This window comes from Rattus rattus, chromosome 4, assembly GCF_011064425.1.
Source record: "Rattus rattus isolate New Zealand chromosome 4, Rrattus_CSIRO_v1, whole genome shotgun sequence".
Lineage (NCBI taxonomy): Eukaryota > Metazoa > Chordata > Mammalia > Rodentia > Muridae > Rattus > Rattus rattus.
In genome coordinates this window covers 128,893,322-129,022,379 of record NC_046157.1, presented here as the reverse complement: position 1 = coordinate 129,022,379, position 129,058 = coordinate 128,893,322, and the positions used below count along the sequence as shown (strand labels likewise).

The 129,058-nt window shown below is 41.4% G+C and overlaps 3 protein-coding genes across 5 annotated transcripts in view; 2 read left to right on the top strand and 1 right to left on the bottom strand.

Moving 5' to 3' along the window:
• Positions 1–7,809: 7,809 nt before the first annotated feature.
• Ccdc150 (coiled-coil domain containing 150) lies at positions 7,810–68,895 on the bottom strand. The gene is made up of 17 exons (XM_032899737.1): positions 68,824–68,895; positions 50,267–50,430; positions 46,628–46,848; positions 46,358–46,536; positions 44,759–44,827; positions 41,732–41,848; positions 40,686–40,815; positions 38,220–38,263; positions 34,342–34,434; positions 31,075–31,182; positions 29,074–29,198; positions 28,195–28,372; positions 27,657–27,725; positions 16,021–16,134; positions 13,080–13,163; positions 8,301–8,441; positions 7,810–7,899 (listed from the first exon to the last, which is right to left on the bottom strand). The coding sequence occupies exons 1-17, from the start codon at positions 68,878–68,880 to the stop codon at positions 7,810–7,812; spliced, it is 1,983 nt and encodes a 660-aa protein (XP_032755628.1). The 5' UTR covers positions 68,881–68,895.
• Positions 25,993–26,426, top strand: LOC116898178 (60S ribosomal protein L31-like). The gene has a single exon (XM_032899543.1). The coding sequence runs from the start codon at positions 26,016–26,018 to the stop codon at positions 26,391–26,393; it is 378 nt and encodes a 125-aa protein (XP_032755434.1). The 5' UTR covers positions 25,993–26,015; the 3' UTR covers positions 26,394–26,426.
• A 47,018-nt stretch (positions 68,896–115,913) lies between the features above and the next one.
• The window catches only part of Hecw2 (HECT, C2 and WW domain containing E3 ubiquitin protein ligase 2), a 374,703-nt gene continuing 361,558 nt past the window's right edge, over positions 115,914–129,058 (top strand). The window contains exon 1 of one of the 3 annotated variants that reach the window (XM_032901104.1): positions 115,914–116,083. The gene's annotated coding sequence lies outside the window, so the exon portion shown is untranslated. Of the gene's footprint in view, positions 116,084–116,588; positions 117,163–129,058 lie in introns of those variants that run through there. The other 2 variants (XM_032901106.1, XM_032901105.1) reach the window with 2 other exon arrangements.

Genomic DNA, 129,058 nt, shown 5'->3' with positions numbered 1-129,058 from the left:
GGGAAGCCCTGGGTCCTGCTAAGACTGAACCCCCAGTGAACTAGACTGTTGGGGAGAGGGAAGCAAGGGGGGGAGGGTTGGGAGGGAAACACCCATAAGGAAGGGGGAGGGGGAGGGAATAAAAAGTTTTAAAAGAAAAAATAAAATGTAACTATATAAAAAAAGTAAAGGAAAAGGTCAAGTAACATATAAAGGCAGACCTATCAGAATCACACCAGACTTCTCACCAGAGACTATGAAAACCAGAAGATCCTGGCTGATGTCATACAGACCCTAAGAACACAAATGCCAGCCCAGGTTGCTGTCCTGCAAAACTCTCCAAATTAGCATAGATGGAGAAGCAAAGATGTTGCAGCAAAACCAAATTACAGTATCTCTATAAATCCAATCCCTACAAAGGATAATGGATGGGAAACTCCAATACAAGGAGAAACTACCCATACAAAAGCAAGACTATAATTTCCTTGCAATGAAACCAAAAGAGAGACAATTAAACATAATTCTACCTCTAACAACGAAAATAACAGGAAGTGACAATCACTATTCCTTAATATCTTTCAACATCAACGGACTCAATTCCCCAATAAAAAGAAATAGACTAACAGACTGAATACATAAAGAGGACCCAGCATTTTGCTGTATGCAGGATATACACCTCAGAGACAAAGACAGACACTACCTCAGAGTAAATGGCTGGAAAACAATTTTCCAAATAAATGGCCCGAAGAAACAAGCTGGAGTTACCATTCTAATATCAAAAATAATTGACTTTCAAACAAAAGTCATTAAAAAAGATAAGGAAGGACACTTCATATTCATCAAAGGAAAAATCCACAGAGATGAACTCTTAATCCTAAATATCTATGCTTCAAATACAAGAGCACCTACATTCATAAAAGAAACCTTACTAAAGCTCAAAGCACACATTGCACCTCACACAATAATAGGAGATTTCAACACTCCACTCTCATCACTGGACAGATCATGGAAACAGAAATTAAACAGAGACATAGAGAAACTAACCGAAGTTTATGAACCAATTGGATTTAACAGATATTTACAGAACATTCCATCCTAAAACAAAAGGATATACCTTCTTCTCAGCACCTCATGGAACCTTCTCCAAAATTGACCATATAATCGGTCACAAAACAGGCCTCAACAGATACAGGAAGATAGAAATAATCCCATGCATCCTATCAGATCACCATGCACTAAGACTGGTCTTCAATAACAACAATAATGACAGAAAATCCACATATATATGGAAGTTGAACAATGCTCTACTCAATGACAACTTGGTAAAAGAAGAAATAAAGAAATTAAAGACTTCTTAGAATTTAATGAAAATGAAGATACAACATTCCCAAACTTATGGGACACAACGAAAGTGGTACTAAGAGAAAAACTCATAGCTCTGAGTGCCTGCAAAAAGAAACAGCAGAGAACATATGTCAGCAGCTTGACAGCACACCTTAAAGCTCTAGAACAAAAAAGAAATAAATAAACCCAAGAGGAGTAGAAGGCAGGAAATAATCAAACTCAGAGCTGAAATCAACCAAGTAGAAATGAAAAGGACTATACAAAGAATCAATAAAAGCAGGAGTTGGTTCTTTGAGAAAATCAACAAGATAGATAAACCCTTAGCCAGACTAACCAGAGGTCACAAAGAGTGTATTCAAATTAATAAAATCAGAAATGAAAAGGGAGACATAACAACAGAAACTGAAGAAATTAAAAAAATCATCAGATTTTACTACAAAGGCCTATATTCAACAAAACTGGAAAATCTGGAGGAAATGGACAATTTTCTAGACAGATACCAGGTACCAAAGTTAAATCAGGAACAAATAAATCATCTAAACAGTCCCATAGCTCCTAAAGGAATAGAAGCAGTTATTAAAAGTCTCTCAACCAATAAGAGCCCAGGTCCAGATGGGTTCAGTGCAGAATTCTATCAGACCTTCATAGAAGACCTCATACCAATACTGTCCAAACTATTCAACAAAATTGAAACAGATGGAGCACTACCAAATTCCTTCTATGAAGCCACAATTACTCTTATACCTAAACCACACAAAGACCCAACAAAGAGAGAACTTCAGACCAATTTCCCTTATGAATATTGATGCAAAAATACCCAATAAAATTCTTGCAAACTGAATCCAAGAACACATCAAAATGATCATCCATCATTATCAAGTAGGCTTCATCCCAGGGATGCAGGGATGTTTTAATATACAAAAATCCATCAATGTAATCCACTATATAAACAAACTTAAAGATAAGAACCACATGGTCATTTCATTAGATGCTGAGAAAGCATTTGACAAAATTTAACACCCCTTCATGATAAAAGTCCTGGAAAGATCAGGAATTCAAGGCCCATATCTAAACATAGTAAAAGCAATATACAGCAAACCAGTAGCTAACATCAAACTAAATGGAGAGAAATGTGAAGCAATCCCACTAAAATCAGGGACTAGACAAGGCTGCCCACTCTCTCCCTACTTATTCAATATAGTTCTTGAAGTTCTAGCCAGAGCAATCAGACAGCGGAAGGAGGTCTAAGGGATATAAATTGGAAGGGAAGAAATCAAAATATCACTATTTGCAGATGATATGATAGTGTACTTAAGTGACCCCAAAAGTTCCACCAGAGAACTACTTAACCTGATAAACAACTTCAGCAAAGTGTCAGGGTATAAAATTAACTCAAACAAATCAGTAGCCTCCTCTACTCAAAGGATAAACAGACTGAGAATGAAATTAAGGAAATAACACCCTTCACAATAGTCCCAAATAACATAAAATATCTTGGTGTGACTTTAACCAAGCAAGTGAAAGATCTGTATGAGAAGAACTTCAAATCTCTGAAGAAAGAAATTGAGGAAGATCTCAGAAGATGGAAAGATCTTTCATGCTCACAGATTGGCAGGATTAATATGGTAAAGATGGCCATTTTGCCAAAAGCAATCTACAGATTCAATGTAATCCCTATCAAAATTCCTACTCAATTCTTTATAGAGATAGAAAGAGCAATTTGCAAATTCATTTTGAATAACAAAAAAACCAGGATAGTGAAAACTATACTCAACAATAAAAGAACTTCTGGGGGAATCACCATCCCTGACTTCAAGTAGAATTACAGAACAACAGAACAATAGTAATAAAAATTGTATGGTAATGGTACAGAGACAGGCAGTTAGATCAGTGGAACAGAATTGAAGACCTAGAAATGAACCCACACACCTATAGTCACTTGATCTTTGACAAAGGAGCTAAAATCATCCAATGGAAGAAAGGTAGCATTTTTAACAAATGGTGCTGTTTCAACTGGAGGTCAGCATGTAGAAGAATGCAAATTGATCCATTCTTATCACCAAGTACAAAGCTTAAGTCCAAGTGGATCAAGGACCTCCACATCAAACCAGATACATTCAAACTAATAGAAGAAAAAGTGGGGAAGAGTCTTGAACACATGGGCACTGGGGAAAATTTCCTGAATAAAACACCAATGGCTAAGATCAAGAATTGACAAATGGGAACTCATAAAACTGCAAAGCTTTTGTAAAGCAAAAGACACTGTCATTAGGACAAAACGGCAACCAACAGATTGGTTAAAAATCTTTACCAATCCTACATCTGATAGAGGGCTAATATCCAAAATATACAAAGAACTCAAGAAGTTAGACTCCAGAGAGCCAAATCACCCTATTAAAAAATGGGGTACAGAGCTAAACCTAACATTCTCAGTTGAGGAATATCGAATGACCGAGAGGCACCTAAAGAAATGTTCAACATCCTTAGTCATCAGGATGCAAATCAAAACAACCCTGAGATTCCACCTCACACCAGTCAGTATGGCTAAGATAAAATCTCAAGTGACAGCAGATGCTGGCGAGGATATGGAGAAAGAGGAACACTCCTCCATTGTTGGTGGGATTGCAAACTGGTACAACCACTCTGGAAATCAGTCTGGAGGTTCCTCAGAAAATTGGACATTGAACTACCTGAGGATCCAGCTATACCTCTCTTGGGCATATACCCAAAAGATGCTCCAACATACAACAAAGACACGTGCTCCACTATGTTCATAGCAGCCTTATTTATAATAGCCAGAAGCTGGAAAGAACCCAGATGCCCTTCAACAGAGGAATGGATACAGAAAATGTGGTACATCTACACAACGGAGTACTAGTCAGCTATCAAAAACAATGACTTCATGAAATTCGTAGGCAAATGGAATGAACTAGAAAATATCATCCTGAGTGAGGTAACTCAATCACAGAAAAACACACATGGTATGCACTCATGGATAAATGGATATTAGCCAAAAAGTTCTAATTACCCAAGATGTAATCCACAGACCACAGGACGCTCAAGAAGAAGGATGACCAAAATGTGGATGCTCCCACTCCTTCTTAAAAGAGGGAAAATATGCATAGGAGGGGATATGGATGCAAAGTTTAGAGCAGTGACTCAAGGAATGGCGATTCACAGCCTGACATACATGTGGCCCATATATATACAGTCACCAAAACTAGATAAGATTGATGAAGCTAAAAAATGCATGCGGAAAGGAACTGGATATAGATCTCTCCAGAGAGACACATCCAGAGCATGTCCAATACAGAGGTCAACGCTAGCAGCAAACCACCGAACTGAGAATAGGACCCCCATGGGGGGAATTAGAGGAAGTATTAAAAGAGTTGAAGGAGCTTGCAACCCCATAAAAACAACAATGCCAACCGACCAGAGCTTGCAGGGACTAAACCACTTCTGAAAGACTATACATGGACCCAGGGCTCCAACTGCATGTGTAGCAGAGAATAGCCTTGTTGGGGCACCAGTACAAGGGAAAGCCCTTGGTCTTACCAAGGTTGGACCCCCAGTGCAGGGCAATAAGGGGAGTGTATAGGGGGAATACCCGTATGGGGGAGGGAGAGGGAAGGGAATAGGGACTTGTTTATGGACAGAAAACCAGGAAGGGGAATAACCTTTGAAATGTAAGTAAAGAAATGTATAATAAAAAATTAAAAAAAATGGTGACCATCTTAATAGGTTAATCTTTTTAATACATTCATAAAGTGCTTTCCACAGTGCTTTACTGAAGTGTAACTGACATAGAGAAAACTGCATATACATAAGGTGTATAAGCTGGCAGCTTCTGACATTTGCATAAACCCTTAAACCAATACAAAGAGTGAAAATTTCCAATAGATGTTTGGTAGTATTTCCCTCTGGTTTTATTTGTATTTCTCTAATTATTTTTATATGTATTTCCACCAGCAAAAATACTGAGAATATATAAACACATCCTTTTTGGAAAATAAGCTATGGTGGTTACTATTTATAAATATGCAGAAATAAATATGAAGTTTGATACTTTAACAAGCTTACTCCAAAATATTTCTAAATGTTTAATACATTTGGACTTCTTAGATCAATATATTTCTGGTTTAACAAGCAATCTTTAGCTAATTATTATTTCAATTCAAATTATGATTATGTATAAATTTTGAATTTTAAAATAACAAAGCTTATTTTGGAAAAGTCAGTTGTTATTAAACCAACTTTTCTGTGATCCAAATGAAATTATGTGTCAGCAAAACTGATTGTTTTAATTTATATAATTAGTTTTTATTATTGGCGAAATCCTTGTTACTCATCTAGTTAAACATGTTTCTAGATTGCTACTACAATCTAAATTAATAAATAAGAGTGAAATTTCCTATAATCACTGGAGGTAGAGGGAGGGAAGTACCTGGGAGGGAGACAGGAGGGGGAGGGAAGAAAAGGGGGGCAGGGTCAGGTATAGGAACGAACAGGATTGAAGTACAGAGGGTCAGGAAATTGAATAGAAATATTAGCAGTGGGGGATGGGGAACTGGGGGTAGCCACTGGAAATTCCCACATGCCAGGGAAGCTAGAGGCTCCCAGGACCTAACAGGATGACATTAGCAGAAATACCCAACAAAAGGGAGCCTCTATAGAAGCTCTATAGACCACCTCCAGTAGATAGTCATGACCCCCATTTGAGGGATGGGGTTACCCACTCATCTCAAAAAGATTTTTTTAAAGATTTATTTTATTTATATAAGTACATTGTAGCTGTCTTCAGACACGCCAGAAGAGGGGACTGGGTCTCATTATAGATGGTTGTGAGCCACCATGTGGTTGCTGGGAATTGAACTCAGGACCTCTGGAAGAACAATCAGTGCTCCTAACCACTGAGCCATCTTTCCAGCCCCTCATCTCAAAAATTTTAACCCAGATTTGTTTCTATTGAAAGGAAATGCAGGGACAAAACAATGGAGCAGAGACCGAAGGAAAGGCCATCCAGAGACCACCCCACCTAGGGATCCATCCCATATGCAGACACCAAACCCAGGCACTATTGCTGATGCCATGAGGCTGACCCCCGAGAGGTTCTGGCAGCACCTGACTAATGCAGATGCAGATACTCACAGCCAGCCATCCGACTGAGCCTGGGGACCCCAACGGAAGAACTGGGGAAGGACTCAAGGGGATTGCAACCTCACAGGGAAAACAATATCAACTAACTGGACTACCAAGAGCTCCCAGGACTAAACCACCAACCAAAGAGTACCTATGGAGGGACCCAGGGCTCCAGCTGCATATGCAACAGATGACAGCCTTATTTGGCATCAATGGGAGGGGAGGCCCTTGGTCCTGTGGAGGCTTGAAGACCCAGGGTAGGGGGATGCTAGAGCAGTGAGGTGGGAGTGGGTGAGTGGGAGAAGGAGCACCTCATAGAGGCAAAGGGGAAGGGGGATGGGATGGGGGTTTTGTGGAGGGGAAACTGAGAAGGGGGACAACATTTGAAATGTAAATAAATAAAATAACCAATGTTTTTAAAAAAAGATTTAATGTGTGATCTTCACTTACCGAATCCTGTTTAAGAAAATTTGATGATTCCTCACTTAGCAAGGGTCTTGAGGCGAGAGTGTCTATTTTGCCCTCTAGCCTTCCCTCCATGGTTTTAATAGCATTTAAGAGAGTCTTTAGGGAGATTCTGGAGTCTCCTATCCCCTGAGACTCGCGCACAGAAGGCAGGGTAGGTGCAAAGCTCACGCGGCGTGTCATACTTGGGACGACGCTGGGCAGGGTGACGGCTGTTGCCCTTTCCTTTACATTACTGACATAAAACCGAGAGCCTTCGAGGGATTTAGAAGATGTGGGCCTCTCTGGAGATTTCCTTCTTCTTGGAGGCATTACTAGCTACAAGTTGCAGAATCACGTAATCTAAGGCTTGGTTTTTAAGGAATACCCACTTTAGTAGGAAGAATAGCAGAAAGTTCGGGAAGAAGCAAGAAACTATATTCCTTGGCTTCAAAATTGAAAAGACCACACCGCTATCTATGACCTAGTGAAGAAGCAGGCCACAACCTGAGCTTCCCCAGGACACGATCGCTAATGACAGCCTCTCAGAGCTTTGTGACCTCACCACTCATCAGCCGAGTCAGTTGGTTAGAAGCCCCTGGGCATTCCATTTGAAGACCTATTCTAGTACCATGGTGATGGTGGGATCTGAACGCAAGGTCACAGACAGAGGTTTCAGCTTCAATGAGTTAGTTTTTACAATCATTGTAAAATATGCTATTTATTTGTAGCATAGTAACACATATACTAAATTTGTAATCACTGGGCTGAATTGCTTTCTTTCAGTAAAATATTTATGGCTTTAATTCCTTACTAAGCACTTTCTGTACTCTGCTTGCTTAAGGACTCACTCACTGCACTGCTGTGTGGCCTATAAGAGTGTCAGCCTCTCCAGCCACTGTGCTAAGGGAGCCGCTTCTCTACTAACCCCTCTCTCAGGTGAGCCTCTGTCTGCTGCAGAGATGCCTTGCTGGCACTCCGCTCCGAGGTTGCCTACAGTTAAAAAGAAGACACTTGCTCCTCACATTTGCCAAAAAAAAGTTAAGGCTCAAACTTAGAAACTTTGAGCTTATGAAACCAATACAAATATTTCATAACGGTGCTCCTCGTGAGTGGTCATGAAAGCAGCATGTTTTTTGTTTGTTTTTTTTTTCTGAAAGGCAGAGCTTCCTATTCAACAAGCTTTCACGAATGCTACATTTATAAAGACGAAGCATGTTTATCAGAGTCAGATTCTGGTGAGAGCATCTTATAACTCCCTCTGTCTCAGCAGAGTCTTATCCATAGATGGCAGAGGTCAAGCTGAGTCAAGAGAAGACATCACCTTTGTAGGATTGTGGGGGAGGGGAGAGGCAGAGCAATGCCTTAACCCCGCACTCACCCTAACTTTTTACCTCAAAGGTAATCTTTTCTGCAGTGTAGCCATACTCTGATGCGTTGACCTCAAAGTCTTTATTCTGTTCTTGTAGGTGGTCATTGTGCAGCCTGGTTTCAGTAAAAGTGTGCAGCTGTTCTTCTAGCTGTTTGACTTTTATCTACAAGGAAAGGAGAACGAGTGGAGGAAGATGTCATGCGTTTTGTTTAAAAAATTAGAGGAAATGTGAAACTTGAAAAGCAAATCCTACATTTTTCTAATGTTGCGAACAATTCTGTCTTAACTCGTTGCTACAAGCAGGCTACAGCTGTGTAAATGAGCTAAGACCACGCACCTGCTTCCTGTGGCCTAAGGAAAGTCCAAATGGACACTGTGGCAAGTAAACTATGATACCAGTATTCAGAATATCTTCTGAATGTAGGTAATTAGGAGAGAGAGAGAGAGAGAGAGAGAGAGAGAGAGAGAGAGAGAGAGAGAGAGAGAGAGAGAGAGAGAGACAGACTGACTTGTGTTTTGCTCAAAGAAAACTAGGAAAGTCAAATAGATAGAGCACTTATATATTGCATAGTATTTTAAAACTATGCCCAAAAGGCATGGTGGTACATACCTGTTAGCTTAGTCCTTAGGAAGCAGAGGCAGGAAGATTACTGTGAGATTTAAGTAAGATTACTTTTTTATGGAATAATGTTTTACTTCATCCTTAGGACCCCCATGTTGTAGCCACTGAGGAACAGTAAAGTACAGCACACCATCAGCTAAGGTACTTTACCTTTATCATTTGGTGGGAATTCTTACTGGGATATTTAAAATGGGAAGGAAACACAGAGGCACATCCAGAAGCAAAAAGAACCCTGCTCCCTCGAGTGTGGTGATTTGGTCAGCATTAAAATCCACTCTGAGCAGCTTATCCGGAAGTCTGGGAGCATGACTAACCTAAGCCAAGGATGCTCGCACTGTCCCACTGGTCTGAATACATGTATGCACACACACACACACACACACACACACACACACGCGCGCGCATACACACACACACACACACACACACACACACACACACACACAGCATACATTATATATCCATATAGATAGCAATATGTATTGGTACCTATAGCTACATGAATTATTTGACAGCCCCTTTTAACCTGTTTGCACTGTAATGTAAATATTGATTCATTACTATAACCAGATATTTTTAGTATACATTGCAAATTGATTCTTTTTTTTTTTTTTTTTTTTTTTTTTTTTTTTTTTTCTGGGAGTCAGGACCAACCCAGGGCCCTTAAACTTCTAGGTATCGCTCTACCACTGAGCTAAATCAACCCCTACATTTAAATTGAAATAAAGTAGACATATCTATAATGGTAGTCCATTTGTAAGCTGAAATGAGATTTAGAGTTAGAAATAACCCAAGTAGCCAATTTTTAAAATTCCAGTTTGAGCTGAGTATTGGCGCTGAGAGTAAAGCCAGTACCATTCAATAAGCATAACTCATATCAACTGCCTTTCATTTTGCCTTCCAGCTCTGAGCCTCGTTTGTCTGCTCACTTTACTGTGAGGGAAGAACGAATGTTGACATGTTTGGCAAGTGTATTATGAGATTACTCAACATTTCATCTGTCCGGTCCTGAGCCTAAGTGGGCTTCATTTCACATTGGTTAGCCCAGCTGTTAGCTGTTAGCTATGCTAGGCAAGTATTCTACCACTGACCTGAGCCTCAACTCCAAATACAGTTGACTACAAATAAGAAACACATTCAGGCAGCTATGGCAATTTCAATACAGCCTGGTCATTTTTATTTCTATGGCCCCTGCCTAATGATTACAGTATACCACCCAGCAATTTACACCACAGACCCACCACAAGCAGTACAGCAAAATTTGCATTTACACTACTGAGAAGAGAAAGGAGATAAGGAGAAAACACATAGCATATGCTTACCCAGAATCAAAGTCCAGGTAACTAACCAGAGGTGTCAGAAGTCTCTGAAAGGAGGTCCTGGTGCTGTGAATATTCTATTTCCTGGTATGAGTACTGATTATATAGTTACCTTTATCTCATTTTAAAAAACCCATCAAGCCATGTTCTAATATGTAACTATGTCTTAGAACCACTTATTTAGTAGATACCAGCATCCTCATGAGGTTGGTATAAGTCAATCCTGATTACATCAGTGGCAAATTTTGTTCTCACAGGGAAAAAAGCCACAGGCAACAACTTAGTTCATTCACATACACTCACGACTCATCACCACACTCAATAAATCAAGGCATAATACTTAGCTCTTCAAGTGAGACCATAGGAATGTGCCACCGTGCTCAACTTTGACACATACTTCCTATGTAACATTTCTAACCCAATACAGCCAAGTTTAAGAATACACAGCAGCCTAGTATCTTGGCCATATTTGGTAGATAGCTCATTCTTCATATTATTCTGCAAGATAGAGGAATCAGTGCTTTAAAATGTGCTGGCCCAAGGCTTGACTGACATAAAGATAAGCAGTATGTCTGATATTATACAGATATAGATAATTATACATATAGACAAGCAACGATATCTCTAGGAGATATTAACTAAATTGTACTAATTAACTAACTACAAAATTTTTTTTAATTTGGCTATTAACATTGTCACTATTCCATAAACGTTGGAATATGGTAAAAAGAATGATGCATAGTGAACAATGCCTTGGGGTAACTGTGAGAGAAGCCATGTTTATTCTTGTTGGATGTGAGAATATAGCTATAGACCCAATTTAATGAAAGGATGTGCTGAGTTCTATCTTCAGTGTTCCCTGGATCTGAACATGGCCTTCTGCTGTGCTTTTGTACCTTTCCAGATGTAACCTATAGTATGTGTCAGGCAATTGTGTGTAAAATTGGTCTGTCCTGAGAATGTTCTGTAAGCTATGCTTGGTGCCACCTGTAGGCTTAAATTTTTTAAAACCTATGTTAATAAAGGTTTTTAAATGCTTTGACTCCACCTTTTATCCCACCATCCAAAGGTAGGAAGAAAATGGTAAATAGGATAAGGGGATGTGGACTTATTTAGAAGTAGATTTTGGGGAGATTTTAATCTTCACTGTCAGGATACCAGCAGTCCAGTTTAACAGTGCCAGCTGGCAGGATCCAGCAGAAACCACCAGGCCTCTCTGCACCAGTCAGTGAAAGCAAACAGGGACCACCCAGAATGCTGGAGTTTCTACAGTGCCTCTCTCAATGGAATGAAGATCAACGAAGGTGTGAGACCAATGAAGAGCTGCATAGTTAGCAATGCAAGCCCCCTGTCACTGGTCCCATTTATATTCTCTCCAAATTATCATGGGTCCTCTCATGGGTCTTGCCTCAGCAAAACAGTATGTGAGTCTGCTTCTGCAAATCATCGTGTGAGTCTACATCATTAGATATGACCAGAAATTTCCACTTCAGTTCTGGGAAAGGGCTGCTCTGTCAACATTTAGTATTTGCTTATCTACCTTTATTTATATGGTTTTCTGATCATGTGTTCTGAACTCAAACAACCCTCCTTGGATCATTGCTTTCTTTGTTACATTTGTGTATAAAAATACAGTGAAGTAAGTTGTTTGTAGTGTTAGACTGTAATTCACCTCACTCTCTTAAGGTCCTCGAGGTCTCACAGACAGATCTGCTTGGTCAATGAAGACTGGCACAAAAGCATAACTCCTATCAACTAACTACCTTTCAGTGTGCCTTCCAGTTCTGAGCCTCGTTTGCCTACTAACTCTAATATGAGGGAAGCATGAATGCTGACATATTTGGTAAGCCTAGAGTGAGAGTACTCAACATTTCATCTGGCCAGTCCAGAGCCTAAGTGGGCTTCATTTCCTACTGTTTAGTCCAGCTGTCCTCATCTGTGGCTACACGTGAGTCATCTGGGGAGCATCTTAAACTATTCTTGAGAGATGACATCACTATATAGCTCAGGCTGGCCTCATTGTTCTCCTACCGCTTCCCTTTGAGTTCTTGGATTATAGGTGTATTTCATTATGCCTGGCTTCAACAGGGGAGCTTTACAGAGTGATAAGTATAGGCCTTAAATTCTGATTTCATTGTTTTTGTTGACATTACATTAAGTTGACATTTCTTATGTATTATGGACATTTTTAAGCATTGGAAAACTTGAAAGGCCTGTCTATAAATAAGGAGATGTCCGATACCCTACATTCTACCATTGACATTTTTTAACTTATTACATATTATTTCCTATGGGTCCTCCAGTCTTCCTTTCCTAATTGGATGTGTTTTAAAGAAATGGCAAATAAACATTTTCTACTGCTGGGACATTTTTTTTTAATCCCACCTGATTCTAATGTGTGCCTGAGACTTAGAACTCACAAATTAGAGGTATTAGAGATTAGTGTTTCCATTAGGGTTGATCTAAGTCAGGCTCAGCCACATCAGTGGCAAGCTTCCTGCAATGTGGGTACCAGGGAAGCAAAACTGGTAGGCAACCAGAGCTCAGTACTGTCACATTACTCACATCCCACAGTACTCAGTTCTACAGACTCAAATATGTCAGGGTTTTTTCCTATGCTCTTACAGCATGGCCATATAGATGATGGCTGTTACAAAGCTTCAAACAGAGAATGGTTGTAATTTCATTGTTACACTATTGGTCTATGAGATGTCACTTGGTTGATAATGAAGAAATGAAGTTAAGGAGGATCAGAGGCTACAGAGTTACCGAATGTCAGAGATTTTCTAAAAGTCTATATATTTAATTGAACAATTACTATTTTAAACATCAGACAAAAATTGGAAGATAAGTCTCATACCTGGAGTTTCCCCTTTTCATAGGCAAGCTTATTTTTACTCTCAGTAATTTTTTCCAAGGCCTTCTCCACTTTCTGCTGAGCAAACTGATAAATACATATATCATTACCATTTACATACATGATTATCACCTCCCTTTTAAAACAGGTATTAATACGTTGCTATTTCTACAGAAATAATAGCAAAGTTTACTTGCAATGGACTGCAGCCTATAAGACCTTCCTCTAACAATAAATAATTTTGCTGACAGGAAACATGTACAGAGATTGTTAATGAAGATAAGAAGCCATGGAGTCTCAGAGTGTGCTGTCATTTGTACCTGTATTCTTCTTTTCTTTGTTTCTCATTTGTTAGTCTTTTGTAGATGTGTTCCCCTAGATGTGGTATAGTTGTAATAGTGACTGTAAGCTGCTTGAAGAGGACCATACAGTTTTTTAGGAACAATGACAATAACCTCTGGTTGAAGACCCTTTAGTTATCGCAGCTTTAAAAAAAAAAATCACTTCTTGGAAATTGAAGGTTAAGTATCTATTTTGAACACACCATGTACTTTAAGACACATGACTGGAAAAATCTGAGCTGGATCTGAACATGAATGTCTCTTTTTCTGTGGTTCAACTTTCATAGTAACAAAAGGTACTGTGTAAGCTGCCAAGAAAGAGAAGCAATGTAACAGTCATATCCTGTTGTGATTCCTATGAACTACAGCAAGCACGGCAAGATATCATGAAAAGTACTATCATGGTGCCCATATCATACTGGTGACCAACAACTGTTTAATTAGACTCATGGCCCAATGAATGGGAGGAAAATCTTGCCTGCTGCTCGAAACCTAGCCAACTTCCAGATCTAGTGAGGTCCTGGATTTTGAAGGCATTCCTCTCACTTTACTGGATCAGCATCGTTTCTAACCACATTCTAAAACTCATCTCCAAACCCACAAATAGGTGCAGTTCTCACTCCATCAAAGACGTTTCTTCTTACATGGACGGAGACTATTACAAAACTCCCTACGATTGGCTCTCAGTAGAGACACATGGATTTAGAGGATCCCAGAAACAAGGAACACTCCCCAGACACATCTATCCAACACAGTTCCTACACCTGAAGGCTCAGAAAACATCAGAGGAGGGGCAGAAAGGTTGTAGAACCAGAGAACATGGAAGTCTGTTGTGAGATTATATCTCAGAGAAACAACAGGGAAGCAATACCTATTATACCTCAAAAAATATGGTTGCCTAACAGAGAGATCTGAACAATGACACTCCCAATAGAGGTCTTGACTCAGCAGGGGGAAATCTCACAGTCTCACCCCTAGACAAAGAACTGTAACAACTGATGACTGCTGAAGGTTCAGTCCCCTAAGGGCAGTGCCACCCAAGGAGATGGTCCTGGGCTGTATGAGGAAGCAAACTGAGCAAGCCAGTAAGCAGCACTCCTTGGTCTCTGCTTCGGTCCCCACTGCCAGGTTCTTACCCTGCCCTTCTTTTATGGTGAACCATAAAATGTTAAGATGAAATAAACTCCTTTCTTCCTCAAGTTGCTTTTGGTTATATTGTCTTGTCACAGCAAGAGAAAAGCAAACCAGAGCAACCTAAAACTAGGCAATGTGGGGGGAAATAATAGTAATATTTATTCATGCACATTGCACACTAAGCTTTGTGATGGGCACTTGACACTGAGTCCTGCAATCCCAAGAACCTGGCAAGATCAGGCTCTAATTTCAAGTCTGTGCTGTGATACTCCGAAAGTGTTACCTCTAAAGAAAAAATTTAAGTTTTAAGTCCCAACTAACAAAAATGCATTGCCAGCATTAATTTTAATGGAAGTGAAAAACTGCTAAAAATAAATCCTGAGAGCCCAGCTTCATAGCTCAGACTCAGATGTCCCACTGAAACACTCTGTGATGGTCTGATGGAAAAGCTTCTAGGTAGAGACAAAACTCAAGCCATAACTGAGGTATAAGTTATCACTATGAGACAATAAAAAGCACAAAGGAGGAAGAACAGGAAAGCATTAATACTAACTAGATAACTGATGAAATGTATCAAGATCACTAGTAGAAAGAAACCATAGACTTGGCAGTGGCAGTAAGTTCAGGAAATTAGGCAGGCACATGTGGCCTTATAGACAGCTAGACAAATGAAGCAGAAGCCTGGACAATAAGCAAAGGCCATGACTGAATATTTAGTCTTTGAGCAAGAGCATACCAGGAATCACAATTAATGGGTCCTGTTATCCTAATAGGCACTGCTAGACTTCCCACTGCCCATGACAACCCAGAAACTAAGAATTTAAAATTATCTGCTATATGCTCTACATGTATTAACTTAATCCTCAAACACTTTTATAGCAATAATATTATTATCGTCATTTTGATAGGTTAACAAACTCAAGCTCTAAGAGATTAAATGTCATCTTTCTCATAGGCAAAAAGTCTGTCTGAAAAGCCATGAAAACATAAAAAGATTTAGACCATGTAATTCTTCAGAGTTGAAGTAATAAGCAGTTTATGTCAGGGTTTAGTAAAAACTAATCTTAGATTTAAAAAGGCCTTAGGGTATTCTGTGAGGTCTAAAAAATCCCTTGTATGTTCTAAAACAGTATTAATCATTCTTCAGAAATTCAAACACATAGGAAAAGTATTAGCTTCTTAGAAGAATGATCACCTCTAAGTCCTCTTCACTTGGAGATGCTGTAAGAATGGATACCATATATTTGTAATGCACGCTAACCTTATCAAGCAGCTTTTTAAAATTACACTTATTACTAATTGTTTAATGGGGGAAATAGATAAAAATATGGTTTTTCCTCATAATTTATGTAAAAGGAAGTACTTGAAAATATCAAGTCCATTTGTGCTTGTCATTATTATAGTTCCCTGGTGACCATCACTTAGAGCTATCTGAATTTCCTCCTCTAGACTGACCTTTTTATACCCACCCCTTGGTAGTCAGAAGTAGCTTTGTGATGTTCAAGGGAAGCCATCTTATCTGTCAGATGCTTATTTTCTTCAAATAGAGTCTGCAGGTTTTGATTCAACACATTAGTGTCTTCCTTTGAAGACAAAAGTAAAAAGAAATTATTTTAAACCAAAAAATCTTATTTTAAAGTAACAGTTGAATTGAAAACTGGAAGGGACCCTATGGTCATGTTTCCCGTCTCAAAGAGTGGGGTTTTGATGAGCCTTGTTTAATAGCTTTAGAATGTTCGAAACAAATTATTTTTATTTTCTTTCAACTTTTACTTTATTGAAAAAAAATTCTCATGCATTGTATTATGAGCAAGCTTTTCCCCTTCCCCAACTTCTCCCAGATCTTCCCTACCTCCCTACCCACCAAACTCCATGCCCTTCTCTCTTTACAAAAAATAATAAACACACACACATGTACACAAAAACACAAGCCCAAATATACAAGCAGAAGACCAGTAAGACAATAAATGCCCAAACGAAACATCACAAGACAAAAAGGCTACAAAAATACAAATTCCTTTTTTGTTGGTCAACTACTCCTGCGCACGGGACCCTTTCCCAGAGTGTGGCTAATATACTCAATGAAACTCATTTGGGGAAAACTAATTTTGATTTTGCCAGAAGATTCCAATTTCAGAGAGCTTCTTGGTTAGCGGTGTGTGGGGCAGAGTCCACTTGCCCTTCCTAGTGCTGGGGCCATCTGGCTTGAACTAGTGTAGGCCTGCATGTACTGCCACAGTCACTGTGAGATTTTACCCACTGCTTCTTACGATCTCTATTTCTTTCCTAGTGGTTATTGGAAGCAGTTACATGCTATTTAGTATTTAGTATTTATCAATTCAAGCTTGTGTGTAATAGATACAAACATTCCACAAAATATTGTCAAAATTAATCTAGGAATATATAAAGTGGAGATAGGAGGTAAGTGAAGTTTATCCTGATGAAATATATGATTCATTACCAATATAATTCAGCACATCAATACACTGTATTAGATAAGCCACAGGAGCACGTCAATAAAAATATACATTTAAAAAACTCAACATTGATCTATGACTTTAGGAAAATTCAACTAAAAATTATGAAAAACAACCACTTTTACCTGATACAATCGTATCTACAAAAATTCCCATAGTTGGCTAAGTTTCCACTGAGATATGATTTCCATTGTGTTGAGTGGGCCTTAAGTTCAGTAAGAGAGCTGTTGGTTACTACCAGAATATGTATGCCTCTGTCGTACACTTAGGGTTATTGTGACATGCATGTTGCTGTTATAGTTCATTGGTATTACAGCTAGGTAGAACTATGATTGCTTCCTTCCCTTGGAAGCTTACATGTCCCCTTCTGCTGTCATGATAGCTACTGTAATTAACCAAGTCAAGACTGGGAGAAATAGTCTTCCATAGAAAAGAACCCCACATCCCCAGTGTTTTACCCATACCAAGTACTTAGCCTTGAAATTATATACATATATACATACAAGTGACATTATATGAACTGAGCAGGTAGTATTCATATAGTTATATAAGTAGTTGTTACACGTATATGTAACAATTAAAAAGGCCATGGATTTGAGAGAACAGGAGAAGTTTAATGGAAGTGTTGAAGGAAAGTATAGGAGAAACTGGTTGATTGTATTTTAACTTCAAAAATAGGAAAAATAATTAAAATATCCTAAAGGTAATTGGAATTGTAATGCTGAAAGATTAAGCATTTTCCTCCCAAGCTAAGGGAAAAGATAAGAGTACCTGCTGTTGATCTGTGCCTGAGAGTTAACCCTGTGGCACAGCTCTCCAGACCCAAATCTCGCCCAGGGAGAGCTGGTCTACCAGGAATGCTGTACTCCTAAGTCCAAAGATGACAGGAACATTTTTGTTCCAATAACTGGCCAAAGGGGGACCTGCCAGGAGACCACAAGGCTCAGAAGCTTTGGAGCAACTGGGGACAGCATCCTTCTGGTCTCCATCTACACCCCAGATTTAACTATATCTCTCTGTACCCAAATCCAACCTGGAGAGAGCTGGTCTCCCAGGAGTGCTGAAATACCTAAGATCACAGGTTCACAGGTTCGCAGGCTCCCAGGAGGGACAGGCTCCAGTCAGAGACGCAAGACCAACTAACACCAAAGATAAACCAGATGGCGAGAGGCAACCACAAGAACCTAAGCAACAGAAACCAAGGCTTCTTGGCATCACCAGAACCCAGTTCTCCCTGTACAGCAAGTCTTGGATGCCCCAACACACCAGAAAAGCAAGATTCTGATTTAAAATTACATCTCATATGATGATAGGGGACTTTAAGAAGGACATAAATAACTCCTTTAAAGAAATACAGGATAATACAAGTAAACAGGTAGAAGCCTGTAAAGAGGAAACACAAAAATCCCTTAAAGAATTACAGGAAAAGACAACCAAATAGGTGAAGGAATTGAACAAAACCATCCAAGATCTAAAAATGGAACTAGAAACAATAAAGAAATCACAAAGGAAGACAACCCTGGAGATAGAAAACCTAGGAAAAAGATCAGGAGTCATAGATGCAAGCATTACCAACAGAATACAAGAGATAGAAGAGAGAATCTCAGGTGCAGAAGATACCATAGAAAACATTGACACAACCATCAAAGAAAATGCAAAACACAAAAAAGATTGTAACATTCAGGAAATCCAGTACACAATGAGAAGGTCAAATCTAAAAATAGATATAAAAGAGAGTGAAGATTCCCAATATAATGGGCAAGTAAATACCTTCAACAAAATTACAGGAGATTACCTAAAGAAAGAGATGCCCATAAACATACACGAAGCCCACAGGACTCCAAATAGATTGGACCAGAAAAGAATTTTCTCCTGTCACATAATAGTCAAAACACTAAATGAACATAACAAAGAAAGAATATAAAAAGCTGTAAGGGAAAAAGGCCAAGAAACATATAAAGGCAGACCTATCAGAATCACACTTCTCACCAGACACTATGAAAGGCAGAAGATATTGGACAGATGTCATACAGACCCTAAGAAAACACAAATGCCAGCCCAGGCTACTATGTCCAGCAAAATTCACAATTAACATAGATGGAGGAATCAAGATATTCTAAGACAAAACCAAATTTACCCAATATTTTCACACAAATTCGGCCCTACAAAGGATAATAGATGGAAAACTCTAATACAAAGAGGGAAACTACACCCTAGAAAAAGCAAGGAAGTAATCTTTTTGCAACAAACCCCAAAGAAGAGAGCCACACAACATAATTTCACCTCTAACAACAAAAATAAAAGGAAACAACAATCATTGGTACCTAATCTCCCTCAACATCAATGGACTCAATTTCCCAATCGACATAGACTAAACGACTGGATAAGTTAACAGAACCCAGCATTTTGCTGCATACAGGAAAAAACCCTCAGTGACAAAGACAGACACTACCTCAGAGTAAAAGGTTGGACAAAACTTTTCTAAGCAAATGGTCCCAAGAAACAAACTGGAGTAGCCATTCTAATATCGAATAAAATCGAAATTCAGCCAAAAGTTATCAAAAAAGATAAGGAAAGGCACTTCATACTCATCAAAGGAAAAATCTACCAAGATGAACTCTCAATTCTGATTACCTATGCTCCAAATGCAAGGGTGCCTACATTCATAAAAGAAACCTTATTAAAGCTCAAAACACACATTGCACCTCACACAATAATCGTGGGAGACTTCAACACCCCACTCTCATCAATGGACAGATCATGGAAACAGAAACTAAACAGAGACACAGTGAAATTAGCAGAAGTTATGAACCAAATGGATTTAACAGATACCATAGAATATTTCATCCTAAAACAAAAGGATATACCTTCTTCTCAGCAACCCATGGTACCTTCTCCAAAATTGATTAAATAATTGGTCACAAAACACGCCTCAACAGAAACAAGATAGAAATAATCCCATGCATCCTATTAGATCACCATGGACTAAGGCTGATCTTCAATAACAACAAAAAGTAAAAAAGGCCACATACACATGGAAGCTGACAATGCTCTACTCAATGATAACTTGGTCAAGGAAGTAATAAAGAATGAAATTAAAAACTTTTTAGAATTTAATGAGGATGAAGGCACACATACCCAAACTTATGGGACACAATGAAATCAGTGCTAAGAGGAAAACTCATAGCTTTGAGTGCCTCCAAAATAAACTGGAGAGAGCATACACTAGTAGCTTCACAATACATCTGAAAGGACTATAACAAAGAAGCAAATGCACCCAAGAGTAGTAGACAGCAGGAAAAAATCAAATTCAGGGCTGAAATCAACAAGTGAAAACAAAAAGAACTATACAAAGAAGCAACAAAACCAGGAGCTGGTTCTTTGAGAAAAATCAACAAGATAGAAAAACCTTCAGCTAGGCAAATCAGAGGGCAAAGAGAAAATATCCAAATTAAGAAAAATCAGATATGAAAAGGGAGACATAAGAGAAACTGAGGAAATCCAAAAACCTATCAGATCCTAGTACAAAAGCCTATACTCAACAAAACTAGAAAATCTGGATGAAATGGACAATTTTCTAGACAGATACCAGGTACCAAAGCTAAATCAGGATCAGATGAACCATCTATAAACAGCCCCATAACCCCTAAAGTAGTAGAAGCAGTCATTAAAAGTCTCCCAAACAAAACAAAAGTTCAAGATGGGGTTAGTGCAGAATTCTCTCACATCTTCAAAGAAGACCTAATACCAATATTCTTCAAACTATTCCACAAAATAGAAACAGAAGGAACATTACCCCATTTGTTCTGTGAATTACCACAATTATGCTCATACCTAAACCATACAAAGATACGACAAAGAAAGAGAACTTCAGACCAATTTCCCTTATGAATATCATTGTCAAAATACTCAATAAAATTCTCACAAACTGAATCCAAGAACACATCAAAATGATCATCCATCATGATCAAGTAGGCTTTATCCCAGGGATGTAGGGATGATTCAATATATGGAAATCCATCAACGAAATCCAATATATAAACAAAATGAAAAAAAAAATGCATGATCGTTTCATTAGAGGCTTAGAAAGCACTTACCAAATTCAAGACCCCTTCTTGATAGACAACAAAAAGAGGTCAAAGGGATACAAATTGGAAAGGAAGAAGTCACAATATCACTATTTGCCAACGATATGATAGTTGGCAAAAATTCCACAGGAAAACCCCTATGACTGATAAACAACTCCAACAAAGTGGCTGGGTATAAAATTAGCTCAAATCAGTAGCCTTCCTCTACTCAAAGGATAAACAGGCTGAGAAGAAATTAGGGAAATGACACCCTTCACAATAGTCACAAATAATATAAAATATCTTGGTGTTACTCTAACCAAGCAAGTGAAAAAGATCTTTAGGACAAGAACTTCAAGTCTCTGAAGAAAGAAATTGAAGAAGATCTCAGAAGATGGAAACTCTCCCATGCTCATGTATTGGCAGGATTAATATTGTAAAAATGGCTATGTTGCTGAAAGCAATCTATAGATTCAATGCAATCCCCATCAAAATTCCAACTCAATTCTTCATAGAGTTAGAAAGAGCAATTCTCCATTTCATTTGGAATAACAAAACAAACAAACAAACAAATAACTGGATAGCAAAAACTATCCTCAACAATAAAAGAACTTCTGGGGAATCACCATCCCTGACCTAAAGCTGTATTACAGAGCAATAGTAATAAAAACTGCATTTTATTGGTACAGAGGCAGGCAGGTAGATCAATGGAATAGAATCGAAGACCCAGAAATGAACCCACACACCTATGGTCATTTGATCTTTGACAAAGGAGCGAAAACCATACAGTGGAAAAAAGACAGCACTTTCGACAAATGGTGCTGGTTCAACTGGATGTCAGCATGAAGAAGAATGCAAATTGATCCATGCTTATCTCCTTGTATAAAGCTCAAATCCAAGTTGACAAGGACCTCTGATAAAACTACATACACTGAAACTAATAGAAGACAAAGTGGGGAAGGTCCTTGAATTACATGGTTACAGGGGAAAATTTCCTGAGGAGAAGACCAATGCTTATGCTCTACAATCAACAATTGACAAATGGAACCTCATAATATTGCAAAGCTTCTGTAAGGCAAAGGACACTGTAAATAGGACAAAATGGCACCCAACAGATTGGGAAAAGGTCTTTATCAATCCTACATCCAATAGAGGGCTAATATTTAATATAAAGAGCTCAAAAAGTTAGACTCTAGAGAACCAAATACCGCTATTAAAAAAATGGGGTACAGAGGTAAACAAAGAATTCTCAATGAGGCATCTCAAATAACTAAGAAGCTCCTAAAGAAATGTTAAACATCATTAGTCATCAGGGAAATGCAAATTATAACAACCCTGAGATTCCACCTCACACCAGTCAGAATGGCTAAGATCAGTTGACAGCAGATGCTGTTAAGGATGTGGAGAAAAAAGGAACACTCCTCCATTGTTGGTGGGGTTACAAGCTGGTACAACCACTCTGGAAATTAGTCTGGCTGTTTCTCAGAAAATTGGATATATAGTACTAACTGAGGATCCAGCTATACCTCTCTTGGGCATACGCCCAAAAGACGCTCCAACATAACAAAGACACATTCTCCACTATATTCATAGCAGCCTTATTTATAATAGCCAGAAGCTGGAAACAACCCAGATGTCCTTCAACAGAGGAATGGATACAGATAATGTGGTTCATCTACACAATGGAGTACTGCTCAGCTATTTAAAAAAATGACTTCATGAAAGTTTAGGCAAATGTATGGAATTAGAAAATATCATCCTGTCTGAGGTAACCCAGTAACAAAAGAACACACATGATATGCCCTCACTGTTAAGTGGATATTAGCCCCAAAACTCAGAATACCCAGGATACAAATCACAGACCACATGAAGCTCAAGAAGAAGGAAGACTAAAGACTGGATGCCTCAGTCCTTCTTAGAAGGGGGAACAAAATACTCAAGGGAAGAAATATGGAGACAAAGTTTAGAGCAGAGACTGAGGGAAAGGCCATCCCACCTATGGACCCATCCCATATAGAGATATCAAACCCAGCACTATTGTGGATGCCAAGAAGTTCTTGCTGACCGGAGCCTGATTTAGCTGTCACCTGCGAGGCTCTGCCAGAACCTGACAAATACAGAGGCAGATGCTCATAGCCAATCAGTGGACTGAGAATGTGGTCCCCAATGAAGGGGTTAGAGAAAGGACTGAAGGAGCTGAAGGAGTTTGCAACCCCATAGGAAGAACAATATCAACCAACCAGACCCCCCAGAGCTACCAAGACTAAACCACTAACTAAAGAGTTGACATGGAGGGACCCAGGGCTCCAGCCACATAAGTAGCAGAGGATGGCCTTGTTGGACATCAATGGGAGGAGATGTCCTTGGTTCTGTCAAGGGTGGGTGCCCCAGTGTAGGGGAATGCCAGGGCGGGGAGGCGGGAGTGGGTGGGTGGGGGAGCACCCTCATAGAAGCAAGGGGAGGGAGGATGTGATAAAGGGGAAACCAGGAACAGGAATAACTTTTGAAATGTAAATAAATACAATATCAAAAAAAGAAGAAGAAGAAGAATTCTAAATCCAGTAAAACTGGCCCTCAAAAATAATAAAGAAATTAAAGTATTCTCAGATAATGAAAAGTTGTAGTGATTCATACAAAGGGCTTTTCTGGTTTCAAAACAACCGTGCAGCTGTGGTACATTCAAACCACATTAAAATATGTAAAGTAATTTACCAAGGTCCCCAGCCCTGGTATGTGTGCAGATATGGGGGCTGGAAAACACACTGTACAAGGAAAAGTAAGGGAGTTCTTCAGGCTGGAACAAGTGGAAAGCGGATATGAACTAAAATTCCCACAAGAAGTTAAGGACAGTGTGTATCACATGCATGTTTGGTGCCCACACAGGCCAGAAGAAAGCTTTAGATCCCCTGGAGCTGGACTTACAGATGATTTGGAGCCACCATATGGGTGCTAGGAACTAAACTTGTCCAGCTCTTATTGGCTGAGCCATGTCTCTAAGCTCACATTTTGTTTTGTTTTTTTGTTTTTGTGGGGTTTTTTTGTTTTTTTTTTTGTCTTTGTGGGGTTTGTTTTGTTTTGTTTTGTTTTTGTATCCTAATCTTACCTACAAGCCAAAAAGTACAGTAGAAGAATAAGGAAGTTTAAATGATGCAACAGAAATGCCAACTTAAAATAAAAGAAGGCAACAATTGAGAAACAGTAACAAAACACAAAAGTAAAAAGTAAAAACAAACAAACAAAAAACCCAAAACCCCCAATGTAAATTATTCCTTAACGGTAATTATCTTAACTATAAGTGGATTAAACCATCTCATTTACACAGCAGACATATTTGGCTGAAGAGAAGTGTCAACGGTTAAGAGCTTCACTGACTATTTTTCTAGAGGACCCTAGTTAGATTCCCAGCACTGGTTCACAAGCATCTGTAACTCCAGTTCCAGAAGATCTGATGTCCTGTTTCTGGCCTCTACAGCATTCTTTGTAGTACATGCATGCAAAATATATATACACATTAAAAATAAATATTTCTTTAAGAAGCAGATAGGCAGAATGGAAAAATTTTTAGAAATCCAACAATTTTTGAAGGATGGACTTTAGATTCATATTAAAAAAGGCAAGTTAGAGGATGGAAAAATTCCTACCATATAAACAGTCTGAAAAGAGCTTAGCTGGCTACATTAGTATTAGACAAAAAGATAAACATTGTTGAGATAAAGGACACACCTATGAAAAATACTAACCATATTATATATCCATATAACAAAAATATATATGAAGCCAAAAAGAACAAAATTAAATAGGGAAATAAAAGGTAGACAGGGATTTCAAATTTCCCACTCATAATACTCAACAGGACAATTAGACAAGAGACATGAGCAAACAGAAGACTTGAGGAATACTATTTTAACTAAGAGACTGAAGAGAACAATTCCTCCACAAAGCAGACTACAGATTTTTCTCAAGTATACATGGAGCAATCTCTATGACATACTATATGTTAGGTCATAAAGCAACTATCAATAAATTGGAAAGGGGCATGTATTTTCTCAACTACAATATAACATTAAAATTATTAAAACTAAAAGTTAAACTAGAAATCAATGAGCAAATTAAATACAAAGCAAAAGCAGGTAGCTGGACTAACTAAGGAAAAATAGAGGAGATACAAATTCCTAAATAGTCATAAAGTAGAAAACATTCTTGCTGATCTTATGAAGTAAACACATATGAGCTCAGAACAACTGTATGCCAACAAGCGAGGCACTCTAGATGGAATGGGCACATTCCCAGAAAGAACGATCTGTAGAAACGAATTCAAACAGAAAACAGAGAGAGAGAGAGAGAGAGAGAGAGAGAGAGAGAGAGAGAGAGAGAGAGAGAGACAGACAGAGACAGAGAGACAGAGAGAGAGAGAGAGAGAGAGAGAGAGAGAGAGAGAGAGAGACAGAGAGAGAGAGAGAGAGAGACAGAGAGACCTTCAACAGAAGGTTGGATCAGTGGTAATACAAAGCAGAAAAACAACAAGAAAATCTTCCCACAAAGCAAAGACTGCCAAGGGGACTTCTCTAGTAAATAACTTAAGAACACTTAATGAAGAACTGATACAAACCCCTCAAAAAATCCTAGCCAAAAATATGATTTACCAAATCATTTTCAGAGGCCAATATTATCTTGACACCAAAACCAAAGTTAACACATGCAAAAAAATAAAACTACAGAACAGTATTATCTTATGAATACATATTTAAAAACTCAATGAACCAACCTGCAACATACAAAGAGGGTATATCACGTGATCAAGTGAAACGTTATCTAAGGGACATAAGCCAACTTTTGAAAGAAAGAATTTGAAATCAAAGAATGTACTACATAATGTAAAATAAAGGATATGGCCTTCCTTTCCAACTTGGGCCCGGCAGAATGGCTCCCGCAAAGAAGGGTGGTGAGAAGAAGAAGGGCCGTTCTGCCATCAACGAGGTGGTGACCAGAGAATACACCATCAACATTCACAAGCTCATCCATGGAGTGGGCTTCAAGAAGTGTGCTCCTCGGGCACTCAAAGAAATTCGGAAATCTGCCATGAAGGAGATGGGGACTCCAGATGTGTGCATAGACACCAGGCTCAATAAAGCCGTCTGGGCCAAAGGAATAAGGAATGTTCCATACCGCATCCAAGTACATTTGTCCAGAAAGCGTAATGAGGATGAGGATTCACCAAACAAGCTCTACACACTGGTAACTTACGTGCCTGTTAACATATTCAAAAATCTACAGACGGTCAATGTGGATGAGAACTAACTGCTGAATGTCAAATAAAGTTACAGAACTGCCAAAAAAAAAAAAAAAAAAAAAAAAGAGGACATGATCCTTAAGATCATCTCAATATTTCCAGATAAAATTCAAAATAGTTTCACAACAAAAATTTCCCCAAAACTAAATGTAGAAGGGCATTTTCACCTTTTCGTGAGGGAGCTCACCAGAACTCCACAGCACAAGCTGCCTGTCCTCACCTCAACACTGCAGCACAAGTTCTAGTCAACTTACACAAGACAAAGGAAGGAATGTTGTATTAAAACTGCAATGTGCCCAAGTTAATGTAGAGTTAATGCACAGTCTATCAAAATTGCAGTTGTCCTTTCTCACAAAACTGGAAATGTTGTTGATCCTAAAAGCTCATAGGAAAATGCAGACTCAAAAAACCAAAACCATTTAATAATTAGACTCTTGAATCTTAATGTCCAAACAAACTTTTGTTATTAAGACTCATTATCAGGATGCTAGGCAAGAAGATCAATGCAAATCTTAATGTTAATTGACGGGTTACTAGTCTGTACTCATTTATAAAAACTAGAGTCACTCTTACAGAAGAACTGAATGGACTAGTGATCATTAAAGACTAAAGAGAAATAAGAAACAGAAATGGCATGGAAGTAAACAAGAGTTATCAAAATCTGTGTGTGGAGAGGGAGGGGTTAATCCTAGTTTTCTCCATAGTCAGGTAACCATTGCTTAGTACAATATGCGAGACTTTTCCAACTGTCTAGAGTATGGAATCTACGACCTACAGAAATCACTAACATGAGGATGCATAAGTGCTCACTACCCTTGTTTGTTATGCATTCCATGCACACATCAAATTACTTATAAGCTACTCCATCAGGACGGACAAAAATAATGAGACCAACTAAAGAAAAACTGTAAGTTGAAGTTGCAGGCATTCGCAGGCACTTATGACATAAAAGCCAGCTCGCTGTGAGATCTAAAATAGGCAGAGTCAGCAACTACTCCTTTGCCTCTTCTATTAGCCCCATCTCAGGGGATGTGTGGCTGAAGTACTCAGTGAACTCTAGGGCCAGAGGCAGCGATGGCTTATGCAGGCAAACCCCATATGGCTCAATGAGCAACTTCTCCCAAAAGCCCTAGAATGTCCAAGGGACACCAGCTTTGTGTCCCATCCTGATCATGGGTAAATGCCCTACTCATTAAAATAAGCAGACACAGTAGGCAGCAATACAGAACGACAACAAAATAACATGAACATCAAAAATGAAATGTGAATACCTTGCTTTCAGCTAATTCTTTTTCCAAATTGCATTTTTCTTTGGCTACTCCCTTTCCTGATTTATTAACCTGCTGAGGTAGAAAAAAGAAATGGATCAACTTTCAGAGGATACAGCAGATGACAACATCCTACATGCCAATTAACCCCTACACTGCAGAGACAGTACATCCTCTCAGAAAAGGGGTCAACAGGGAATCAGATTCCGCAGCTTCCCTCTAACTTCCAAGACAGGGCTATGTCCTGATAACTCTTGTTCTCCCGCTCCTTTAGGATAAATGGGTTTTTAAATTCTGACCCTGTAACTAACAGGCAGATGTGTAAATAAATTTCCATTGACACCAGTGATGGGGGAAAGCAGCATACTGTTCCTATTTGGCCTAGACGACTTTACACGCTGGAGAATCCACACTTCTGTAGTGGTAACTCTGACAAACTTCTAAAATGCAGTTTTGCTTCTGCTCTCATCTTTTGCACTACAGCACAACCTTGAAACATCATTCGATATCTCAACTAGAAGGGAGACCTGTTGCTACCTACCTCCCTCTGAAACCATTCATTCTTCTCCAGCAGAGACTTCTTCTCCTGCATTGATGCTTCCAGTTCACCTCGTAGTCTTGCAATAGTTGATTCTAGAAGTTCTTTTTGTGCCATTGTCCTCTCCTCAGCCTCCTGTGCTTTCTGGAGACACTGATTGTGCTCAAGAATTAAATGGTCTCTGGAGGACAAGAATAAAGAGTCATCAAATTAGTCACGTCCTACAGTACATGACACTCCATCTGACAACAGTTACCAGAATGTTCTAGCAAACTTGTTCCTCAAGAGAAAATTTCTTTATCCCCACAGTAGACTCACAAATGTGAGAACTACCATGAGTGAACAAAGGTGCACACGTGGGGCACAGCTTAGTTACAGGTGCACACATGGGACACAGCTTACTTACAGGTGCACACGTGGGAAACAGCTTACTTACAGGTGCACACGTGGGACACAGCTTACTTACAGGTGCACATGTGGGGCACAGCTTACTTACAGGTGCACATGTGGGAAACAGCTTACTTACAGGTGCACACGTGGGACACAGCTTAGTTACAGGTGCACATGTGGGGCACAGCTTACTTACAGGTGCACACGTGGGAAACAGCTTACTTACAGGTGCACACGTGGGACACAGCTTACTTACAGGTGCACATGTGGGACACAGCTTACTTACAGGTGCACACGTGGGACACAGCTTAGTTACAGGTGCACACGTGGGGCACAGCTTAGTTACAGGTGCACACGTGGGACACAGCTTACTTACAGGTGCACACGTGGGACACCACTTACAGGTGCACACGTGGGACACCGCTTAGTTACAGGTGCACACGTGGGACACCGCTTAGTTACAGGTGCACACGTGGGACACCGCTTACTTACAGATGCTTCTGGAGTTGCGCTTTATCATTCTGCACAGTTTGGAGCTTGCCTGTGATGCTGGCATGGGCTGTGTCTAACAGTAAATTTTGCTCTTGAAATGTCTCTGTTTTCATTTTCTGCTCTACCTGAGAGAATAATAGGAAATGCTGAATTGCAAGTTGATGGGTTGATATTCAAAGACACTCAAAACTTGTTTCATTTTCATAAGCCTTTATAAAATAGTTTGAGTACCCAGCCTTCTCTTTGGCTACAGTTCTGTCATTTTATATTTCTACTAGACAAGATGAGGAAGTATTATTTACCAGCCTTGAACATATTTTGTGAAACTTTGAAAGATAACATTTTTTTTAAAAAAGGCATTTGGACCAATTAATTTTTTTTTAAGATTTATTTATTATATATAAGTACACTGTATCTGTCTTCAGACACACCAGAAGAGGGCATCTGATCCCATTATAGATGGTTGTGAGCCACCATGTGGTTGCTGGGATTTGAACTCAGGACCTCTGGAAGAGCAGTCAGTGCTCTTAACTGTTAAACCATCTCTCCAGCTCAACATATTTTCAAAATAAAATTTACACTAAAATATTTCAGTATCTTAAAAGCTCAATATGATTTTACTTTAAAATATGAAACAATAGAAACCCATTCAAACATCACATGAGAAGACCTTTCATCTCTTTTCTCTTTCTCTCCAAACTGTGTGTGGGGAGAAGCATTTCCAGCAGTTTGATATGGACGCCTTTGAGAGTCTCCTGCACTGCCCTCAAAGGGGAGCATTCATTGTTTTCACCATCTCTCTGGCTCACCATTTTCTAATTAGCAACACTTTTACCTATGATCCATAACAGTTTTTCAAGCCTCGCATAATTATATAATTATATTTTATTTGACTTCTTATTGGAAAAATAAGTATAACGTGTAGCAGCTATAACAATTAGAGGCTGTAAGATATGTAAAATCCTTAATATCATATTAGTATATGCAAAGAAAGCAAGCAAACAACAACACACACAGTCTCTCACGTACAAGCTACTTCTTTGTAGTGTCCAAGGACCAGAATTTGAAAAATTACGTTTTTATTAGGATGACTGTGTTTTGTGGTGAAAGTCCGTTAACAAAGGAGCAAAATTTCAAATAGCTAGAGTCAAAGTAAGGAGTATTTGTAGCATAATGTAAGGAAAATGGCAAGTCAAAGATGTTTTGGGGAAAACTAAGTATTTGAGACTCAATTCTAAGTATGCGCCATTACTAAGGGCTACAGAGATGGCTCAGTGATCAAGAACACTTGTTGCTCATGCAGAGGACCTGGGATTGGTTCCCAGCTCCTCTACAGTACTTGTAGAGTACGGCCATCCATAACTCCAGTCTGAGGGCCTCTAATGCCTTCTGATGGCCTCTGGCACCAGGAAGGCACGTGGTGCACACATATACATCATACACACACACATACATACATACATACATACACACATACGTACATACATACATACAAGCAAAACACTCATATATGTAAAATAAGTTTAAAGTATATATCATTATTACATAAAACTAGAATAGGTCATTATTATTCCTAAAGTGATATTTGTGTAGAAAGTATTAAAATCCATTGAATTGTGAAGCCAAATCACCCCTTTGCACAAAAGGAGGAAACTACTAATCAAAAAATAATAGCTGGGGGTGTGGGTGGAAAAAATAACAGCTGGGTTATAATAACAGTCTGTAATCCCACCATTTTATAGGCTGAGGCAGGATTGTGAATTTCAGACAAGCCTGCTGGGGTACATAAGTCAGACAGAGGTGGAGGGCAGAGGGCGGAGGTAGTAAAATCAGAAGTCTAAGTCATTCTTACTTCCATAAAAAATCCGAGTTCAGCATGGGATAAATGAAACTATTTTGAATGAAAAAAAAAAAAGGAAGGAAGGAAGGAAGGAAGGAAGGAAGGAAGGAAGGAAGGAAGGAAGGACGTAAATAAATGAAGTTTGAGTGTCAAAAGAATACCTTCAAAGTAGCATGATGTTCAGCAATAATTCTGGAATTTTCCAGTTTAACAGCCGTAAGCATGCTGGTTAGCTCTGAACACTTTTTGGAAAGTTGGTCATTCAAAACCTAAGACAAAATATTTAGCAAGTCACAAGTCTTTCTAATAATTACTTAAATATTATTTTTAATGATTTCACAGTAACTCACTATATGTAAACCTAATTTAGTTAACATAATATCAATTAATATTCCATTAATTTAAACTACTTTCTAAACTTCCCTATGAGTTATTGATCAGGAAGGCTCCAGAGGTAACCCAAACAACGTACACTATCGCCTCTGTTCTTGGTTGGCTGCTGTAACCAGATGGTAAGACCCTGTTGCTGAGGACAGCGCTCACTTTGGATGTAAAACCACGAAATCAATCCTGAACTGAACAGGAAGCTCTCTCACTGCTAGCTGGCTTTCACAGGTCCAGACGGTGCTGAACAGCCAGCCAGCTAGGAGAGAAAAGATATCAGTGGTCTTCCCAGCACTGGGTCCTGGGGGCTACAATAATGACCTGCTATTAAGACCTGCTTTATGCCCAGGGGTGCAGCAGGGGCTTATTGTTACTCAAGCAACCAACCGCTTTCTGATTGGCTATGCCTCTACAGGATGGGTTTCATGCCTGAATGGTAGGCCTGGTTTAAAGCTCCTGACTGAGGCAATGGTGGGCCTAAGAGGAAACCTAGTGCTGTTGTTTTGCTAAGTGCTCATGCAGTCAAATTTCATTCTAAATATTTACCTTTATACCCACAGACCTGTGCTTCCATCAGTCTTGGTCCAATAGTGGGTGACGCACAGAACTGTAACTTATCAAAGTACTAATACAAATAACCGAGTGCTCTGCTGTAGACAGATCATCTGTACCAACTTCCCACCACCCGCAGCTCACAGAACTTAGCAGAGGGAAGATGTGGCAGTGGCAGATGTGAAGGAAAGGTGTGAGATGCTCACTTCGGGATGGCATGGCTGTCGCACAACTCCCAGAATTGTGTTTATCTGCTCATAACCTGCACAGGATAAAGCCAGTCAAGAGCTACTGGAAGCTGATGGCTACTGAAGGAGAAGCAGTCACTTTCTTTGGGAACCGTGGCTGCTGGTAGGTTTCCCTGTCCAGTGGCTAGCCACACACTAATACGCACATGGATCGCACTAATTGGATGTGTGGTAATAAGAACTGTCAAAAAGAGTGTATTACGTTGGGAGGGAGATGGTGTGGGGCACAAGCGGAAAAGGTGTGAGGTCGTGGTAAATGGTTGTGATCAATGCTCTTTACATAAATGATTGAAATTTCCAACAAATAGGAAATATTTTAAGGCAGTGGGGAAAATATTTTAGAAATTTAAAAAATCATTTTGGATGCTATTGCCAGAAGTGGAAGTTATGGAGAGAGGGATCAATACCAATGAACTGATTTTATTTCTGGACCGCCACAGGCATTTGGTATTTCACTAATTTCACAATTCTGGATACAAGACAAGCAGAGCAAGGCTTTCAAAGAATGAACTCTCCAAGCAAGTGTGTAGCTAATAATACAGACAATTCAGAATTTTATCATCAACAAAGCTTTATCAGCATTGAGAATTACCCAATAACATAAAATATCTATGTTCTTTCACCAGCAATGTTAATATTTACAAAGGCAAAATACAGACTTTAATCTTCCAAGATTCATCCTTTGGGACAAAACAAAACCCCTGTAACATACCAGTAGATAATAATTATATTTAATTAGAAAATAATTCTTTTTGAGGTTTGGCATTAATCTCAGGGCTGTAAGTACATAAATTGCTTGCCCCCACAGTGTACTACACCCCTGCCCTCAGCCCCACAAATCCATATTCTTGTGGCAAATGTACACTCAAATTATTTTTTAAGGTGAAATGGGCAGAGATTTTATGGATTTTTTTCTTTATTTGTTACTGAGATTGGCTGGCCACATTTTTTGTGCTAAAAAGGACCTTGAACTTCTAGCCCCCTGACTGTAGCATATAGGGGTCATAAGTGAGCACTTCCATACCTGGTTTGGACATATACTTTAGTGACAAATTTCACTGAGGGTAAGGGAGCATTCATGAAAAAAATAGCCAATGTATTTATAACCAAATTATCTAAATCAAAACAAATCAAAACGACTCCTAGAACCCTCTGATACTTTGCTGAGTTGCAAACCTTTCTATAGATTAGCTTCCTTATCTTCTAAACAGGAACAATCGTTTCTTACCTTGCAATTGAAAGGATTATAATTTGTTAGTAATTCAAGCTGCTTAGAATTGTGTCTGGAAAGTGAAATGGGTTCACCACAAGTCTTAACTACTATTAGATTAGAAATAGTAGTGCTTATAAGAGGATAGTCTTTAATCTCATTTTATTATAAAGCCCAGTGGCACAATGACACCAACACTACTGCAATCAAATTGTGCCAACAGAAAAGTTGCTTTCAGTGATAAGCACTTCCCTGGGCTCTGAAACTGCTGGCCTGTGTTTTCCATTACTGTTTTCAGTATACATTCATGTACAAACGTATAAAGCATACGTTACGTTTAGGCACAACTCCTTATAGAAAATGATCACATATGAAGCTCATATGTAACAAACATTATGTTCCTCCTGTGATAGCTGATTCAGATCATTCAACAACAACTGCTTCCCAGCATAGCCCTTGCAGTGGAGCGCCTCAGAAATGCGCTGAGAGGGAAGGAAAATCCCACCAACGATAATCTTGTCATCAACCTGATGGGCTTTAGGATTATCGTGGAAGCAAGCCCCTAGGCACACCCATGAGAAGTTTTCAGGACAAGGTTAACTGAGACCCACATTAAATATGGGTGACAGCATCCCATGGCTGAAGTCCCAAACTGGGTAAGAGGGCGAAGTGAGCTGAGAACAGCATTTCCCACCCTCCTCCCCACTGTAAGTGTGGTGTGAACTTGAGCTCCGGTGGCCATGACTTGCTTGCCTTACACTGTGAGCTGCACTGAGTCCTCCCGACATTGCCTCTGTCAGGAATTTTACCATAGAAAAAGGCCTAATGTAATGACTAAGTTAGAAAGTAAAGTATAACGTGATTCATTTAGCCATATGCCTTGTGTTCCACATTAGAGTGGTTCATAGATGAAGCCCACCTTGCAGATAAAAAGCTAGATGAAAGAAATATGAATCCATATAATCAGGCTATTAATCTTCATTCTTTAATGAAACAAATATTAACTTCTTAAGACAAAGAGAGCAAAAATTCACCTGTGCTTTTCCTGATATATCTTGAAGGGACAGTATTTCAGATTTCAAATAAGTATTTTCTTCACGTTCCTTCTTGAGAGACATTTGTGTACTCTATTGGAAGAAAAAAGAGTTGTTTCCTTTTCCACATGTGCAAGTTATTGTGCACATCTCTTTTAAAATGTCTGTTTGTCTTCTAACCACTATCAGGTTAAGGTATATGTGTACGTGTGTGTGGGGTGTGTGTGTGGGTGTGTGTGTGTGTGCGTGTGCGTGTGCGTGTGCGTGTGTGTGTGTGGTGTCTTGTTATATTTGACTTCCAGACACTCTGTTATTTCTCACAGGGCTTGCTAAGCCTATATGAATGCAGAGTACTCTCATTTGCTGCTGGTGGGAATGAAAAATGGTGGAGCACTTCGTTAGACAACTGGGCAAATTCTTACAAATTAAAACTGTTCTGTGATTGAGCAACCTCGCTTCCAGGGTCTCCGTCGGGGAGTGGAAGGCTCACATGTGCGGGAGCCTCACGCTTCCTTGCTGAACTGGAAAGCAGCCCAGACTGCCCTCCAGAAGCCCTCTCAGCTCAGCCTCCTAAAGTCTCCTGGCTGAGGCATTTGCATGCTTCCGTCAGCAGAGCCCTCACTGGCTGCTGCTCTCTACTCCCTGTAGCAGAATCTGAGGGCATACGCTTGCTCACACGGACTGCTCATGAAATACATAACTCATCGGAAAACTCATGAGAAGAAAAATTACTCTACTAGAGAAAAATCCTTTAAGAGCAATTTCTCTTTTTTTGAGATTATAATTACATCATTTCCCCTTCCACTTTCTTTCCTCCTAAACCATCCATATACACCTCCTTCTCTTTTTCAAATTATGCTCTTTTTATTAATTATTGTTACATACATATGTATGTTTATATAGATATATCCTTTTGTTTTAAAAATGTCTGTTATGTTAGGAAACTATAGTACATTTAGGTAATTTAATATTATTTAACACTAGAAGTAAGTTATTAAGCCATAAAAACATACAAAGGAAATTTAAATATTTACTAAACTGAAGAAACCAATCTAAAAGTTTACATATATGCTTTTAGCCATATGACATTCTGGGGAAGGTAGATCTATAGAGCAATGGTTACCAAGGGAAAGAAAGAAAGGAATGAATAGGAAAAGAGTTTTAGGGACAGGGAAGTGAATCACTATATATATAATATATATATATATGTGTGTGTGTGTGTGTATCACTCCATGTATATAAATGAACTCTATATATACATATTTGTGTATATATATGTATATATAAACTCCCTGTATAAGAACACACATTTATCTAAACCCAAAGAATGAACAAGTAACCAAGAATAAACCCTAATGTATGCTAACAACTTGACTAAAACGATACATTAATGCAGACTCATCTAGAGTAATCCTACTATTCCGATGAGAGATCCTGACAGGCAGGGAGGCTACACATGTGCAGAGAGGCAGCGCGTGTAGAGACTGGAGCTACCTAAAAATCTCCAGACTTCGTGTTCCATGTTGCAGTGAATCTAAAACTGCTCTAAAGGTTATGATTTCTTTAAAAAAAAAAGTGGAGAAAAAAATGGAGCAGAGACTGAAGGAATAGCTGACCAGTGACAGACCCAACTCGGGATCCATCCCATAGGTGGGCACCAAACCCTGACACTATTGCTGATGTCATGTTGTGCTTACAGACAGAAGCCTAGCATGGCTGTCCTCTGAGAGGCACTACTAGCGTCTGACTGAGACCAATGCAGATACTTACAGCCAAGCATTGGACTGAGGTCAGGGACCCCTATGGAAGGCTGAAGGAGTTGAAGGAGGTGGCAACCCCATAGGCAGACCAACAGTGTCAACTAACCTGGACCCCAGGGAACTCAGAGACTAACCACTAACCAGAGAGCATACACAGGATGGTCCATGGTCCCCAGCACATATGTAGCAGAGAACTGCCTTGTCTGGCCTCAGTGGGAGAGGATGCACATAATCTTGTAGAGACTTGATGCCCCAGGGAAGGGGGATGTGGGTAAGTGAGATAGGGGATAGGTGAGGGGGTCAGGTGGGGGAGTACCCTCTCCGAGGCAAAGGGGTGGAGGAATGGGGTGAAGAACTCTTGGAGGTGGGAATGGCAACATGAAATGTAAATAAATAAACCAATTTTTAACAAGACTTTACTAAATAGAGTTTCAAGATAGGAGAGTGAAAGAGGGGATGGCTAGCCAATGACTGCCCCAAATTGAGACCCATCCCATGGGCAGGAACCAATCCCCTCACACTAGTAATGATACTCTGTTATGAGTGCAGACAAGAGCCTAGCATAACTGTCCTTAGAGAAGTTCCACCCAGCAGCCAATGGCAAGAGATGAAGAGACCCACAGTCAAACATTAGATGGAACCCAGGGAGTCTTATCAAAGAGTTTGAAGAAGGATTGAGGATCTGAAGAGGATAGAAACTCTACAGGAAGACCAAAAGATTAACTAACCTGGACTCCCAGAGACTGCACCACCAACCAAAGAGTGAGCATGGGCTGGACCTAGGCCCCTGCACATGTGTAGCAGATGAGCAGCTTGGTCTTCATGTGGGTCACTCAACAACAGGAGCAGGGGCTGTCCCTGACTCTGTTGCCTGCCCGTGAATCCTGTTCCCCTAACTGGGCTGCCTTGTCTGGCCTAAGTGGGGGAGGATGCACCTGGTCCTGCAGTGACTTAATGTGCTGGGGATGGGGGAGTGGGAGAGTGATCCCCCTTCTCAGAGGAGAAGAGAGAGGAATGGGGGGAGGATCTGCATGAAGAAGTACTTGGAGGAGAGGGCAGCTGATAATGAGATATAAAGTGAATAAAGAAATAAATGTAGGGGCTGGGGATTTAGCTCAGTGGTAGAGCGCTTACCTAGGAAGCGCAAGGCCCTGGGTTCGGTCCCCAGCTCCGAAAAAAAAAGAACCAAAAAAAAAAGAAATAAATGTAATAAACATTTAAAGATATATATAATTTCATATTAGAATCAGTTAGAAAAACACTGACCTAAATCCATTCCATAAGTACTCACTTACACTATTATATCAGGTAAGTGCTCTCCAAGAATAAATTCTTATATCACATACACATTTTTATTACCAGTATGATTTTGTGACTTCAAAGGAACACATTCAAACACCTTTAAAAGTTACAAGATGTTTCATCCTGAGGTCCTCAGAATGGTGAAGGCAAGCACCTGCGCTCTGACAGACAGACAGACTACTTCCCTCTGAGACTGGGAGAGGAGAGAGATAGAAAGTTTGGTTTAAGTGTCCTTAAAAGCTTCTCAGTAGAAGAACAGAGTGTAGCTTCTTCCTGTCCTGAGAAAACTACTTCCCAGATTTCCCAGAAGCAGGAAGATAAGCATCATGAAACACAGGCTGAGACAGCAACAGAGACACTATTCCAAATGAGTGCTCCCCACTGTGTAACAAGATATAAAAATATTTTTCTAAATTCATGTAAATAAAGTTCACAGTTCTGCCCCATGTTAAGAGCATAGTTTGTAGTCAATGCACTTACATTGCTGTGAAGCCACCAACCATGATATATATATATATATATATATATATATTATATGTTTAGAAATTATTGTACACTTGGGAAATCCACAAAATTCTCATTTTTGCCAGTTTACCTTTACAAACCATGATAACCTGCATAGGATGATCACTGAGTTCCTAATATGCAGTACTGTCTGAATATATAGCTTATTTACATGAACTTTTTTCCTAAAGCATTGTAGAAGGATCAGAAGTCATGTGTCAGCATGATGAATGGCCAAGACTTAATGAGAGAGAGAGAGAGAGAGAGAGAGAGAGAGAGACCACCCCTGTATCCTGCCATATGAACACATACCTTATTTTCTTCAACCAACTTGTAAATGAGGTTATCTCTGGAAACTAAAAACAGAAAGTCCATATCATGTCGATGATAACTTACTAGACTGTTCCACACAGCACTTTTTCCTACAAATGTTATTTTAGGAAATAAAATTTTGTGGAAATAATAACATAGGTTAGATGCTAAGATACACAATTATCAACACAGCATGTCTGTAATTTCAGCATTTGAGGGACTGAGGCAGGAAAATCATGAACTCAGAGCCAGTCTGGGCTACATTGCAAACTTGTCTTTAAAAAGCTAAAACAAATCACACAATAAATAAATCTGAAAAGAACCTGATCTACAGTCATTTGTAATGGTAAATAAGGTCACATTTTACCTGACGCACAGATGACTCTGGGAGGGATACAATGAACATATTTTTGTTAAATTACTGTAATCAAGATTTAACCAAAGCAGGGGCATGCACGTAAAACAGTAAGATCTGTTTTTCACACTGACTAAAAGGAAAGAGGGCTGTTGGGACACGGGTAAGCACACTAAGTGCAGACAAGGCAGCAGTGTGGATGCTGGACTCCCACCCCAGAAGAATTACAAGGCAAGGAGCAGACTGGGGAAGCAGAACAAAGAGTGAGTGGACACTGACACTCTCCTTATGTTTGGATGTGCCTGCCTACTGTGGAGTTGGCCCTGGATATTAGTAGTAGCCAAAAGACATATTTAAAACTAATGTTTTGACTTTATGGAGAAATTCAGAGCTATATTAGTGCTGGTATACTTAAACTTTAAAGAAAGACAATTGTAAAACATGTTAGAAACTCTATTTTGCATAGGATATATCTTATAAAAACTGTTTTCTAAAAGATGTGAGTCCAGACTCACTAAAGTCTAACGTGAAAAATGAAGGAGAATGCTGTGATCTGTTCTGAAGTTACACTCAGAGTGTCACCAGATGCCTATCCTCAGAGAAAAATTTAACCACTTTGGTTACATGTTGTTTATTGTTAATATGCTTTTAGATATTAAACGCATTGAAGAAAATATTTAAAGGAATTTTTCTCCTCAACCTAGCTAGGTGACTATCTGTACTTTAAATCAATAGAACTGTGCAAAGAGTGGACACCACTGAGCATTCAGTTGGTGTTCAGACTGGCTTCTTCCCTCATGCAAGATGAATTACTGCTGTTTGCTCTTCGTCTAGTGATCTTCCACACATGCTTTGCAAGACAAATCATTGGTCTAAGTAAGTGCTCCAGCAGGAGGATCTGCACCTCACTCTCTTCTGTGGTGTGGTGTGGTCGGTCCTTGAGCACAGTCTCTCCAGATCTTCTGACTGTGTGTAATGTGTTTATTTTCCTACTTTTCTGACAAAGTTGTCACAAAGTGAAAATGAGACCATGAGGAAGAAACATAAAGAATGGCACTCAGAAGACAGAAGGTTGTCTCTGGGCCCTGCCAGTGAGAGCCCGACAGAGTGACTCACAAATCTAAGCTAAGGAGTCTCATGGTGGGACAGTGGACCTTGTGAAACCAGTCTAAGGCGGACTTTCTCTCTTTCTACACTTCTTGTCATGCTATTTTCTTGTTGGTACTTTCTGTATCCCTGCAGATGGCACACAGGAGGAAACACTTAGCTTACAATGAGAAGGCACAGGATTAAGTTTTTTTTATACTTTTAGAACTCTGAATTGCTGTAGATAGCTTTGAGCATTGCAGTGTATAATCTATGTAAAAGCTCATGTGACGCATGGAGTCTTACGCACGTGAAGAGACCGCTCAAGGTGTCTGCAGTGGAGATTGTGTAACACCGCTTTAGAGGGCACACTGACAACAGCAGGAGCCAGCGGGTTCATGACCATGCACTTAGACTTGGGGTCAAGGCTCTGCCATTCACTAGGCTTCCTTTGAGAACTCATCTGTAAAGTGAGGGTCACTCTACGCTCTTCTTCTAGGTGTGTTATAGTCACCCACCTCTAGGAATATAGGATAATCCAAACAAATTGGCGACTGGAAGAATGGTGAGCCCGGCTGCAGTAACCTAGAAAGAACAGCCTCAATTCCTTATTAGTAGTCCGTCACCAGTCATGTTCCCACCGGTCTACACTGAAGTGATCAAGGAGGAGAAAAACTTAGAGGATGACTTGTAAATAAGAGGCTCAGGCAGACCTAGTGGCATCTTAGACATATTTAAGGCTCAGACAAGAAGGCCACAGGTTTAACCTGGCCAACTTAGTGAAACCTATCTCAACAAACACACACAAACAAATCAACCCCAAAGAGAGAGAGCTCAGTTTGCCTAGTATGAGTAAGGCCCTACCCGATCTGTAAAAAATTAAGGTAAAATTTATTACCAATATTTATCTTGGTTTAAGTATCATACATAGAAAGGTGGCCAGCAATGTTTTCACTCTGGGTTGTAGGAAGTACCACCAACCCTTGCCAGCTAAAGAATTCTGGCTCTTAGGGGGTTTTGCATACTTAGATCAGACTTGAGCTGCGAGGCCGTCATCTCCAAGCCGTTACTCTTCTGCTGCTCCTGGGCCAGCAGTCCTTGGGTTGTTTGCATAGAGCTGTGTAGATCGATGCACTTCTGCTGCAAAGTGTGCACCTGGAATTATGTAAGAAAAACTCAATTTCTGGATGATAATGCATGACTCGACAGAACACATGGAAGGTAGAATTTTCAATCTTATTGTCACTGAAAGGGAAGTGACGTGTGTATGTCACAGCTGAAATCTCAGCGGACTACAGTTTCTTACTTGAAGTGCTGTCCAATACAGCATTTCATGTACACTTTAACACAATAGTCAGTAGCACAAGAGGACACTGAGCACGTGGAGGGTAGTCAGAGCAAATGAAGAACTGCACCTTTAGTGTTATTTACACTTAACGGACTTTGACTTAAATAGGGTCTTTCATAAACTCCTTAAGTAGAATACACTCCTTTTTATAATTCAGTTTTTATAAGTCAGTTGACTATAATGACATATAGTCATTGGGAAAATGATAGATTATGCACTCAAGTAATATAATACTAAAATATGAATTTAAAGTATCCTAAACACATAAAGGTACTTCAAATAATTAGTATAACAAAGGCAAACATACCATGTTACTATGAATATGATAACTGAAGGCAGCAATGTAAATATGTTCCTGGTTATTTTACTTATGTTTCAAGGATTAGTTCCATTTATTTTCTATCCAGATGACACACATATAGCCTTAGCTGAGACAGTGACTTCCAGAATCAATGCTTACAGCAGAGACTTCATGTACAGGAGGATCCTGTACCAACAGAATTTGCCTCTATAAAACCTGAGACAGACTCACTTCTCGGGGCCTCGGCGCTCACATTCATAAATTAAGAATGTCAGGTTGCATAGCAGAGCCTTTTCTGTTTTGCACTACATTTTAAAGACTGTAGTGAGGATGCTGACAGGCTACTAAGGAAAGGAGCCCTAACAAAGCTAGAGGAAGTGAACGAAATGGCGAGTTCACAGACACAATGTCGGCAAATCTACCTGCTGCCGTTCGGCCTCCACCGCTGACTCCATCTCATGTACTTTGAGGAGCATGGATGATGCAGACTTCTCAAGAGACGCCCTGACATGCTCCTCCTGAGCCAGTTGTCGCCTGAGCTAAAGAGCAACACTGCAGTTAGGGGGACCAGTGGACGCCACTGCAGTTTAACAAAGGTGAAATCAGCACGGCAGTTTACCAGGTATGCCAGTCCACTCCCACACCTTCACTCATCACTTCCAAACACGCTTGTTTCTCCCTAAAAGTGAAGTCAAGCTTGTCACCCTCACTTTTTGTTTTGGAATCTGTTTTCCAAACTGGAGGTCAAGACCCTCTAGTAACTTACAAACATCTTGTAGAAAACAAACAGCATAGAGATGACTTAGTGGACAGCAAGTCTCAAGGACAAGCAAGCAGCATGAAAATACTGAAGGGACTCAGGTTTTGTTGATGACTTTTTAGATACAAAACCAAAGTTACTATCTCTGAAACAAAATTTTTAATTGAACCTCATTTATGTAAGAGTTTGTGCTCTCTGAAAGACACTGCTAATAAAATGAAAGGGCAAAACCATAGACTGGCAGAAAATGTTTGAGTAAGTCACGCTGATAGAAGACTGGTATCCTCTCTTAGTCTGTCATCTGTCACTGTTACAGAATAGCTGAGGCTGGAAAATGTACAAGGAATGAAGGTTTATTTACCTCACAGTTTTAGGAAAAACAGTCTGGCTAACCACACATGTTTAGCTCTCACGAAGGTCTCATGATGGATGCATTATGGTGGCGATATCACATAGGTAAAAGGAGAAGCCACACATTTATGGGTCAGATTTACTCCTTTTTGTAACAATTCCATTTTTACAGGAACTAACTGGGGTTCCAGGTGAGCCACATCAATCCCTCCCAAAGGGATCTGGTCTCCCTAGCTGCAGTGTTGCTCTTGATTATCCTCAATGAACCAACATCTTCCATTAGGCCTCCTACCTCTTAAAAGTTCTAGCTGTTAGTACATGAATCTTTATATGATACCTGCAAATCATACCCAAAATATACAAATAAACTCAAAACTAAAAAGACCCAACTACTAGAAAATAATCTAAACTATACCTAACCGAAGAAGATATATATGAGAAAATAAGTATAAGGAAAGACGCTCACATTATGTATCATTAGGGCAGCCAAAGTAGAACAAGGTAAACTTTGTACAAAGCCATTAGAATGGCAGAAATTCAAGATGCTAACACCGAGTGCTGGAGAGAATGTGCAACAACAGAGACTCTTACTCTTCAGTGGTAGAGATTTACAAATGGTCTTACTCGGTCGTAAGATGGGTTGATAGTTGCTAATAGAGCTAAATGTGGTTTGCACTACAACCCAGCAATCAGACTCTGAGGTTATTTGCCCAAATGAGTGGAAATCTTTTGTCCACATAAGCCTGTGCGACAGCAAGATGTTCTGGTGGGTGAATGCATGAAGAAACAGTCCCTGTTCCACGATTAAAAGACATAAACTGTCAGCCCGGGGAAGACACGCTAACGCTTTAAATGTGTGTCAACCAAAGGAAGCCAGTCCAAAAGGATTATCTCAACTATCACCTAAACCACAGACACAGCGCGAAGATCAGTGCTCACCAAGGGGCTAGGAGAAATGATCTGAGTGTAGAGTACAAGGTAGGGCAATGAAGCTATTGTGTTTGATCCTTGAATACATAGCAAAGTACTCATCCCTAAATGGGACATCTGCCTCACACGCCTGCCTCCAAAACCTCAGGGTTCATCACAGAAAAGGGGCTGGAACAATCCTGAGAGAGGCAGTAGATAACAGTATTTCCTGTTCTCTGTACCTTGGTAAGAGAACCTTAGTACCTTTGCAAGTCTCTGTGTTAAATACCATCTACCATACCAAAGACTTTCTGAAAAAAATCATATGAAAAACTACTACTGCAGAAATCTCTTAAAATATAAACATGCACTTAGATCAAAGGCACTTGAATGGAGTTACCCTATAACAGGGTAACACTGATATACTAGACACCATAAACTGACGAGAAGTCCAGTGCCCGGCATGGGTTACTGCTATTGGAGTTGTTGGCCAATGATGTCCTACAGATACACCTCCCACATCAAACACTATTAGCTCCTACCATTGCTCTTGGTGACTCCCAGACCCTGTTGCTGAGGACACACCATGCCTGAGTCACAGAACATGAGGAAATCAAACTGGGGCTGGCGTTGAAGCTTCCTCCCTTCACGCTAGCTGTCACAGTGCTAGGAGGTACCATGAAGTCTACTGGAGGAGATCCATCTCCGCCAGCTGTAAAACCTGTGGGCTGCAGTAATGATCTGCTTGGGAAGACACACTCACCAGTGAAAAGGAGGCAGGAATAACCAATCACTTTCTGATTGTGTTAAAGGCCCACTACACAGGAGGGCACCATAACGGGGACCAAGAACTTGAGGTTAGTCAGGTCATAATGACGAACTACTCTAACCTGGAGATAAAGGGACATAGTATTAAACTGAGTGTTGATGACTTGTCCTTATACTCAGACTAGTGCATCTCTAAAACTTCGTCAGAGAAGCTCTTTCTGGAGTGGATGACGGTTAACACAGAGGCCCGTAACTAATTTGACAGCTTTTAGTAGCCTTTCCTTCCAGAACTCCAAACACTTATGTTGAGATGAAGGTCTCAAGATAAAATAAGAACTGTAGAGTTTTCCGTTTTAACACTGTAATAAAACGTCACACAAAGGCGAAGGTGCTCCCTTAGCCACAGCCGGTGGGCTGCGTATGGGTTAGCTGTTCCTGGCACAGCAGGATTTGTTTTGCCGTGGTTTGTTGCTGTGGCAGTTTTGACACATAAGAACACCTTTGACAACTGGGCCGCACTCTTGCTTTATTTACAAGTGGCATGGTTTAAGTGTTCATACGATGACATGATCTCCTATTCAAAGCATTCTTTCGTTCTTTACTTCCTCGACTTACCTCTGCAATTCCAACACCTCCTTCGACATCTCCTACCTTTTCTTACCTCTTGAATTTTAAGGTTCATTTTACGCTTTGTGGTCTTTAGCTCCTCCTCAATAACAGCCGCGTTCTTCTGAAGAGAGAAGGAGGAAAGACCTGCATCACTCTCTCCATTATACATTAGGGCCTCTCACCTGAGCTTAGGCAGCCTTTAACCTGCGAGCCTAGTTAGTCAGCTTGCTCTGGGGATTATGTCCTGTAGGCTGGGCTATGCTTGCTCAGAATTCACGTGGGTCTCAGGGATTCAAACTCTAGTCCTCGCACTTGCACTATCCATACTCTTAATTTTTAAGATTTATTTTTATGTGTATGAGTGTTTGGCCTACATGCATGTATGTGTACTGTGTACATGTCTGGTGTCCAGGGAGGCCTGGAGAAGGAGTCAGATCCCCGACAACTGGAGTTACAGACAGTTGTGAGCTGCCATGTGGGTGCTGGGAATCAAACCTGTGTCCTCTGCAAAAGCACCAGTAGCCCTGGCTGGCCTGGAACCCACTATGTCAACCCGGCACTGAGACATATGGCTGCTTCTTAAGTGCTGGAATGCACTGAGAAGGCATATACCACCACCGCCAGGTTCAAATACTATCCGAGCTCAGGAAGTCAGAATGAAAAACATGGCTTTCATTATATACTCTTTTTACTTATTGTTAATGACACCGCAGTCCTAGCTATAGACTCAAGTTGTAGCTCCCTCCTACCTTCAGTTTATATCCTGTACCAGATTCAAAATGCCACAATTCTAGTTCTGACCCATGCGTGACCATAATTCAGCACAAAGATCCCTAATTGGCTTGTTTCCAATCTCCTCTTCCCCATAGTTAATATACAGTAACATATAGTTTTCCCTCTTGTCATTCTGTTAAAATTCTTTATCATTCCACACTGAGTGAAGTATTGATCAGTCTTGAGTTTTAGATGCTTTGTAATGTGAAATTAGTTAATACTCAGCTTATTTCCCAAAAATCAACTCTCCAATAAAGCTGGAGTTTACACATTTTACCCCAATGCTACCTCACAGAAAATTCTGAGTTCCAGGACAAGCTTGGGATGATGTTGGACAGAGACCTCTCAACTCCACTACTCTTATTAAAATAGACTGTTTTAATATTATGCTACTTCTTAAGGACTTCAAAATAATCTCGTACCTTGCCTGGTCCATGGCAACAGAACAATGCTGCTGGTTTCCTTTGTAAGCAATATGGTGCCTTTGCTGCCTGTGAGTGAGCTCCCTGAGATGCCCTCAGGCACTTCTCCTTCAGGTCTGTAGTGGCTGGGGTGTCTTCTCTTCTCTAGGGTGCCTGAACGCTCTTCCTGTGTAATGCCCACTACCGTTCTCTGCTTTCTCCTCTTTAACTTATGTTATGCCTTGACCTCCCGACTGCTGTGTAGCTCTTAAAGAAGGCAGAGTCTAGATGCTCACTATCTTTTATACACAGCAAGGGGTCTGGGAACTACCACTGACAATGCACACTAGTGGAGGTTATCAGTGCTGACAAGTTTCAAATGTCAAGGTGTTACATCAACATCTATGACTCGGTTCTATTGGGCTGTTGTCCCTTCCAGATCAGGGACAATGTACTACAGAAAACTGGCCACGAACCTTTGTCTGTGTGGCAATTTCCAGAGTAGCAGTCAATCTCTGCACTTCATCTTGTGCCCTGTCTTCTTCCTCCTTAACAACTCTCAGTTGCTGGCGCAAATTCATCACTTCAAGTTGCAACAGCTTCAGGTCCTTGGAGTGCTCCCCCTGTATTGTGTTCAGCTGATCCTTCAGAAACGCTGTGGAGAGCACAGAAGACAGCAGCGGGAAGGTTCACGGACCCACCAAGCACCCACACAGAAGCAGTTCCTCGAGCCCCTCCATGCACACCTGCTTTCTGTGGATTCAGGTCCTTTTCAGTTTGTAGGTGAAAGATGTTCATCTTCAAGGGCTGGATGAGGTTCTCCAAATAGCGCATTCGATTTACCAGGAATTCATAGTTCTTCCACAAAATACCTCGGCTTTCTGGACAAATTATTTCATTTGGAATAGGACTAGTGACTTTCTGGCTGACAGGGTCTTCTAAATAGTCTGAAGTTTCTAATTGACATCTGGAAAAGCACCCAAAGCCAATATTACATAATGGAATTTCTATTGTGGCAAATCCAGCCTTTGAGCCAATGTCACCTTTCTATTTAGAATAACAGTGACAGCGACAACATGGTGGGACAGGAGGCTCCTGACTCTTCTAGACAGGAACATACCAAATAAGCCCCAGAACACAGATCAGTTCTTTCTAAGAGGGGATCCCTGTCTAAAGTGCCTGCTCTAGATTACACTACACCTCTGACCCCGTAAAATGTAGTTGGAGGTGGGCTCATATGGCCACCTCTTCATTATTGGTTGCTTAGGGGCATTCAGAAATGCAAAGCAAGGTGAGACTCGTCTGCTGTGCAATTAAAAGTATCCATGCTCAATTCATAGACAAAACTGAGGCACAGTCAGAGTCAATCTCTACCCAGGGCATGCACTAGACAACTAGGACAAAATCACCAACTTCCAAATTTTCCCTAAAGATAGAAGCAGGTGAAGTACATCACCTTAACTTAAACCAAAGGTTTGGGCTCTTAATCTCATAGTCATATGAACAAAAGGGAGTAGGAATATACAGGCCTCTAGACCACAGAACAAAACAACAGTTGTACAAATACACGAACACTTCCAAAGACTTGATTCCCAGGAAGAAGGAAGATAACAAGGCTTAAATCCAAAAGCTCTCAATTTCTCCCTAAAAGGGGTTTGCCACTGTCCTCTCCTACTGCTGCTGACAAGTTATGTAGACCAGCACACAGGGCTCTAGCAGCTATAAAAAGGAGCTCAGCACTTCCCAAGCCTTCTCCAGCTTCTCCTACAAGTACCGAATGACTAAACTAAACTGATAAAGGATTGCATTCAAATCCTCGTAGCTCTCTCGCTGAAAAGGAAGGGACACTTGGAAGACTTTGTAGATCACAATAGAACTCCAATGCCTGGAGGAATCATAGCACTTTCTGAGTGTTCCCCAGCCTCGCTGTGGTGACAACTCCAAGTCTACAGATTCTTTCTGAAATGCTTCTGAGGCTGAGTGCCCTGTCTTCTATAGATTCTACACAAAGGACCGCTTTTACCACTTAGTTCTGGGCTTGATGGGGCTCTGCATTTCTGAATGCCCCTAAACAACCAATAATGAAGAGGTGGCCATATGAGCCCACCTCCATTTTACAGGGTCAGAGGTGTGGCATAAATGAGAGCAGGCAGGTTATACAGAGATCCTCTTGCCAGTTAGTGCAGGCAACAGGCAATAAATGTCTGCTCTCAGCTTCGCCCTGAGGGCAGAGGAACTGGAAGAGGAACATCCCAATCTTTCCAGATGCATCTAGATGGCCTGTCCTTTATCCACTACAAAGGACTGAAAAGCAAAAATCACATGACTGTTCCAATAAATGCAGAAAAAAAATGGCAATCCAACAACCTTTCATTAAAAGCTGCCAACAAATTACATATAGGAGGAATGTTCCTCAACACAGTAAAGGACACACACAACAGGACCAAAGTTACTATCATAACTGCAAAAAGCTGAAGACTTTCCTCTGAGGTATGAAATAAAAACTAAGATGTCTAATTTCATAAGGAACATTGAACAGAGAGCTGTAGAAGTCCTTCCTAGTCTCTAGGAAACACCAAAAATAAAAAGCATTGACATTAGAAGAGAAATTTAACTGTCCAGTTTTGCTAAAGATACATATGTATAGAAGACAGCAAAGAAAGGTCTAGGGAGGCAGCTCAGTCAGCCAAGTGCTGCCATGGAAGCAGAAGGGCTCAGGTGCTGGATTCAGATCCCAGCACCCCACAGAACGCAGCAGCAGGCATCTATCACCCCAGTGGGGTGGGGAGGCACTGGCTGTGCATGTGTGCACAGGCTGGGGGTTGACACTGGCTGACTTCAAGCTTTACCTTAGCTTCTGAGACAAGGCCTCTCATTGAAATTTTATCTCATCAATTAGGCTAGACTAACTGGCCAGTAGTCCTCCCCAGTGCTAGGGTTGCCAGCTTTGTAGGGGTTCCAGAGTGTGTATGTGGGTGTTGCTCCTTGGGATCTGAACTCAGTCCTCAGAGCTGGTAAGCAGTTTATACTGAGCCATTTCCCCATCCCTGTAGTTGTTTCTATAATCTGAAGTTAAAAAAGAAAAACCTTTTATGTCTATCAACACAAAACATCATATATAGAATACGGTAAATATTAATTTTAAATAGCAATGTAGGAATTAAAGTTAGCATAGAAGCAATATATTTATATTTTAAGAAATTTTTAGCAAAATAATTAAAATCATTATTATATCAAAACACTCAGCATTTATACCAAATGCTTAAATGTAATTTATGGGTCCTACAATACAACTATACTATTATAATGTTTTCACTCAGAAAATATGTAAGACCTATCTAAAACAAGCCACACCAATAAATTCCATATTGGCTGCATAAACATGTATTTCCTTTGCCATTAACAAGCCAACAAACTTTAAAACAACAACAAAAAATTCATGATACAGGTGGGAAAAAAGTTCTGTTTTAGATTCTGATTCTAAATTGTAACATAGTTAAGGATTTCAAAACTGCCTCTTAATTTATAATAAATATGATAGGAAAAAATCAAGACCAAATTAATGGCCTGAATCATTTAGATTTTTCCTTTAACTGATTTCCAAATAAGATCTAAAATCGTGTCCATGGATATATGCTATGGTTTGTATATAAAATGCTCCTCAAAGGCTCAGATATTGAATGCATCTTTCCCCCGACTGTCCTAACCCTGCTCTTTATGGCTGCCATGATGAAGCAGATCTGCTCCACTAAGTCTTCTCTGCCATGATGTTCTGCTTCACCTCAGGTCCACAGTGGCAGGCCAAATGACCAAGGACCCAACTTCTAAAATGGAGAACCAAATGTAAATCCTTCCTTCCTTAAGATGTCCTTCAAGGGTATCTGACTAACATACAGAAGTGGTTTGAATGAGATGTCTCCAAAAGTCTTAGGCATTTGAGTGCTTTATCCCCAGCCGGTAGCCCTGTTTGGGAGGTTGGAAGGTGTGACTTGGAGGAAGTGCGTCACTGAGGGTGGGCTTTGAGATTTCAAGAGACTCCTGCCACTCCTATTATTGTCTCTGTTTCCTGGCTACTGATCAAGATGTGAGCTCCCAACTGAAGCTTCAGCTGCCTGCTTCCTTCTGTGTCCACTCCACCATCATGAACATCATATCCCTTAGAACAGTAAACCCCAAATAAGCCCTTATAAGTTGCCTTGGTTTATCAAAACAACAGAAAAGTAATTAAGCCACATACTCTATCACAGAACCACAACTATAAAAATACACTTGTGTCAAAGTGCATATGGAAACATATCCCAAAAGTATCTATTTCATCTGCTTTTTACTAGCATTAAATTAAAACTCTGCAAACTGCAACATTCTAGTTAAGTTTTCTTTGTTACCGTCTGTCACCATATCCTAGCATTATTAGGTCATCTCTCAGAGAGCTGGTTTGTTCCTCAACTATTCTCATCTTCTGCTGAAGGACTGTGAACGTTTCCGAAGCTGTGGCTTTGATGTGGGTGGGAGACAGGACTGGTCTGCACACTGTGGTTTCCATATGCACCTAAGATCAGAAGGTTACGATATTAGCATAGGACTTCTCATTGTTCAAAACAGTCACTGGCCCTTCCTTTGAGAGGATTACACATCCTGTCTTATTTACTAGGGAACGGATGTAGGTCCTGTTTTGCTCAAACATGGGTGGAAGCTTTAAAAGCCAACTTCTCATTCACTGTCTTCCCCTTACCTCCTCCATGAGATAAGCAACATTTCAGATAGATTTGTTCCACAGGTCGGTGAGCCAGAATGACAATGACATGTAACATCTATGACATATAGTTGAGTAAACAGTATGTAAAATGGTAAGTTGTTGAGGATTACTGAGTACTTTGTTATCACATTATAATCTAGACTATCCTATTTGCTATTTGTAGTCACATTATAAGGAACTCTGACTTCTGAGGGAGTATTTGTACCACCTATTCCCATTACAATATCATAGTAATATCATACTTCAAAGGCTGATGCTGAAATCTTGGTACCCAGCATGGTAGGTCCAATTATTAAGAAGTGGTTGATTTTGGCTACACTAACTTCATCACAGGACTAATCTTGGATGAATTTACACTGAATGAGCTAGTTGGGGGGTAAAACCTCATTAGAGGTAGTAGTAGAAGATTGTGTGCATGTCTGTGAAGGGCACTGCTTTCCAATACTCCCACTGTTTACCAGCCAGTAGTGGTACTCTGATATCCTGCCATGATGCTCTGTCTTGCAATGGGACAACAGTGGCTGGCCCACATGACCGTAGACCCAAAACTATGAAAGCATGAGATACAATAAATCCGTCAACCCTAAGTGGTTCTATTAGACTTTTTGTTGCTACAACAAACTGAGAAAAACTTAAAAGGTGGTACCCTGGCTCACAAACTAAGAGGCTTCATTCAGTCCAGCATCATGAGAAGGGGGATGCAAAGCAGAGCAACTCATAGCACAGTGGTCAGTCGGTGGAGAAAGAGAACGTCTGCACTTGCAGGCTTTCTATTTTCCTCCCTTGACCTAAGTCCAAGCTCTCAAAATGCACGTAAAGAGCTGGTGGACTACTACAATGATTGAGGGCAGAGATATAGTTTAGTTGGTAGTGTTTGTATGTAGCCTTGGTCAGTCACCAGGCCTACGTAAACTTGCCTTGGCAGTGCATGCCATGCCAGAACTTGGAAGGTAAAGGCAGGGGGGATCAGAAGTTCAAGGTCATACTTGGCTACAGAATACATCTAAGGCCAGCCTGTCTTACACAAGACCCTGTTACAGCAAACACACAGCAATAACAACCAAAACCCACTGAAATGTTTGTGGGAGACAATGAGTGGAGATGTGGCAGTCACTGCATAGTACAGAGAACACCATGACCTTAGAAGGAGCAGACTTAATCACTGTCTACTGTCCAGTCTCTCCAGACAATAGGTACAAAGTAAAGAAGCTCATATCTACTAATTCTTTTTCATGCCTTCAATTTGAAAAGAAAGACATGGGCAGATGTTAGTGGAATATCTGGGCATATGTCTTACTTTTCTATTGCTATGAAAATCAGCATGACCATGGTAACGTATAGAAGAGTTTACTGGGGCTCCAGTAGAATCCAGTAGAAGGTTAGACTCCACAACTGTCATTGTAGGAAGTGTGGCATCAGGCAGGCAGGCAGGCAGGCAGGCAGGCAGGCAGGCAGGCAGGCAGGCAGGCAGGCAGGCAGAGCATATGAGCAATAGCTAAGAATTTATATGATGAGAGAACAACCATGAGGCAGAGAGAGCATGCTAACTAGGATGGTGTAAGCTTTTGAAATCTCAAAGCCTGCCCTCAGTGACACACCTCCTCGGATAAGGCCATACCTTGTAATCCTTCTCAAGCATTTCCACCAACTGAGAAGCAAGCATTCAAATATATGGGCCTATGAGAACCATTCTCAGTCCATCCACAACAACATGTATTTCTGAAAGAAGGAAAAAACCCAAAACAACAACAACAACAACAACAACAGAAACAGAATAAGAAGATTCTTGGCCGTGCTACTATATTACTCAGTATGGTATTTCTTGTGTAGCAAGGACAGCCCTCAAACTAACCTTACAGAACTGGTCCTGCTGCCAAAATACAGGTCTAGAGCAGACCAAGCTACATGGAGAGAAAATGTAACAGTGCAGTGGAAAAATAACACAGTTACTGCCATTCTATTTGTGTCAACTGCTAATCTTGTTTGCAAGGTTGGAGGTAGGGGAGAAGAAGAAGTAGAGAAAAAGTGTTTAATGAGGCTTGTGCAGACACCACTGATTCCTTTGTCTTCTCTCCAAAAGTCATGGAGAGAAAGGACCACATGTCCAGCATCCTCTGCAGTGAGCGTATCTAGGAGATGCACACTAGCCAACAGGGCACCAGGCAGAAATGAAAAAGGAGAGTCTTGGAAGACTTTTTGTTTTCTGATTAAAAACAGAAATAATAGCTACCATCATATCCTTCTCCCATGTAAGGCCAAGTTTTCAAGGCTCTCCTGCAGTCAGCCATTGTAGAGTATTAAATGAGAATAGCCCCATAGGCTCATAGGTCTGAAAGCTTGGGCCCCAGCTGGTGGAACTATTTAGGAAATGTTAGGAGGCACAGCTTTGTTAGACGTCACTGCGGTGGGCTCTGAGGTTTCAAAAATCTTTCCAAGATAGATTCTGTCTCCTGCTTGCGGATGGAGATGTGAGTTCCCAGATGCTGCCCCAGCATCGTGCTTGCCTGCCTATCATGTTCCTCAATACAAGGGTCATGATCTCTAACACCCAGGTTAAAAATTTTCTTCCTAAAGTTGCTGGCGGTGGTATTTTGTCACAGTTGTAAAGTAACTAAGACAGCCATACCATAGGACATACATACACACAAGCAGAGACATGGCTCACCATGCAGCACTTACATACAAGCAGAGACGTGGCTCACCATGAAGAACTTACATACAAGCAGAGACATGGCTCACCATGAAGAACTTACACACAGCAGAGACATGGCTCACCATGCAGTACTTACATACAAGCAGAGACGTGGCTCACCATGAAGTACTTACATACAAGCAGAGACATGGCTCACCATGAAGAACTTACACACAGCAGAGACGTGGCTCACCATGAAGAACTTACACACAGCAGAGACGTGGCTCACCAACATCTTAGTTTCTGATCCTGTTGCTATGAAGAAAATACTGTGGCACAGACAACTTAGTGGGGAAAGTATTTATTTCCTTTCTTCCACAGTTCAAGGTACAATTCACTATGGCAGGAAAGTCACCACAGCTTAAAACAGCTGGTAATACTGTATCCATTATCACAGAGAATAAGAAACCCAACTATTTTGCTAAGTTTACTTTCTCCATTTTATAGAGTCCAAATTTCCTGTCATGGACGGGTGCCACCACCCAATCTTTCTTTAGAGAATGACCAATGAGCAGGCACACAGGACCATCTTCTGGATTCTGTCAAGTTAGTAACCCTAACCATCATAATTCCATCCTCTTCCACTTGACACCACTGGTACCATGGTTATGGAAAGAAGAGGTAAACAAACCCACAAGCTGCGCGACCAGAATCCCTCTCAGGCCTACCCTCAAACTCTTGTGATCCTTGTCCTTGTGATCTCTATCAGTTCAGAGAAAAAATACAGAACACAGTGAAGAGAGGTAGAGTTTATTATAAATGAAACAGAAGAAGTGATGGTGGACAATGACCAATGCATGGGGTACAAGCTCAAATTCAACAAGCCAATCTATTTTTAGGAATTTATTATTAAGAGGTCAAAAGGCTATCTGAAAACTCTCTTGACCAACAGCAACCCCCATCTCCCCTTTCCCTGTGCCACGTGCCTTATCCCACCATGGGGAAACAAAAAAAAATAATGTCTTAGGAGACCCTTGGAAGCAACCACAGTATAGGCATGGTAGAGCAGTGAAAGGCCAGCCTCCGTAGTCACCACGGAGAGCCCTCAGTAACTCAGTGGCTATTACAGACAGGAAGTATAAGATGAGGCCTCGGTATACAGCAAATGTGTCTGCTGAAGTGGAGCTTTAAAGTCGGTTTCTCACTCATTCCTGTCCTGCAGATCTGATAAGCCTGAAACAGGAACAGCAAAATGCTACCACGCTCCCACAGTCCATGCCCTGTGGCATATCCTCTGAGTCACAGCTCTGTAGCTCAGGCAAAGAAAGGGAATCTTATAGGCAAAGAATCTTAATTACTAATATTCCAGCAAAAAAGAAAGTACCTTTGGCATATCTATGCCTCATTGTGCAAAGGAGCATAGAATGAACACTGATTTAATCTTAAATTTGATGCTTGACAGTAGCAGTAATAAAAACGGGCACAACCTTTTATTTAAAACAAAGATCTCATTCACTCTTCATATGTATACCAGGCTATTTGTAAAAGCATGTTGATAGAAACTGTTTATAATAGTTCTAAACTATAACTACTCAAGTATCCATTCAGGAGTGTACAAAAGGATACCATACAACAGTAAAAATCTACTACGATCATATCCAAATCAAGAACAATATTGAGTGAAGGGGGTAGAAAAGATATATTATATAGAGAGAATATACTCAGGAATCTACGTTACAAACCTGAAAACTAGGAAAAATTAAAACTATACTATTTAGTCACATTTATTTATATATATCATGATAGACTCATGGATCTAGACTCAGTGTCTAGATCTCCCACATACTTCTCCAGGGTATACCCTGGGTCCCACCTCCTTTGGCTCTCCCATATACTTCTCAAGGGTATACCCTGGGTCCCACCTCCTTTGGCTCTCCCACATACTTCTCCAGGGTATACCCTGGGTCCCACCTCCTTTGGCTCTCCCACATACTTCTCCAGGGTATACCCTGGGTCCCACCTCCTTTGGACTCCCACATACTTCTCCAGGGTATACCCTGGGTCCCACCTCCTTTTCACCACATTTAGCCTGTGTTCCACAACCCGAGCACCAGCATAGTCCAGCCTTCATTGCAAAGCAACCCTCTGCTTGGCCCAGGGTTCCCAAACAATAGGACTTCTCACACATATCCAACCCTTCTGCGTATGTATACCATCCAATCCCCTCTATCTATCAGACTTCCTTCCACTCCAAGTCATTTCCAACCTCTAGACCCAATATTTCCCCACACCTACACTGCTTCCCCAACCTGCCCCGTCCACAACAAACTCAGTAATACATATGCCCACATTACCTCACAAGAATACAAACACTCACGGACCAAGTGAAGGATCAAGCCTGCATCTTCTCGAAAAATCCCACCAACCCAAAGAGAACCACCTAGATGAACTCCAGGACACAGAACTTAGAAGAACAATCATAATTTCAACTTTATCAGGTAATTCAAGGAATTTAAGTAAAATACAAACAGCTCGATGAAATTAAGGGGAAAGAACTTAAGCAAGCGTTGCTGTCCTAACATCTGACAAAACAGACTTCAAACTGAAACTAATCAGAAGAGATTAAAAAGGGACACTTCAGTCTAATTCAGGGAAGAATCAACCAAGAAGATATTACTATCCTGACCATACATGCACCAAATTCCTAAACTTGTTAAAAAGAAAAAAAAAATCTACTTCTGGATTTAAAGACACAGATTAATATGATTAATAGTAGGTAGTTTCAGTGCCCCAATTTCTCCAATAGACAATTCATCTGACAAAAAAAAATAAACAGAAAAACATCAGAATTAATTGATCATATATTGAATGGACTTAATATCTAACAGTATATTCTAGTCAAACCCCAAAGAATACACATTCTACTCAGTAACACATAGGACCTTTTCTAAAATAGACAACATCTTGGGATGCATCAATAAATCTTTATGAAGAGCTCCAGCAGCCGGGAGCACAGTGAACACAGCAAGCACAGGGAGCACGGCCAGCATGGCCAGCACGGCCAGCATGGCCAGCACCACACCTGCAGGTTTTGTCTTTTGCCTGTCCTTCTTCCCCATGCTAAAAACCATTACATTACATGACATCACATTACACTCCTAAAGCCAGTCACCAAGGTCTATTCCTCTATTTGGCTACTTCCTCCTCCTGAGGCTGACTACCAAGATTGAGGAACTCCAGCAATCAAAAGCCCCTATGTGACTTACCTAATTAACATGTCCAACAAAACAAACCAACTCAGCCCTTGGTCCCTTCGAAGCTCACATTCCCTCATCCCTTCTCTCTGGTTCCCTTCCCTCTCCTTTCTCTGTCTCTCTTGTTTGTCTCTTATCCTTTGCCCTTCCCAACTCTGAAGCAAATAAATCTCCTTTGTGCTGAGAACTGGTCTTGGCATGCCCTGTGGGGACTCTGCTCCTTTCAATTTACAAAAATAAATAAATAAATAAAATAAAAAAAAGAAAGAAAAGAAATCACTCTTTGTATCTTATTTGACTGTAATGCAATAAAACTTAAAATTAACAAGCAAAAAATAAATTTCTAGTAAATATACAAACTCATAGGAATGAAATAACTCATTAAAGAACGATGAAATGGTCAAAGAAATCAAGAAAGAGACCCTTCCTGGAACTAAATGAAAATAAAAACACAGGACAATGAAATCCCTGGGATACCAGGAAAAAGGTCCTAAGAGAGAAATATACCCTTAAGTGCCTACATCTAAAAAAAAAAAAAAGAAAGTACACAAGTAAATGACTAATGATACAATTCAAAAAGTTGGAAAAACAAGATCTAATCAAATCCAAACACATCTAGCCAATGGCAAGAAATAAAAATCATAGTGAAAATCAAAGAAATAGAAGCAACAAAAACCAAAATACAAAGACTGGACTGATCTAAGAGCAGGTGCTTTTGTAAGGGTAAACGAGATCGTCAGACCCTTGGCCCAACTAACCAAAAGAAAGACAGGATCCAAATGAACGAATCAGAAACGAATAGGGAAACATTTCAAATGACACCAAGAAATTCACAATATTATATAAGAAAAATCTGTACTCCATTAAGCTTGGGGAAAAGGATGTTTCTAGATTCAGTGAAACCACCAAAATTAATCGAAGAAGAAATCAAGAACCCAAACAGACCTATAACAAATGAAATTTAAATAATAAAGACTTACAGTTTAAAAAAAAGTCGAAAGCCAGAAGAATTCCCAGAATTCCAGCAGACACTCTTAGGGCATATATGTGGCTGGTCCTTCTTAAACTCCTCAAAAACAGAAAGGAAAGAAAGGAAGGAAGCACTCCCACAAGGCCAGTATTGTTCTAGTAACTAAACAGATAAAGGTAAAGACAGAATAATGGAGGACAAAGAATAAGAGGAGGATAAAGAAGGAAACTAAAGGTCAATATCCTTGATGAACATTGACTCTAAATTACACAATAAAATACTTTAAACAGAATATAGACATAATACATCAAAGAGATTGCACATCATGACCAAGTTGGCCTTATCCCTGAAATTCAGGGGTGGGTTGTTTCAACATATACAAGTCAATAAATGCAATAAACCACATACATGGTCTTAAAGACAAAAATCATGTGATCTTGACAGATGAAGAAAAAAACTTTGACAAAATCCAAAATGCTATCATGAAAAAAGTTCTAAAGAATATAGGGCTGGAGAGAACATATCTCAACACGTGCACACACACACACAAGCTACATACAAGAAACATATAGCCAATATGATCCTAAATGAAGAAAATCTTGAAGAAATCACCCTGAAGTCAGGAATGAAACAGGGATGTCCACCATCCCTACACTGTGATCAAAGGACTAGCTGGAGCAACAAGACAAGACAGGCAACGAAAGCGAAATAAACAGGGACAAGGTGCTCAAACTATCCCTGTCTGTAGACATGGTACTATACATTAGGGATCTCAAAAATTCTAAACCTGTAGAAACCATAAAGAAATTCAGCAACATGGCAGAATACAGAATCAACTTCCACAAATCACTTTTTTATATAACACCAACATACAGAGAAAATCATGGATACATTCTCATTCACAATGAACTTAAAGAAAATAATGAATGTAGGAATAAACCTAACCAAGGAAGTGGTAGTGGCTTGAATAGGTATGACCCCATAGACTCATGTGTTTGAATGCTTGGACATAGGAAGTGGCACTACAGAGAGGTGTGGCCTTGTTGAAGTAGGTGTGGTCTTGTGGGAGGAAGTGTGTCACTGTGGGGGAGGCTCTGAGGTCTCCTCGGTTCAAGCTATTCCAAGTGTGGCACACAGTCTCCTGCTGCTGCCTGCAGACCAAGATGTAGAACTCTCAGCTCCATGTCTGCCTGGATGCCGCCATGCTTCCTACCGTGATAATGGGAATCATGAAACTGTAAGCCAGTCCCAATGAAATGTTTTCCTTTATAAGCACTGTCCACAGAAGTAAAACTCTAACTAAAACAGAAGTGAAGGAGCTATATAATGAAAACTTCAAACCTGTGAAGAAAGGGATGAACACACACACACACACACACACAGACACACACACACACACAAAGGTAAGACCCATGTTCATGGGTCAGTAGCATTCACATTGTGAAAACGACCATTTTCCAGAAAGCTATTTACAGATTCAATGAAATCCCAACCAAAATTCCCATCTCATTCTTCACAGAATTAGAAAAAAAAAAAAAAACTATCCTAAAACTCATATGGAACCACAAATGATCCTAGAGAACAAAAACAACCTCAAGCAAAAAAGAACATTGCTTGAGGGATTACAGTTCCAGATGTTAAGATATATTACACAGCTGTAGTAATGAAAACAATATGGTACTGGTATAAAAACTGACACAGAAGAACCAAACAAGAGTACACAGTGTTTCTGGCACTTAATATTCTACAAAGATGCTAAAAGCATATGCTGGTGAAAAGCAAGCATCTTCAACAAACAGTGCAAGCATGAAGTTAGACCTGGACCTATCACTGTCAATGCTGGGAACCGGATGCAGGCTCTCCAGAGGAGCAGCCAGTGCTCTTAACTGCTGAGCCATCCGTTCGATACCCAGTCAATATTCTACTTCTTGAGATGCCTACACCTGTGGTAGTCATTTAAATGTGTGTGTGTGTGTGTGTGTGTGTGTTACATTTTTGTGTTTGTATTCATTGTTTTTGTCTACTTGACACTATAGTCATCTGAGAGAAGGGAACCTCAATTGAGAAAATGACTCTGTAAAATCAGGCCTTTGGCAAGTCTGTACAACATTTTCTTAATTCATGATTTATGTGGAAGGGCCCAGCCCATGGTGGTACTGTCTTGCTTAGTCGTCCTGGGCTCTATAACCAGGATGAGCAAGCCATGAGGTACAAGCCAGTAAATAGCACCCTTCACGGCCTCTGCATCGGCTCCTGCCTCCAGGTCCTACGATGCTTAAGTTCCTGCTCTCATGGCTTTCAATATGACTGTTGCATAAAAGTGTGAACAGAAATGAACTTTTTCTTCCTCACATTGCTTCTGGTCATGGTGTTTTGATACAATGGTAGTAATCCTAACTAGGACAACACGTTTAAAAATCGTGACAATAAAGTGAATGGAAGTAAAAATTACTTCACAATTATCAAATAAGTATAGTTCTGTTTAGGGGAAATATTTTGAAAGACATTCTAGGCAGGCAACTCCCAGAAAACACACACACACACAGCCCATATCATAAGAAATGTATTAGCAGAAGCTAAATGCCTTTGAAAGGGAAACTCTTACTTCTGTGGACAGAGACTCCATTCCCACACTGAATAATAGTGCTACCCATTTCCTACCAGTTTAAATGAAATATCATCTGGTGTTATCATAACCAACAGAAAGTGGTTTTGTTAAAAACACATAATGCACACTTCCGGTGTTTGGCCAGAGTCCCGGACCAGCGGAGGATCCCTGCCTTCAGCAGCTCTCTGCTCCCAGGCCCCCTGGAGGGGAGTTCTCGCCGCCTGGTCGGGCGAGCACTCCTGAGGCAGCAGAGCGGAGGAGACCACCAACGCCGCCCACCCCTGCCCACATCCCTGGCCCAGGAGGAAACTGTATACGGCCTCTGGGTACCCGTAGAGGAGGGCCCAGGAACAGCAGATCCACTGCGTCTGAGACACCACACCTGAAGGGACCGACCGGATAAACAGTTCTCTGCACCCAAATCCCGTGGGAGGGAGAGCTAAACCTTCAGAGAGGCGGACACGCCTGGGAAACCAGAAGAGACTGCATGCTGCACACAGTACTGACCCCAGAGGAAAACAAAAGCTATCTGGAACCCTGGGGGCCGGAACCTCCCGGAAGGGCGGCGCAGATCTTCCTGGCTGCTGAGGCCGTGGAGAGCTCATAGGCAACACCCATGAGCAAACTTGAGCCTGGGGACCACAGGAAAGACGAACTTTTTTCTGCTACAAAAACGACTTGCCTGGTGAACTCAAGACACAGGCTCACAGGAACAGCTGAAGACCTGTAGAGAAGAAAAACTACGCGCCCGAAAGCAGAACACTCTGTCCCCATAACTGGCTGAAAGAAAACAGGAAAACAGGTCTACAGCACTCCTGGAACACAGGCTCATAAGACAGTCTAGCCACTGTCAGAAATAGCAGAACAAAGTAACACTAGAGATAATCTGATGGCGAGAGGCAAGCGCAGGAACCCAAGCAACAGAAACCAAGACGACATGGCATCATCGGAGCCCAATTCTCCCACCAAAGCAAACACGGAATATCCAAACACACCAGAAAAGCAAGATCTAGTTTCAAAATCATATTTGATCATGATGTTGGAGGACTTCAAGAAAGACATGAAGAACTCCCTTAGAGAAACACAGGAAAACATAAACAAACAAGTAGAAGCCTACAGAGAGGAGTCACAAAAATCCGTGAAAGAATTCCAGGAAAACACAATCAAACAGTTGAAGGAATTAAAAATGGAAATAGAAGCAATCAAGAAAGAACACATGGAAACAACCCTGGATATAGAAAACCAAAAGAAGTGACAAGGAGCTGTAGATACAAGCATCACCAACAGAATACAAGAGATGGAAGAGAGAATCTCAGGAGCAGAAGATTCCATAGAAATCATTGACTCAACTGTCAAAGATAATGTAAAGCGGAAAAAGCTACTGGTCCAAAACATACAGGAAATCCAGGACTCAATGAGAAGATCAAACCTAAGGATAATAGGTATAGAAGAGAGTGAAGACTCCCAGCTCAAAGGACCAGTAAATATCTTCAACAAAATCATAGAAGAAAACTTCCCTAACCTAAAAAAAGAGATACCCATAGGCATACAAGAAGCCTACAGAACTCCAAATAGATTGGACCAGAAAAGAAACACCTCCCGTCACATAATAGTCAAAACACCAAACGCACAAAATAAAGAAAGAATATTAAAAGCAGTAAGGAAAAAGGTCAAGTAACATATAAAGGCAGACCTATCAGAATCACACCAGACTTTTCGCCAGAAACTATGAAGGCCAGAAGATCCTGGACTGATGTCATACAGACCCTAAGAGAACACAAATGCCAGACCAGGTTACTGTATCCTGCAAAACTCTCAATCAACATAGATGGAGAAACCAAGATATTCCATGACAAAACCAAATTTACACAATATCTTTCTACAAATCCAGCACTACAAAGGATAATAAATGGTAAAGCCCAACATAAGGAGGCAAGCTATACCCTAGAAGAAGCAAGAAACTAATCGCCTTGGCAACAAAACAAAGAGAAGAAAAGCACACAAACATAACCTCACATCCAAATATGAATACAACAGGAAGCAATAATCACTATTCCTTAATATCTCTCAACATCAATGGCCTCAACTCCCCAATAAAAAGACATAGATTAACAAACTGGATACGCAACGAGGACCCTGCATTCTGCTGTCTACAGGAAACACACCTCAGAGACAAAGACAGACACTACCTCAGAGTGAAAGGCTGGAAAACAACTTTCCAAGCAAATGGTCGGAAGAAGCAAGCTGGAGTAGCCATTCTAATATCAGATAAAATCAATTTTCAACTAAAAGTCATCAAAAAAGATAAGGAAGGACACTTCATATTCATCAAAGGAAAAATCCACCAAGATGAACTCTCAATCCTAAATATCTATGCCCCAAATACAAGGGCACCTACATACGTAAAAGAAACCTTACTAAAGCTCAAAACACACATTACACCTCACACAATAATAGTAGGAGATTTCAACACCCCACTCTCATCAATGGACAGATCATGGAAACAGAAATTAAACAGAGATGTAGAAAGACTACGAGAAGTCATGAGCCAAATGGACTTAACAGATATTTATAGAACATTCTATCCTAAAGCAAAAGGATATACCTTCTGCTCAGCTCCTCATGGTACTTTCTCCAAAATTGACCATATAATTGGTCAAAAAACGGGCCTCAACAGGTACACAAAGATAGAAATAATCCCATGCGTGCTATCAGACCACCACGGCCTAAAACTGGTCTTCAATAACAATAAGGGAAGAATGCCCACATATACGTGGAAATTGAACAATGCTCTACTCAATGATAACCTGGTCAAGGAAGAAATAAAGAAAGAAATTAAAAACTTTTTAGAATTTAATGAAAATGAAGATACAACATACCCAAACTTATGGGACACAATGAAAGCTGTGCTAAGAGGAAAACTCATAGCGCTGAGTGCCTGCAGAAAGAAACAGGAAAGAGCATATGTCAGCAGCTTGACAGCACACCTAAAAGCTCTAGAACAAAAGAAGCAAATACACCCAGGAGGAGAAAGGCAGGAAATAATCAAACTCAGAGCCAAATCAACCAAGTAGAAACAAAAAGGACCATAGAAAGAATCAACAGAACCAAAAGTTGGTTCTTTGAGAAAATCAACAAGATAGATAAACCCTTAGCCAGACTAACGAGAGGACACAGAGAGTGTGTCCAAATTAACAAAATCAGAAATGAAAAGGGAGACATAACTACAGATTCAGAGGAAATTCAAAAAATCATCAGATCTTACTATAAAAGTCTATATTCAACAAAACTTGAAAATCTGCAGGAAATGGACAATTTCCTAGACAGATACCAGGTACCGAAGTTAAATCAGGAACAGATAGACCAGTTAAACAACCCCATAACTCCTAAGGAAAGAGAAGAAGTCATTAAAGGTCTCCCAACCAAAAAGAGCCCAGGTCCAGACGGGTTTAGTGCAGAATTCTATCAGACCTTCATAGAAGACCTCGCACCAATATTATCCAAACTATTCCACAAAATTGAAACAGATGGAGCACTACCCGAATTCCTTCTATGAAGCCACAATTACTCTTATACCTAAACCACACAAAGACCCAACAAAGAAAGAGAACTTCAGACCAATTTCCCTTATGAATATCGATGCAAAAATACTCAATAAAATTCTGGCAAACCGAATCCAAGAGCACATCAAAACAATCATTCACCATGATCAAGTTGGCTTCATCCCAGGCATGCAGGGATGGTTTAATATACGGAAAACCATCAACGTGATCCATTATATAAACAAACTGAAAGAGCAAAACCACATGATCATTTCATTAGATGCTGAGAAAGCATTTGACAAAATTCAACACCCCTTCATGATAAAAGTCCTGGAAAGAATAGGAATTCAAGGCCCATACCTAAACATAGTAAAAGCCATATACAGCAAACCAGTTGCTAACATTAAACTAAATGGAGAGAAACTTGAAGCAATCCCACTAAAATCAGGGACTAGACAAGGCTGCCCACTCTCCCCCTACTTATTCAATATAGTTCTTGAAGTTCTAGCCAGAGCAATCAGACAACAAAAGGAGGTCAAGGGGTTACAGATCGGAAAAGAAGAAGTCAAAATATCACTATTTGCAGATGATATGATAGTATATTTAAGTGATCCCAAAAGTTCCACCAGAGAACTACTAAAGCTGATAAACAACTTCAGCAAAGTGGCTGGGTATAAAATTAACTCAAATAAATCAGTAGCCTTCCTCTACAAAAAGAGAAACAGGCAGAAAGAAATTAGGGAAATGACACCTTCATAATAGATCCAAATAATATAAAGTACCTCGGTGTGACTTTAACCAAGCAAGGGAAAGATCTGTACAATAAGAACTTCAAGACTCTGAAGAAAGAAATTGAAGAAGATCTCAGAAGATGGAAAGATCTCCCATGCTCATGGATTGGCAGGATTAATATAGTAAAAATGGCCATTTTTACAAAAGCGATCTACAGATTCCATGCAATCCCCATCAAAATACCAATCCAATTCTTCAAAGTGTTAGACAGAACAATTTGCAAATTCATCTGGAATAACAAAAAACCAAGGATAGCTAAACTATCCTCAACAATAAAAGGGCTTCAGGGGGAATCACTATCCCAGATCTCAAACAGTATTACAGAGCAATAGTGATAAAAACTGCATGGTATTGGTACAGAGACAGACAGATAGACCAATGGAACAGAATTGAAGACCCAGAAATGAACCCACACACCTATGGGCACTTGATTTTTGACAAAGGAGCCAAAACCATCCAATGGAAAAAAAGATAGCATTTTCAGCAAATGGTGCTGGTTCAACTGAGGTCAACATGTAGAAGAATGCAGATCGATCCATGCTTATCACCCTGTACAAAGCTTAAGTCCAAGTGGATAAAGGACCTCCACATCAAACCAGATACACTCAAACTAATAGAAGAAAAACTAGGGAAGCATTTGGAACACATGGGCACTGGAAAAAATTTCCTGAACAAAACACCCATGGCTTATGGTCTAAGATCAAGAATCGACAAATGGGATCTCATAAAACTGCAAAGCTTCTGTAAGGCAAAGGACACTGTGGTTAGGACAAAACGGCAACCAACAGATTGGGAAAAGATCTTTACCAATCCTACAACAGATAGAGGGCTTATATCCAAAATATACAAAGAACTGAAGAAGTTAGACAGCAGGGAGGCAAATAACCCTATTAAAAAATGGGGTTCAGAGCTAAACAGAGAATTCACAGCTGAGGAATGCCGAATGGCTGAGAAACACCTAAAGAAATGTTCAACATCGTTAGTCATAAGGGAAATGCAAATCAAAACAACCCTGAGATTTCACCTCACACCAGTGAGAATGGCTAAGATCAAAAACTCAGGTGACAGCAAATGCTGGCGAGGATGTGGAGAAAGGGGAACACTCCTCCATTGTTGGTGGGGTTGCAGACTGCTACAACCATTCTGGAAATCAGTCTGGAGGTTCCTCAGAAAATTGGACATTGAACTGCCTGAGGATCCAGCTATACCTCTCCTGGGCATATACCCAAAAGATGCCCCAACATATAAAAAAGACACGTGCTCCACTATGTTCATCGTGAGCCTTATTTATAATAGCCAGAAGCTGGAAAGAACCCAGATGCCCTTCAACAGAGGAATGGATACAGAAAATGTGGTACATCTACACAATGGAATATTACTCAGCTATCAAAAACAATGACTTTATGAAATTCAGAGGCAAATGGTTGGAACTGGAAACTATCATCCTGAGTGAGCTAACCCAATCACAGAAAGACATACATGGTATGTACTCATTGATAAGTGGCTATTAGCCCAAATGCTTGAATTACCCTAGATGCCTAGAACAAATGAAACTCAAGACGGATGATCAAAATGTGAATGCAGATCGCTCCTGAGAGACACAGCCAGAATACAGCAAATACAGAGGCGTATGCCAGCAGGAAACCACTGAACTGAGAACAGGACCCCTGTTGAAGGAATCAGAGAAAGAACTGGAAGAGCTTGAAGGAACTCGAGACCCCATATGTACAGCAATGCCAACCAACCAGAGCTTCCAGGGACTAAGCCACTATCCAAAGACTATACATGGACTGACCCTGGACTCTGACCTCGTAGGTTGCAATGAATATCCTAGTAAGAGCACCAGTGGAAGGGGAAGCCCTGGGTCCTGCTAAGACTGAACCCCTAGTGAACTAGACTGTTGGGGAGAGGGCAGCAATGGGGGAGGGTTGGGAGGAACACCCATAAGGAAGGGAGGGGAGGGGATGTTTGCCCGAAACCGGAAAGGAATAACACTCAAATGTATATAAGAAATACTCAAGTTAATAATAAAAAAAAAAAAAAAAAAAAAAAAAAGCAGGCAAGCACTAAATTAACAGAAAAAAAAAAAAAAACACATAATGCCTCACATATCTACCAAGTGTTTCCTGAAGGTTCACTGCCAATGAGATCTGCTATAAGCACGAGGGAGACACAGGGAGCAGACATGAGATCTGCTATGAGCACGAGGGAGACACAGGGAGCAGACATGAGATCTGCTATGAGCACGAGGGAGACACAGGGAGACATGTCAGCTGAACAAAGGCATAAGTAAAAGTCAGTTTGTTCTTGGGGAAAAAAGCAAGCATGGAATAAAAACGGGAGCAAATTCTGCAGGCTGTGAACAGCACCTGAACACCACTGTTAACAGTTCTGGTTTTCCCAAGTGACCGCTCACAGCATCAGAGATTGCTGTGACGTCTAACTTTAACTTGATCGGGCTGGCCACCCTATCCCAGATGATACAAGTACGGGGTAAAAGTAGAAAGATCAGTTTGATAATGTACACAAAAGCCTGTGCAGCTGCCTGGAAGCAGGTAATAGCTGGAATAGTACCACACGATCAGATCCAGACATGTTTCTGTTTTGCTGGTGGGTTAGATATGAGCAATGACAGAAGGGAAGCAGCCAACTTTATCTGGCCGTTCGTTCCCTCAGTTTGGTGGTTTCACTATGCCCTGGCTTATGCAGGCCAAATTGGTAAGCTCCAGGCTCAGGGAGAGGTCCTATCTCTAAATAAGGTAAGGAGTGGTTGGGAAAGACAAGCAAATACACGAGAATACACACACACACACACACACAAAGGGGAAGGAAGAAAAGGGAAAGGAAGGGGAAGGGAAAAATAGGGTGGGGAGGGCAGGGGAGAAAGAGGGAGACAGAGAAATCTATGCTTCTGAGTCAAAAAGTAAATAAAGGCAGAAGGCGAGCTAATCACTAGGAGTGCACGAGGAACTAGGTCACAGGAGTAGGGCCTCTTCAGAGACTATGAGAATAACCAGTGTTGAGGGCAGATTTTTTGGCTGGGATCAGTATCAGAAAAAGGGAGAAGGAAGGTGGCAAAGGAAAAAAGCTGCCTTTCTGAAACCTCAGAAACGCACAAGCTTATCGGGAAGGGTCTGCTAATGAAGGAATACATGAATACATCTCACCACGGCTTATTTACTTATGTTAGGCTTGAGGTAGAGTCTTATGTAGCCTAAGCTTCCCTCAAACTCGCCGTGAGGATGGCTTTGAACTTCTGTCAGGTTTCCGCCTCCCAATGTTCGAATTATAGGTACACACACACACACACACACACACACACACACACACACACACACACACACACACATGCACCACAAAATGGGCTTGGCAAACACCTGACTGCTATACCCCAGGTTTCTCCCATCTTAGGCCTTCATGTTTCTTTCTGCCTTCTGGCTTCAGTTTTTTTCTCTTCAGGTTGCAAAACAGAATTTAGTCCTAGGCACTGTCTCAACCTGGCCCATGCAGATGAAGTTACTGCTGTCTTTGTGAAACCATGGACCAAGTCATTTGCAAAAGGAATTATTGGCATTAACCATGCCATGGAAGTTGTAGCATAGACTGACACACTTGTATTCATGTCTCTAAAGGGTTTCCAGATATCTGCTGTCGGCATCAGAATGGATCTTACTGTCACAAAGCATGCAATTTCTATCAGAGGAAGGAAACAGGTGTGTGTTATGTCCCTAATGGTGCCTGGAGGCAGCTGGTTTGAAATGGCCCTCTATTTATCCCTGCCTATAATTCCCTATCACCGGGTAAGTTGACAAAAAACAAAAAAACAAAAAAACAAAAAACAAAAAAAAAAATCAAAACAAGAATCTGTCTGTATTCCATTTTGATTGCTACGTCTTCAAGTAGGGTTACAAAACTTTTTTGTTGTTGTTGAACTTAGCGTAATACCTTGGCTGTTGTCGGGGGCAAACAAATATGACAATATTTGTCATCTATCCCAGCACAAGCAAGAAAACAATGTACAAATGAAAATGCCTCGCGTCTAGGAAGTGAGCCAAGGAGGATAATCAGCGGCAGAAAACCAAGCCTTAATGTTGAAAAGCTTTCCTCAGTAACCTTCCACTAACTGTATACCTAAATGGGGAATGACAGCTAAAGTAGAGGTCTCAGCGACTGCCCACCCTTCTGCAGCTGTGGTCTAACCAAAGCCAACTTAACTTGAGGCCGTTTTCACAGCCAGGCAGAATGCTGAAGCAAGGTAAACCTAGGCTCTAGAGGTGTGAAGGGCGGGGACTGGACTTGGGCTGGGAGAAAAAGGAGCCTTATTTTGAGGCGTGGACTCTCCCCTAGGCCACCCACTTCAGCTTCCAGTCTGGGCCCATCAGCCTCACCCCTAATCCATCCACCAGCCCGTAGCTCCGTCCTGCGGCCAGCAAGTTTGTTTCCATGGAACTAAAACAGCTCTTTAAACTAACCGGCTCGCCAGCGGGGTTGCTCCGGTACGCAGGCGCACCCGAGGTGAGGCATGCCGGGAAGTGTAGTTTTCCCGGCCCACCAGGGCCCTCCGCTTGGGGAGGGACCCTGGCCGGAATCCCTCAGCGCGCCCTGAAACACGAGACCACGTGATCCGGATGACGCCAAGCTCATTATGCTCCCAGCAGAGTACGCTGGGAAACGTAGTTGCTGCTCTCTCCTCACTTGTGCTCGCTTTGTCTTGATTACTAGGCGCACCCTACAGGAAGTGAGAAGAATCCAAGATCAGATGTTTTCAGTTGTCAGAGGACCAGGGGTCCAAGTAACACCTGAACAATGTGAAACTAACAAATTTTTGTTAATGAGCACAAGAATGTGAAAATCAGCTCGTTCTTGTCAAAAGAACACATCCACTCAGTTCTCTTTCATGATGATCATATAGAGAATAAACCACACAGAAGCTACTCTCTAGTTTTGTGTCTCTTCAGCATAGATTAATGATACCTTGTTGACAGGTAAATGAAGACTGAGGAGAGGGAGGAATGAAGGGAGAGGGAGAGAGAGAGAGGGAGGAATGAGAATAAAAGGTGTCATATTTCTCAGTTTTGCCTTAAAGTTGTTTACACTTCATGAAAAACCTTCTATAGGAAGAACGTCCTTGTATTCAATTTCACTTGAGTTTCAGGGTACAGGACCAAACGGTTGGAACCTCACACGAGGCAATTAAAGCTCTTCCTTATGGCTGAGGGCACCAGATCCCTAATAAACCTAGTCAAGTCTGAGAGTTCTCGCTTACTTAGCAGATGTCTGGACAGAAACGCTATTCTGATTCTTGTGATGACAGAGGCCTCCAAAACTGGGGAGAATGCCTGTGTATCAAGCCACAGCTGTTAAGACATTCATAAGATTGCGATTTCTCTTCCAATCACCAAGAGTTTTCTGTGGAACAGATGACGTACTCCACAGAAAACCCTCAGGCTTTGGTGAGATTAGAAAATTCAGGTTCTCAAGCTTTCCTATTAGGCAGTAGTCAGAGAGCTAAATTGAATATATTTGGTGCCTTTCACCTCTTGTGTCCATCACCTGGCAAGTAAGAGTTTAGTGAAACAATTGCAAAGTCAGAGAAATGGATTTAAAAACATTCAATGTTAATAAATTTATCAGAGACTCAGTTTCTCGTTAATTAAAAAATCATCACATTCAACATCTAATTTTGTGGTTTGGGGTGGGTATTTTTGTCTGTTGGGTTTTTTTCTTTTTGAGAGTCCTGTTAATATAGTCTAGATTGGCCTTGAGCTCAAGAAAATTCTCCTGCTGAATGATAGCTTCAAACAAGCACTGGCATACTCTGCTTCTGACTTTGTCTTTGAAGAGACTGGACACACTTTATTTTTCTGATCTCCCTCCTAATTTTCAACTAATTTTTAAACTATTGACTTCATTCATAATCAAGGTCCTTTTATTCATGGAAACCATAGGTCTTCTTCATGCAACCACAGTCTCTCACTGCAAGACTGAAACTGGCTCCTACCTGTTCTTTCGATGTATCCTTTTATAGTTACTTTAGAGATCTTTTTAAAGAGTAAATCTGGTCACCCGTCTCCACTTAACACCACCTAAGAGTTCCACTTACCCAGCTAACATTACTTCACTAAACAGGATGAAGCTCAAACTGCTGATGGTTTCAACTCACCCACAAGCCTTCTCTAGCTCTACTCCCAGAATGCAGGCCAGAGAGCAGAAACTGCTTGAAGGCAGCTTCTCCCCTCCCTTTTGTCTCGTCAACCTAGCAGACATATCTCTTCTAAGACACCATTTCCTTCCCTTAGGAAGCATTTGTAGTTGCTGTGTATGTTGTGTCTCCTTAAATAGACTCAAGCTGTTGGAATACAGGAATTTTACTACTTTTAAAAGTTTGTAAAAATTGTTTATCCTCCTGCCCCCCTGCGACCGTGTGTGTGGGAAATGGTGTTTTCATAGGGAAGTCAGAGGACAAGCCAGTCCTTTCCTTAACCACATGGGCCCTGAGAATTGAACGCTAACCATTGGGCTTTATAGCCAAGGTGCGGAGCCATCTAACCAACCCTAAGTACGATGCCTGGTACATGGAGGCATGGACTGTTCCTGAAAGTGAGCGGATGGCCTGGTGAGTTTTAAATGCTTTTAGGAAGCGCAAGGCCCAGGGTTCGGTCCCCAGCTCCGGAAAAAAAAATGCTTTTACTACCAATAATTTCACAAGAGAATGATTTGACTACTTATTCTTTTATTTTGTAGGTCAGGAAAAGCCATCTACTTTCTTCCACAGATACTGATCTGGCATCATTTTGCAGTCACAAAAAATGGCAGCAAGGCTCCCTGAAACACTTTCTTCATACTGAGCTGTATTCTTTGCACAAAGAAATTGAGACAGTGGAAGAATAAGAATGGCAAACTCGGGGTTGGGGATTTAGCTCAGTGGCGCAAGGCCCTGGGTTCGGTCCCCAGCTCCGGACAAAAAGAAAAGGGGGAAAAAAAAAAAAAAAAGAATGGCAAACTCATCTGTCGGTGCTTCAGTCATTCAGGATATCTAGATTTTTTGTTGAGTATCAACTTTGGGTATAGTTAGACGTGAGGACATGAGGACATAGTGGTCCTTACAAGGGCTTTGTCCCCCAGTTCCACCGGTGAAGTTTGTGGTCAGGGAGGTTTTCATTTTGTTATTACAATTAAAATTATGGTTATAGCAACATTGCTACAGCTGGTTTACATTTCTAAAACTGAAGTACTTCCTTAGTCTCAGTAGATTGACACATAGTCATTTAAAGGAAGAAACAGGGCTTTTGTGAAATGGCTCAGCAAGTCAAGATGCCTCCTGCTAAGCCTGATGGCTTGAGTTCAAGCCCAAGGCCCCACTTAGTGGAAGGCGAGAACTGACTCCAGCAAATTATCTTCTGATCCACATGCACACTGTGTTCTGTATGTAACCCCTCCCTAAATTCAAAGAAAAGCAATTAATAAAGGAATTAAAAAGGAAGGTACAAGGGTGATGTACATAAGCTGCCTAATATTTTTGAATGAATAAGAAACAGTGTCATTGCGAAGTCTTTTGGTTGTTGTTTGCATATGATATTTGATTGTTTTATTACTGGAAAGATGGTTTCTTCTCTATTGAATTTCTTTGCATCTTAAAATGTCAGTTGAACACAGCCGTATGCTCTGTTTTATTATTCTTTCTTTTGGATCACTGATTGTGTTCATCTCTGCCCAAACTACACTGCTTGTGTGGGAGCAAAGTTGATTTTGAAATAAGGGTATTCCTAGTATTCATGAGGTATTTGGTTCTAGACCCTGACAAATATCAAAACACAATGTTCAAGTGCCTGTTATAAAGTATTCAAAGTACTTGTTTTAGATAACATGTCCACACTTTCCCATATATTGTAAATCTCCTTTAGACTACTTATAATACAACATCCAATTAAATGCTATGTAAATCATCATGCTATATTATTCAGGAAATAATGACACAAGGTCTATAAATATTTATTCCAGGTATATTTCTAAAGCCGCAGGTGTGGAACCCATTATATGGTTCTATTGGCCATGCAGAAGGCCAAATATATGATCTTCTTAGCTTTGTTCTCTTCCAATTTATGTGCCTGTGTTAGTTTACCAGCAGATACTGCTAATAAAATTATTCATGGCTTAAGGTCAGTATTTTCATCTTGGTCAAGCTTCAAAAATGGCTTTTGTCATTTGATCATGTTGGCCCTTCTTGTCTGGGGAATACTTTATTCCTGCCCATTTTGATAAAACTTACCTTTAACAATATCAACGTGTTGGCAACCAAAATACATGTCTTGAAACTTAAAATGGATCCCCAGAGAAAGACATTAATTTAACAGGTTGGAAGTCAATGACTGGTAAGATTCTGTACATGGTAAGATGTAAATGCATTGCTTTGGATAATGCATTTTCTATGACGTGTAAGTAAGGCATTCTTGTCAGAACAACTGAAAACAGACATAGTCTTGTTTATGAAATAAAAAAGAGGGAGATATAGAGAGCTTTTCGTGTCACTTCTAGGAAATTGGCAAGAATATTTGACAATGGGCTGGGACAAGGAAATAGGCTCAAGAAAAATACACATAAGGACATGTGTTCCTTATGTCTTGATCATCTTGATAAGTCCCTGGATACAGGGATCACTGGACTTTTATGCCTTGTTTGTTCCTTGACCATGAATGGACCCTATTCTTTGCATGTACTTAGAATGGTATAAGAGCAGCTTGGGAAAAATGAACTTGCTTCAGTGCTTGCTGGAGTCATGCTATAGTGTTGTCTTGCTGGAGTCATGCTACAGTGTTGTCTTGCTGGAGTCATGCTACAGTGTTGTCTTGCTGGAGTCATGCTATAGTGTTGTCTTGCTGGAGTCATGCTATAGTGTTGTCTAATTGTCTTTTTTCTTTCATTCTCCCTCCCTCCCTTGAGACCCTGTTGAGTGACTGAGCTAGCTTGGCCACCTCTATTAGTTTCTTTATCACCCTCAAGAAAATTTGCAACCAATTGGTTGATGCCTACAAAAATTCTCTAGAACTTTGGTAGGGATTATGTTAAGTCTATATACCAAACTGAGAAGAATTTAATGTTAACACTGAGGTTTGCCATCATCTTGAAGTCATCTTTAAATTCTGAAAATAGTGGGGTTTTTTAGTTTTCAACAAATTCTCTTTTTTCTTAGATTTATATCTAAACTTTTATTTTAAAACTTTTTTTCATTTCTAATTCAATGTGTTGTTAATCAAAAAGCAACACATATCATAACCTTTTGCTTTGTGGCTTTTCCAAACTCCTTTACTAGCATTAGGGATTTTATATTCTTTGGGATTTCCTACATTGTAGAATTCTATAGTCTGCCAGTGTGTTCTTTTGTTTGTATTTTATGGGGTTTTTTTTTTCCCTCCCTTGCTCCCCTTTCCCAGTGACAAGGACTTGGTGAGCCAGCTAGGCTCTTGGCTGTGTTGCCGAAAAGCAGCAATGGAAAGACTCTTTTGCAGGAATGTTTTTTATTTCTGTTTCAATCTCTGTTGAAGTTTTATCTTTTACTGTCTAATATAATGCTAAGTGGTGGCTCCCAAGATCAGGAGTCCACATGTAGCCCCTGGGACCCTTTCCCAAGATAATTCTGATTGGTGAATAAAGGTTCTGGCAGCCAATAGGTGGGAAGAAGAGATATAGGTAGGGTTGAGGTTTGTAGGCTTGGGGAAAGAGGGAGGGAGAAACCTTCAATGAAGAACAATGTGCAGAGAGAAGACAAAGAACTGGCATGGGCCAAGGGCCAGGATAACATGGTCCAGAGGGCTGCTTGGAATCTGTTCTTTCATTTTGAAGATGCTTTGATTCCTGTCTAGATCTTATCTAGTTTATATAATACCTTATGTCATTTGTAATACCATGCACATAATATACATATATCACTAAAATATTTAAATTGAATTGGAGATGGGACTGTGTTAGCTTGATAAAGAATGCCAGATTACTGAAATCTTTTTTATTTCTCTTAAATGTATTATTTGCTATGTATCCATGTGATTTAACTTATTTTTAATTAATTATTACATTCATTTACATATCAAATGATATCCCACTTCCTAGTTACCCCTGCACAAAGCCCCCATCCCACATATGCCATCTCTCCCTTCCCCTTTCCTTTATGAGGGTGCTCTCTCACTTACCCATCCTCTCCTGCCCCACTGCTCCAGCATCCTCCTACACTAGGGCATCAAACCTTCACAGGACCAAGGACCCCACCCTCCCATTAATGTCAGACAAGGCCATCCTCTGCTACATATGTATCTAGAGCCATGGGTTCCTCCCTGTACACTCTGGTGGACTAGCTCTTGAAGCACTGGGTAGTCTTGCCAGCGACATTGTTCTTCCAATTGGTTTGAAATTCCCCTCCAGTCCTTCCACCAACTCCCCTGACCAGAGTCCCCAAGCTCAGACTGATAGTTGGCTCTAACCATCCATAACATTGGTCAATTGCTGGTGAGACCTCCCAAGGAGCAGCCAGACCAGGTTCCTGTCAGCAAGTGTCTCTTGGCAACAGCAACAGTGTTGTGGTTCCATGTCTGAATACAGGATGGATCCCCAGGTGGGACAGTAACCAGATGACCCTTCCTTGAGGCTCTGCTCCATTTTTGGTCCCTGTCTTTTCTTTTGGGCAGGAAAAATATTTCTGGGTTCAAATATTTGAGATGGGTGGGTGGCCCCATCTCTCGACCAGGCTCCATACCTATCTCTACAGGTGGTCTCTACAGGTTCTACTTCCCCTTTGATGTGCATTTCGGCTAAAATCATCCCCATTGGGTCCTGGGAACCTCTTGATTCCCTGGCATCTGGGACCTTCCAGTGGCTATCCCCAGTCCCTCATCCCCCACAGCTACATATTTTTATTTGATTTCCTGACCCTCTGTACCTCTCCCCTGTTCCCTCCAGTGCCTGATATGCCCCCCTTATTTTTGCCCCCTTCTTTCTCCCTCCCAGGTCCCCCTTTCTCCACCTCCCATGATCATCCTGTTACCTTCTCAATGCAGGACTGAAGCATCCTTCCTCCTAAGCTCCATATAGTCTGTGCATTGATTGTATCACGGGCATTCTGAGCTTTGGAGTTAATAGCCACTTAAAAGTGAGTACACACCACATGTGTTCTTTTGGGTCTGGATTACCTCACTCAGGATGATATTTGGCTAAGAATTTCATGAAGTAATTGTTTTTTAATAGCTGAGTGGTACTCCATTGTGTAAATGTACCATGTTTTCTGTATCCATTCTTTTGTTAAAGGACGTCTTGATTGATTCCAATTTCTGGCTATTATAAATAAGGCTGCTGTAAACATAGTGGAGCATGTGTCCTTGTTAAATGTTGGAGAATCTTTTGGGTATGGTATAGCTGGGTCTTCAGGTAGAACTATTTCCAATTTTCTCAGGAACCTCCAGATTGATTTGCAAAGCTTGCATATTGCCAGCAATGGAGGAGTGTTCCTTTGTCTCCACACCCTTTCCAACATCTGCTGTCACCTGTGTTTTTGATCTTAGCCATCCTGATTGGTGTAGGTGGCATCTCAGGATTGTTTTGATTTGCATTTCCCTGATCACTAAGGATGTTGAACATTTCTTTAAGTGCTTCTTAGCCATTCAAGATGCCTCAGTTGAGAATTCTCTGTTTAGCTCTATACCCTATTTTTAATAGAGATATTTGGTTATCTGGAGTAGAGTCTATCTTCTTAAGTTCTTTGTATATATTGCATGTTAGCCCTCTATTGGATATAGGATTGGTAAAGACCTTTTCCTAATCTGTTGGTTATCATTTTGTCCTATTGACAGTGTCCTTTGCCTTACAGAATCTTTACAATTTTATGAGGTCTGATTTGTTGATTGTTGATCTTACAGCATAAGCATTGGCGTTTTGTTCAGGAAAACATGTGCCCAGTGCCCATGTGTTTGAGACTCTTCCCCACTTTGTCTTCTATTAGTTTGAGTGTATCTGGTTTTATGTGGAGGTCTTTGATCCACTTGGACTTGAGCTTTGTACAAGGAGATAAGAATGGATCAATTTGCATTCTTCTACATGCTGACCTCCATATGAACCAGCACCATTAGTTGAAAAGGCTGTCTTTTTTCCATTGGATGGTTTTAGCTCCTTTGTCAAAGATCAGGTGACCATAGGTGTGTGGGTTCACTTCTGGGTCTTCAATTCTATTTCATTAATCTACTTGCCTGTCTCTGTACCAATACCATGCAGTTTTTAGCACTCTTGCTTTGTAATGCAGTTTGAGGTCAGGGATGGTGATTCACCCAGAAGTTCTTCTATTGTTGAGAATAGTTTTCACTATCCTGGGTTTTTTGTTATTTCAAGTGAGTCTCTGAATAATTAAGTTGGAATTTTGATGGGGGATTGCATTGAATCTGTAAATTCCTTTTGGTAAGATGGCCATTTTTACTATATTAATCCTGCCAATCCATGAAAGATCTTTCCATCTTCTGAGGTCTTCGATTACTTTCTTCAGAGATTTGAAGTTCTTGTCATATAGATCTTTCACTTGCTTGTTAGAGTGACACCAAGATATTTTATATTATTAGTGACTATTGTAAGGGGTGTTGTTTCCCTAATTTCTTTCTCAGCCCATTTACCCTTTCAGTAGAAGAAGGCTACCGATTTGTTAATTTTATAACCAGCCACATTGCTGAAGATGTTTATCAGCTGTAGGAGCTCTCTGGTAGAATTTTTGTGATTGCTTATATATTGTGCTAGGGAAATTTTAGTGCTCCCCACCCCACAAAACAGACAGAAGCCAATCTGATGCAAATCATAGCAGGATCTTTATTCTATTCGAACTAGCTTGGGCTTCCCACTCCCAAACACTCCACCATCACTCAGGACAGTTTTGGTGGTGGGGGAGTCCTGATTGTCTATTGGAGAAAGGCTCAATAGTAATCAGCAAGCAGGGGGTAGGTGTGCAAGCATCTAATTGGAAAGCTTCTATGGTCTTTAACATAATTTGCTGCTGCTGGGAATCATATCATAAACCTAATTTCTGTTCTCTTCTGCATTGGTGGTTGTTAGGTGGGCTTGTAACCTGGGGGGTACAGGTTTGTTGGGGGAATAACCTAGAAACACTGGTCTTATTGGGGATTAGCATAGAGGCTGGTGCTAGGCTCAGGTTTTGTTGGGGGGCAACTTGGAAACTAATGCTAGGTACCAGCCTGTTCATTTATCTGTGTTCAAACTTAGGTCAGGTTCTCTAAAATGGAGTCTAAACTTAAAAGACTTGATTTGGCATCTCACTATCATATTATCTGTAAATAGTGATATCTTGACTTCCTCCTTCTCAATTTCTATCCCTTTGATTTTCTTTTGTTGCCTAGTTACCTTGGCTAGAACTTCAAGTACTATATTGAATAGGTAGGAAGAGAGTGGGCAGCCCTATCTTGTCCCTGATTTTAGTAGGATTGCTACAAGTTTCTCTCTATTTAGTTTGATGTTGAATATTGGCTTTCTGTATATTGCTTTTACTATATTTAGGTATGGGCCTTGAATTCCTGATCTCTCCAATACTTTTATTATGAAGGGTTTTGTATTTTGTCAAAGGCTTTTTCAGTATCGAATGAGATGATTATACGGTTTTTTTCTTTGAGTAGGCTTACACTGATGGATTTCAGTATATTGAACCAGCCTTGCATTCCTGGGATGAAGCCTACTTGATCATGGTGAATGGTTGTTTTGATGTGTTCTTGGATTTGGTTTCTGAGAATTTTGTTGAGTATTCTTTGCATTGGTATTTGTAAGGAAAGTTGGCCTGAAGTTTTCTTTCTTTGTTGGGTCTTTTTGTGGTTTAGGTTATCATAACTGTGGCGTCATAGAAAGAATTGGGTAGTGTTCCTTCTGTTTCTGTAAGAGTTTGAGAAGTATTGGTATCAGGTCTTCTTTGAAGGTCTGATAGAATTCTGTACTAAAATCATCTGGCTCTGGGCTTTTTTTTTTTGGTTGGAAGACTTCTAATGACTGTTTCCATTTTCCTATGTGCTATGGGACTGTTTAGATAGCTTATTTGATCCTGATATCTCTCTAAATAAATCAGAGATTTCATCTAGATTTTCCAGTTTTACTGAATATATACATTTGTAGTAGAATCAGATTATTTTTTGAATGTCCTTAGTTTTATTTGTTATGTCTCCCTTTTCATTCCTGACTTTGTTAATTTGGATAGTGTTTCTGTGCCCTCTACTTAGTTTGGCTAAGGGTTTATCTATCCTGTTGATTTTCTCAAAGAACCAGCTGCTGGTTTTGTTAATTCTTTGTATAGTTCTTTTTGTTTCTACTTGGTTGATTTCAGTCCTGAGTTGATCATTTCCTGCCATCTACTCCTCTTGAGTGTATTTGCTTCTTTTTATTCTAGAGTTTTCAGATGTGCTGTTAAGCTGCTATTGTAAAATCTCTCCAATTTCTTTATGGAGGCACTATGAGTTTTTCCTTTTAGCACCACTTTCATTGTGCTGCATTAGTTTGGATATGTTGTACCTTCATTTTCTTTAAATTATAAAAGTTCTTTAATTTCTTTTTTTATTTCTTCCTTGACCAAGTTATCATTGAGTAGAGCATTGTTCACAAAACATGTGTATGTGGGTTTTCTCTTGTTTTTATTGTTATTGAAGACCAGTCTTAGTCCATGGTGGTCTGATAGAATACATGGGATTAATTCAATGTTCTTTTATTTGTTGAGGTTTGTTTTGTGTCTGATTATATGGTTGATCTTTGAGAAGGTTCCATGAGGTTCTGAGAAGAAGGTATATTCTTTTGTTTTAGAGTGAAATGTGTATAGATATCTGTTAAAATCCATTTTGTTCATAAGTTCTATTAGTTTCACTGTCTCTCTGTTTAGTTTCTGTTTCCATGATCTGTTCATTGGTGAGAGTGAGATATTGAAATCTCATACTATTATTGTGTGAGGTTCAATGTGTGCTTTGAGCTTCCGTAATGTTTCTTTTACAAATGTGGGTGGCCTCGCATTTGGGGTATAGATATTCAGAATTGAGAGTTTGTCTTGGTGGATTTTTTATTTTTGACAAGCATGAAATGTCCTTCCCCGTCTGTTTTTGATAACTTTTGGTCAAAAATCTATTTCACTGGATATTATAATCACTACTCCAGCTTGTTTCTTGGGAAGATATCCTGGAATTTTTTTCCACCCTTTTACTTTGAAGTAGTGTCTGTCTCTGTTACTGAGATGTGTTTTCTGTATGCAGCAAAATACTGGGTCTTGTTTAAGTATTCAGTCTGTTAGCTTATGTCTTTTTATTGGGGAATTGAGTCCATTGATGTTGAGAGATATTATGGTCCAATGATTGTTGCTTCCTGTTATTTTTGTTGTTAGAGGTGAAATTATGTTTGTGTCATTTTCTTACTTGGGGTTTATTGTGAAAAGATTAATTTCTTTTTCTTGGGTGTAGTTTCCTTCATTGTGTTGGATGTTTTCTTCTATTATCCTCTGTAGAGCTGGATTAGTGGAAATATATTGTTTAAATTTGGTTTTGTCATAGAATATCTTGGTTTCTCCATCTATGTTAATTGAGAGTTTTGTTGGGTATAGTAGCCTAGGCTGGCATTTTTGTTCTCTTATGGTCTGTATGACATCTGCCCAGAATCTTCTGGCTTTTAGAGTCTCTGTTGGGAAGGCTGGTGCATTTCTGATAAGTCTCCCTTCATATTTTACTTGACATTTTTCCCTTACTGCTTTCAATATTCTTTCTTTGATCTGAGCATTTGGTGTTTTAATTATGTGATGGGAGGAAATTCTTTTTTGCTCAAATTTGTTTGGTGTTCTGTATGTTTATCGTTATCTGTCTCTTTAAGCTTGGAATGTTTTCTTCTATAATTTTGTTGAAATTGTTTTCTGGCCCTTTGAGTTGGGAATCTTCACTTTCTTCTATATCTATTATTCTTAGGTTTGGTCTTTTCATTGTGTCCTGGATTTCTTGAATGTTTTTGAGTTAGGAACTTTTTGCTTTTGTTATTTTCTTTGACTGTTGTGTCAATGTCTTCTATGTTATCTTCCATGCCTGAGATTCTCTCTTCTATCTCTTGTATTCTCTTGGTGATGCTTCCCTTTGGGACTCTTGATCTCTTTCCTAGTTTTTCCATCTCCAGTGTTGACTCCCTTTATGATTTTCTTTATTGTTTCTATTTCCATTTTTAGATCCTGGACCGTTTTCTTCAATTTCTTCACCTATTTGATTATGCTTTCCTGTATTCTTTAAGGGATTTATGTGTTTCCTTTTTAAGGTCTTCTACTTGTTTACCTGTGTTCTCCTGTATTTCTTTAAGAGAATCATTTATGTCCTTCTTAAGATCTTCTATCATCATCATGAGATGAGAATTTACATATGAATCTTGCTTTTCAGGTTTGTTGGGGTATCCAGGGCTTGCTGTAGTGGGAGAACTGGGTTCTGATGTTGCTAAGTAGTATTAGTTTCTGTTGCTTATGTTGCTTGCCTGTTGCCACCTGGTTATCTTTGGTGTTGAAAGACTCCTGAAGTGGGGAGACCCTCACTCAAGTCTCGGGATGACTCGATCCCCCAAGAACTCACAAGAAACTGTTCTTGCTGCAATCACACAGGTTTATTGATAGGGATGACAGAAACCAGTGCACTGGGGTCAAGACTCGTATCCCAGGCAGGGGTAGAGGAGTTCGACCTTGAATGGTTGGGAGAAGGGGTATTTAAAGGAAAAACCATACTGAATCACAAGGAAGAACCTCCTGTTTCTCATGATTGTTTAATCCTGTTATTATCTGAACCAGCTGGTGCAATTTAGCTAGTTCCTGGAACAAAGTGACTGAACCAGCTGGTGCAATTACTCTTTCTGTGGTCAACTAGTTCCTGGAATAGGCAGTTCCAGGGCCCGACTATTTTTCTTTCTTTTGGTTTCAACTTTTGTCTAGGGGGCCAATTTTAAACTTTTACCTTTCGGTGTTAACTGGCCTTGCTGTCACTAACTGGAGCCTGTCCTTCCTGTGAGCCTGTGATCGTGTGATTCTATGGTTTTGTGATCTTGTAATCTTGTATGTGCCAGACTCTTGGTGGTCATGATGCATCTGTGTGTGGCCTTAGTGGGTGGGGGTCTAGAGCAGAGGCTCCTCTCTTGTCACAGGTGCAAATGGAAGGAGGGGTGTCTCTGGATGGGAGGGGTACCTGTGTCTCTGGATCTTGGGGGTCCCAGTTATTCCAGGTATTAGGGCTGTGTTTGGGGTCTTACCTGGGAACCTGCATGTGTCACAACACCTCAGGATTGAGCTGCAACTGAGGTTTGGGCTGAGTGGGTAGGAATCCAGAACAGAGGCTTCCCTCAGGGCACAGGTGCAAACCGGAAGGAGTGTGGGTCTCTGACTGGGCTGCAAATTTTTCAAGATTTGCAAAGAACAAAGAAGCAACTGAAGGGAGCACAAAATCAGCACCTCAAGGAGAGGAAGAACATATCAGGTTGGACCATGAGCGCAGTCTTTGCAGCAACAGACAAAAATGAGACCCAAGAAAAGGAGGTTTGTAAGTAGCCACAAAATGAGGATGACGAAGTGGTCCATCAACCATTCTAGGTGCCAGATGTTACCTGTGCTCTGGACAGCTCTCCACCCAACCCTACATGCCCTTGGGGTTTGAAGGTGAGTCGTACAGAGTCAACGACAGAGACTCCAGGAGCAGGTAAGAAAAGCTGCAGCAAGTTCCTACTGAAATCGTGGGAAACTCTTTAATAACATTACATTACAAAGTGGAATTGTTTCTCCTCTCTGCATCAGCAAATGAAAAGTGTTCACATTCACATTATTTTGTTCATTGCCTATAACAAGGTGCACAGAAGAATCAATAGTGTAGTGAACTAGCAAAGCATATTAACAATAAAATCAATTTTCTACATTATTTCTGAAGTGTGTGTTGTCTCTTGAAATGAGTGAAAAGTTGGTTGGCTTCATTTTCAACCCCCATATATGCTTCCTGGAAAGCATCTTGGCTGAAAACAATTGTTCATGGAAAACTGTCTGTCTCGTTATGGTACTACCTGGAAAAACTGTCCTTGTATAAAAAGAGCATTTGGATAAGTTCAGATGAAATACTCTCATAGTATAATGAAAAACAAAACAAAGCAGGTTCTTATTGCAGAGTTACAGACTATAACATACATTATTATGAAATAATAGTCCAGTTGTATTCTTTTGGTCAGTTGTGATGATTAACCTTGATTTTCTATCTTGAATTAGATTGAAAAATGACCCGGGGATACTAATTCTGTACACCCCTAGGTGTATCTAGGAGGGCACTTCCAGAGCATATTCATTATCAAAGGAGAAGATATGACACCACCACCAAATGTGAGTGGTCCCGTCCCCTATAGAATAGGAGCTCTGTGGAAAGAAGGAGAAAACTCACTGGTGCAGACAGTTCTTCCCTTTGTTCCTCCTCCAATTTTGCCTCTCTGCTCCAAAATGGGAACCACTCTGGTCAGTAATCTCCTCCCCTCCTGGATGACCTGACACTTCTAAAATTGTGACTCTAATCATTCCTTCTTTAAGTTTCTTTTCTCAGGGGATGGGGTATTTTGTCACAGCAATGAGTAGCTGTTTGATACAGCAAGCTCGGTAAATGTTTTGTGTCTCGATTTCCATATTTGCAACACAAAGAATATTAAATAGGGCCAGCTTACCTGTTAAAGTTGCTCGCCTCCAAGCCTGAATCCTTGGGACTCAGTAGAAGAAAATGATCTAATTTCAGTTTATTGTCCTCTGATCTCCCCATGAGCTAATAATGGTATGAATATGCTGATATCTGCAATAGCTGAATAAAAAGTGGCGTTTAAAGGATTGATTAAATTAATAAAATCCTTGGCAATTATCCGTAGGAAAATATCTATGTCTATATGACTCATGAGAAAAAGCACTGGATGTATTTCTTCTGTACATTTGTATAGAGAGCAACCCTGGAAACAATAGAGGTAATTCCTTCTTTTGGAAGTCTTGTTTACCAATTATAAAAGATCTGTATTCTCTAGGATCATAGGGCCATTCCTAAAATACAATCCATCACACATGTAATTTTCTACCTGAACTAATGACTGGTGTCCTCCTGTATTTGTGGGGATAGAAAAATTAGGGTTAATGTTTATGCTGGTTGCTGTCCTACATGAAACAAAGTCTTGCTTCTGACACAGGTGTTTTATGTCCCCATATAACAATGTCAGAATAAGTTGCTAGCTTACAGTTTGTGTAAAATGTCAAACCTTTTTTTTTTTTTTTTTTTTTTATTAACTTGAATATTTCTTATATACATTTCGAGTGTTATTCCCTTTCCCGGTTTCCGGGCAAACATCCCCCCCCCCATCCTCCCCCCCTTGCTGCCCTCACCCCAACAATCCAGTTCCCTGGGGGTTCGGTCTTACCGGGACCCAGGGCTTCCCCTTCCACTGGGCCCCTTACTGGGATATTCATTGCTACCTATGAGGTCAGAGTCCAGGGTCAGTCCATGTATAGTCTTTAGGTAGTGGCTTAGTCCCTGGAAGCTCTGGTGGCTTGGCATTGTTGTACATATAGGGTCTCGAGCCCCTTCAAGCTCTTCCAGTTCTTTCTCTGATTCCTTCAACGGGGGTCCTATTCTCAGTTCAGAGGTTTGCTGCTGACATTCGCCTCTGTATTTGCTGTATTCTGGCTGTGTCTCTCAGGAGCGATCTACACTTCTGCACTTCTTTGCTTCATCCATCTTGTCTAATTGGGTGGCTGTATATATATGGGCCACATGTGGGGAAGGCTCTGAATGGATGTTCCTTCAGTCTCTGTTTTAATCTTTGCCTCTCTCTTCCCTGCCAAGGGTATTCTTGTTCCCCTTTAAAGAAGGAGTGAAGCATTCACATTTTGATCATCCGTCTTGAGTTTCATTTGTTCTAGGCATCTAGGTAATTCAGGCATTTGGGCTAATAGCCACTTATCAATGAGTGCATACCATGTATGTCTTTCTGTGATTAGGTTAGCTCACCAGGATGATATTTCCAGTTCAACCATTTGCCTACAAATTTCATAAACTCGTTGGTTTTGATAGCTGAGTAATATTCCATTGTGTAGATATACCACATTTTCTGTATCCATTCCTCTGTTGAAGGGCATCTGGGTTCTTTCCAGCTTCTGGCTATTATAAATAAGGCTGCGATGAACATAGTGGAGCACGTGTCTTTTTTATATGTTGGGGCATCTTTTGGGTATATGCCCAAGAGAGGGATAGCTGGATCCTCAGGCAGTTTAATGTCCAATTTTCTGAGGAACCTCCAGACTGATTTCCAGAATGGTTGTACCAGTCTGCAATCCCACCAACAATGGAGGAGTGTTCCTCTTTCTCCACATCCTCGCCAGCATTTGCTGTCACCTGAGTTTTTGATCTTAGCCATTCTCACTGGTGTGAGGTGAAATCTCAGGGTTGTTTTGATTTGCATTTCCCTGATGACTAAAGATGTTGAACATTTCTTTAGGTGTTTCTCAGCCATTACGGCATTCCTCAGCTGTGAATTCTTTGTTTAGCTCTGAACCCCATTTTTTTAATAGGGTTATTTGTCTCCCCGTGTCTAACTTTTGAGTTCTTTGTATATTTTGGATATAAGGCCTCTATCTGTTGTAGGATTGGTAAAGATCTTTTCCCAATCTGTTGGTTGCCGTTTGTCCAACCACAGTGTCCTTTGCCTTACAGAAGCTTTTGCAGTTTTATGAGATCCCATTTGTTGATTCTTGATCTTAGAGCATAAGCCATTGGTGTTTTGTTCAGGAAATTTTTTCCAGTGCCCATGTGTTCCAGATGCTTCCCTAGTTTTTTCTTCTATTAGTTTGAGTGTGTCTGGTTTGATGTGGAGGTCCTTGATCCACTTTGGACTTAAGCTTTGTACAGGGTGATAAGCATGGATCGATCTGCATTCTTCTACATGTTGACCTCCAGTTGAACCAGCACCATTTGCTGAAAATGCTATCTTTTTCCATTGGATGGATTTGGCTCCTTTGTCAAAAATCAAGTGACCATAGGTGTGTGGATTCATTTCTGGGTCTTCAATTCTGTTCCATTGGTCTATCTGTCTGTCTCTGTACCAATACCATGCAGTTTTTATCACTATTGCTCTGTAATACTGCTTGAGTTCAGGGATAGTGATTCCCCTGAAGTCCTTTTATTGTTGAGGATAGTTTTAGCTATCCTGGGTTTTTTGTTATTCCAGATGAATTTGCAAATTGTTCTGTCTAACTCTTTGAAGAATTGGATTGGTATTTTGATGGGGATTGCATTGAATCTGTAGATCGCTTTTGGTAAAATGGCCATTTTTACTATATTAATCCTGCCAATCCATGAGCATGGGAGATCTTTCCATCTTCTGAGGTCTTCTTCAATTTCATTCTTCAGTGTCTTGAAGTTCTTATTGTACAAATCTTTTACTTGCTTGGTTAAAGTCACACCGAGGTACTTTATATTATTTGGGTCTATTATGAAGGGTGTCGTTTCCCTGATTTCTTTCTCGGCTTGTTTTTCTTTTGTGTAGAGGAAGGCAACTGATTTATTTGAGTTAGTTTTATACCCAGACACTTTGCTGAAGGTGTTTATCAGGTTTACTCATTCCCTGGTGGAACTTTTGGCATCACTTAAATATACTATCATATCATCTGCAAATAGTGATATTTTGACTTCTTCTTTTCCGATCTGTATCCCTTGATCTCCTTTTGTTGTCTGATTGCTCTGGCTAGAACTTCAAGAACTATATTGAATAAGTAGGGAGAGAGTAAGCAGCCTTGTTCAGTCCCTGATTTTAGTGGGATTGCTTCAAGTTTCTCTCCCATTTAGTTTAATGTTAGCAACTGGTTTGCTGTATATGGCTTTACTATGTTTAGGTATGGGCCTTGTACTCCTATTCTTTCCAGGACTTTTATCATGAAGGGGTGTTGAATTTTGTCAAATGCTTTCTCAGCATCTAATGAAATGATCATGTGGTTTTGTTCTTTCAGTTTGTTTATATAATGGATCACGTTGATGGTTTTCCGTATATTAAACCATCCCTGCATGCCTGGGATGAAGCCTACTTGATCATGGTGGATGATTGTTTTGATGTGCTCTTGGATTCGGTTTGCCAGAATTTTGTTGAGTATTTTTGCGTCGCTGTTCATAAGGGAAATTGGTCTGAAGTTCTCTTTCTTTGTTGGGTCTTTGTGTGGTTTAGGTATAAGAGTAATTGTGGCTTCATAGAAGGAGTTCGGTAGTGCTCCATCTGTTTCAATTTTGTGGAATAGTTTGGATAATATTGGTACGAGGTCTTCTATGAAGGTCTGATAGAATTCTGCACTAAACCCGTCTGGACCTGGGCTCTTTTTGGTTGGGAGACCTTTAATGACTGCTTCTATTTCCTTAGGAGTTATGGGGTTGTTTAACTGGTTTATCCGATTCTGATTTAACTTCGGTACCTGGTATCTGTCTAGGAAATTGTCCATTTCCTGTAGATTTTCAAGTTTTGTTGAATATAGGCTTTTATAGTAAGATCTGATGATTTTTTGAATTTCCTCTGAATCTGTAGTTATGTCTCCCTTTTCATTTCTGATTTTGTTAATTTGGACACACTCTCTGTGTCCTCTCGTTAGTCTGGCTAGGGGTTTATCTATCTTGTTGATTTTCTCAAAGAACCAACTTTTGGTTCTGTTGATTCTTTCTATGGTCCTTTTTGTTTCTACTTGGTTGATTTCAGCTCTGAGTTTGATTATTTCCTGTCTTCTACTCCTCCTGGGTGTATTTGCTTCTTTTTGTTCTAGAGCTTTTAGGTGTGCTGTCAAGCTGCTGACATATGCTCTTTCCTGTTTCTTTCTGCAGGCACTCAGCGCTATGAGTTTTCCTCTTAGCACAGCTTTCATTGTGTCCCATAAGTTTGGGTATGTTGTACCTTCATTTTCATTAAATTCTAAAAAGTTTTTAATTTCTTTCTTTTATTTCTTCCTTGACCAGGCTATCATTGAGTAGAGCATTGTTCAGTTTCCACGATATGTGGGCATTCTTCCCTTATTGTTATTGAAGACCAGCTTTTAGGCCGTGGTGGTCCGATAGCACGATGGGATTATTTCTATCTTTCTGTATCTGTTGAGGCCTGTTTTTGACCAATTATATGGTCAATTTTGGAGAAAGTACCATGAGGAGCTGAGAAGAAGGTATATCCTTTGCTTTTTGGGTAGAACGTTCTATAAATATCCGTTAAGTCCATTTGGCTCATGACTTCTCTTAGTCTGTCTACGTCTCTGTTTAATTTCTGTTTCCATGATCTGTCCATTGATGAGAGTGGGGTGTTGAAATCTCCTACTATTATTGTGTGAGGTGCAATGTGTTTTTTGAGCTTTAGTAAGGTTTCTTTTACGTATGTAGGTGCCCTTGTATTTGGGGCATAGATATTTAGGATTGAGAGTTCATCTTGGTGGATTTTTCCTTTGATGAATATAAAGTGTCCTTCCTTATCTTTTTTGATGACTTTTAGTTGGAAATTGATTTTATTTGATATTAGAATGGCTACTCCAGCTTGCTTCTTCAGACCATTTGCTTGAAAGTTGTTTCCCAGCCTTTCACTCTGAGGTAGTGTCTGTCTTTGTCTCTGAGGTGTGTTTCCTGTAGGCAGCAGAATGCAGGGTCCTCGTTCTATGATCCAGTTTGTTAATCTATGTCTTTTTTATTGGGGAGTTGAGGCCATTGATGTTGAGAGATATTAAGAATAGTGATTATTGCTTCCTGTTATATTCATATTTGGATGTGAGGTTGTGTTTGTGTGCTTTTCTTCTCTTTGTTTTGTTGCCAAGACATTAGTTTCTTGCCTCTTCTTGGGTATAGCTTGCCTCCTTATGTTGGGCTTTACCATTTATTATCCTTTGTAGTGCTGGATTTGTAGAAAGATATTGTGTAAATTTGGTTTTGTCATGGAATATCTTGGTTTCTCCATCTATGTTAATTGAGAGTTTTGCAGGATACAGTAGCCTGGGCTGGCATTTGTGTTCTCTTAGGGTCTGTATGACATCAGTCCAGGATCTTCTGGCCTTCATAGTTTCTGGCGAGAAGTCTGGTGTGATTCTGATAGGTCTGCCTTTATATGTTACTTGACCTTTTTCCTTACTGCTTTTAATATTCTTTCTTTATTTTGTCGTTTGGTGTTTTGACTATTATGTGACGGAGGTGTTTCTTTTCTGGTCCAATCTATTTGGAGTTCTGTAGGCTTCTTGTATGCCTATGGGTATCTCTTTTTTAGGTTAGGGAAGTTTTCTTCTATGATTTTGTTGAAGATATTTACTGGTCCTTTGAGCTGGGAGTCTTCACTCTCTTCTATACCTATTATCCTTAGGTTTGATCTTCTCATTGAGTCCTGGATTTCCTGTATGTTTTGGACCAGTAGCTTTTCCGCTTTTACATTATCTTTGACAGTTGTGTCAATGATTTCTATGGAATCTTCTGCTCCTGAGATTCTCTCTTCCATCTCTTGTATTCTGTTGGTGAAGCTTGTATCTACAGCTCCTTGTCTCTTCTTTTGGTTTTCTATATCCAGGGTTATTTCCATGTGTTCTTTCTTGATTGCTTCTATTTCCATTTTTAATTCCTTCAACTGTTTGATTGTGTTTTCCTGGAATTCTTTCAGGGATTTTTTGCGATTCCTCTCTGTAGGCTTCTACTTGTTTATTAATGTTTTCCTGTGTTTCTCTAAGGGAGTTCTTCACGTCTTTCTTGAAGTCCTCCAGCATCATGATCAAATATGATTTTGAAACTAGATCTTGCTTTTCTGGTGTGTTTGGATATTCCATGCTTGTTTTGGTGGGAGAATTGGGCTCCGATGATGCCATGTAGTCTTGGTTTCTGTTGCTTGTGTTCCTGCGCTTGCCTCTCGCCATCAGATTATCTCTAGTGTTACTTTGTTCTGCTAATTCTGACAGTGGCTAGACTGTCCTATAAGCCTGTGTGTCAGGAGTGCTGTAGATCTGTTTTACTGTTTTCTCTCAGCCAGTTATGGGGACAGAGTGTTCTGCTTTCGTGTGTGTAGTTTTGTCCCTCTACAGGTCTTCAGCTGTTCCTGTGGGCCTGTGTCTTGAGTTCACCAGGCAGGTCACTTGCAGCAGATAAGTTAGTCTTACCTGTGGCCCTGAGGCTCGAGTTCGCTCGCGGGGTTCTGCCCACGGGCTCTCTGCGGTGGCAGCGACCAGGAAGATCTGTGCCGCCTCTTCCGGGAGCCTCCGTGCACCAGGGTTCCAGATGGCCTCGTGTTTTCCTCTGGAATCAGTAATGTGTGCAGAGAGCAGTCTCTTCTGGTTTCGCAGGGGCGTGTCTGCCTCTCTGAAGGTTTAGCTCTCCCTCCCACGGATTTGGGTGCAGAGAACTGTTTATCCGGTCTGTTTCCTTCAGGTTCGGTGTCTCAGGGTAGGGCTCCTGCCTCACCTGGGCCCTCTCCCACGGGAGCCCAGAGGCCTTATACAGTGTCCTCTTGGGCCAGGGATGTGGGCAGGGGTGGGCAGTGTTGGTGGTCTCTTCTACTCTGCAGCCTCAGGAGTGCCCACCTGACCAGGCGGTAAGGTATCTCTCCCACGGGTTCTGGGAGCAGAGAGCTGCTGCGGGCCGGGATCCGCGGGTGTGGGACTTCCGGTAAACACAGGACGTGCCTGGTCCTAGAGGGATTCTGCCTCTGTTGTCCCGATTCCACCCGGCAAGTCACTTGCAGCAGATAAGTTAGTCTTACCTGTGGTCCCGAGGCTCAAGTTCGCTGTGGGTTCTGCCCACGGGCTCTCCATGTGGCAGCGACCAGGAAGATCTGTGCCGCCTCTTCCGGGAGCCTCCGTGCACCAGGGTTCCAGATGGCTTCCGGTGTTTTCCTCTGGAATCAGTAATGTGTGCAGAGAGCAGTCTCTTCTGGTTTCGCTGGCGTGTCTGCCTCTCTGAAGGTTTAGCTCTCCCTCCCACGGGATTTGGGTGCAGAGAACTGTTTATCCGGTCTGTTTCCTTCAGGTTCCGGCGGTGTCTCAGGCAGGGCTCCTGCCGCTCCTGGGCCCTCTCCCACGGGAGCCCAGAGGCCTTATACAGTTTCCTCTTGGGCCAGGGATGTGGGCAGGGGTAGGCAGTGTTGGTGGTCTCTTCTGCTCTGCAGCCTCAGGAGTGCCCACCTGACCAGGCGGTGAGGTCTCTCTCCCACAGGTTCTGGGAGCAGAGAGCTGCTGCGGGCCGGGATCCGCAGGTGTCAAAATGTCAAACCTTATAATAGAGTTCTTGTAATATATAAAAGACAAAATCCGTATATAGATAATGCCTGCTAAACATCAATATTGTCTATCACTATCAACATTATTTAGTTTCAAAAATTGGTTATACTTCTAGGACTGTATCCCTGAAAATCAGAAAGTGTGTGAGACAGCATAACTGCTAATTGAACCATAATTCATAATAATAAAAATTGGAATTGATCTAAATGACTATGGCATTAATCCTTACAATAATACTGACAAAATTATAAGAGATCAATAAAGGCTCAGAAACCCCCAGGACTAAATTCTCAGCACAGAGATTTATTTGCTCCAGAGGGACAAAGGGCAGGGAATGAGAGACAAAGACAGGAGATAGAGGATGAAAGGGAAGGGAACATGAGAGAGAAGGAAGAGGGACAAAGAACTGCTTCTGGATAGAAAGGAGGCAGACATGGCACAAATGAAAATGGCATTTATAAAGGTAAAGGGGAAACCCTGTGTTAGGATGAGGTATTTAATTTTAATTGGGAATGTTAGCTATGTGAGCAAAAGGGGCTATTGATTTGTGAACTTCAACACTTTGATAGCTGGACATTAGTCAGCCTCAGGAGGAGGAAGTGACTAAATAAGGAATGGAATCTAAGTTGTGGCAAGGCATTGGTAATAGGGGAGAATGGCAAGGACTTCCAGAGCCATGTTTGGGAAGCAGCTCAAGCTGCTTCCTTTAAAAATTGCTCTAACACTGGCACACACAGCATTTATTCTTATACAATATCTATAGGTCATTGGGATGAACTTTCCTCATTCCATGTTGTTAAGTAACAGTTTCCTCTGAGATTGAAGCATTCTATCCTGTACAGAAGCTCCTTGAGAAGGAAGATAAACAAAACAGCTTCAGGAAATCTCTGAAACTGACCAGATTCACTAGGCTCCTCCCTGCCAGAGTGGATTACAAAAAAAAATAACGAGCATCTATCTCAGAGATGATAGAGCCAAGATGAAAAGAAGACTCTGAGTCCAGCCCAGCAGCTTGTGAGAAGCAGAAACCAGCAGAGCTGCCTGAATGCTGTGCAGGAAGTTCCAGATTCCTAGCTTTTGTGACCTCTTACCCATGCTGGGGGGAGGGGGTGTTGGTGATGCAGCTGTATTGAGTCATTTCTATTCCTGTAAGTAACCGCTCACCTATAAAACTCATTAGTTCGCTAATTTGGACTTCGGTCTGTTTTGAGCACCCTATCTTGGTAGTAATACATGCATTGCATTATCCCAGGAAAAAATTTGCATATGGCACATATTATCCTATCTGTGTCCGAGAGAAAAGAGGTAGTGGAGTGACTTTCATGAGGCAAACACAGCAATAGGAAAGCAATAAAAGAAACTTGAGCTCACAGGCATAATTCAAACCTATATCACAGTGAAAGATTTTCATTGCCATAGAGCACAGATAATAATATTGAGACCAAGCATAAGCTGTGGCAAGAATATAAGCTACATTATAGGAGATGATAAATTAGAATGGATAAGTACATATACCACAAACATCAATAAGAAACTGGTGAGCTAATTATAATTCACACTAAGCAGCCATCAAAAGAGGCGTTTGATATTCTAAAAATAATGTTTACAACACATCATTGTTGAATGAAAAGAACAAGTGATAGCATCATCATCTACTTCATCTAAAAGGAAGATATCTGAGTACATGTATTTTAGATAGACAAATACATAGACAGTAGATGGAATCTCCCAGAACTCAACTTGTGGAAGTAATAAATATCACTTATATATTATGTACCTTTTCATAAGTTTATTGTAAAAGTGTAATCAATAGATCAAATTTGAAGGAAATAATGTGACTAGTCAGAAAGTAATATTTCATAAGATTTATATATTTCCAGACTCTGTGTCCTTTATACAGGACAAGAATTATAAAAGGTCTGAGTTTTTTAACTCATCAATGAAGCACAGTATTGGCACAAGACATACCAAGGCCAAGTTCTCAGCACAAAGGAGATTTATTTGCTCCAGAGGAACAAAGGGCAGGGAATAAAAGACAAAGGCAGGAGATAGAAGATGAGGGAGAAGGGGGAAAGGAACAAGGGAAAAAGAGAGGGAAGGGATATTTGTTCCTGGAGGAGAAAAGGCTGCCTCTGGATAGAAAAGAGACAGGCATGGCCCTTCGGCAAATAACAGTTTATAAAAGTCAAAGGGGAACCCTGTGATAGGATGAGGTGTTGGACCTTTGTGGATAGCTTTAGGAATGTAGTCTAATGGTTTTGAGTAAGGCATAGGTAAGGGGAGGGAGGAGGGCAAGGCCTGCCAGAGCCATGTTTGCCCTGCTCTGGCTGACCAGAGTCCCTTCCATCAGCAAGTTAATAACTTATCCTGACAGTGTAGGCATAAATTTTTCTCAACCTACTTTAGTAAGGGTTCAACCTCCCCTTTAGCCCAACCCATCAGAGGTAGTGGGAAAGAAAGGTTATTAGAATACAGGGGAAGTGGACTGTTTGGAAATGGTTCTTTGGCGTGATTCTAATTTTCATCATTCTCAGTCCAGTCCACTAGCAAACACCAAACATGAATCAGCAGCCATAGTCCAGTGCACTTGGCAGACACCCTTCAGGAATCAGCAGCTGCAGTCCAGTCCACTCAGCAGGCACCAGACATGAATCAGCAAACACAGCTCAATCCAGAAGAAATCGCAAATCTTGCCAACTGCCTGGAGGCCACAGAAGTGGCAATAAGCCTCAGGAATTTTACGGAATGTTCTTGGCGAGTTTTTCTCTCTGCAGTCACCACAAGTGAAGCTCAACAGTGCAGTGTAAGGCGAACCAATACATTCATGCTTTCAGTGAAGAATAGCAAGGCCGAGCAAAGCAAAGCAAGCCTATGCTAGAGCTCACACTACCTGTGGGGCCATTTCTATATTCCTTCTAAACATTATGAGTTCTTTCATTTCTGCTTTAGCAAAACATCCTTTCACCCACGTGCCCCAGCAAAACATCATTTGACATAACTGACTCTCCAAAGAAATTAGAAGTTTCCACTTCATGACATAGTTATTTGAAGACATGAAACACCTAGGTCAGAGACAAAAGACTTGTTTCATGTGGACATATCACATCTGTAATTTAAAAAAAAACAATGTAAAGGGAAGATTCCTTGGTGAGGGTTGAGGACTATACTTACCTGTAGACATAAAGACAAATATTTATAATGTCATTGGTGATTATGCTAATTTAGTAAAGTGGTGGTTGTTAGTACTCCAAGATCTGTGACTTCACCAACCCTGCCCGGTTTCTAGCAGGAGGCATGATTTTTCCTATTGTGACACAGATCTTAAGTCCAATTAAAGAGCTGTTGGTTTGCTGGTCGTGCTATGATGCACCATAGCTAGGTATGACTATTGGTTGCTTCTGTCCTTTGCAAGCTTGCATGGTAACTTCTGATATGATGGAAGCTAGTCATTAGGGAGGAGGCCTTCAGATCAATCTAGGTCTCTGGGCCCTGTGTCTGAAGTGCACGGCGTCTTCAGCAATAGGGACTATCTTTCACTTCCAGTGGTTAATCAAGGACAAACAATAGCCTTGCCTTGAGAGTAATGTCTTGAGAGTCTTTTGGACAACCCTAGCCTGCTGCAGGATATTTGATCACACTGTCGACCCTGGAAAAACCTGTTTCTAGTTGTGGTGTGGCTCAGTACTAACACACACTTTTAATCCAAGAGCTTTCAGTTTATTGTAAACTGGATCAAATAAAGTCAACCATTTGTCAAGAGGCAGAGCAAGCCGTCAGTTGACAGGGAATGAACACAGGAAAAAAAAAAACCAGAGAGTAAGGGGAGTCGGGAGGACAGATAGACACACAGGAAGTAGGAGGAAGGGTCATTAAGTTTGAAGGGCTTTTGAGACATCATGGAGAAGAGGAGCTAACTTTTCCTACTGGGACATTGGCTGGGGAGGAAAGTCAGCTGGGGTGCTTTCTCTGCTCTCTGTGCTAGCAGGCTTTCACCCCAGTATCTAACTCCGAGTCTTTATTGGTAAAATTGAGGCTTGGTGTTTTGTTAAAAATAATACTGGCCAACAGCTTAAAGGAGGGCCTCTAATGCCTAGTGTTGTTTTTATTAAATGGCCATGGCTCTTAGAGGGAGCATTGTCAAATCAAATGGAAACTTTCATTTAAACTATGTATGTATATTTATATATTGGCTTATATGTACTATAGTTATTTTTGGGTAGGTAGATAGTAGTCTGATACCCTTATGAATTTTCAGACATCCTTACTGCTATTTTACCCTCTTTCTGTATTTATCTTCCTTCTGGATCCATAATTAGAGCTTTGCTCTCCTGTTTTTTCCTGTTTTCTCCTTCAGATCATTTATGCCCTGCGTATTGTTTGCCCATACCCTACCCCCACAAGTCAGGTAACTTTCTCTTTGCAACAGATGAAATCCACAACCAACCAAAATGCAGAGTTGGGAAGCACAGTCCCAAGTGGTCCATCTACAATACAACTCCCACACCTCAGACTTAAGCAGCACTGTGGAAGATGAGCTAGAACGACTGTAGGAGCTGGAGGTAGAGAAAGTCTACTGTGGGAGTTTGTCTCCTAGACATGTCAGAGGCTACATCCGCCGAGTCGGACACACATGCCTGCCTAAACATGAGCTGTACAAGGAGAGCAACCGTGGACAAGATAACCTGGAGAGGGAAACTATCCGTCTTCGACTCCAGGCAGCTAAGGAGGTGTAAGAGTGAGGGAGTGAGTCTTAGCAGGGAAGATCACACCAACTGGTTCTCCAATACAAATGGTCTGCCATGAAAACATTATATATATATATATATATATATATATATACACACACACACACACACACACACACACACACACACACACACTCAGCAGGTTGTATTTATGCATTTAGGAATATTTATGTATCTACATACACATATATGCATGTAATGACAAGTAATGAAAATAGAGCCCATGAATTTGAAAGACAATAAGGAGTAGTAGTACATGGGAATAGAGAAATGATGCAATTATATTAAAATATAAAGAAAAATCCTAAAACCCCCAGATACTAGAAAATGACAGTGCTCTGTTTATCCTGCGGGCACTGTGGAGTTCGTGACTCAGTCTCCCCCTTGGCATACATAAGGGTAATAAGACAAGTAAGAACTACAAGTTTCAACTCAAGATCTGCCACTTCAAAGCTTCATTCTGCTTCAGATGTGATCTGCTTCTTTCCCCACATGCTGGACTGCAGGCAAATGCCTAATCCTCTTGTGTATGTTGGCTATTTCTCTCTGTATTTGATGGCTTTCTGGTTTCTCAGCATGGGTTTTTAGATGTGGTGTTTTCTTTGGGAAAGTGTCTCCTTTGCCTTCAGGTGTGGTGGCGAACGCCTCTGATCTAAACACCTGGGAGGCGGGGAGGCAGGGGGCTCAGGCTTTAAAATCCTTCGCAGTAAAATAGTTATTTTTGGCCATCTGGGCTACAGGACACACACCCCCTCAACAAAATGAAACAAAATGTCCGTTTTGTTATTTTCAGTAGTTTCTCTTTCTCATTTGTTAACTTCTATGTTTCTACTCAAGTATGTTCACCTTTATTTCATGGATTGTGGCTATAATTGCTGATTTTAGAGTTTCTACATGGTTTCGCAGTAATCAGATTAGAAAGTAACTGCAGGCCTATGAGTCAGATCCAACCTGCAGTCTGTTTTTGAATAGCTTGTAAAAGAGGAATTTCCCTCCAGTTAAGAGTTAGGAAATCCCATGGGCAAGTACCAACCCCTTGTACTATTAATGCTATTAATACTCTGTTATGTTTGCAAACAGTAGCCTAGCATCATTGTTCTCTGAGAGGTTCCACCCAAGAGCTGACTGAAACAGATGCGGACCCATAGCCAAACACTGGACAGAAATTGGGAGTCCTATGGAAGAGCTGGGGAAGGATCGAGGGGCCTGGAAGGTTTTCAAACTGCACAGAATCAACTAAACTGGACCCTTGGGGCTCCCAGAGACTGAACCACCAACCAAAGAGCTTACGTGGGCTTACGTGGGCTTACGTGGGCTGGACCTAGACCACCCCCCACACATATGTAGCAGATGTGTAGTTCAGTCTTCATGTGGGTTCCCCAACAACTGGAGTGGGGCGCTGCCCCCAAACCTGCTGCCTGCCTGTGTATCTCGTTTCTGTAACTAGGCTGCCTTGTTTGGCCTCAGTGGGAGAGGATGCACCTAGCCCTTCAGAGATGTGGATGTGCCCGGGTTGGGGGTTACCAATAAATATGTTTCCATAAATGGAGTTTTATTAAAAATATAGCCATGATTGTTTATTTACATGTAATTTATGACACTTTTGAACTACAGTAATCGCTAAGTCATTGTGACAGAGAGCATATGTCCCACGTACCCTAAAATATTCCTTCCATTTGGCTGTTTACAGAAAAGCCTTCTTCTGCATCTGGGTTATCTCAGACTCTACATCTGTTGGGTGGCTTTTGTCTTATGAACTGATCACATTTTTTTGGTGGTTTGTATGTTGGCTAATTTTGGATTCATCTAGGATATTTTGGACATTATTTGATGGGGCCTTTGGACCCTGTTAAAGTTGTTTCAGAAACACTACTCAGTTTTGTCTTAACAATAAGGAAGTAGTTTCAGACCTCAGGTTCTCTGAGCTGAGAGCTGCCCTGCGTTTACCCCATGTAAGTATCACTCAGAAGCCAGCCTGCAATGGTGTTAGGGACGTGCTTGGGAGTTGTCACTGGCAACTCAGCGAGCCCTGGAGTCACCCAGGGTGTGAGCCTCTGGATAAATCTGGGACCTGTTATTTAGTGTCAGCATTCCTCTGGGCATTATCTAGATTAAGTTAATTGAGGTAACTCTGTGGGTCAGGATCCTCAACTGGAGAAAAAGAAGAAAGCAGGAGTTCAGTGTGTTCTGCTTCCTGACTATACACCAGCTTCGCCTGGCTCTGCTTCCTTTACTTGAAAGGGTGAGCCTTCCCTCATTTAAGTTGGGTTTTAATAGTCACAGGAGGCAGCTGGAGGAAGGGATCTGGGTGGGAGAGGAGATGAGGAAAGGAATGGAGGTGGGTGTTGAGGCAACAGAGAGGACCATAAAATCAGGAGAACAACTGAGAAATCAGTGGCTAGCTGGGGGAGTGGCATATTTAGAACTTGTCAGAGAACTGGGATAGGGGAGGCTCCCAGGGGTCAGCAGTGGAGATAAGGAACCTGAAGTGGCCACTTCCTGTGTAGCCAGGCAGGACCCCCAGCAGAGGGATAAGGACACCAATCCACCCACAAATTTAAACCCAAAATTTGTCCTGTCTTCCAGACATGCAGGGACAAAGATGGAGCAGAGACTGAGGGAGTGGCCCAACTTGAGGCCCATTCCATGGGCAAGAACCAATCCATGACACGATTAATACTGTTCTGTTATGTTTGCAGACAGGAGCCTAGTGTAACTGGCCTCTACAAGGCTTCACCAGCAGTTGATTGAAACAGATGCAGAGACCCACAGCCAAACACCGGACAGAGATTGGAGAGTATTGTGGAGTTGAGGGAAGGATTGAAGGCCCCATAGGAGATAGGCCCTCTACAGGAAAACCATCAGAGTCAACTGACCTGGACCCCTGGGGGCTCTCAGAGACCGAACCACCAAATCAGAGAGCAAACACAGACTGGACCTAGGCCTCCACACATATGTAGCAGATGTGCAGCTCAGTCTTTGTATGGGTTCCCCAACAAGTAGAGGGGGGGGGCTGTCTCAAACTGTTTCCTGTCTCTAGATCCTTTTCCCCCGCCCAGGCTGCTTTATCCGGCCTTAGTGGGAGAGGGTGCACATAGATCTGCACAGACTTCATATGTCAGGGTGGGGAGAAACCAAGGGGCTTTCTACCCTTGCAGAGGAGAAGAGGGGGGATTCTAAGAGGGGGGATCAGGAGGAGAGAAGGGACAGAAATTGGGATGTAAAGTGAATAAATAATGGGAAAAAAGTTGTTTTCCCCTCCCAGATATTTTATCACAGTAACAAACGATAACTAAGACTGGAATTTCCTCCACTTCTTTCTTCTCTCATATTCCTTATATTCTCCACGGCACCAGAAAAGCCTTCTTTTCAGCTCTCTGCTGCAGAGATCCATTTTCTGTTCATCCTTTCCATGTCTTTATCACAGCAAACACTTAATGAACATTTTCATACAGGCTCTCCAAGCTCGGTTCTAAGAGGTCAAACCTACTCCATCTTGGGACCAGCCTCCATTTTAAAAGAAAAAGACCCTGAGAACTTGACCTGCAGCTGAACTCAAGCTGCACCCAAGTTCCATGAAGAGCCACAGCGTTTGTCTCTGGCCCTAGCTACTCCCTAGCAACAGCCAATCAGGATTAGTACATCAGGATAGTCCCGGATGTACTTTCAGGCCCTTTGTGACTGTTCATGGTTTTGCTTCAGAGCACCCGCCTGTCGGCTTACAACAGTCACTCACAGAGATGCTTGCCGGGCTGGACAACCCCTCGCTTGCTTGCCATTTCCTATAAAACCTTGTCCCACTGAGGGCTCAGGGCTTCACCCTCCCATCCTGCTATGTCAGTGTTGGTGGTGAGCCCAAGCCCAAGCTTGAATAAAAGAGACCCTAGTGTGATTGCATCAGGATTGGCTCCTTGGTGGCCTTTTGGGGTTTGTGATTGCTTCCTGAACAGACACGACAGCTTGGCCAGTGGAAAGCACAGACAGGAGACTGAATAGAGCTTAGACTCTGCTTTCTCATTCCATGGTGTGGGTTACACCCAAGATCCCGTGGCTGCTTCTCTGGAGACCATCAGCTCCCTCTCCCATAGACACCCTCACAGCAGGCTTAGAAACATTACTCCCTCCTCCTGATCTTTAGGTTGAGAGGGAGAGGGCTCCCCATTTTATTCTGTGAGTTGTTCTTTAAAGTACTCATCCCTTGACATCAGTCCCTTCACGACTCTCTTTGAACCTTCTCCATGATTTTCCCCCTTGAATGTACAGTAGATTTTTGATCTGTTCAGAACCAACTTGATTGAACCAGAGTATGTCTTATGTCTGGATATTAAATGAAGAAGAACATTAACAAAGCAGAACGAATCTGCTCTAGGGTGGAACTGCCACACACTCCCTTCAGAGGGTGGCTCTTTCTGAGAAGGAATAAAACAAAAACCAGTTGGTAACTAAGAAATAGTCTTAATTCTGCTGCCATTCAATACAACCGAGGGAGGGAGGGAGAGAGAGAGGGAGAGAGAGAGAGAGAGAGAGAGAGAGAGAGAGAGAGAGAGAGAGAGAGAGAAATGTTAACCATAACGAACAAAAAGATAAATCCAACCCTGTGCATGATCTTATGTACCTCAGTCATGAGCTGTTTTCCTTTATCTTTGAGTTTTGGAAGGAAAGATATGCAGGTATCAAACGGGAAACACCAGGGATGTTGATTAATCTTGATTTCCTGAGGTTCAGTGGATGTCCTGACCCTGTAAATCTAGTGGAAAACATAAATGATCAACAATGTTCTTGATATGTGTCTAGTTTCATCGTGATTTGTTCATGTTCCATGCCCTTCTAGCTGTCCCCACTGTATATATGATCTTCCCTGGGCCTTAACTATGGAGTGCTTTGAAGAAAGTGCATTTCTAACTGACTTTGCAAGAAGAGAGAAGGTCTTGGGGAGAGGATTTAACTTGCGCTTAGAGGAGTTTCTTTAAAAATATCAGGCTTGTTGGGTATATCTGCACTGTTTAATTTGAGACTAACATTTAACTTAAAAAGACAAGCTCTAAAACATGTATAACAAGTAGTTAGTGCTTATTGAATATCAGTCATAGATATATGGTTGTCTCTTCTGTAAATTCAAGAAATTAAGAAATCAAGTAAAATATACTGTGTTTGGGGTTGAATGAAAAACCTACCTTGCTGAGTAGGGAGATGTAGTGGATCTGGGAGGACTTAGGAGAGGGAAAAGAATATTATCAAAACATATTAAACAAAAAAGTGTTTTAAATAAAAAAATACCCTGAACATGTAGTGCATAGGTAGAAATGAGTGTGAAACTGGTATCATGACCAAGGAGAGGGAACATAGCCAAACACCCTTAGTTCTAGCCTGCTTGCAGAGAAACAAAATTCAGAGGGATTTATAGAAAACAACAGAGAAAATCGACTAACCCCATTAGATAGCTCAGGTTCCATTTCCAGGCTTCTGGATGAACTGTGTTAAGGAACAGTGTAGTAGCTTGTCATATGCCACACACCTTTAATTCCATCACTCAAGAGTTAGACGCAGAAAGACAGGCAGACCACTGTGAGTTACAGCCTAGTCAGGGCTACACAGTGAGACCCTGGATGGGGGGTTACAGAGAAAGATATATATATATATATATATATATATATATATATATATATATATAGAGAGAGAGAGAGAGAGAGAGAAATGGAGAGAGAGATACAAGATACAGACATACATACACAGGGAGGGAGGGACAGAGTGGGGAAGAGAGAGAGAGAGAGAGAGAAATGGAGAGAGAGATACAAGATACAGACATACATACACAGGGAGGGAGGGACAGAGTGGGGAAGAGAGAGAGAAAGAGAGAGAAGCTTATGGATGGGTGATGACACTTTAAACTTTATAGACCTCTTCTGAATTTATATACTTTGCCACTTTGTTTTATATTAATTAATTAATTTTATTTATTTACATTCCAAATGTTGCCTCCTCTCCTGTTCCCCTTGAAGAGTTCTTCCTCCTCCCCTCCCCTTCGCCTCTGAGATGGTGTCCCCCATCATGGGGTATCAAGTCTTTACCAAATTAACTTTGCAACTTTATTATACTCTTGTGGATTCTCAGCCATGTAGTTTGTGTGAGACGGACCCCATGTCTACCTGTAGAAATGGATTCTGATTGGCTTGAGTCAAGAGATCACTAAATTTCAATCTCCTGCTTCTGAGCTAATTGGTTCAGAAATGTGCTCTGCGTTAGTTAGATTTCTATTGCTATGTCAAAATATGGATAGAGAACAACTTGGAAGAGGGGGCTTTTGGGCCATGGTTGCAGAGCTTTTGTGCTGAAATAGCGTCCGGTCTAGTCACAGGTGAAGCACAACACCTTACCACAGAGCATGTGGTGGCATGGGGTATCACCTCTTGGAAGACAGGAGAAAGAGGGGAGTTCGGATAAGAATCTCATTTCCACGCTCCATGCCCCGATCATTACTGTGTTACTTAGACTTTAATTTTTTTCCATCTTTATTAACTTGAGTATTTCTTATTTACATTTCGATTGTTATTCCCCTTCCCGGTTTCCGGGCAAACATCCCCCTAATCCCTCCCTCTCCCCTTCTCTATGGGTGTTCCCCTCCCCATCCTCCCCCCATTACCACCCTATCCCCAACAATCTCGTTCACTGGGGGTTCAGTCTTGGCAGGACCCAGGGCTTCCCTTCCACTGGTGCTCTTACTAGGCTATTCATTGCTACCTATGAGGTCAGAGTCCAGGGTCATCCATGTATAGTCTTTGGGTAGTGGCTTAGTCCCTGGAAGCTCTGGTTGCTTGGCATTGTTGTTCATATGGGGTCTCGAGCCCCTTCAAGCTCTTCCAGTCCTTTCTCTGATTCCTTTAATTTTCTTTAGAAACAAAACATGACAAGCAAGCCATGGAAGGCAAGCTTTATATTGGTTTATGGTTTATAATTGGCTGACCCCACTGTTTCTATAGTAAAACAGAATGTTACAGTAGAAGGGGAAGCAGGGAGACTGGGAGGGGCAGGGAAAGATATGTCCCCTAATAACATAATGTGAGTGACTGGTTCCACTTAACTATGCCCTGCCTCCAAACATTTCTACCATTTCCCAATAATGCCATTGAGTTATGACCCCACTAATAAGTTCACACATGACCTTGGTCAGATCCTTAGTGATTCAATCACCTTTCTCTGGATCTAGCTGTGAACCAAGCCTTTAAGACAGAAACCATTGAGCACCAGTGGAAGGGGAAGCCCTTGGTCCTGCCAAGACTGAACCCCCAGTGAACATGATTGTTGGGGGGAGGGCGGTAATGGGGGGAGGGGAGGGGAACACCAATAGAGAAGGGGAGGGGGAGGGGGAGGGGTTAGGGGGATGTTGGCCTGGAAACCGGGAAAGGGGGTAACAATCGAAATGTAAATAAGAAATACCCAAGTTAATAAAGATGAAAAAAAGAGACAGAAACCATCAAGGGCTATTTTATATCTAAACCATAAGGTACGCAGAACCTGATTAGAATCAGCACGACCTAAGAAGACCTTGTAGGCTTGCACTTCAGAAAGAGAGGTTTCCCTTCTTATTCCTCTAGGACACTGGTTATGAGGAAGATGATATTGCCATTGTCATCTTGCTTGGCTGATAATGAGGCATAAGAACTAATGTCAGGGTGTGCTTGATGTAGGTTTCAGTTATAGAAGTGTGGTGATCTGGATACGCTTGTCTCAGGGAGTGGCGCTATTAGGAAGTGTGGCTTTGTTGGAGTGGGTGTGGCCTTATTGGAGGAATTGAGACCTTCCTTTTAGCTTCCTGGAAGTCAGTCTTCTAGCAGCCTTCAGAACAAGAGGTAGAACTCTTAGCTCCTCCAGTGCATGCCTGCCTGGACCCTGCCATACTTCCCACATAATGAGGATGGACCAAACCTCTGAACCTTTAAGCAAGCTCCAATTAAATGTTGTCCTTTATAAGAGTTGCTATGGTCATTGCATTTGTTCAAAGCAATGAAACCATAACTAAGACAAAGGGTCCACCCTGTCCCTGCTAAATCTACCTGGAAATCACAAAAAACACGGAGTTACATAATTCACTGGGACTCTCAACAAATAGTCTCAGAACAACTGGTGCCAAACAAGGCTGTCAGTTTCCCTTAGGTAAGAATCGTTTTGGCCTGTAGGGACAGATGAGAATAGTGGCTTATGTCTAGACTTCATTCTGTCATAACAAATCCAGAGCTTGGCGGTTTGGGTTTTGTACCATGGTTTGCAAAGGCCACTTTTTGCTTCACTATCCTAGGCATGAATTTCACTCCTCGGGTATGACTATTTGCCAATTTTTTGAGACAGAAGAGTTTGAAGCAAAAAGGTAAACACAATTACGTTGTAGCTCAATCTACATCTTGAAACCACTCTTCCCAGAAGAATGTCCCCAGTTAACAAGTCATTTGGCCATATTTTAATAGGAGGCTGCAGAGATGAATCAGATGGGGAAGTGCTTGCTGTGCGAGCACAAGAACTGGAATTCTAATTTCCAGCACCCATGTAAACGCCAGGCAACCTCAGTGCCACCAGTGCTGGGACTGAGACAAGTGGATCCTTGGAGCTCACTGGTCAGCCAGTCTAGCTTATCAATGAGATCTTAAGTTCAGCGAGAGACTAAATCCAGAGAGTGAGAGAGAAAGGTACCTGATTGACCTTTGATGTCACCAATGTTCACACATGTTTATGTGTAGTTGCATGTACAAACACACACACACAGAATACACAGTTAAATAAAATTAAATGTTAATATTATAACTATATCTGGAAACATCTTGTAAGTGTTTTTTTCTGGAGATACAGCTATTTGTAGAAGAGAATCTACTCTAATTCCTGGCGCCTAAGAATGTTATATTACCTGTCAAAGGGGGTTGCTGATGTAGACGGGGACAATAGCTTTGAAAGTCACAAGCCACAGAATATAGACAACCTCTAGAAGGTTTGGAGAAGACAAGGAAATGAACAATAATTAATCCTTATTTAACAGCTGCAGAGGACAGGCCTGATGGACCCTCGCTTGAGTTCACCAAAACCAAGTCCAGACTTTTGACTTCTAGGACTGGAAGATAAATAGCTCTGTTGGCTTCTTCTGCAATGGAAGGAATGGCATGTGTTCTCCAGACCTCTTGTTGCTTGGGGACAGCAAGTTTCCATGGCCATCAGTATTATATCCTTCCAATCACAAAAGTATAGTTCACCCAAAAAGAGGCTTGTCTTAAGCTAATGGATTTTACATTTAAACTCTGGCTGTCTGCGAAGGCCACAGGGTGTCATTTCATCAGCCCCCAGGGAGACAATCTTTGGGCGGTGGCAGCAGAGTGGCATTAAGGTATTGCTATATCAGCTTCAGTTAGCAGTGGGAAAAATGTATTTATGACTGGATTTCAAATAGAAGGTCAGAGACATTTTAGTTGTATTAGAAAACTTAGCACTGAAAGCCTGATTGTAAAGGGGATATTTGGACACTCTTAATCATAGTGTAATTTTCTAATTTTATAATGTTGACACTAAGTGTTTTGGAAATTTTTGTATATTGTACACCCATGAAAGAAATATAATAGCTAGAATTGTTCCTTAAAAGAAGACATCTATGTGGTATTTTGGTTTCCTGTGACAGCTAGGTCATGAGGTAAATCTAGTTTATAATGAACAAACTAAACTGAAATGATCAGATGACTAATAAACTTGAACCATTAGCAGGAACAATTACATGATGCTACCTAGAGAAAAACAATACTTTCTTTTAGAAGAGTCAAGGCAAAGCAGAATGAAGCCGTGATCCCCCACTCCTGGTTGCATGGGTTCTGTAGTGCTCGTTAGTGTTGCATCTGAGTGCTGTTTAAACAGAGTCTCTTTGGCATGGCAACTGTTGCCAGGTAGGTCTCAGCTTCCTAAGGAGTTCACAGGGAAGAGACTGCTTTGAACCAAGGAGCTGAGGAACCCTGTGTGGCCTGCAGGATGAGCACATACAGCTTGGTCTCACGGCCTCTATTCAGACACAGTAAATAAGGACCAGTAAGGAGATCAATGAACTCCATCTATGAATGCAGAAATGAGGGTAACTTTAACCACAAGTTGGGGGGCTGTTGGTGTCATGTTTTTTGGAGGATCCTCAGTTTGGTTTTATTTTTTCTGCTTAGCAGAGTGACTCTAGTTTGTTTTTTTTTTTAATATGAAAATATGACTAAGATTTCAGAAAACATAAAATGTTGCCATATTTATAATCTTCAGTGCACAGTTAATGTGCACTCACACTGGTACAACCACCTATTTTCAGAATCTTTTTATCTTCAATCTGAAACCCAGTTCCTGTTAACCAGCAGCCTCATGTGTCCCCCTCCCCAGGAGCTTTGGCTGTTCCACTTATTATCTTTGAATCGGACTAACCACGAGCCCTCCTATTTGTCCAGTTGTGTCTACCTTATTGTAGTCTAGTGTCTATAAGATTCCTCCTTTTTAAGGCTACATAATATTTACTGCATTTATATACCATATTTGTTTATCCATTTCATTGTTTCTGGACATTGAATTATGTGCACATTTTGGCTGTCGTGACAAAAGCTGCTGTATGCATAGCATACATGTCAGTTTAAATAGAAGACAGGGAGGGTATGGGCATAGTCCCCAAAATTGGATGACAAGATTGTCAGCAGACTCTTAGCCCGTTTGGTGTGCTGTGACAAAATTCCATAAGCTCGGTAGCATACAGACGACACATTTAGTTTTCACATTTCCGGAGACTGAAGAGTCCACGATGAAGACACCAGCCGCTTGGGCATCTCCTTCATGGATGTTGCCTCTGAACTCCATCTTTACAGGGTAAAAAAATTAAACAAGCTTCTTGGGGCCGTTTCGTTTTTCACAAGATTGTTCACTCGTGGTCTGATTACCTCCCACAGGCTTGCCTCCTAATACATCACATTGGGAGTCAGGAATCAACACACGAATGGAAGAGATACAAACACTGAAGTCACAGTAGAAACTCCACACATAGTGAGGCTTTGAGTTGGTAAGCGCAGAATTCCAAAACACAAGCACATTTCCAGTTGCAAAACATTGCTCTGGTGTACCAAGAAGGAAATGTCGTTTAAGAAAAAGTTAAAAAGCCATCAGTGGAACTTCTTTTTTTAAAATCCAGGGTCTTGTTCACGTTAGGGAAGCACTTTACCAATTAATTCAACTACATGCCATGCCTCAACATACATCCTTTTGCATCTGTTGTTTTAATTCAATACTTGCTTGTGACCATCACCATATTGTTATTTAGGTGTGTTATTTGCTTATTCTCGTTATTTGTATAGTAGTCCATGTGAGTTTAAAAGTTTTTATATTTATTATAGTGATTGTGTTTGTACAAGTGTGCTTTGCACATGTGTGTGCATGCGCATGTGTATATCTCTCTGTGTGTGTGCGTGTGCCTGTGTGTGTGTGCGTGTGCGCATGTGTGTTCCATAGCTTGTGTATATGGAAGTCAGAGGACAACTTGCAGTACCCATTTCTCTCTTTTCACCATGGAGGCTTTGGGGATTGAACTCAGGCCCTCAGGTTTGGTGACAGGTTTGGCACCTTTACCCACTGAGCCATCTAAGTCCTCTTTGCCCCTGCTTCTTTAGACACACACACACACACACACACACACACACACACACACACACACACACACACACACACACACACGTTGTGGTTTGCCCTGAAGTTATCTGTATTTTGATGCTAATTCCACTGCCGGAAGGACAGCTGCCTAGTCAAGGACTCAGAACTCAGGTGACTTCACCAGAACCACCTCTCCATTGAATTTGTAAAGTACTGGTGAGGGGCAGGTACAGGATAGAAGGAGGCCTCTCATTGGAGGAGAAGGAAGGAGGAGACTAGGACGGAGACAGGACAGAGGAGAGAGAAAGGGAGACAGAGAGAGGGGAGAAGCCATGGCAGGTGATGTTAAGATTCTGCTCTGTGTATTTACAGGTTGTTATCAATGTTCCTAAGGGATGGATGGTACCGGGCTTTGTATGTTTAAGTGGGCAATTATATCTTACCAATTGGGTCAAAGACTATTGTGTTGTGTGTTCTTTTAAGGAGGGTTTGAGTGTAGGAAAGTGTGCGGCTGGGATGTGTTTCCGCCAAGATATCTAGCAGATATCCTGGGACACCGCTGTGTGGACCTAGCGGGATAAAAGACAACTATACTTTTTTATTTCTATATTTTTACAGCAACACACACACACACACAAATAACAAAGGAGAAACCATGCCAAAAAAAGTACATAAAATATCCAGTTTCTAGTTTGAGTGTGATACCACAACAATAACATGATACAAATAATCTGGTCTGCAAAATCCTCCATGTTATTTCTAACAGATGGCAGAACCTTGGACTAATGACCTAACAGCTCTAATACCCCAAATTCTCCTCATCTACAGGCCAATAAACAGAAATGTAAACATCATCAGTAATTCAGTATCAAAACAGAGGTTAAAGACTCAATGAAGTCGAGCTAAGATTACCTAATGGCAATCGATTCAGCTTCTATTGACTTGAAATCTATTGATCTGAACCATAAAGACTGTCTCGTCCAGATGCACTTCTGTGACTGTATCATTTCTTGAAGTGTGAATATCCTGAAAATGCCCGCCAGAATGCCCTGTAGACCATAAAAGACCTGCTGGACTGGGATACTGTGTGGAATGTCATGAAAAGTCCCTTCACAGAGGCTTGGGCAGAGTTAGGACTACCGAGGTTCCCAAGCAGCAGTGGAACAGTGATGTTATCCATAAAGGGGACAAGGATGTCCCTGGAGTGCAGGAGGGGCTGCAGCACTGGAGGCTGGACTCTCTGAGGAGGAAATAAGGAAGGATGGGTGTGAGGGACACTCTGATCTCCAGGGCTACTGAATGGAGGACCTGCTGTGTAGACGTGTGGGTAAGCCTCCCAAGACACAAAGCAGGGCAGAGAATGGTGAAACTCGAGTTCAAGGACTGGCTTGACTTACAGATAACCAGGGTCAGAAGACAAGTCTGATGTGTCACACTGGCCCCGGACATAAGTGAAGAACAGTACTTAAATGACACCATAATCAAACTTCCTGTATTTGATGTTCTCTCACCGTTGCTTTCAATTTCACAATGTACTCTCTATGCTTCCCTTTCATGTTGAGTCTTCTTAGATTAATTGCTGTGTCACCTTTGTGTGACCTTGAAATAAGGCACAACACAAACTTCTTGGCACAATTGGCAGTAATGACACAGCTTCTGAGAAAAGTGTCTTTTCTTTGGCCAAAGCCTATAGAATCCGTCACAGTCTTCCCAGTAAACAGAATAACTTCTTGGGTAAGAATTTTAAACCAGGTTAGAAAAGTTGGCTCATTCTCAAGTATTTGGACACCAATAAGAAAAACATCCAGAGTATATTGCACATGTTGTATTTTCGAATCATTTATGATATATTTTAGATATATAATGAAAAAAGCCTTTCTCTTTTTTGATAACTTAAAAAAGGATTTATTTTATTTATATAAGTACACTGCACATTAGATGAGGGCATCAGATCCCCTTACAGATGGTTGTGAGCCACCACGTGGTTGCTGGAAATTGAACACAGGACCTCTGGACCAGGTCAATGCTCTATACTGATCAGCTATCTCTCGAGCCCCTGGTGATAGTTTTTTATTTCTTAATTTCTCTTCTTCTTATCTTTAGAAATTGTCAAAATATAACCAGTCAGTTAACAAGAGATGTGGCGGTCTTCCTATATAACTGAAAATGCTAGAGTTTCTATAGCTGTGATGACACACCATGATCAAAGCAATTTGAGGAGTGTAGTGGTTTGAACAGGCTTGACCCATGGGAAGTAGCACTATTAGGAGATGTGGCCTTGTTGGATTAAGTGTGGTCTTGTAGGAGGAAGTGTGTCAAGATGGGGGTGGGTTTTGATGGCCTATGCTCAAGCTCTGCACAGTGGGAGAGAGACCCGCCTCCTGGCTGCCTGCAGAAGACAGTTTCTCCTGGCTGCCTTCCTATCAAGATGTAGAACTCTAGGCTTCCCTAGCACCGTGTCTGCCTTGATGCTGCCAGCTTCTCACCATGATGATGATGGACTGAACCTCTGAAACTGTAAGCCAGCCCCAGTTAAGCATCTGCCTTTATAAGAATTGCTTTGGCCATGGTGTTTCTTCACAGTAATGAAATCCTAATTAAGACCTAAGGGTTTATTTGGCTTACACCTCCATATTGCTGTTCAGCATCAAAGGAAATCATGACAATTACTCAAGCAGGGTAAGAACCTGGAGGCCAAAACTGATGTAGAGGCCATGGAGAGATGCTGTTACCTGGCTTCCTTCCCCTGGCTGCTCAGTCTGCTTTCTTATACATCCCAAGATTACCCACCCAGGTACAGCTCCATCTACAATGGGCTAGGCCCTCCCCCAGTGATCACTAAATTAAAAATGCCTTAAAATTGAGGCATTTTCTTAACTGGGGCCCCCTCCTCTCTAATGACTCTAGCTTGTGTCAGGCTGATATAAAACTAGCTGGTACAAAGAGATAGCAGAAGGAATAAAAAAATAAGAAATTTTGAGAGTTAGAATTTTTTAACAAAATTTTTTTTAGCCAAGGTCTTGCTATATAACACATATTAGGCCAGAACTCCATCCTCCTGCTTCAGACTGTTAGGGCTGGGACTCAAAGCCAGGCAGAAAGAAACAACAAAAGATAAATTCAAGATAGCGGAAATCCAAGAAATATGAATGAGAGTGGGAGGGACTTTAGGTGTCTTGAGGAAGTACAAGCTAGAAAGCAATTTAAGAAATTATATTACTACAACACAGAGATAATATACCATGCTGCAGAGCACACTGAAGACGTTTGAATAAGAATGGCCCCAATGAATGTTTAGTCATCACAGAGTGACACTGTTTGAGAAGGATTAGGAGGTGTGGCCCTGTTGGAGGAAGTGTGTCACTGGGGATGGGCTTTGAGGTTTCAAAAGCCCATATCAGTCCTAGTCTCTTTTTGGTCTGCAGATAGAGATCTGCCTCCCAGTTACTGGTCCAGGGCCATGACTGATGCCATGGTTCCAGCATGCTCCCGGCCATGATAATAGACTATACCTCTGAAACTGGAAGCAAGTCCCCACGTAAATGTTCCCTTTTATAATAGCTGCCTTGGTCATGGCGTCTTTTCACAGTAATAGAGCAGTGACTAAAACAGAAGAGTCAGAGGCAGTGAGGGTAAAGAGCACAGCCTTTCTGTCTTAGTCTTCTCTCCCACTAGGTTGTAATAAAAGTGAAGCTAGTTATTTCAATGAGAAATTGTATATGAAATTTATTGAGAAATTCAATACGTCTTGTCAGTAATAGAAGGATGATGTTTCGAAAAGCTCTTCTAATTCTGTCTCCTATCAGACCTCCTTCTTCCACCCTTAGAGGGGTGGATGGACATGCTAAAATGGAGACTCTTGCATTGGTTATATTCAAAGGGTAGTAAAGGGTACCACAGGCATATCCTGAGATCAGCCGCCTCAAGATAAATGGAAGATGTAGCCAGGTAATGAGAGCCCCTGTGCTTGGCTCTGCTGAGCTCATAAGAAGTTTAGAGGAGTCAGCAGCAATAGTGGTAGTCAAGAGGAAGCCAGGCTAGCCAGGAGCAACTCCAAGCCTCTTGCTAGCTGGAGACTCAAAGGTAGAGTCCCCACAGCCGCATGCTTCACAAAGGGAGCCTCAGCTCATGTCCACAGCTGGAGGCAGACAACTTTCTTCAGTTTGGGCAGCCCAGAGAGCCACCCTTCAGGAGGACGTATGCTCGCCATCTGCGTAGAGCAGCCTGAAGAGCTGCCACCACGGTTCGCTTGGAGTCGGGAGAAAATGTGGGACTCTGAGCATTTTTAAATGAACACGGTTGAGAATTAATCTTAAAAAGTCCCTTTAAACTATTAGGTAATTTTACTATTTTGGCTTTGCTTTTAGATTAAAAGGATGTTTTGTTAACCAAAAGGAAAGATCAGATTAGAATCAAGAATAACAGAAAATACCACACCTACAGATGTGTTAATAATGATGCTGCCGTTGCAATGGAATAACACATTTATCCGCCCTGTACTCATGTTTTTGAGGTGGTCTCTGAAATATTTAACTTGTTTGAATAAATGAACGAATAAAGTTTATAAAAAATAGTGCACTGAAAACAAAACAGTCTTCAGACAAAGGAAGTGACTTTTAAAATAGCATGGGTGGGTGTGGCGGCATATGTGAGTAATCTTAGCACTCAGGAGGCAGATGCAGGAGGATTAGTACAAATTTAAAGTTTGCTTGTGATAGATTATAAGACTGTCTCTCAAAAACCCAGCTAACTGACTAATAGAAAAGTATTGTGGCCTGAGACTACTGTGGCTTTACGGGCAAAACCACTCATCCCTACAACCTCTTTCAGGCATCTGTGAATCATGGCACGGTAAGTTAATCATAGCTGCTGTGATAAAAATACAAACATCTGTAATTCCTCTGGTTCCACTGGGAGACAGGAGACAGAGACAGGAGAATCCCTAGAAGATCCTGGGCCACCCAACCTGCACTATAGGGAGGTTAGACCTTGTGTCAAACAAGGTAGAAAGTAAGTAGAGAAGCCAGAGGTTGGCTGAGCATGGTGTCAGATGCCTTTAATCCTGGCACTTGAGAGTCCGCATCTCTGTGAGTTTGAGGCCAGCCTGGTTTATATATCTAGTTCCAGGGTAGCCAGGTCTACAAAGTGAGACATCATCTCGAAAAGTCGAAAACACACACGCACGCACACACGCAGGCACACACTCTAAATCTGCTGTCAATATTTTGGATGAAGAGATAGATCAATGGTTAAGAACAGCTACTGTTCTTGCAAAGAACCTAGGTTCAGTATCCAGGACCCAGAACAGAAAGCTCACCGCCTCCTGTGACTCTAGTTCCAAAGGATATGCTGACTTCATTGGCACCTGCATGTTCATGGTGCACACAAACTCACGAAGGCATGCAGACAAGTAAAACTCATGATTCATATAAACCCATGAAGGCACACAGACACACACACGGATCTTTTAAACGGCAACCAAAACTCTGCAGCTGTCTTCTGACCTTTCACACAAGTGTCACGATCCAACCTGCACGTCTATATAGGTGCATACGCACACACACAATGTTATTACATATGTGATATATAGGGTAAAAAACACACAGGCATTTAAATGGTCCCGATCCTTTAGTTACAACTACTTATTTACTTTCTTATTATAGTTGATATATGAGCTGCTACATAAACGGATGTTTTAAGTCCATAGTGTGCTTAAATTATTAATTAACTTAAAATTTCCACTTTGAATGATACAATTATGTAGACATAGTTAAAATCAGAAACAGCTTCGTGGGAACGAAACATTGCACAATTCAGAGTAATCTTTACGAAAAAATATCTCAGGGGTTGGGGATTTGGCTCAGTGGTAGAGTGCTTGCCTAGCAACCGCAAGGCCCTGAGTTCGTCCCCAGCTCCGAAAAAAAAAAAAAAAAAAAAATAAAAAAAAAAAGAAAAGAAAAAATATCTCACATATACAGGAGGAATATTTTATTTAAATTTACAATGGACCTCGAAGCACACATTTCAAAACCTCACAATACTGTAAATTTATTTAACCTTCAATAGGCCTCTCCGATACTTTTTCTTTACACTTGGGATTATACTCTTGGGTTTCCTTCTCATATGATCAAATTTGTTCCTACCTTCCACTTTGGGAGTTTCTTTCCAATGCAAAAACCACTACTGGGAATGTCACACACCTTATTTTATTTTATTTTTTTGAATTTAGAAAGTGTGTGTACTTTCTTTGAGATGGAAAGAATGAAGTAGGATTTGTCCGGGACTACGTCCATTTACTGAAGTGAACGCAGTTGGCTTCCCTGCCGTCACAGTCCTAAAATGCTCTCAAACTATTCAGTTTCACCAGACGTGAGGAAACTTATGATGAAGGGGAAGTGAGAGTAAAGGGAGACAAGTCTTGAATTACACTTGCGTAGACTGGGGTGGATTATATGCATGGTTCTAAAGCTCCCCAGTTGAAGATCAAGGGTCTGACATAGTTGAATTCTGGTGGGTTGCAAACTGTTATGTAACCTCAGGCCTCAGGCTTTCCCTCTTGTGTCCCAGTTCCCAAATATTGTCTCAGAGGCTATATTTTATTTATGAATAAATGCCTAGGTCAAGCTAGGCTTGTTCCCCAACTAGCTTGTAACTTATATTAACTCATTTATACTATTCTATGTCTGCCACATGGCTAGTTACCTCTCCTCATTTCATACGTCCAGCTTCCTCTGAGTCTGAGCAGGAAATCTCATGGTGCCTGACTCTCCTGAGGTTTCTCTTTCTCTGCAGATGTCTCACTATTCTACCCCTTCCTCTAGGCCATAGGCTTTTATGGACAGGTGACACTTCCACACATTACACCAGAGATTATCCCTACGCTGTTTTTATTTATTCTCACACGATAGAAAGAGGGTAAGAGAGCTCTCCAGGGACTCTGTCCCAGGATACTTTCCTGGCCTCACTCATTAGGGTGCTGCCTATGTGATTTGTTACCTTCTAAAGGCCTCATCCCCTATAACACCATTGTATTAGGGGCTACATTTCCCTTTTGAATTTTGGGGGTTCCTAACCATTCACTCCACAACATATTTCTTGAGATAAAAATGTCTAAGTTTGAAACTTTTATAAATGTATAAAACCATGTGGGCATGTCTTTAGGGCTACCTCTGTGGGTCTGGGAGGCCTCTGAGGTTTAAATTTCTTGAAATGTGCATGTGGGTGGATAAATATCTACAAACACGATCACATCCACAGAAAAAGGAGATAACTTAGGGTAATGAAAGGTTAGGACACTGTCACATGTGATGTTAAGGGCCATGTAAGTAAGTACTCTGAGAAAGTGATCATTAAATGCTGGAGTCTTGAGAGATGGGACAAGTATTTCAATTAATAAAGGAACACTTTTCAATGTTAAGTCAGTTGACTTGTTTATGCGTTCTTTTTGTAATGAATGGGACAAAGACTGAGGCCCAGTCAGGGGCCCTATCAGGGGAGACCCTCATGGAACAGGGTTTGGAGTCTTATAATTTTAGTAAGATTTTACTATAAACTTTGTCATCTCTGTCACTGTGGCTTATATATCGGAAGTTTTAGACAGTTGGGACTCCTTTCCGAGTCTAAGGAAACAAAACAACCCAGAGCATCCACAGTCATCCCTCTACTCGTTTTTAAACTCTTTAGTTAAAAAGATAGGTTCGTGAGGGTGGCTACTCAGTACGGATGCTAAGTGTTGCAGGTGCGGGCTCTACGGCTCTAAGCTGTACAAAGAGACTGGCTCCTGGCACCGCACGGGATTCCTATTATAGGCGAGACTCACCCCGATACTGTCTGTAGAAACTGGAACTGGACCTTTGGCTGGATGAAGTCATCAATGATGCCTGTGATGATAGCTCTGTGGACAGAGACATCAGGCCTTTTCTGTGACCCAGGATAGAACATCGCTGCAGCTGATTTGAAAATAAGAAGGGAGACCCTCCCTTCAGGGTCAGACACATCTTCTCCATCTCTACTTTTCAAAAGTGGCCTTTTGGGCAAACTGCAGGAGGCCTTATTGCCTGACTCTTCCAGATGTAGTTAAACTAATTTCAATAGCTTTACATTTTCTGAATGGTCCCTAGGAAAGCCTCACATGACTGTTTGGACTATAGCCATGCACTGGGGTCTAGACCACGATGGCTGGCTTGTCTTGGGGTCTGCCAGGATCCAGGATCCCCAAAGATTCATTGTGGATGAGGGAGCTATATGAACCACTGTTTCCAGAAAGGGAGAGTTGGGAAGATAGAGAACTGAACACACACATTCAAAAAGCACGACTATCTATTACTTGGGGTGAAGATTATTATTTTACTTCCTGCATAAATATAGTTAAGCTATAAAAGTAAGTAGCTCTTTTCCATGTTTTGATAGCCACATTCAAGTACTGTGGGGCATAGTCATATCAGCATTACACATTTTCCCCCTAAAAGAAGACTAACTCAAAGAAGATGCTTCAGAAGAAATACATGGAAAGCGCCGAGTATCTGTACAGCAAATTTTAGCTTTTAGTGTCCTCTCTAAGCCACGTGCTATTTTAATAATACATTTTTCGTCTTCACCACACCCTGTGTAGGTGACATATGTGTTACTGTCTTGTACAGATGGGGAAACTGAGGCATGACACCCTTGACTCAGCTTTCCGATGGGATTTAGAAACAGACTTGTCTGCATGACCTCAGCGGGTCCCCTTCATTCTTCGTGACGCCTATAGGAATGCTCCTGTCCTTTGCTCCGCAGCCTAACTCGTCCTCCGCCCAGCCCCACCCGCCCAGCTCTGGAGCGCCGTCCCCAGGGAGGTCCCGCGGGCCCGGGTCTGGCCGCCTCTCCCCTGCTGGGTCAAACTCCCTGGTCCCCGACGTGCGGGCGGTCCCCCGCCCAGCGCCCCCAGCGCCGTGCAGGCAGATGCAGCCCCGGCGTCTAGCGGACAAGGCGGTGGCAGTGGCGGCGGCCGCGGCGCGGCTGGAGGTGAGCGGGCCGGGCACCCGTGGCGTTGCGGGGGAGGAGGCGACGGTGAGGGGACGCGGGAGGTTGGTGAGCGGCTCGCGGGCGACGCCTGGAGAGCGAGCGGAACGGGCGCCTTGGGGCCCCAAGCGCAGAGAGACATGGCTCCGCGCGTCCCCGCCGCCGCCGCCGCCGCTGACTCGACACAATCGGCGGGTCGCGCGGCGTAACCGCGGGTGGGCGGCGGCACAGAGCCGCCTCAGGAGCGCCGAGGGTCGCGGCGTGCGAGCATGCCGGCTCAGAGGCGAGCGGAGGACGGCCGCTGAGACGCTCGCCGGACCGGGGCGCAGGGTGGGCCCCTGACGCGCGGCCACCCGCCTTCCCCGCGGCGCGCACTGGCGGCTCCGGGCGACTGCGGGGCGCGCTCCCGCCTCGGCCGGGTCCCCACCCAGCCCGCCTGCCCAGGTGAGTGTGCGGCCCGCGCCCTGCGCCCCGCGCCCGCGCCGCAGGTAGCGGGCGGTGGCTTTGTCTCGTTCCCTTGCGCCCTGGCGCGGTCAAGCATTTGACATTCTGCCCCTGAAGCGCCGCGATCCGGCGCCGGACGCGCCTGCTGATTCGGTGATCCCCGGGAACTGGGACTTGGGGGCTAGTGTGAGCATCACTCGAGGGACAGGAGGAGGCTTCGTTTGCTTTCTGTTTGGAATGTGTGGTGAGCATCCTCTGCTGGAGCTTGGGGCCTGGAGCAAACCCGGGCTGCAGATTTAGACGTAGACGTTTGGGAGGACGTGCAGCTGCAGAGGTCTGGCTCCTTATGCCTGGTCTTCTCCGTTAGCGGTGCTCAGCTGCCTTTCATTTATTTTGATTAATTTTAGGGCACCGTCACAGACACAGTTATTTCTTTGAGAGCTGGGAGTCTTTAGAGTCAGCACAGAGAGCTCACGAGTAGAGTTATAAGGATTCGGTCAATAATAAACTTGGAAAAGGACAGCGTCGGTGATCGTATGGAAAGAGGTGGACAAGAGGCAAACTTCACCGCGGCCTTGAGCCTTTGTAGATAAGATTTCTGCTTTGCTCTCCTAGAGTCATGCAAACTCGGAGTTCTTGTACGTATGCCTTTGCAAAGTGTAAAACTTATTTCTTTTCCTTTTCTTGAAAATTTTCTTGTATTTTGTCATTTAGAAAAAAAAATAGAGTAACCAGTAGTCCTTTATTAGAAACTGTAAAAAAATTGGTGTATTTGTTTGCCTTGTAAATATGATTTTCTTTTTACTGCTTCTCCTATTCCCTGAAGGGCTCATTTCTTCTATTGCCTAGAGAGTCAGTCAACCTTTCGCTCTCCCTTCCCCTCCCCCAACAGATGGCTTTATGTGCCAAGAGCTTATCTTTAAAATGTTACTCGCATTACTTACAAACAAAGCAGGCTTAGTTCTGAAGTTTGTGTCTGGAGTTATGAAGACAAGAGGCCTAATGGGATAGGAATATCATTAACGGTGTAAAGATACGGATCTTGCTAATCTGTTTGGTCATCAGAAGATTCCTGCAGAGATTGTTTATATAGTGTGGGACAGATGGTGTCCCTAGCAGACAAGAGAAGCCAGGCAGAAAGGGGCATTGTACTCTTTATTATTCCGAGGTGGAACAGAGTGGGTGAAAGGCGAGAAAGACATAATTTCGACCTCTTAAAGGAGACGTTTTTTAATACAGCAGCCTAACCCACTTCTTTCTTTTTACCATTTAAAACCTTGTCATTGAATTGTTTGTTTTACCTCTATGTTGGTTAGTGTAAGACAGTTTAAACAATTACAGCAACACAGATGCCTTTGAACTTAAAAGTATCTTACCACTTTTTGGAAAAAAAAAAAATAGTCCCACTTCTCTTGGCCCTTGCATGTATTTGGCACCTCGGACTCACAATGTCTCCCAGCTGCCAGGACTTCAGTTTCATCCGCATCAGTTTGAATTTGTTTCTTTCCTGCCTCCTTGGTGGGTGGTCTCACCCGGTGCCCAAACTCTTACCTATGGCTGTTCCTCTACCCATGATGATTCACCTGCCCTAAACAGTAGCTTTTTTATGGCCCTATCACAGGTTGGGGTGCCTCTTGGGAGGGGGTCTTTGCTAAGCACGGGGATGTCAATGAGGAACTTGAAGTTATCCCGAACATTCGGTAATCTGGATGTACGTTTTCTGCTTCTATTGCTATTGTATATTTCACTCTCTAGATTGCAACTTGATAAAAAAAATTGTTTTCCTTTGTCATGAATGTGAGGGAAAATATTGTAGTAAGGTGATGTTTACCAGCCACGTGACTAACCTTAATGGTCAAATAGAGTATCATTGAGTTGAACAAGAGGCTTGAGGGCAACTCTGAAGAACTTGGGCAGTGTGCCCTAAGGAGGAAAACAGTCATTCTTACTCTTTTGAGTCTTTTGCACCACTGACCTTAGCAAGTGAAAGAAACCCAAGCAAGTTGTTATTGTAGTTGAGGACAGATACAATGGCTTGGAGTCTCCTTCTTGGAGACTGTGTTTTGTAGGAAAGATGGCTTTTTGGCTCTGCCTCGTGTTGGGTGTACTTGGTCATCAATGCAATGATCTGATATTTTAAGTCCTTGCTATTAAGTCTGTGTCTGATGTCCACGTCCTCGTGTGGTGGTCATTTCTGTCATGAATTGCTTCTTTAAAAGAAAATATGCTTGCGTCTTGCCCTAGGCTTGGCCTGACTTGTTGTGCTCAATGGTGAATTGCTGCCCATTTCCTTGGAAAGGGAGGAGGTGATGGGGACCTCTTCTTGTGTTGGACAGGGGCTAGCAGCAAAACTACTTTGTTGTTATTAGGGCTCGGCATGAAGCTTAGCTGTGGCAGCAGGGACAGGGTGGCTTCTTCAGGCCCAGGAAACTGTACCAGGAGGTGAATAATGTGAACGAGAGGTTAGAGGGGTGACCAGACCTTCTGATTTGCCTGTGATGGTGCCAGTTTGTCACTACAAACTTTTATAAGTGTCATTATGTGATCACTCTTGAAATTAAGGAGTTTTGGCTATATTTAGCAGTCCTCTCTTGACCCTGCTTCCTCTTTCTTTTTTCTCTTCTTTTTTTCTTTTTTCTTTTTTCTTTTCTTTTCTTTTCTTTTTTTTTTTTTTGAGACAGGGTCTCATTATATAGTCTAGGTTAGCCTTGAATTTAAGATCCTTTTGCTTTATCCCCCAAAATACTGGGATTATAGGTGTGTACCACCATGACTAGCTGACACCACATTTCAAGTCTTGCTCAACTGACGTTTATTTCTTTTATTTCTTAGCCATACAGTAAGAAGATAAGAAAATATTTGAACCTACAAAATAGATAAAGGAAAAGACATAGTAAGGACAATAAAATAACAAGATAGCTTGATTTTTTACACATGTCAAGAGAGAAGCTGTGCTAAGTCACAAATTGTCTGTCATGGTCCTAAGGTCCCATTACTGTCTTCAAGACAACAAGAATTACCTCTTGTCCTTTATTTAAGACTGACACAAATTAGGATGACCTGTGATTTGGGAGGACAGTTGCACCAAAACGTGCTTGTAAACTGAGTGTTTACATGGTGCTCACACACATGAATGCCCATTGAACCATCTACTGTGAAACAGTTCTTGGGCATTTATCGAAAGTCCAGAACACAAATGCTTCTGTATAGTCTTGACTCCACATTCTTGCAGTTTGGACAAGAAGACAATAGGAGAGCTTTTGTTTTCTGTACTCTCTCCTATCTCTGGTTGGATTTGGGTCTTAGTTTTTCACGTGGAGCACATAAGAAAATATTTGGTGCCTCTATACATTCTGTGCAATTCTGTTGTACAGGGAACCTTGTTGAGGGTTTGGGCTCTGTATATATGAAGCTTGTGGTACCTGCTTCTGTGACCTTTGCTAAAAAAATGTGTCTGTAACAGTTCACTAGTAGTGCTGGACCTACCAAAGTCCTCAAGAGCTTAGTCAGCATGTCCAAATGAGAATAAAATTATGTATCTTCTTTGTAAATAGGATGATTAAGTAGGGTTTTTTGTTTGTTTGTTTGTTTGTTTTGTTTTGTTTTGTTTTTTTTTGCCAAGGGCATCTTTAAGAGTCAAATGTAGAACGAGCTGGGAGGAACAACCAAGCCAACCAAGTGGTCTAGGTCAGATTCCTAAGTTATACTTCTCGGTGCTATGATCAAATACCTTACTTTAGGAAGGAGGGGTTAATAGGTTTATAGTTAAAGGGGAGGTGGGTGGTTAGACAGCCAGGATGCAGAGAGTGATGAATACTCCTGTTTGTCTGGCTTTCTACTTCATATGTAGTCTGGGACCTCAGCCCATAAAGTTGTTCATCTATATTTAGGGTGAGTTTTCCAATATCACTTAAGCCTGCCTAGAAACTCACTCCTAGAAGTGGCTTGAGATTCATTTCCATGGTGATTTGATTTAAAAACCCAGTAAGTTTACGGTTAAGATTAAACGTCACACCAGGGAAACCGGCATCAGCGGTCCTCCTAATTATGATCCAAATCCAGAACTTGGGGAGCTGGAGAGATAGATGCCTTGGCGGTTACAAATGCTTACTGTTCTTGAAGATGACCTGGATTTGGTCCCTAGCACCCAGTCAGGTGGCTCACAGCTAGTCCCAGGGGATCCGACATCATCTTCACAGGTAAATTCACACACACACACACACACCCACGCACGCACGCACGCACGCACGCACGCACGCACGCACGCACGCACGCACGCACGCACGCACACTGCATTGCACACAAACCCAGGCAAGCACACATACATATACATGCATAAAAAAGAATAACTAAATCTTAAAACGTCAGGGACCTGGGTCTTTTATGGGGCCTTGATTGGCCTAGGACTAGAGGTCTTCCAAGTGCTAGGATTATAGGCATATGATTCTACACCTGCATTTCAGATTGCTAGTTTTTATATGAAGACAGTTCATGTGATGGGAAAATATCCTTAGGCTCTTCTGGATTTGTTTCACTTACATGTTTATGCGTGTGCTTGCATAGATTGGCAGAATATCTATAGCTAAATGTCTATTGTGTAGATAAAGCAAACCTAAGGTGTGGTCATTAGAAAATTGCATACTTCATCTCTTTTCATGGCTTGGCTTTTAAACCGATTCTCTGAATCTAGTCTCTCCAAACTTCAAATCAACTCTTGAGCTTGTCTGGTTTTACACCATTTGTTGGTGTAATGTTTCTGCTTAAACTTTTGACAGTTTATGGTTTTCTGTTTAAGTCTTTTCTTTTCTTTTCTTTTTTTTCGGAGCTGGGGACCGAACCCAGGGCCTTGCACTTGCTAGGCAAGCGCTCTACCACTGAGCTAAATCCCCAACCCTTCTGTTTAAGTCTTAAAAAGAAAAGATCCAGAGGCAGATTGGTGGCTACAAAATAAAAGAATTTCATTTGCTCATTTATTCACTCGACTGGGTTTTTCTGAGTTAATGTTTGAGCTTGGTGCTGACTGTATATCAGCGAATCAAATAACGAATACTAACCATGGGGAGTTTTCATCTTCCTGAGACAGACAGTAGGTCAAATAGGAAATTATGCAGCACGGTAGAACAGGGCAAATGTAGCAGAGCGTGTTTCATGGAGACTGTGACCTCAACCGGAGACTTAGAGGGAAGCAGAAGAAAGTATGAGTAATGTGCATGTGCATGTGTATACGTATGTACACACACACACACACACACACACACACACACACACACACACACACACTCGGGGGAGAATTGTAGGTAGAGGAAACAGTCAGTGCAAATGTCTGATCTGTAGGGTAGGATACGTTCAGATGTGCTCAGAAATCCACAAGGAGACTTGTATTTATGCACTGTGGATACCCAGGGATCAGCAGTGAGGTCAGAGAAATGACATGGAGTGGTTGAGCCTTGAGATAGGAGAGTAATTATGACTTCAGCATGAATCCTATTTTCTTAAAAAAAAAACCTTTCTAACATTTATTTCTTTTTATTGTATGTGTATGGATTTTCTGCCTGCGTGTGTGTCTGTGCATCACATGCATGCCGGGCCTTTGGAGGCCATAGAAGGGATAAGATCCCCTAAGGACTGCAGTTAGAAATGGTTGTGAGACATTATCTGTGTTCTGGTAATAGGACCTAGGTCCTCTGGAAGATCAACTAGTTTTTTTTTTTTTTTTTTATTAACTTGAGTATTTCTTATTTACATTTCAAATGTTATTCCCTTTCCCGGTTTCCGGCCTACATCCCCCAAACCCTTCCCCCTCCCCTTCTCTATGGGTGTTCCCCTCCCCATCCTCCCCCCATTGCTGCCCTCTCCCCAACAGTCTAGTTCACTGGGGGTTCAGTCTTGGCAGGACCCAGGGCTTCCCCTTCCACTGGTGCTCTTACTAGGATATTCATTGCTACCTATGAGGTCAGAGTCCAGGGTCAGTCCATGTATAGTCTTTGGGGAGTGGCTTAGTCCCTGGAAGCTCTGGTTGCTTGGCATTGTTGGTCATACGGGGTCTCAAGCCCCTTCAAGCTCTTACAGTCCTTTCTCTGATTCCTTCAGTGGGGTTCCTGTTCTCATCAACTAGTGTTTTTAACTAGTCCCCATTATAATTTTGTAAAACTCATTATAATATAAAGATTGCATTTGTGGCCCAAAGACAGTATATACAGCCCACATTTTGTTACGGTCCATTTCATGCTTCATACATATTTCATATTATTTGTTTAGTTTTCAGTTGTTAAAGCATGTTTTGCTATTGCTCTCTGTCCTGCTTCCCTGTGTGTATATAGCTAGGACTTCATGTGTGTTAGGTAACCAGTCTACCACTGAGCTGCATTCCAAGTCCCTGCAATTGCCATGGTATTTCTGTTTCATAAAATTTGACTAGTCGTTCAGGAATAGTCCACAGAAGTATAGCCACAGTGATAAAAAGATCGACTGAACATATCCCATTTGAACTCTGAAATCTGAAATGCTTTAAGTATAAAATATTTTGAGCACCATGTGATTCTTCAAGTGGAGAGTTCTAACCATGACGTGGTGTTCAGTCTGTAATGATGAGCATGCCATGGTCCAATGTGCCATCAGCATGTATAGGAGAGCAAATCTCAATGGAAATCTTAAACACGAATCTCCATGCATTGAAAAGAGGTATCCGTGTAGTGCATGTGGAAATATGATAAACTGAAAGCTTTTTTTAAAATTTGGTTCATCATCCACTCATTCTTCTTGGGAGCAAATCCTTAATAAAGCTCGCTACAGAACTGCCCAATAGTGGTGTGAAGCCATGGACGTTTTTGTGTCGTTTTCAAACAAAGCACAGTGGCTTCTCTGTTACAGCACTGAAGTTTTCCAGGACAGGCACACAGTAATGCTTCTCTAACAAGTTTCGTGTGCTATATTGCTAATGGCAGGTAGGAGACCATCGCTCTACCAGTCTCACTGAAGCGCTCCTGTGGTGAAAACAGGTATGGAGCTCTCGCTGAAGGAGTGTTAGAGACTGGCATTCTCCTTAGAAACCAGAGTTTTCAACGGCGTTTCTTTGGGAAGTGATGTGATTGGCTGCTATATCAGATCGCTGGACCAGAGTGAGAAGAGTGTTTATGGCCAAGTTCACGTTAGCAGATACATTTTCTCTACATGAAACACCCATGCCATGCAGAGAATGAGTCAGCTTTGGCATTAGTTCAGGGAGGAGCGCTCCATGATGCTGGTTTATTTATCACTGAAAACTTGTGCTCTAAGGGAAGAGAGGTTTTCCTTTTGGTTAGCCACCATTTATGAAAGATGCTTCGGAGAATGGTAGGACGCTGGTTTATACACAGAAGAATTCTCTCTCTCTCTCTCTCTCTCTCTCTCTCTCTCTCTGTGTGTGTGTGTGTGTGTGTGTGTGTGTGTGTGTGTGTGCACGTGTGCGCACCCGCGCATACACCATGGTGCACATGTGGAAGTTGGGGTCAACTTTGTGGAGTGAGTTCCCTCCTTCTACCTTTGTGTGGATCCCAGAGAACATGCTCAGGTCGCTGTGTTTGCAGGACAAGCACCTTTATTTACATCTTTATCCTCTGACGTGTCTCGGTGGCTGAGGAGTCTGAAGGCTTTGTGACAACATTGTAGCTAGACGCCGACCCCGTGCTACCAGCTTCCAAGGAACATGCAGCATGTTTTAATTTTGAGGAAATGCTGAACAAATCCTGGAGACTATGGATACAGCAAGATGGTGGTACCTGAACTTCCGACGTACTGTGGAGCCGATGGGGAAGGAATAGGGAAGGCTTGTGTGACACTTTATCTGCAAGATTCCTGTTTAAGGAAGTCCTGGTCGTGGTGTAGCTGAGAACTGGCTCCTGTTCTAGCAAGTGGCTCATCTCAATCACAGTAAACCATGACAAGGATAGGAAAAGAAGGGGAAATGATAACGACATACACGTTTTCATGTGAATTAATTTGTTAATTCATTTGCTGAGTGTAGTTTTAAAAACACATTACCACCTTTGCTCCCGGGGTTGCTGTATGAGCTATGGCCCCTCCCGGCTTTTGTTGTTGTTGTTGTTATTGTTGTTGTCATTCTACCTTGCTTTGCTGGGGGATCGGTCACAACCATCCCATTTCCGGCTTCTTTTTCTACTCGCCTTTGCTCCTGGAGGAGTTGCGTTACCAGCCCACTCCCGAGACCCTTGAATAGATAATTCAGACAGCTCCGTTATCTTTAGAACTTGACTCTAGGCACAGTTGCTGGGCACAGATAGCTCCGTCTGGAAATACGTGCCCTTACCGACTTATTATCTGTCTCTCCCTCCACCATAAACTTAGTGGCTTGTATCAGCTAGCGTCCCCCGCCGCCAGCATCCTTGGCCCTTTTGGAAGCCACAGGCCCTAGCTTCCCTGAGACCTTACATAACTGCTGCTTTCTTCTCGTCCCAAAGCTTGGCAGAAAAGCCCCCCTCTCTTTCCCTGTGTCTTCTCTTCCTCTTGGGACCCAAAAGTCCCACCTGTACCTTCTGTTCAGCAATTGGACCCAGGCCTTCTTTTCTGACAAGTCAAGAACTAATTGGGAAACAAGACCTTAGTGACAGAACCTCCCCTTACATTAGATTAATTAATCAATTAATTAATGAAGGTCCACAATGACCCCAAAAAGGTCAGGGAAGTAATATTTTCAGACGTGGATAGTCTTTCAAGTAGTACACAGTATTTTTCAGTGATTCACTGGAAGACTAGGTGCTCAGACAGAATGCAGAACTGGCAGATTGTGGTGATAAAAGTCAAAGACAAGGGTATTTGATATTTGAGAACAGAGAGAGAGCTGTGGTGGGAGGAATCCCAGCAGTTACCTCCTAGGTGGGAAGTTATGCAGTGCAGGTAGAAGGCAGGAGGGTGGTGAGTGAACACGGCCTTTCCTGTGCTTTTGCTAGAGAAATGGACCTTATGCCAAGTGTTTCCGGACTTGGTCTGTGTTGGCCTTGGCCTTACCTACGAATGAAGAATGATCACCAGTGGTCTTGTTACTGGGTTTTCTCTGTGTGTGCCTCCCCTGGATCTCCCTTCAGTCTTGTCTGTCACTTCCTCCCTCTCTTCCTCTGTTAAGCCTGGAGTTGGCATATTTAAGCTAGAAAAGACTTTCCAAGCTGTGTTATCTGTCATGCTTGGATGGTGCTATTCAGGACAAGGCGGCAAAGAGCTTCTAGGAAGGGAAATGTGCACTTTCCCCAGCTTATCTACTCCAGCCAACAGCTCAAGCACACATTTATATTTAACCCCATCTTTAGGAAGGTGTATTTCTTCTCCTCCCTCTTTGGGCTTTAGTAAAGATGGGGTACTTGCCCTTGGTCTAGTAATTCTAGTGATGGTCATTATCTAATGCTGTGGAAAAACTATTTTTCTTCTTTGCACAAATGTTGATACCTTATGTGCTGGGTTCCATGCTATGTGGGAAATAGCACTAGAGGTGAGAACAAGCAGATATGCACTCATAAGGCACATGTGACGAAAGGGTTAACATTCGCTCAAGCTGTTCTTTATATGGCTACTGTTATGTGAACTGTTATAAGAACTTTTGAATATATATTTGAAATATTCCATGGGGAAAGGAAGAAAACCAGATGGCGGTGTGGTAGGGGGTTTGGAGAGTGGTCTTGGCAGCGAATAAACCACAACCAAGGACTCTTAGATGCAACGGCTGGGTCAACCTGGAATGTTATTCGCCACCCACCTGCTGGAGAAGGGGGAAGGGCAGCTTGGACAGGTTTCAGAGAGGAAACACAGAGAGGGCAAAGGAAAGAAAATAAGACCCAAGAGAGCTGAGAACCAGGGATGCTAAGGCCAGAAGAGCGCCCCAGCAGGGAGCCAAGACCAGAGAGCGCCCCATCTGGGAGCCAAGACCAGAGAGCGCCCCATCTGGGAGCTGGTAGGCTTTACCTTGTGTTTATAAGGAGACTTCCACACAGCCACAGCCTTTCCACCGCATTTGAGGAGTGACTGCAGTGACTCAGGTATCCATGTTGTGTTAGATGGCAACCAGAATTTTTGTCTGGCAGTTGAGGAAAATCTGAAAAGGCCCAAGAGACAAACTGTTAAGACTTTCTGCAAAGAAAAATGCCTCATCTGTGGTTGTTAAGGGTGCTCACCTGGTTCTTGGGAGCTTGGTCCTTTACACGGCCTCTGGTTTTACTTCAGGTGGCTCTTCTTCCAGCCGGTCAATACCTCAGACTTGTTCTTGTCCAGTGATTCCGCCACAGGAAGGATCTGAATGCCTATCAATTCTATCTATTCATGTGTCTCCAATTGTCTTTTGATATACAATCGAAAAATAATGGTTTTCATTATGCCCCCATTCTGAAGAGCTTACTCTCCCAAAGACATTTCTAGAAGGTGAAGTAGCCTCTTAAATCAGTGATTGACAGCAAGGGTGGGGATGAGGGTTGGACAGCAGTGACTTTACTTAGACATTTTCTTCTTTGATACTGATATTTACCTTCTTTCCATTGCTATTATTTATTGATTAGAAATTAAGAACTAGTTATTTTGCTGTTTTGGGAAGTTGTTTCCCATTAATCTTTTGCTATTCAGAATGTAATCATTGTGAACACATGAAAGTCTGGCCAGACTGTATAATGAATGCCTAGTATTGATCAGATAGAGAATATGCAATAGTCAATATGTAAGAGCTGAAGGAGCCATTTCTTTTGTGGGTCTTTGTGAAAGGCAGCTACGAATGCAAATCAGATGTTAAGTTGGTACAGAATGCTAAAAGGTGAATATTTTTGTAAATGTCAGGCTATGATTTGGAGCCCTCACTCATTTATATAACATTCTCTCAGAAAACTTCCATTCTGAGTCTCCTAGCTCCTTTCTGTTGAAAGCGGTGTGGCTCACGCTGGTAGTGTCGACATCACTCTTAGCCTGGCTCCTGGACCTCCTGACTTAGAACCTTCACCTTCCACATATTAAATAGTCCGTTTACTTATTAAATGGACGTGTAAATCATGGATAACACACAGCTGTAAATATCACAGGGTAACGTGCTTTGATGCACAGATACATTGTGTAATGTTTAAAGTTAAACCTACCTATTTCCTCAAACATTTATCTTTTGAAAGTTCTAAAAAAAAATTATTGCGTTGAGAATTTTATACACAAATACACTGTATTTACGTCATTTCTACTTCTCCTGTCTCCACTCCAATTCCTCCTGTGTTCCCCTGCTACATTCTCCCCCCAGATTCATGTCGTCTATAACAGTCAAACAGATGACAGAAAGACAGATAGGCAAATGCACGTGTGTGCGAACACACACACACACACACACACACACACACACACACACGTGTGAATGTACACAACCCACTGAGTCCAGCTAGTTTTGCCAGTACGTACATGGGTTTAGGGTTGACCACTAAGGCTAAGGCACCTAATGTGATTTGTGTATCTTCTCAAGAAACATCTTTTTAGATCTGTTGCTCACTTTAAAATCAGATTTGCTATTGAATTTCTTGAGTCCCTTTTGTTGAGTACGCAGTTTAAATAAGATACAACACATATTATATTCATAGAAACTTTTGAGAGGCATTTTAAAAATTCATCAGTTTTCAGAAATCTGGGAGAAACATTTACTCCAGAGCGACGAGTGTTCATTAAGGAGGATTTCACTGACCTGGGGGCGAGGCCTCAGTGCCTTCTGTCTCATGGTCTGGAATGGGGCTGCTTTGCATAGGTGCTCTCAGGCTGAAAGATGCGTTGGTGAGAGTGCCCAGGGTCATGATTGTGGAAGATAAGCAGACTTTAGGCATGGCCATGGGAAGGTAGAGAAGCTGTAAGATTGAAAGACTCGGAGAGGTGGTAAAGACACAGTGTGGGTTTGCTGCTTAAACCGAGCAATACAGGGAGAGGCCTTCCTCTGGAGATTGAGCACAGCCCTGGCTTGGGTTTTCTGAAACGTCATTATCTTCAGAGTTAGCTGATTGCCAGAGTTCAGAACCCCTTGGATCGTAGACCTGCAGCTCGCTGAAGTGGGTGGGGATGCCAATACTTGGTATGTCCCACTGGGGCCAGATTTTTAAAAACAAAGCTAAAAATGTATGTATGTAAGGCATCTTGGGTGCAGCTCATTGAAAAGTAATTACAATGCTTTAGGATTAGCTCACGCCAAAGAAAGTTCATGTGCTGCCCGCATCTGGTTTGTAAGCTCTGTTCAAACTCATCAACACATAGCAGATGATGACAGTTTTTGGCGGAGACAATGTAAGTCACCAAAAAGTGAGCTACCCAGTGAGCAGTGAGGGACAGGGATGATAAGACAAAAAAAAAAAAAAAAAAAAAAGGACGCTGTGTTTGCTTTGACGGCTCACCTCAAGGACCTCAGTAGGGTTTTGGAAAAAAAAAATATGGAGGTGCCTTAAAAGCCTTAAAGAGTAAAGCCTGGGTCTTGTAGATGCTGGCAAGGAACCAAGCTTGGGGTGGAGGCAAATAGGGAAGTAGAGACATGGGAAGAAGCTAGCCCCTCCA

Excerpts from the sequence above, each read along its gene's own strand:
- LOC116898178 (XM_032899543.1), top strand. The coding sequence starts at position 26,016 with ATGGCTCCCGCAAAGAAGGGTGGTGAGAAGAAGAAGGGCCGTTCTGCC.
- Ccdc150 (XM_032899737.1), bottom strand. The coding sequence starts at position 68,880 with ATGGAAACAAACTTGCTGGCCGCAGGACGGAGCTACGGGCTGGTGGAT. Across the intron at positions 46,849-50,266 it reads CTAGGATATGGTGACAGACG|ATGTCAATTAGAAACTTCAG; the intron begins GTAACAAAGAAA and ends GTGCTTTTCCAG. Across the intron at positions 28,373-29,073 it reads GCGCAACTCCAGAAGCATCT|AGACCATTTAATTCTTGAGC; the intron begins GTAAGTAAGCGG and ends CTTGTCCTCCAG.